Source organism: Corvus kubaryi, unplaced genomic scaffold (genome assembly GCF_017639235.1).
Source record: "Corvus kubaryi isolate FWS band 111438036 unplaced genomic scaffold, C.kubaryi_AGA036_p1.0 124, whole genome shotgun sequence".
Classification (NCBI taxonomy): domain Eukaryota; kingdom Metazoa; phylum Chordata; class Aves; order Passeriformes; family Corvidae; genus Corvus; species Corvus kubaryi.
This window is the reverse complement of record NW_024580659.1, coordinates 516840-655534: the sequence shown is the minus strand read 5'-3', so window position 1 is coordinate 655534 and position 138695 is coordinate 516840. Positions and strand designations below refer to the sequence as shown.

Here is a 138695-nt window from a genome sequence, read left to right as displayed (position 1 = left end):
AGCTTTTTGAACTGATCTAATGAGGTTGTGCTCTGGCTAGTGGATCCAGGAGCGTCTCCATCACGCTTCTGCACAACCTTCCTGTCCCCAGAGAGGTGATAAACTGCACAAGGTCACTGAGTGAATCTGGGCAGAACTTACACATCATGTTCTTCCCTTCTTTTGTGTTTAACCACTGAGCAATGTTTCTTTTTCTCTCTGGTTTATATGGCTTTTCCTCACTCCAGGTGCCTGAACACTTCTTTAGGGTCTTGAAAGTAGCAAGCACCTGTATATGCAGTGCTGTGATACCTTTTTGTTACTTTAAAAGTGTTTCTGGAAAGTTAGAGCAGATTTTAATTATTTTTATGGTAGCACCCACCAGCTAGTAAATCAAGGTTTGTTGCAGCACACTACCTATTGCCCTGTTGTCCTGCGAGAACAATGTCTTTTATGTAAAGATCCCTGTTTCCTCCTGATACACACATATATTTCTTTTTTTACCATAGAGGTAATTGTCATTTTAGCAACCTTATGAAGGAACAGGTGCCTGTTTCTTTTCCAGGCTATAATGTGCTTATCTTTTGAGGTGTTGTATATTTTGGATGATGGGGGGGGTGGTCCTTGTGACATTGTGGCTTCAATTTGTGTGAGTCTGATTGCCACAAACAGCTTTGCAGCCTTTTGTCAAACTCCTTTAGCAGCACCAATATTTTGGAAAGGAAAACTAGAAACAGATTGTTCTTTTAGTGATGGTGTTTCATCCTGGTCTTAGTAACTTTCTCCAGTGCTCTCGGTCACTTTTCTGGCTGCAGTTGATGGGAGAAGTGCCAGTGGAATGCGGTGGCACACAGGCTCAAACTCAACAATTTGAATTTTTCTCCCAAGTGATGCCTCCCTCATTAAACAGAGTCCTTAAAAATTCCTCTGAAATTACTTTAGAGACTGAGGCAGAAAAAGGGGATGCAGCTGAAGTTCTATGCTTTGTTACAATTCTAAAAAAAATCCACAACTGTGTTTTGTTTTTTTCAAGTAAGAAATTACATTTAAGGAGAAGAAAGAGAATTGTTGGTTAAAGTATAGGACAGGGAGCCAACAACTTGAGTTACTCAGCACTGATGCCTACCTGATTGCTTTGCTTTAGTTTCCTCCTCTGCAAGATGGACAGGAGGGTGTTTCACAGGTTACTGTGAGGAGCTCGTTGTGCCCATGAACTCCTTTGACACTAACTAGAGTACAAATGACACTATTATAATTTTGAAATCACTCCTCTCTTATACCACTGCCATCAGGAGCAACAACAAAGGAGGACTCAGATGCTGAAGGATGCTTTATGCTGGGATTATTTCCCATGCTGCTCTTTTAAGTTAGGAGTGAGTGTCACCTGTCTTCTCCCTGTCCTTGTTAACAGGTCCTGAGCAAAACTGTGGTGAGAGCTTGAGGCAGAGATTAAAGTTCGGCTGGTGCTTGTTGTTTGATTGCCATTTTGGTGGCCTTGGATGTGTGTGGCAGCAATAATCCCTTCTTTATTGTTTCTCATTGCTCTGAGGGTATGCTGGTATAAAGCTACAACTCCCAGCTACCTAGTGTAAATTAATGCTTATGTAATCATTGCATAATGCAGAATGCTTGCTCCCCTACTCGCTCTTTTCTTAGTCCCTGAAATTTATCTCTAGAAGAGTCATGGTAGCAGCCAGCTACCCCACTGTGCTGGGGACATGTCAAGCCCCCGTATGCATCTATTTTCTGAAGTTGGAAAGGGGAAATTTATCTTTGTTACCTAAATCAATATTTAGCCACCTCAAAAACTAGATCATATTTCTCTTTTTAAAAAAAGCTTTGAACTGTTATGAAAGTAAATAAGGTTAAATCCGGTTACTTGTGGTTTAGATCCCCATGGTAATTTTCGTAATCTGGTTGACAAAACTCTATTCTGGGTTACTAGTTAACTGGGATAACCAGAAAGGGGAGGTTTCAGTTCCCTCCTGCGCACAGCTTGTTGAAAACTTCCCAGCACTCAGCCTGAAACACTTCCTGACTCCAGAGCAGGAGCTTTATGTAACTCATTGCTCTTGCACACCCCTGGCTAAAGGACAAATGTGACCGATCCCTGCTTCCCTTGCTACCTTAGCGGATGCCTTTCCTGGCTTTGTTTTCCTGTCTTCACTAATACCCACAGTGTCTGTGCAAGAGAGGGGGCATGGCAGGAGGGAACAGTTTAGATTTGAGGACTTTAGTCGGGGAAACGAGTTTTGATTACATATCTAGAAGAGGGATGGCAGGTAGCAGCGTTCTGTATCTCTCCAGGTGTTGCTGTCTCAAAGCACTATGAAAATGTTTGCTTTGAAATTTCACAAACCTCTTTTGAGCATTGTGGAGCTAGAAATGGATATAAGATTGCCCCGTGCTCCAGAGTAACCATGAGCGTGTGGTGCCTGCGAGAGGAAGGATGACCTGATGGGCACCTCACCTGGGCAGCATTCAGCGGCTTGTGCAGGGGTGGGAGGAGGTCCTGGAGGGGCTGGGTGCTGGAGCAGGTACCTGCCACACTCCGGTGGCAATGGGGTGCCAGTGGCTGCGAGCCTGTGCCATACAATAGTTACATAAGTGCTCTTTGGTGTTTATGTAACCCGGGTCTCAGCGTCCACAGCATTGAGGCCCAGCCAGAACAAGATCTCTTGGGTATTTGGGGCCTGGTTCTGCTTGCATAATCTCAGGGTTAGCAGATATATCGCCTGTCACCAAAGTTGGCTGTTTGATATTCCAGTTTGCCTCCAGGCACTTCTGGGCTGCTTCCTTTCCCTTTGGTTTCTGGGTGGTATATTCCTTGCTCCTGCCCTTCAATTCTGCTGCCTTTTGTTCCTGAAGGATCCCTTCAGGCCAGGAAAGGAGTTTTATTCTGCAGCATAACCTCATCAGCAACTGATACGCTGAAAGATGTCTGAAGGATAAAAGAAGGGCGGTGTTGCCTTGTAATTTATCTTTTAAAGTTTTCCATTGACTTGGGCTTTCTTCTTGCCAAAGGAGTCTGGAGACGGGTTTGACTTGTGTGTGCTCCTGCTCTGGCTCCCTCCTCATGCTCGGGCCCATAGAGTCAGTGCTGGTGGCTTTTTCTTCAGAGCTCATCTCTTCCCTCTGTCCTCTGGTCCTGCACCGGAGACAGAGGCAGCCTGCCATCCCTCACCAGCAGTCTGCAGATTTCACAGAGGTGTCTTGAACCCACAGCGAGTGATTGCTTTACTGATACTTAGAGAAATGAAAAACATGTTACTCAGACTTCAAGCAGCGCTCTTTGTTATACCAACATGACAGACTCTTTGTCTGGTTACAGTGACAGGTATGAACGACAGACCTGGGGTGGTTAACTCCTAGATAAATCAGCAACGGGAGTGATGATGTACGTGCTTTTTGACAGGTGAGGGAAGCTTCCCCTGGGAGCAGGCGAGCTCCGGGACTGAGCAGGCTCAGCCCGAAAGACGCCTTTGTGCCTGGCAGTACCGTGGCTGTGACTCAGCAGGACACCAGGCATCGCCGCTGGCAGCAGAGCTGGGGCGAGAGCAGCGCCGGGAGTCGGTCACGGCTGTGGTCAGCGGGCTGCGTTCCGCTGGAGCCAGGCGGGGACAGCCGGGCCGGGGGCTGGGGGCTGCAGGTCCCGCGGCTCACGGCGTGGCTGCCTGCTTGGCCAGGGCGCAGCGCCTGGCCCGGGAGCTCCCGCAGCCGTGCTCCTATGTGGACAAGCGGACAAAAGGCTGGTCCCGGCTGTCGTGCTGGCAGCGGTGGCAGCTGCTGGTGACCGGAGAGGCCCGAGGGGCGGCCGGGCGCGGGGTCCGCTGTGCCGGGGGCGGTGCGGGTGGCGCGGCCGGCGCGGGGGGGCAGGTGTGCCGGGTTATATAATACTTACATAATTAGGGCTTTGTTAAGCGCTGGTGGCTGGGAGGGGCGTCCTGCCGTCGAAGACTGAACCCGATTATTTTCCGAGGAGAACAAAGTCTTGTTGCTAATTAGCTGCCCTGACAGTGGCTGCGGCGGAGAGCCCCGAGTTCCCGGAGGGGCTGCGTCCTGCTCTGTCCCGCTCCGACCCCCTCTGAGGTGACTTTCCCAGTGCTTCGGATGGAAGCAACCGGGTGTCGATGTGTGCCGGCTTTGTGCCTCTCCTGGGTGTTGCAACAGGTAAAGCCTGGAGGAAGGGAGTCTGAGCTTCCCCCTTACTTTCACCTACACTGTACTTGAGGGGTTTCATAAGGAATTTCCTGCCTCCAGCCCAGCCTTGTGGTGCTCAAGTGTTTACACACAATGCCACCTCTGTGAGAGGTGCTCTGTGCAGACAACCACTTTTCCCTTCTTGCATGGCATCCATGCAACAGCTGCACCAGTTGCATACAAAGAATATTTTGAAAATATTTCATATTGCACAGCTGAGTACAGGATGAGCCAGAACACTCTGGCTGTTGCCAGCCTCCAGGTTGATTGCTGTGCTGCAGTTAGAGAGCTGCTGTTCTTCGGGAGCCAGGTACAGTTGCACTCTGGCATCACCTACACCCAGTGCACTGGGGAAACATCACATAACCCCAGAGAGCATCTTCCAGGCTGTCAGAGCCTTTGCAGTCAGGCTTGCTCTGCGGAGTCACTCCTCCAGCCTTTGGCACAGTTGTAGTTCAGTGTGTCAGGGACTGAGTTTGCAGCTGGAGCTGTGCAATTAGACTTCCTTGTGCCATCCCTCAGTGCTCCTCCTATTCCTGCTTTGACAGCTCAGTACTGGCTGTAGTAGCGCTAGCTAGTATTAGCTAGTCTCTGACAGGCTTTTGCCCACAAACTGCATAGAAGTTCCCAGAAGGCCTGCAGTAATATTTAACTGCTCTTTGTTCTTTGTGCAAGACAAAAGAAAGCTCCCCAAAGTAAGAATTAACTGCTCGCTGCTCTGCATGCAGCTACCTTCCTCACCATGCATGCACATCCCTGTCCTTAGGGTAGGAAATAATGCCTAAAGGCTCAGGAAAATTGTCCTATTTGGTATCCCGAGTTTCTGTAGTGAAATGATTTTAGAAATAAACAAGTGTCTGGTTTTCAGTTCTATGTCTTTCCTGGAGTCACTGGAGTTACCCTGGCAGTGAAACTGCTCTCCCAGGAGGAGGTGTACCTCTAGCTAGCCCGGTTAGCTGGCTAGTAACTGAGTGGGCAAGGAAGTTACCAACTTACACGGTAGTTTGTCCACTGAGGGGTCTCTTGGATCTTCTTATGCAGCAACCTCAGGTAGGAGACCCTCAGATCTTCTTCTGAATAGGAATTTCCGTACTCCTAGGAATGCTGACTGTTGCTAGAGCCAAACTGTGGATGCACAGACACTTGGACTTACTGAGGTCTTCCTTGGAGCATGGAGATTGGCTATAAAACTGTTTTTCACTTACCTTGGTGTCAGAAGACTGTGTCACACCTCAAAACACCCTGCAGCTTCGTGACACTTTGCAGCAACCTGAGCCATTTTGCAGAGCAGGCTGTGTCGAGAGCAATTCACTGCTGAATTGATGATGCTAGAGAATATTCTTCAGGCTGAATCCTGTGCTGTTTTAAGGGAAGTTTGAGAAGGAGGTGATGAGGTGAGTTTTATAAGCTTGGCTGCAATGGGAAGTGCCTGACTGTGGGACAAATCTTTTGCTGTGTTACACATCATGAGTCACAGCTGTGTGCAGTGTTTAGGGACAGCTCTGGCAGTCACACCACATAGGGAGCATCTGAAGCAGAGTTACACACAGCAGTCACGACTCACTTACAGAGACTTCTAAACTGTAATACTGTGGCGTGCTAGTGTTGGTCAAGAAACCAAACACCTCCCCCTATTTGTATGTTTATCTGGGGGTGGTGGTTGCTGCTGCTTATTGAGCAAAGAAAACTGGCAATCTCTGGCCTGCAGCACAAATCAGAGCCGTGCTATAACCAGGTCTGTTGGGTTTTGAGAATGCAGGTACATTTCACACCTCTGAATTCTCGAGAAAGGATAGTCATGCCCCTCTTGGCATTCAGGGTACCTTGCAGGGCAGACTGCCTGGGTGCGTGCAGGTGTCCATAACCAAGAGCTACTGGGAACTGTTTGGGAATTTCTCAGACAGAGAGCTATAACCCACCTGAAGGAGCAGCTGCATTGATGCTACCACCACTTCCCTTGGGAGATCCTATTTGTAGATGTGGTGAGGACAGTGCAAAACATGGAATGAAGCTGGTGTGAACCGGGTGATTCTTGGTGCCCACAGTGGGTAACCTTGGGGTAGATTTACATCCTTGCCAACAACCACGTCTGACCCATGGCTGTCTTCTGCTGGGCAGACTTGGGCCTGCTTTTTCTGATGTGGCTCATCTTGCTGTGCAGGGGTGTGCTGATTTGTCACCCCCAGGCTGTGGCAATGCTTTCCTCAAGGAGGTAGCCCAGGTCTTCCTAGAGCGTACAGCAGCTCCAGCGTGATCAGACAGTTGTGAACATGCAAAGGTGGCTGATGAGTTTTTGTGTTGTGTAAAAAGCTACTTGTATAACCATGTCAGAGTAGCGTGTTGAGCTCCTGTTACAAAACTGTAATTACGTTTCTGTTGTAGGTGTAGGTTTGGCAAAATTGGGGCAGGATTATTCCATTGATTACCTTATGGGACCTATTCAACGAGGCTGTTCCCACACTCCCTCCAACCCAAAGATCTGACCTGTTCTTATACAAAATAGGTGTTTGTATGTTTAGTTATTGTTTCTTAATATGTTTCTGTCCCAGTGTGGGTCCCAGGTACACAGCTTGGAGCTCACTGTGCTGGAGAGCAGCCACACGACTGCAGTGGAGAGCCTTGCTTCTCATCTGGGTTAGATTTTAGGCTGTGCACATAATCAGGAGTTTAATACAAAGCACCAACAAAATAATTCCTGCTTGTAACTGCCAGCTCATGCCACAGGTGTGGTGGGAGCTGTTGCAGGGTTAGACTTGTGATTTTATCATGTTAGTTAAGCTTTGTGAAAAGCTTTATTTGTGGTGGTAGCAAGGATGGGAGCAGCCTCGGGAAGCCGGCTGTCCCCTGAATCCCACTGCAGCTGAATCAGTGAGATGTTTGGAGCTGTCACTAGCGTGGAAGAGCTCTCTTGATGCATATGTGTCAGGAATGTGGGCTGAGGCACAGATTGTGTTCCTCACCTCAGAACTTGTATTGGCAGGACAAACACCAGCCTGAGCAGACATGGCTGTGGTGGATGAGGGCTTGTACTCAATGCAGGACCAAATTTATCATCAAATTTTGGGCTTCAGGCTCCTGCTCAGATGAGAATTATATTTTAAAAACCCTATCTGATCCAGCTGTGTGTAGGTTTCACCAGAGCTTCTGTTACATATCATTAAGAGGAAAGAAAAGGTAAAATGCAGAAATGGAATGAGTCTGCATAGGGATTGCACAACGTATATGAAAACACAGAGGAGGCATAATAATTTGGGCTCTTGAGCCTTTAGGTTTTGTTATTATCGCCTTTGTCCTGAAGACACCCTTGCCTGGCACAAGGTAGGTGGCAGGGTGGCTGCTGGAGGAGGTGACCTGGGCAACTGCTGGAGTGTGGGGAAGGAAGCGCTTCCTCTTCCCAACAGGCATGACTTTGTGCTCTCTGGTGCCTTGTCAAGGTCCTCCGGGCCCAGGGTGAGATGGCAGCAGTGTAACCATGGCAGTGTTTGTCTCCGGTTTAATGACTCATCCCGGAGCATGTGATCACGTGTGCAGCCTCCCTGCTTCCCTTTGCCCTATTTCATCCAATCTTTTGATCTAGTTATATAACCAGGAGTCGAGAGGGGCGGGGGGAAGGAAACAGTGCTGAATTGCAGGTAATGTGACTAAAATGTGTCTGTAGCTCAAATAGCAGAGTTGTTGTCTGGGAAGCCTGAGAAACCGGGTTTATTCCCAGCACAACTCTCTGTCTGCAAGTGATCTGATGCTTGATATCTGAGCTTGTAAGTCTAAAGAGGCATGGTGGGAGGACAGGGCTCCAAGACCTTGGCTGTGGTAGGAGAACTGCTGTGCTTGTAGCAGTGAACCCCTTTGCGTTTATCTTCATATGCATAAGTCTCCTTGCATTCATCACGAGATCTATTTCATCCCATAAGCTGTGGATACCTGGTTTTCCAGTATGTGTAGGGCTTGCAGAGACAGATACTCAGAGAAATGTTTGAGCTGCTCTGCTGGTACTGGTCCATGGTGGGCTGAGCTCTGAAGTACTAAATGTGTTCTGACATAGACTTGGAGCAAATGCTGGGGTGGGTCTGGTGGGATGTCTGGAGAGGAAGTTTGCAAAGTTGGTGCTTTTGAACAAGGTGTGAATCTACTTCTTGTCATCTCAATTTTAAGATGTGATACTGGAGATAAGGTTAATTTAATGGGCATATGAATGTGACAGCTGCAGGTGCAATGTGCTGTACTGAAGCATCTTTCATTTAAGCTCCCAGCATTTTGAGAAGGAATGGTCTCTGTCTCCAGATCCCTCAGAGTCACAATGTGATGCTTGTTGGTTCTGTATTACTTCATCTGCCACATTCTTCTGTGCTGATGTCTTCTTTCTTTCAAAGTTCTAAGTGTCATTTCAGTTCAGTCATTAGCTCGGATACACAATGTAAGCAAGAAAGCTGATTACAGGATGAGGTTCAGGGTATCTCTTTGCCTGACACAAGGGGACAAGATGCTTCAAAGAAGCTATTACAATGCTTGTCAGAAGCAGATTGTTTCAAGGGAAGCTTTTGAACAGAAACATTTCCTTTCTTTGCTCTGGAAGTATTATCTTGGTCACTGGCAGCCTGTTGAAGAGCGAAGTGTCACACAGAACAAGGTGTCATTTCACATTGTGCTTTAAGAGTGGAATCAGGCACAACTTGGAAGTCTGAAAGTAGGAGAATTAAGAGAAAAAGGAGTGTGTGTGATTTATAATGTAGAAAGGGTATTGCACTTATGTTTTGTTCGAAAAAAAACTTGTTGGAGGTTACCATTTAAACCATGAGAGTGAAGCCTGGTACTAAAACCACTGAGCTGCCTGCTGAGCCATGACCCAGTGTTTGAACCAGATAACCTTTTACATGCTGTGTTCTGTTGACTTGGGAGATGGTTACAGGTGTCATATACAGGGAAATTTCTGCCCTGCTTGAATGATGTGAAGCAAAGAGATTCAAGTTCCTTGTTTTAATCAGAGCTCCTCAGGCCCCCATAGGAAAACAGACTCTTGGGATAGCAAGTGCTCCACATGGACCTAAATAATTTTATCTTGTTTTCTTGTCAGGACACTTCTGGGCTGTGTTGAGGGGTGTTAGTCTTGGCTTTCACTGGGGACAGACCCTTCACTGTAGAACTTTTTAACTCTCTTTGACTGTCAATAAGGACCCCAGTTTTGACCCTCAGAGTGACATGCTTGCAAATGAGTGAGAGTAGGGCTTGTCGGTTCCCATTTGGCTCAAATCCTGCTGAATGCTCATGGAAAAGCCAGCTGCCAGCCTGGCACAGCTGTTGCCATGTCATGTTCTTCCCCTTGCAGACCAACCCCAGGAAGCCGTGTTCAGCGGTGACCATGCGGAGCACGCGGAGGATGGAGAATGGCAGCGCTCGACTTCAACTACCTCATCTCAGAGCGAGCGGGCAGAGCAACTCTTGCAGAACCAGCACAAGAGCCTGGCCTCTGAGGACACCAAAAAGAAGAGGGCTCAGAAACCGTCTCACATGCGGAGGAACATAAGGTGAGCAGCAGCAGCAGGACAGAAAGAGCTTGGGTCACATATGGTGATGAAAACAGAATCTCTGCACTTTACTTCTGAGCTACGTTGTGCCACTGCTGGCAAACCAGATGGTTTTTCTTTTCCAAAACCTTAGGATTTCACCAGTGGGAGTAGAGTGATCTCAGACTGAAGTGCTGCATGTGGGTGCAGACTTGTTTGGTATTTCAGAAGAGTGAATATTTGGTTATGGAATGTATTGCAAAAATTGTGTAATTGGTGCTGTTTTTTGAGAGATGTAAATGAAAAACAGTACTACCATTAAGTAAATATCAGATATTTGTCGAGGTGAATCCTATTGCAAACAGCCTAAAATGCAGTCCTCTCCTATACTGTCCTGGGTACTTGTTGGCAGGAGTGCTGATGCTATGACTGGTGACTGAAACATTGGAAGTCAGTTTCACCTGGATTTTTTAGAGCAGTAGTTGTTTGATTGTGTAATTCACTGCATATTCTGGGACAGGTTGTGAGGTGGTAAATCACTAGGAAATTTTGCTCAAGAGAGTTTTCTAAGCTCAGAGGAGAACTAATGGAGCAGGAACTCGTGTGGCAGCAAGTGGCTCTCATGCCCTGTGCTGGTGGTCTTTGGTTCATATTTAAGCTTGTGCAGATTGATTTTCTTAAAGCCTGAAGGAAGAAGCATTGAATAGGCCTTGGAAAATGAGACTTCATTAGGATGAGTGACATGTCCCTGAAGTGTGGGCTTGGGTGGTTTTAAAGGCTAGTTTGAAGAAGCTGGATTTTACCACTGCTTGTACTGCACCACTCCTCTGGCAAAAGCACCTTCATTTCCAGGACTGGACATGTGACACTGAAGCAGGGGAAAAGCAACTTCTGGAAGTAAATAAAATTACCTGTAAAGGGGAGGTGCTTTGACAGAATGCCTTGAAACAATTGTTAAAACCATTAGAGATCCTAGCTCCTGAAAATGCTGTCAGAAGAGAATCAGGGTGATGACTTTTTGTGGAGGAATTGATGCATTTTCTTCCCATGTATCTTATTTGCATGATTTTGTGCATTTTGTGTTTATAAACTGCATATCAATAAAAAACATCCTTTTAGGTAGAAGAACTAGTCTCTGGTAACCTAGTTTAAGTATGTCCTTACCCACTTATATTTATCCTCCTTTCATTACTTTGCTTCTGTCAAACTTTTGTCTTTTCGTTGACTGATAGTAGTGTTACCTGTAGTTGGGAAGCGCAGTGTTGAAATAGCTGTAGAATTTGCCCATATATTTTGGAGGATGGTGTTCCTACTTTGTGTGGCTGACAGAATACCTGGAGCTTGTCAGTCATCTTTGCAGCCATTCACATTTCTGGAAGAAATTGAGTTGTAACCAAGCCATATTTGCTCCTGTGTTCAGAAAGCTGTTGCGTGAGGACCAACTGGAAGCCGTGACAAAGGCAGCCCAGCAGGAAGAGTTGGAGAGAAGGAAACGGCTTGAGCAGCAGCGGAAGGATTATCCAGCCTCTATACCAACTGTACCCTTGGAGTTTCTTCCTGGTAAGCACTGGGAGATGCCAGTCAAACAAGAGTTTTAAGGATAGAAGCTGAATGAGGAAGGTAGTGCCGTGCTTGTCCATGACAGGACAAGGGGTAATGGTTTTGACCTAAAGGAAGGTAGATTCAGGCTAGATACAAGGAAGAAATGCTTTACAATGAGGGTGGTGAAACACTGGCACAGTTGGTGCAGAGATGTCGTAAGTGCCCCACCCCTGGAAACATTCAAGGTCAGGATGGACTGGGCTTTGAGCAACCAGATGTAGTTGAAGATGTGTCTGCTCAGTGCAGAAGGGTTGGACTAGATGACCATTGAAGGGTCTTTCCAACCCCAAAAATTCTGTGATTCTATGCTGTCCTTGGACTTTCAAGTGTAAACTCTTGGAACAGCAGTTCCAAACCACTTGTAGGTTCAGTGTGGGCAGTTCCACTTTGGAACTTGTTTTGTGTCAAGATACAAGTTGCTTGGTGAAAGGTGCCAGGTAATGTTTGTTGAAGATATTTTGACACATTAAGTGTGTGTAGGGGGATGCTGAAACAGAGGTCTCATCTTTCCAGCTGGTATGGGAGCTTAAACCAACAGGCTTGGCAGAAATGCCAGATCCTGTTTGTCCTGGGAATGGTCTGGTACAGGGGATACTGGAACAATAGACTGGGTGCACATATGTTGGTGATATAACCTTGGCCTTCCTTGCATGTTTCAGCAAGCAGTGAGTTGCAGGCAGTATAAATGGTTAAGCATCACTCGTGTCTTTGGGTGAATATGTCATCTTACATTGTTTCCTAACCTGGATCATTTTGGTGATTTAGTTTATAGCACAGCTTCAAAAGGTGCAAAGGGAGAGAAGTGCAGCTGGATGTTGTGTCAGGGGTAAGGAGTTCTTGAGTTGGCCTTGCCTCTTAAGGAAATATATATTCTCCCTTATATGCAAGAGTTAAAAACACTTCTACATGTGGGAGAAGGAATCAGAGCTGTTTAAAACACTTTAACTGTTGCAGAGTGGGTTCAGCCCCAGAAGAACATCATTGCTTGCTGTGTCAGTGCAGTGGTGCTGTTTGGCCCGATTAGCCTCTCTCCCCACATGGCAGCACTAAAAACATACAAACAAACGCTCTTGATCACCAAAAGTTGTTTATGATGTGTGGGATGTAATGATTACAGTGTCCCTATTAACAAAGGGCAGTTATCATCCCTTCAGCAGTTGGTACTTTCTCTGCTGGGTGAAACACAGCTTTTACTGAGGCCAAAAAAGAGAGAAACAAAGGGCTTTAGCATGTTGTATGGTCAGTGTGCCCCAGTCAGGGCATGAAACAGAGGGTGCCATCAGCAATGGGCTTTTGTTTCAGCATACTGAGAAAGGAGGAGAGTGTGACCCAGGAAGCTGAGTCATAGCAGTATTGTAGACAGTGAGAGTCTGTTATGGAAAATTCCAGGACTAAGTTATTGGAGCTAAGTGGAAGGAAATACTGTCTGGGTTTTGAACAGTTTTGTCTCCTTCTCCATTATTATGAATTACTTATTGTTTGTAATTTATGTTTGTAGAGGACATCGTTTTCAGAACAGCAGAGGCGACCCAGCTCCCCCCTCAGGTCCTGGCTGAGGAAGTGATCTGCCTTGATAGTACCAGCAGTGGCAGTGAAGATGATACTAAAGGAAAAAACAGCATTAAAGATGGTAAGTGACCAATTGCCTCAGCCTGCTCTTCTCACAATATGCTGTTTATTCAGCCACAAGTCTGTTTTCATCTGGTCAGATGCTCCAGTGGTGAATCACTTCAGATTTTTGTAGGCCTATTGGTTTCCAGTTATATGGGCAGTTCTGACCTGTGAGTCCTAAAATGACACCTATAAAATGGCCTGTCAGGCCTTCTTGTGAACTCGTGTTTATTTCTGCTTTATAAATGCACTGAACTTTGCTCAGTGCATTGCTGAAGAATGCTTACAGGAGATGTGGCATCATTTGCTGTGTGTAAAAGGAGCATCTAAGTATTCAGATCTGCAGCTGAAAGTGGGTTTTGTGTTCCTTGTCCCAAATGGATCTAACCTGACTCCTTGGTGATCCTTAGGCATTGCATCAGTAGATAAAATTCATGTCTGGGTTTGGGAATTAAGAGAACATATGGAGGAGAATGTAAAACACTCAGAAACTGTCTCATGTTCTCTTTGGATCAGCCCAGACTAATGTTCCCTGAAACATTTGGAAGCCAGGGAAGCCGATGTTTTCATATGCTGGTCTGAGAGGCCTGATGTATGCCTGCTTGTTCAGGATACATGATTAGGCCAGTTGGAATTGCAAAAGCTGGGGGTAGCCTTATTTCCTGATAGTTTTTTTCCATTCGTGATAAACCCTGACGTCAAGTTAACTTTGTCCTTATTCTCTCCTGTTTTGGTTACTTTACAGAAGTGATTGAGCTGAGCTCAGGAGAGGATGATGCCTTCCAAATTGTGGACAGCAGTGACTCTGGCAATGAAGGGGAGGACGATGGCAGTGAAGAGAGCAGTGGCTCTCATGTGAATGATGCCTTAAATCAGTCAGATGCTCTGGGGCAAGTCATCGTCAACATCAATCATCCACCAAATGAGGAGGACATTTTCCTGGCTCCCCAGCTTGCACATGCAGTAAAACCTCATCAGGTAGGCTTTTTTAGCCTCAAAAATGCACTTAATTCAGGCAAGCCTGCCTGGGAATCTCAGCAGAACTTCTTTGGTGAGCCATGTGACCAGTCTGGTTGTGGTGCTGGCTGTTGTGGACAGTCAAATGATAAGGCTGAATTAGAGGAAGGCCAAGGCTCTGTATAACTTGGGCTATTGTTATAATCAAACCTTTGGTATATTTAGATGAACTTTTAAAAAATAAGATTATATTTATAAACAAACTAATCAACCCCAATTCATATTCTCTGGCTACAAATTAATTTTGATGATATGTTCTCAAGAAATTCTGTGAGCATCTAAAAATACTGAGTTTCTGAGCCTTCCCAAGATTAGAGTACTTTAGTGAACTTGAAACATCCCCTTTATATTTTCATGGTCCTCATGTACTTGCCACTCTGTAAATACATACCCATCTTGGGCTTTTCTTTCCTCCCACCGTTCTAATACCTTTTTCACTTTTCTGCCTAGATTGGTGGGATCCGATTCCTATATGACAACTTGGTCGAGTCCTTGGAGAGATTTAAAACCAGCAGTGGGTTTGGGTGTATTTTAGCACATAGCATGGGCCTGGGAAAGACCATACAGGTCATCTCTTTCTTGGATGTACTTTTTCGGCACACGGAGGCAAAGACTGTTCTTGCCATTGTACCTGTAAGTAGCCATGTGAAGGGCTGGCTGAGGGGCTTCCTTGCACTGCTTCTTTCTTTGCATAGAGAAGGTTGATTAGTGTCCCATCATACATCAAGTTTTATCACATCCTTGCTGCTCTTCCCTCTCTATCATTCCCTTTGTTCCTGAATTTGCATGTTGTGAGCTGCTGCTTCCGTCTGAGCACACTGGATGTCACTCCCTAATCTCATTTTTGCTCTTAAAAATCCTAAGTAACTCAATCAAGTTTAAATCCTTCTGTGGCTAATTTTTTCAGGTGAATACGCTCCAAAACTGGCTAGCAGAGTTCAACATGTGGCTCCCAGCACCTGAAAGCCTTCCTGCTGATTATAACTCCAAAGAGGTCCAGCCCCGCACCTTCAAAGTCCACATCCTGAATGATGAACACAAGTAGGTGACAGTAAAAGCTTTTCTGAGCTCTTGGCTCAGGGACCTCTGCTTCTCTCTGGGTCATTTTCCTTGCATGGATGAGGGCAGTGCAGTGGTCCTGGGGAATTCTCAGTTCATTGGCTCTATTCATACACCTACCTGTTGAGGTCTTCACCTTCAGGGTGGGATATATGTGAATCTGCTGATGTCACTCCCGCCATGTGGCCAGGATCTGATGTACTGTGGTGGACTGAGCAAAGACAGTGTCTTCATCTGAACCAGTTCTGAGCAGGCTGGAAGGGAAGGAAGCCTGAGGGACAGGAGCATTGGAGGAGACAACAGGGAATAAACAACCGAAGATTAAAACCATGTGCACTGGCAGCTCATTCTGAAAATGGTTTTTGCAGAGGCAGACTCAACAGCTCTATAAAAAGGGAACTCTTTGAGTTTGATATGCTTGTGTGCATGACAGACTTCTACACCTCAATTCCTGTAAGGATTTGTCAGTCTCAACACTGCTATCCATGGCCCATAAAAGGCTTTTCTTCCCTTCTGTATCAGTTTGTTTCCCAAAGAAATTTAATTGTATCCCTCCATCTGGTTTGATGTGAGAAAAGTGCTTTAATTAATGCATTGGTCTTTTTTCTCAACAGATTCCAATCCAGTGATTCAACCTGAAACTGGAGTAAAGCTTACAGTTTATTTGGTTGTTTTGTAGGACGACAGCTGCACGTGCAAAGGTGGTGAATGACTGGGTGACAGAAGGTGGTGTGCTGCTGATGGGATACGAGATGTACCGTCTCCTCTCACTGAAGAAGTCCTTTGCCACTGGCAGGAAGAAGAGAACAAAGAAACAAACTGGCCCTGTCATTATTGACTTGGATGAGGAAGACCGGCAGCAGGAGCTTCTGAAAGGTGGGAAGTCAGCCCTCGAGGGAGAGTGTGACTCTGCTGTCCAGCTGGCTGTCAGCTGTGGCAGCACAAGGAAACAACCTGTAACTTGCTTTTAACATGATCAAACTTTGCTGGGCAGGTTTGTGTCTTTGAAGGGAGAAGGTTGTTGTGCTTTGTCTGAGTCTTTAGTTTCTTGAAAGAGCTGCAAGTGTGGAATTCAGTACACTGAACTGTGGGATTTGTCAGTGTGAGATTTGCCCCTCTGATTTGATGCAAGACACCCAACTTGATGCAATGCAGGTCATTGAGCAGAAATCAAGGAGCAGTCATGTTTGCTCATTACCACATTTTGCTAAATCAGAACTAGTGTCTAGTCATATGTTATCTCCTGCATCAGCCTTGCTCTCTGCACCCATAGATACTGCTTTTTTGTCTTTCAGAACTACCCCTCTTTTATGAAGCTGGTGACCTTATAAAATCAGAACTTTGTCTTATCCATCTCTAACTAAAACGTAATGTTCCTTTGTCCTCAGGGATTGAGAAGGCTTTGTCTCGCCCCGGCCCAGATGTGGTTATTTGTGACGAAGGACACCGGATAAAGAACTGCCATGCCAGCACTTCCCAGGCGCTCAAGAACATCCGCTCGCGCCGGCGGGTGGTGCTGACTGGGTACCCGCTGCAGAACAACCTCATCGAGTACTGGTGCATGGTGGACTTTGTGCGGCCTGACTTCCTGGGCTCGCGGCAGGAGTTCAGTAACATGTTTGAGCGGCCCATCCTGAACGGGCAGTGCATTGACAGCACCCCCCAGGACGTGCGGCTGATGCGGTACCGCAGCCACGTCCTGCACAGCCTGCTGGAGGGCTTCGTGCAGCGGTGAGTCCACAGGGAGTTCTCAGGGGTGTAGGCCATGCAAACAGCTCCTTCATCCCAAGTTACTTGGCTTGTTGGCTGAGTTTATGTACTACAACTAAATCTGGTTGCCTTATTGAATCATGGAGTCATTTAGGTTGGAAAAGACCTGTAAGATCATCAATTCCAACCGTTAACCCAGCAGAGCCACCACTAAACCTTGTCCCCAGGTGCCACATCTACGAGTCTTTTAAATCCCTCCAGGGTTCATGACTCCACTACTTTCCTGAACTATCTGTTCCAATGTCTGACTACCCATTCCATGAAGAAATTTTTTCTAATATCCAATCTAGACTGCCCCGGCACAATATGAGGCCATTTCCTCTTGTCTTACTACTGTTACCTGGGGGAGAAGAGATTGTCCCCTACGTGGGTATAACCTACTTTTAGGTAGTTGTGGAGAGAGAGAAGTCCCCCCAAAGCCTCCTTTCCTCCAGGCTGAGCCCCCTCAGCTGTTTCTCATCAGACTTGTGCTCCAGACCCTTCCCCAGCTCCATTGCCTGAATCTGGACATGCTCCAGCACCTCACTGTCTTGTAGTGAGGGGCCCAAAACTGAACCCAGGATTCAAGGCAGGGCCTCACCAGTGCTGAGTACAGGGGGAGGGTCACTGCCCTGGCCCTGCTGACCACACTAAAGTTGGTTTGCTTTGGTACCACAGACTCTGATATTAGAGAACTATACGTCTAACTGCCCCAGAGTGACCTCAGGTTTATTTTGATGGCTTAATAGCCAATTTGGTTGTGCGCTTTGTGACATTCTTATCCAAGGATCTGAAACTGTTTCATGAAAATGTTAAGAAAAGTGACAGTGACTCCACCACTCTGGAAACAAACCAGCATTTTTTTCTCAGATGAGGATTCTAAGATGATGGTCTGAAGTGTCTTAATCATTGGCAGAGCTGAAAATAGACTTTACGCCTTTTTTCTATTTTTCAGCTACCATGGAAAACAGGACTTTCATCACCCTCTTAACTCTGTGACCTGTGCTAGAAGATTGTAATGTTTGAGGTCTTTGTAATTGTGTTTACAATTGGTATTTGGCTGCAGGAAGAGTATCTCAGAAGTGACATGCATTAGAGAAACATGCAATTTAGAAGTCCTTCTCCCTGCAGCCGGGTGGGCAAGAACTCAAATCTTACCCTACAGGCAGCCACAGGGAGTTCATATTGGGAAATTCCCTTCCCTGTATTTATCTCACTGTTTTTATTTCCTCCACAGGCGAGGCCACAACGTGCTGAAGGTTCAGCTCCCATCTAAGGAAGAACATGTCATTCTGGTACGTCTGTCCAAGATCCAGCGGGCCCTTTACACGGAGTTCATGAACCGGTTCCGAGATGCAGGCAACAGTGGCTGGCTGGGACTGAACCCACTCAAAGCTTTCTGTGTCTGTTGTAAGGTAGGTTTTAGCAGAAGATGCAAAGAAGTGTTCTAATATGTTGGGGAAAGGGGAATGTAAGTCAGAAGAGGAGGTGAAAGAAGGCTGGGGACATCGTCTCTCCCCAGAGTGCTCTGCAGTGGTTCAACAGTATTGTTATCTTTGCTGCCAGAACTGGACTGCAGGGATGTTAAATGTCTCTTTCAAACTGTGCAAGAAACCTGCTGCCGTCAGCTGAAACAGTCTGGGCTGGTATCTTAAACTGCATAACTTTACCTGCTGTAGTGCAAACAGGCAGCTTCCTCTGCTTTTGTGCTGTGTGGGGTGCACAGTGACCTCCTGGTTTGTTCTCAAGGAAAGAATTGGGCACTTCAAAAGATATGAGAGCCAGAAGAAATATTAGTTCCTTCCTTTGAATAGCTGTGGGGGCTTTCAGGTCACAATCATTGGCAAGCAGCAGACTAGTGCAGGTCTAACCACTTTCTTTCTTTATCCCTTCAGATCTGGAACCATCCAGATGTGTTGTATGAAGCTCTGCAAAAGGAGAATCTGGCAAATGAGCAGGATTTGGATGTGGATGACCTTAGCACAGCAAGTACTAATTCCCGCTGCCAGCCTCAGGGAATTAAAGTCAAAACAGAGAGTAATACTTTGGCATCACCAGTTGGAGAAGCGACTAATAGCAAGTTCCTCCAGAGTGTTGGCTTCAACCCTTTTCAGGAGAGAGCAAATCAGGTCGTAACTTATGAGTGGGTGAGTGTCACTGCTGGAGAACTCTTGATTTGGAGAGTCTGAAAGGCTGGACAGTTTTCTGAAGCAGAGCAAAGAGAAGACTCTTCTGTTTGAGTTGTGGGTTTCTCTTATGTTCTCTTTACCACAGAGCATCTTGAAAAGCATGGCGCTAGGAGGGGTTTGTGACTCTCATGAGGTAGAAGTGCAGGCAGCACTCTTATGCCATTGCTCTCATCTGACCAAAAAGGCCGTGGACTTTGCTATTCTAAATAAAGGTGTTAGGATGAAGTTTGATCTAAATAAGATGGTGGTAAATCTAGAAGGATGGAGCAAAGCTCTTGAGATAAGAGTCATGACAGGTTAAGAGGATACTCATCAAAGAAGTTTGTCATTTGGAGCTTTCGGAATGGGAGGTAGCAGCAGTAGTTGAGAATAACATTGTCACCTCAAACAACTGGATGTAAATAACCTCATTGCCATGATTTATTTCTCTCACCTTGAGACAGGGTTGTTGAACTAAACAGGGAATGAGCAACTCCACCTGTAATAGTCTCCCGTTTCTCGGTAGGCCAAAGACATCTTGTGTGACTACCAGACGGGAGTCCTGGAGAACTCACCCAAGATGGTGCTACTTTTCCACCTAATTGAGGAAAGTGTGAAGCTTGGAGACAAGATCTTGGTCTTCAGGTAAGCAGAGTATCAACAGCTGATCCTACAGTCATTAAATACTGGAGCAGTTGGATCCCCCCTGGTACTAGCAGGTTGTTACACAGGGTGAATGGTGTGGCAGTTCCCCTTCTCTCCTTTCTTGTATTAATGTTGATTTTCATCCATGGATTTTATACTTCTGCCACTGTCACATTTACTAGTGAGGAGTGTGCTGCACAAACAGGGTTTGTAACCATCAGCTCTGTCATGGTTGGGGAAAGGTTCTGATATTCCACTTTTGCTGCTGGGGGGCTTTTTCCTGAACAGAGATCTTGGTTTTGCAGCCAGAGCTTGTCCACCTTATCTGTCATTGAAGAGTTTTTGGCAAAGAGACCGATGCCGAGTCCTCCAGGCTCAGATGGAGGAGTTCATAACTGGGTCCGAAACATCAACTACTACAGTGAGTGCAGCCTCCTCTCTTTTGTTGTGACACTGTTTGATCCTGTGAAGGACTAATTCCTGAAAGTCACCCACCATCTCCTTTTAGTTGTCTTTGGGTGTGAAAATGCTCTGCTGAAGCATTCTTCTGATGAACCTCTTTCAGACTGTTCTTACTTCAGTTGTTTTGGAAGACAATGTCAGTTGGATGGCAGCTAGCCAGTAATTTCCAAATCCTCTTTTGACATCTTACTTAGAAGATGTTAGACATCTTTGACACCTCACTTACACACTACTGCTTTTTTAAAGTTGCAAAAAATACTTTTTGCTTCCTGTTGGCTATTTGCTAGATCTTGCTTCCAAAATCAGAATCACTGTGGAATGCTTTCACTTGCTCAAGGCTGTGAATTCCTCTCCCTTCTTCCCCAGCTTTAAATCTTTTTCTGGTATGGGTTGTAAAGTATCTGTGGCTACTTTACAGGCCAGGACTGAGAAGAGTGGTGGATATGGTGTTCCTGATTTTTGCAGAGCTGCCAGAAGCAAGCTGCTGCCCAGGAACAGAGACATGACACTCCCTGCACTCCTCTACACCAGTGCTCTCTGTGCTCAGTTTCTGGGGGTTTGCCAAAGGCTTTACAATTTTGCTTTCTCTTGGTTCCTGGAGCTTCCTGCATACGCGAGGCCTTTGTTCCTGTTGTTCTTGCTTGCTATCCATCTTGCCTAAAGCTGAGCCTTAATGGGCTAAATGTGTTGTAGTGCTCCCAGGCCTGGCACTGACAAGCTTGAGTAATGTTTTACTTGATCTTTCAATTGAACAAGTCCCAACCTGGCTGGCTGCATTGCACCTGCCTGGCTGGGCATATTACAGGTACAGAGTGGTCCAGTTGAGACCCTGCAGTACATGACTTGAAAAGATCCAGAACTGGTTTGGAACCAGTTTCAAAGATCAGTGTTTGGAAAGTGGGTTTGTTCTGATAGAAATCCCCCAAACATACAGAGCTTTTAAATGTATCTTTAATTTCCTTCTCAGGACTGGATGGCAGCACCTCTGCCTCGGAAAGAGAACGGCTGATTAACCAGTTTAATGATCCCAGCAACACCTCTGTTTGGCTCTTCCTTTTATCCACACGGTGAGTTGGCTGGAGCAGAAGGGCACGTGGGAGGACTCGTACTGTGTTCTGGATGCATGTCAGTTTTCAGTTCTTAACTTCCTTTGTAATATACTCTCCATGGTATGATAGTGCCATCTGCTTCTGAATTCCCTAGGGATGTAGGATTTCAGCCTTAGGCCTCTGCAACCTTAGACCTCAAGCCTGACAGTCTTGAAAACCAAACTTGGGTTTAAAGTTTGACTGGAGGAAATTTTCCATAGACCCTTTATGGACTCTTGGCTGTGATGATTGTCCCCTACATAGAAGTTTTGGAAATTGGCCATGGCAGCAGTTTGAAATTTGCCTTAATTTTCCAGTGCTGGGTGTTTGGGTGTCAACCTCATTGGAGCAAACAGAGTGGTGGTGTTTGATGCTTCCTGGAACCCGTGCCACGACGCCCAGGCCGTGTGCCGCGTGTACCGCTACGGGCAGAAGAAGCCATGCCACATCTACAGACTGGTTTCTGATTATACCCTGGAGAAGAAGATCTATGACCGTCAGATCTCCAAGCAGGGCATGTCAGGTAAGTGTGGATGAACACAACGTTCCACTCTCAGCTTTCACTCCTCTTAGCTCCTGTAAGTCCTGTTTCTGTGGGATTTGTAACTGCTTTTTTTAAGGTTGAAAACCAGGCAGAGAGGTGCTAGGCACTGTCTCAGGGCTATGTTTGATGTTTGAGTTAGCATTGACGTGGGATTCTGTAAGAATTTCATGGTGGTAGAGCCAGCATCCTGCAACAAGGTTGTGGTCCCAATCCATTGCTGTGCCATTTACTTTCTCTGCTCCTCTTCTGGCTGCTGCAACAGACTGGAGACTTAGGGGGTGCTCATCCTTTGTCCCCTCTGCCTGGGTATTGCTCATTTAAACTGGGTGTTACTCCATAAATAGCTCTGTGTCTCCGTTTTTCCTGCAGTGAGAGAGGGAAAATAGCTAAATTAAAACGTACCTTTGACTTATAGTGCTTGCTTAGATGCCAAGAATAATCAATTCACTGTGGTTCTGACCTGCCTTTGTACCGAAAGTATCTTTCATGGTGGTTTGTGCCAGTTGTCAAGCTGCTCTCATAGAATGTGCAGCTGAGGGTTGTGGTGACCCAAAGAGAGCTCTGTGTCCTTCTTTGCTCAAAACCCAACTCCAGAGGCAGCAGTCCAGCGTGATCAGCTCAGTTTGCTGTTGTGCACTCGAGGTGGAGTCCCCTGGCAGCTGGCTTGGCTCCCAGGAGAGTCCTGGATAGAGATGTTTTCTCCATGTGCTCCCATTTGACCTGTGTGCCAGAGGGAATATTCAAGGAAAACATTCAGGCTCTTGAGAGGGAGGGAATGTGGCTGCTTTTCTGAGCTTTCCACTTTAATACATAGTTATTAATTTGAGCCTTTTTGGTGGGATTTGTGGGAGAACACATGCTGGTGTGCCTGCAGTTCTGTCCCAGGACATGTATGTTTACAGCCTTGTTACATGAGGTGGGACACTAGCCACAATTAGTTTTGTGTTCCTATTTGCCAGGAGCTTGGTGACCTACACAGCTTTGCTGAGCAGTCTGGAGCACAGGCACTTGTCAGCCTGACTTGGTCAAACAGGCTCGGCTCTGAACATGATGATTTTTCTCCTTGCCCTGACATTTACTGAATACTTCCGAGGATTGTGTAGATTGCAAGGAGGGAGCTGTGTTAGGACAGAAGTGTAGGAAGGGCAGCAGGCAGGCAGCACTGATCTCTTCCCTTCTCTGCTCACTCCATTCATCTCTTTTCCAGATCGGGTGGTGGATGATCTGAACCCAGTGCTGAACTTCACTCGACGGGAGGTGGAGAACCTGCTGCATTTTGTGGAAGAAGAATCTGACCCTGCTCAGCTCTCCCTCAATCCGAGCAAGATGAAGGAGTCTGTTCTACAATTAGCCTGTCTCAAGTATCCTCACCTCATCACCAAGGTAAGACCAGCCTGCTTCCTTGCTGGCACTGCACAGGCAGGAATGGGCCTGGAGGAGTCTGGCAGTGAGATGGGGCCATGGTGGCAAGAAGGATGCACCTGGGTGCTGGTGGGAATAGGCAGAAAATTCTCTAGAGATGACCCAAAGATCCTTGCCCTTCCCTGTGATATCTTCCACTCATTTAGAAACACCTCTGTCCTGTACAGGTTTGGGGGAAGGTTGTCAGGCATCCCTTTCTTCAACTTGGTGCTGGGTGCAAAGGTGGCAGTGGAATATCCCAGCTTGCTACCAGCTCTTTTCCTGGGGTGACTTTAAACTAAAGCTGGGACAGGCAGCACTGGCCTGTGCTGTCAGGAGTATCACTTGTGGGGTGATGCTGCAGAGTGGGCCTGTGCTAGGTGCTGTGGGGTTCTGGGGGCTGTGTGACATTGTGGTGGGCTCAGTGCTTGTGCTCTTGGCCTGGCCAAAGCTCCTCGGTTTTGCTGTGTGCTCATGCTAAGTGATGGCCTTGGCTGGGCAGGTGATGGCATTAGCTGACTGTCACCCTTCAAGATGAGCCTTGGTCATATCCACAGTGTTGTCCCCCACACGTGCTTTGCCATGGCCAGCTCTGCCAGCCTGGGAAGGAGAAAGGCTGCCGCAGGGAGCGGGTGGCTGCCGTTCGGGGTGTGCTGGTTCCCTCTTGCGGTCTGTGGGTGCCAGAACCGCGGTGCTGTGGGGTTGCAGGAGCCTTTTCAGCACGAGTCACTGCTGATCGACCGGAAGGAGCACAAGCTGACCAAGGCAGAGAAAAAAGCAGCCAAGAAGAGCTATGAGGAGGAAAAGCGAGCATCCGTCCCCTACACCCGGCCGTCCTACGCACAGTATTACCCAGCCAGTGACCAGAGTCTGACAAGCATCCCTGCCTTTAGCCAGAGGAACTGGTGAGCACCTGCCCCTTCCCTTCTCCCCAGGCTGTAGACATGAAATGAGCAGGCAGAGGATGCTTATCCCTGTGGGGCGGGTGCTGCACTCTCCTCCCTCCTCTCTCACTAGGCGACCAGCCCTCAAGGGTGAGGACAAACCGGTGGCAAGCGTCCGCCCAGTTCAGTCCACCCCCATTCCAATGATGCCCCGGCACGTCCCCATGGGCACTGCAGGATCAACCTCAACTTCCAACCCTGCTGTCAACTTTCCCATCAACTATCTACAGCGAGCTGGTGTCTTTGTGCAGAAGATTGTTACCACCACGGGTGAGTTGCTGCTGCTCACAGTGGGTTGGGTTGTGATGCCTATGGTAAATTGAGGATGCCCATGGTGAACTGAGGATCAGGGTGAGTTGTTGATGCCCACATGGGCTGTGGGCAGATGGGCATCAGAGCCAAAGATACTATCTCTCTGCATTTGAGTGGTTCCCCTGTGCCTGGAGGACTTTCCCTGCAGGTACGCAAGAGTCATGGACCTGGCGGATTGCTGGGAGTGAACTTTCCCTGATAGGACCTGCAATACTGTCACTGGTGATCCTGGAGATGCTGTGCCAGGACAGCTTGGCTTTTGCTTCCTTGGTAGCCTTCCTTGGCAGCCTCTGCTGCCTTCCTGTGCTGTGTAGAAATAAATCCAGGGCTTGCTTATAGCACAGCACATAGGAGAGACAACTGCACTGCAAAAAAAGGGGTTGGTGGTGCACCTGCTCTCTCCTGGCTGTGGCTGGTGGGTAGATTAACAGGCACTGTTCTGTTTCTTTCCCCACTGCCAGATATTGTGATTCCGGGTACAAACACATCCACTGATGTACAGGCAAGAATCAGTGCTGGCGAGAGCATCCACATCATCCGAGGGACAAAAGGTAATTCTGTCCTGCTAAGATTTGTGGATAGGGTCCTAGCCAGTGCTAATTAGGAAAGAAAATTATGTAAAGCCATGAATCAGTCCTTTGAGAAAAAAGAAACAAGAAGGGGACGAGGTCTAAAGTTTGCAGTGACTCTGTTGCTGCCCATGCTCTGGGTGTGCTGATGCTGCAGGGCTGTTGCAGCTGTGGCTGCTCCTGTCCCTGAGAGGAGCTGTTGAACTTCGTGGCTCAGTTCTTCCTTCTCACAATACTCACTGCAAGTCCTGAGGCAGCCAAACATTCCCTGGTTCTCCCAGAGCAAACTGTTCCAAATGTGAAGTTCCACATTTCCCACTGGCAGCACACTGGGAGGGGGTGATCTCCGGTCCAGGAAAGCTGAAAGGGTGAAAATGAAGGGTGAAGAAGGGGGTAGAAGCTCCACACTAATCTCCCTACAGGATCTGGGCTGGGCCTGTGTAGCGCTGCTGTATTGTTCTTGCCCAAGGAACCTTGCAGGCTCACAGATTCAGGTCCTGAGCTGAGACTGGAATAGTAATGAAGTTGTTGAATAAAGTTGTCCTGCTTGTGTTCCAGGGACGTATATCCGGACCAGTGACGGTCGGATTTTTGCCATACGGACCACTGGGAAGCCAAAGGGCAATGAAGACCGTCGGACAGCTGCCTCAGGTAGGTGCCTGTGGGTGCTGTGTGGGGCTTGCACATGTGCTTTCCTACTGGAGGGTATGCGGCAGTATTCCCTGGTGTATTCCATCATGTCTGTGTTTAGAGCTGACCCCTCCATCTCCCCGAGATATTCCCACCTTCCTTTCCACTGTTGCCTCTTGGCCCACAGGTTTTTCTCTGAGGTCATCTTTCTCACCTGCCCCATCTCCTTGTTTGCAGGCTCCCAGAGCTCTTCCCTGGAGTCCACAAGCAATGGCAGACACAGTGCCTCATCCCCGCAGCTCCCCAGCGCCGAGGAGCTCACTCGGCCCATCTCCCCCGACAGCCCCGAGATCATCAGTGAGCTGCAGCAGTACGCGGAGGCGGCGGCCGCGCGCGAGACCCGCCACAGCTCTCCCAGCACCAACGCGGCGCAGGGCCACGCCGCCCGCACGGACAACGCGCCCGGCGCCACCGCCCGAGGAGCCGAGCAGCGCGTGGGGGTTCACTGCATGGCTCCCTCCGTGTCCTCGGCCCTGCCAGCCACCAGCCAGCACGGCGATGCCCACCCGGTGTTGGACTTACGGGGCAACAAGCGCAAGTCAACGTCGCCGTCGGCTCCGGAGGAGCAATCCCGGAGGCAGCAGAAGAAGCGCCAGTTGCCATCGTCCGTGCAGCCGTACGAACACGGGTACCCCGTCTCTGGTGGGTTCACCATGCCTCCTGTCTCTTTAAACCACAACCTAACCCATCCATTTGCCTCCCAGCCAGGAAACTCCTTGTACATGGGCACTGGCTCCTCTTATTACCAGCTGCCCAATTTACTCCCAGACCCTCATCTGGTGTTCCCTGTGACTACTGACCCTCTGCTGACAGCCGGCACCGCCAGCTCTTCTGCTGCTACCTCAGCCACCGCCAGCGTCCCCTCATTCATGCTAAACCCTTCTCTGACAGGGGTGCTGCCCAATTACTCGCTTCCCTTCACGCAGTCACTCCTGCCCGAGCCCAGGATGTTCGCTCCTTTCCCAGCCCCCGTCTTGCCTAGCAGCCTTCCCAGGAGCATGGCATCTGCCTACCCTGGCTACATGTCCCCTCACTCGGGCTACCCGGCTGGGGGTCTCCTTCGGTCCCAGGTGCCTCAGTTTGAACCCCAGGAGGTCCCAGAGGTGGGATGCAGCTCTAATGATGAGGACAAAGACGACGATGTCATAGAGATCACAGGGAAATAAAAAGGCCCAGCTCCTGCTCGGTCTCAGCTCTGCCAGGAGGCAAAAGTTGCAGGACCTTTTTGGGAGTCAGGATTTTCCCTCTGGGCCACGGCAGTGGGTGGAGAGGATGCAAAGGGTGTGGCGTGGGGGTGGTTTTGTTCTTTTCGTTTTGTTTTGTTGTTTTTTAGCTGTCAAGGATAAGAATTGTATTAGGGGCTGGGAGATGGGAGAGGGATAGAGTGGACCTGTGAGAGCTGGGGGAGCAAGAGCCAGGGGAGGAGGGAAGCAGCAATGCAAACTGTAGGAGTGCCTCCCCCCATGCTCTGTCTTGTCTGTCTCTGTTCTCTGTCTTGTCTGGCCATGGAGGCTTGGTGTTGTGAGTCACTGCCCTTCTCAGGCCTGGAGGCGCGGGCTTGACCGCTGGCAGGGCCAAGCTCCTCTCACATGAACTGCCTTATCTGTGAACTTCTCCCACTGCGAGAAGGGTGGGCCAGGGGTGACTCCACCAGAGCTTGGGGACAAAGTGTTTTTAATGGGGAGGGAATGGGGAGGCTTCTACATTGTGTATGTTGGGGCAGGGAGGGAGGGGATTGATGTCAAAAAAAAGAAGAAAGAAAAAAAAAAAAAGATAAAAAAAAGAAAATACCCCACAATTTGTCACCCTCTTCAAATTCACATGAGACTAGTGTGAGGGCTCTAGGCAGGCTCCTGTGCCAGGGCTCTGGTGGGGGGCTCCCCCAGGCCCTTCTGGAGGGTCCCGTCCAAGGTAGGTTGGCCCTGTGGGTCTGATGCCACCTCTGTGTGCCAGGCCAGATGCGTGGAGCAGTGTCTTGGTGGCCATCAGAGGGGAATTCTGGTGACTTCCCTGTCTCCTGCCAGGCTGTGTGAAGGCCACATCTCACCCTGCTGTGGCCCACCAGATCCAGGGGTGGGTGGGCTCGCTGCTGCTTCTGAACAGCACCAGGCAGTGGAGAAGGTTGGGAGGGGACACTGGACCAGTGCCAGTTGCTGTTGAATCTGTGACTGGAGGGACTTCCCCCTGCACAGAATCTCTACATTAATTTATTTCATGAAGGCATAATATTTATTGTCTGGGGGAGTCTTTCTTTCTACTTTTAAATTAATTTCCATATTAAAAAAAATAAAAAGCTGGCCTCCATCATGCAGTGGTCGCTTGTTGGGTTGTCTGTGTGGGGAGAAGCAGACGGTTTACCAAAGCCTAGCCTAGGAGCAGGGCCAACTGTGGAGGTGGCCTGTGGCTGACCTGGGTGGCACCGACTGGATGTGCCCTATCAGGGCATTCTGCCAGAGCAGGAGCTGCTCTGAGTGCTGAGCAGCTGGAGGGAGGATGGAATCCTTTTGTCATGGGGCAGGTGGAGGAGCACATGTGGAAGCCTCCTGTGCTCATTCCCAGTGAGAAGAAGGAGAGCTGTGAGGTGTGTGGAGCTGGGAAAGCAGAGCTCTTGCTGGGGAAGTGCCTTTCCCCACACAGGGAGCGGCCCCCCCCGCTCGGCCCCACAAGTGCAGAGCCTGGTCCTGGCCCTGCCAGTGAGCACCCTGGCAGCTCCTCAGGGCCAGGGCTCCTAGGGAGAGGCTGGGATATCCAGGTGCAGCTGGACTTGGAGCATGTGACTGCGTGTGTGAACGCACTAGGATGGACACTTGAAACCCAGGAACCTCCGTGTCACATTTGGGTGTCACCATGCAGGAGCTGTGCTTGCCTGCGTTGGATGTCCCTGAAGCTGGTGGTAGGCTGTAGGGGACCCCTAGGCCATGGAAGCTGCAGTCACTGGTGTTTGCTGGGACCAACTAGATGTAGGAAAGGGTAGGATGTCCTGACATCCTCCACCAAAGGGGTGCTGGAAGATGGGGACCTCCCTTCCTGAGAGAGAGAGGGGTGTGTGTGCACGCGTGTGTTACGGAAACATAATAAAAAATGTTACGGGGCTTTCCTAGTGTCTTTCTCTGTTTAATGGACATTGTCTGTCAAACATAACCACACCATTCATAGAAGCCTTAGATCAACAGTTTAGCTATGCAAATTATTTTAATTATTTTTTAAAAAAAAACAAACATTAAAATAGTGCTTTCTTCTTTAACATATCCTAGGAGTTGAAAACCGAGGGGTTCTGAGCAAACTGCTGGACAACTTGTCTTTGGATGCACCATGGAAATAAAAATCAAACCCCCCCACAAAAGTAACAAAGCAAATTAACTGATGGTGTTCATGCAAGTTTCTCCAAAGACTTGACAGTGCTGCATCTGTGAGTCATGCCCTCCTGTGCTCTGTGTGTCCACCTCATGCACTACCCTGTGACACTGATTGTATGACCAGCTTGCCCAGATGTCCGTTGCATCCCTGTGAGGCTGTCAGTTTTCCCGTGGATTTGGGGAATGGACCTAGGCAAGGGCTTTCCTTGTCGAGAGTAGCAAATGTTGAGACCTGCGGGCGCATGTGGGAGGTGGGAACATGAGCAGAGCCCCCAGAGCCCTGTGGCTGCCCCAGCCCTTCCTGTGGGGGTCAGGGTAGTGGGTTCATCCAAGGGACCCTCCCACGTCATCTCTGAAAGGGGCCTGTGCTGGGACAAGGTGTGAAGATGTGGCTGGGGGCAGTCAGCACCGTGGTCTGGATGTGGTACTGGTGACTGCACACCTCTCTGCTCCTTGCCTCTCCAGGAGAGCGCCCAGGGCTTCCAGAGCAGGCCCTGGCACATCCCTGCACTGCCACCTGATGTTCTCCAGTGGTTCCCTGTGGCTGTAGGAGCTGAGGGTGACTGGCATTCTGCTGCCACAGGGTGCAGAATGTGCCCTGGGCTGGCTGTTAACCCAGCACCAGGGTGGGGTGTGAGGGCTCTTCTGGCTCCTGTGTGGCCATGATTTGGAGACCCCTTGGCAGCCTCCTGTGGTGCGGCTGCTCTGTGCATGACCCGCTGCTGGCAAACACCGGCCCTGGGCAGCTGCAGCACAGGGGCCCTGCCCAGCAAGTGCCCAAGTACAGCCCCAGCCCCAGCTCTGCCCCATCCACCAGCCCTGGGCACCCCCTTAGTGAGGGGATGGGCCCTGGCAGAGCCTTGGCTGAGAGGTGGTCACGGAGATGGCCGTGATGCCCTGACCACAGGGCTCCCGTGGGAGCTGGCAGTGGCTGGGGCTGCTCCAAGGCAGCCGGAGGCACCTGCTCTTCCATGGTGCCATGGGAAGGATTTCCTCTGCCCCACAGAAGCCACGAGGGGGTGTGGGTCATCCCCAGTGGGGGGGGAACTCTCCAAGCCCTAAAACTCTCGTCCCATGGGGCCTGCTCTTCTCCCACATCTGCTCTCCCTAGAGGTTTCTCGTCTCCAGCATGTGATTCTGCTGCAGAGGGTCCTCTCTTGGTTTTCCTGAGCCTGGAACAGGGGCTTTCCCTGCACGAGTTAAATTTTTCTTTTGCTGCTGAATTTCTGTCTCCAAATGACCTGATGGGAAGCAGCTGCTGGTTCTCAGAGGGGCTGTGGGTGACACTGAGGACAGCAGTGCAGGACTCTCTGCAGAGGGTTTTGGACAGTAAGGAAGATTTCCGAGCACAGCCCAAGGCCAGGGCAGATCTGTGGGGGCCTCGGGAATGGTCAGCTGCCCTCCATGCTGGCACCCAGCCCTCGGCCCTTGCCTTTGGTGGGAGGTTTCCACTCCTGGGTACAGTCAAGTGAAGTCTGGGTACCACTGTGGGACAGTGCCATGGGCATGGGGGGCTGCAGCTGCTCTGTGCCCTGGGCTTGGTGGGCTTGTTGGCCCCACTGCTGATGCAGCTCTTTGGGCTTCCTGGGGAGCTGCAGGGTGGGGGCAACACAGCCCAGCCTGACCCAAGTTGGGCAGGATCTGCTGGATGTTGTCCTGCTGGAGTATCTGGGAGGGTGGGGGCGCTTGAATGCAGCTACTTGGAGAAAGCAAATATTCTGACAAGCAAAGGGTGGGATTTCCATGGGGTCTTCACTAGAAATGATGTGTATTTTGACTTTATGATGTCAGTGAATCATAGAACGGTTTGGGTTGGAAGGGACCTTAAAGACTGTCTTGTTCCAGCCCCCCTGCCATGGGGAGGGACACCTTCCACTAGACTAAGTTGCTCCAAGCCCTGTCCAGCCTGATCTTGGACACTTCCAGGGATGGGGCATCCACAACTTCTCTGGGCAACAAATTCAAGAGGCTGAATGTGCGAGAATTGCTGCTTGCTTGGGAGTGGCTTCCAGGCCAACAGGGACAAGTACAGCAAATACCTTCCCAGCTGGTATTTCTCGCCACTCTGCAATAAATTTTGTTGATCCAGTCTTGGAAGGACCAGGGGTGGGGGAGGGCTGGGGTGGGGGGGCAGAGGTTGAACAGGGATCATAGTCCAGCTAGATTACAGTGAGGGGATGGCTCCTTGCACCTCAGAGCAAGCACTCCCTGTGAAGGGAGGATGGGGCGAGTGAGGGAGAACAACCTCTGCCACCTCCTGGACCACCACCGCTGCCTCAGCTGCTTCGTGGTACCCAGCTCGGAGCTGGAGTCTGGCAGATCCATGGGAGCCTGAAGGAATCCATCACTGAGTCTCATTTGGGGTTTTCTGTTGGTTTGGGTTTCTTTTTTTTATTTTTTTTTTTTTTCCTTTTTCTTTTCTTTTTTTACTACCGCCTTAGTTTGTGGCCTGTCTTGTTGTGGTTGGAAAGAGGAGTATTGCTAGCAGGGCGGCTCGGTCGGTTGGCCCCACGCATGATCATGTGCTTCCCTCTTCTCTCTGTCGAACGGGATGTGCTCGCCTGATCTCCCAGAACAGAGACTTTGAACAATTTGTTGTTTATATGATGTATTTATTTTTACTTGTGTTTCATGTCATTTTTTAAAAAAATAATAAATTGTAAGTTGGTATAACTGCCTGTTGCTTCTCCTTCTTTTTTTTTTTTTTTTTTTTTTTCCTCAGTAAAAAAAATGTCAAAATTAAAAAAGAAAGTGGTGTGGTTTGAAGCTGGTTTGGGTTGGAGCTGGGCTGGGCATGAGCCTCTCTGCACACCTGGAGCCCAGGCTCAGCCAGCAGCTGCGTCCTGCTGCTTCCAGCAGCACCTGGGCTCCATCCACACCTCGGCAGCCACCCAGGTGAGCATCCTGCCGCCTCCAGAGCGGAGGGAGGCATCACACGGCTGGCCCTGCCCGGGCTGGGTGCTGCAGGAGTCAGGGAACCATTGGGACAGCTGGCTCTTGCTCCTCCCTGTCCTCTGTGCTTATTATTGCTGCTGCTGATCGTCAGTAAGGGCCGGGGGAAAACAAGGAAAATAAATATTCTGCAGGTAAATAGCTTTGAGTCTCGGAGAGCCGGCGCGGGCTGCGTGCCCTGTCCCCTGTGCCCCGTGGGGCGCGGAGAGGCCGCGGGGCTGGCGGGGGTTGAGGTAGTAACAGCGAGGCGGTTCTGCACGGGAAGGCGAGAGGTGTCCCGGGGCTGGTGCCGACGTGCGAGAAGGGCCCTGGAGAGACCGGGAAGGGAGCTGTGGGCTCCCTCTGCCCCTCACAGGCGCTGCGGGTGCCTCCGCACCCGGCCGTTCTTGCTGTCCGGGGACTGGTGCTGCCACTTGTGCCAGGCTCGCTGCCGCTGCCGCTCCCGCTCCTGCAGCCGCAGGGCATTGCAGTAGGCGTCCAGGCTGGTGCCCGGTGCCCCCAGGGCCCGCGGGAAGCCCTTGGAGCCTGGGTGCAGGTCGATCCGGGGCCGAGGGCTCTGGTGGGCCCCTCCCAGCTCAGCTCCCTTGCTCCGTTTATACGGTGGCAGCTCCATGGCCTCGTGCCTGATGACGCGGAGGCTGTATCGGGTGAGGGGCCGCGACAAGGAGCGCTCCACCGCCTGGCACTCGTAGGTGCCCATGTCCTCCCTCGCCAGCTGGCGGATCAGCAGCCCTTGCTCCAGCACCAAGAAATGTGCGTTGTTCCTGACCTGGGGCAAAGGCAGAGCCCGTGGGTCAGTCCTTGGGGATGGAGCCACCCCTGCTCCCCGTCCCCGCTGCCCTGTCCCCGTACCTCGCTCGGGGCTGTCTCCTCGCCGCGCCGCACCAGCCACCGGATCGTGGTCTGCGGGGAGTGCGCCAGGCACTCGAGGAAGGTCGAGTTCTTCTCCACCCCAAAAACCACCTTCTCCACCGCAGCAGTCCCTGTGCAGAGCAAGGGGTGAGTACCCCGTGTGGGGCTGTGTGGCAGGAGGGAGGGAGGGCAGCACGGAGCAGCCAGCCCGCGGTGGGGGCACCGGTTTCCCAGCGCGGTGCCGCCTGCCCGCCGGGGCATGGCGCTCCCTGGGCACAGCTGGCTGCCCCCGCCGGGGCTGGAGCTCACCCTCTGCCGTGTCCTGGCACTGGCTGAGCGGGTCAGCCTTCAGCACGTCCTGGCAGCGGGCACGCCTGTGGGAGAGCAGAGAGAGCTGTGGCTGTCCCACCTCAGGCTGTGGGACTCCTCCGTGGCAATGCAGCCTGGAAGGGAGACCAGGAAAGGGTGGGGAACAGGCAGGCAGAGTGGCAGTAGGGGTCTGGCTGATGCATAAAGCTCCAGGGCTGGCGCTTGCCCTTCCCTGCTCCGAACAGCATCACTTTGCAGGGGGATTCAAGGCTGGCGAGGGCACACACTCACCTCTTCTCGGTGAGCAGGTGTGGGGCGCAGGTCTTGCTGTCCCAGGTGCAGTAGGGATCCCTGGCCAGGCAGCAGTCGGTGCAGGTTTTGCCGTAGAGCTCGCAGCGGTACAGGGAGAGCTGGAGCAGCCCGTGGGTGCTGCTCATGAACAGCTCCTGCTGCTCAGGTAAGCGGGACAATGGCAGTCAGCACCCACGGCTGGAGACCAGGCGTGGCAGGGAACAGAGCCCCTGCCCCCCGTTGGGGTAGGGGCACTGGGGGACAGCAGGAGTGCGAGACTGAGCCTGCCACCCCCTTAATGCCCTGGCAGGATCCCATTCCCTAAATGTGCACCCCCTGGGGCCAAGGGACCCGGCAGAGTAGCTAGGACCAGTTGCCCTCTCTCCCTTGGCTGCTTTAGGGAGAAGCAGAGGGGACACTCACCCGCTTTGGTGATAACTTCATGTCTAGGATGGGAGAAGGCACCTGGAGGGAAAACAAGAGGGTGCTGCAGTCATGTCAGTCCCTCCTGGGTGCCCCAGCCTGCCAGTGGGATTGTGTCCCCAGCGGTGGCAGGATGCCAGGACCCTGGGCCAGATCCCTGGTCACAGCTCCATCTGCTCCATGCAAGGAGCCTGGGCTGACTGTGCTTGGCGTGGGCAGCCCAGGACAGCTCTGCCCAGCAGTTCCGTTTTCAAACATGGACTCAGCCCTCCCATTTTAGTGAGGGCTCCAATAGGCCACCCACATGCCCCCTCATGGACTGGATGGGGAGCTGGAAGATGACTTGGCTTCAGTCCCACTGGCTTTCCTCGGTGCTCGTAGCATTTCCTGCTGCCCAGAGCAGATGGGAGCCCCCAGCAGTGAGGTGAGAACCTCCCTGAGAGCGGTCAGTGATTTTCTGCAGAGCCTGCAGGGAGGGTGCCACGGCCACGGGAGGCAACCCGTGTGATCCAACCACGGCGCCTCAGCCCCCGTGGTGCCACCCTGGCTGCCTGTACCTTAGTGACGCTGACCTCCTCCAGGCTGATCACTTCGGGGCTACGGCTCACCCCGCCGGCCAGTGCCACCTTCAGGACTTTGCCCTCATCTGTGAAGGCAGCGGGAGGAGGAGCTGTCAGGGTTGGGAGCCCCCCGGGCTCCAGCACCAGAGTGCCGCACAAGCTGCGCCGTGGTGGCAGCGTCCCCAGAGCCGGGGTGAGCTCCCACCTGTGCCGAGGAAGAGCACGTCGTAGTGGCGGCTCTCCGCGTCCAGCCGGTGCACCAGCAGCCGCCGCAGCCGGTACGGCACATTGGCCCGGACCAGCACGGGCTGCCGGCCCTGCGGGTACACGGGCTCCCACATCAGCTGATGGCCGCGCATGAAGCTGATCACCTCGTCGGGGAAGTCCTTGGTGGACTGCAGGAGGGGGTCGTACGTCTCGCTGGGGCACTGTGTGACACAGGGGCTGCATTAGGGCCAGGCCAGTCCGTCCCACTGCCCCTCCAGCTGCTCCCCATTCCCTTACCGTGCCGGGGCGGGGGTAGGGGACACGACCCTTGTATTCTACCCAGCGGTAGTCGAATCCCTCCTTGTGTGCAAAGGGGCCGCTGAAGGCAGCTCTCACGGCAGCCATGGAGTAGATGCAGACGGCAGAGCCACTGAAGACACCACTGCCGGGAAGCACAGGGCTCTCAGTGTCCCTGCTGCTCCACGGGGATCAGGTGTATGCACACCCACACCCCCCTGAGCCAACGCTGTCCCCTGTCAGCCCCGGAGTAATGCACAGCACGCCGGGGTGACAGGAATCCCTTTGGCACAGCCAGTCCGGCCGGGGGGATCACTGGCTGTGCCAATGCCAAAAACTGTGGTTTGACAATGGGGAGGTGAACCAGCAGCAGGGAATGCAGGAAAATACTGGTGGCCCTTCCTCAGCCAGCTGGGTGCTGGTCCTGCCCTTCTCCTTGCAGAGCTCCCTGTGGAGCAGCACTGGTAGGGGCCGGGGGTCTGGAGTGTCCCACAGAGGGGCTGCTGAGGGTCCTGCTCACCTGGAGACCGTGAAGAGCCCAAAGACAAGGGGGTTCTGGGGGTCCCGGGTGCGCAGGAGGAAAACATCCTCTGCAAAGAGAGGGGCGGAGGTGAGGCACCCCAGAGCTGGAACACCAGTCCAGAGGATGCAGGTGGGCATCCTGGGGGTGTGCTGGAGGGAGCAGCCGTGGTGGAGCTGCATTGCTCACGGATTGTGCATTGCCAGGGCTGTGCACTCACCCAGCTGGTCGAAGTGGGTCTCAGTGCCCTGAGGCCCGGGGATGGAGCACACCAGGCGGGCCTTCAGGAACGTGCTCCAGCGGTTGATGAGGCTGTGCTTCCCTCCAACATCGTTCTGCCAGGCACCAAGAGCCAGGATCAATCCAGCCTCTCTGAGTCTCCCCCACTGCTGTGCCCTCCTCATTCCCACAGAGGGACATCCCCAGCCCTGAGCCTTCTGCCCTGGGGTAGGTGTGCAGTGACACCCTCACATTCCTCTGCTTGGGATGCTCCTTGGTCCAGAGCAGTAAAAGCCCATCTCGTGGGACAACTGGCCACACAGTGCTGGCCTTGGCGACTGACCTTGCAGACCCTGGCCACCCTGGCATGGATGTGCCGCCGCTCCCACTGGCCAGCTTCCATGGCCGTCTCACGGAAGAAAATGTAGACTTTGTCATCGTGGGGGTTGTAGGTATCGGGGATGGCGTAGGCACCAACAAATGCAGGCTCTGCAGGGGGAAGGAGCAGCACAAAGTGGTCCTGTGTCCTGATCCCACCCTGTGGTACTGCCCTGAACTGCTCCTGGGAGCAGTGTGAGACGCTGAGGGGACACAGGGCCCATGGAGACCTGGCTACCCAGGAGGCAGAACACCATTCCAGTGCTCAGGCTGTGGAGCATGGGTCCCACAAGGGGTTTCATCAGTGCTTCCCCCCGCAGAAGAGAGAGGGCCCAGAGCAGAGCTCTGTCCCCAGTGCTGTGCCCAGCCTCTCCCCAGTAGGACGAATAGGCCCCCACGCCCTACAGGTCACCCTGCTCCTACCGTGCAGCCAGTGGTCCTGGTTCTGCTCCGTGCGGATGTAGCTCTGCTCGGCCCCATGCACCCAGGTCCGGAAGAAGGCAGCGCTGCTGCCCATGAAGTCGCTGGAGGTGCCTGAATACAGCTCCCCATCTGCAGGGTCAGGGGTGAGTGGGTGAGAAGCAGCACATCCCAGCACAGATTATTCTCAGCACTCCCCCTCCAAGCATCCCCTCTGCTCCTCACTCGCTCTTACCGACGAGGAGTCCCGTGAAGGGTTCGTGGGGGCTGTACGGGCACCGTCCTCGCCCTGATTCCAAGGAGTGTGTCACCAACTGCATGCGGGGAGCCCCTGCACCCTGCCAGAGCCAAGGGGGAGATGTCAGCCCAGGGGGAGTCTGGGAGCAAGCTGGAATTTGGGGGAAGAGTGGGAAGGTGGCTGGTGTGTCTGTGATGAGTGGGTTCCTCGAGGGGGTGCCAGAACCTGGTCCCATCCCCTGACATTCCCAAGTCAGAGTTGCTCTTGCCATGTGAATGCCAGGGACTGCACCAGGCTGACTCCCCAGGCTCTGGGGCTCCCTCTCCGCCTGCTCCCAGGGAGAGGAGTCTCTTGACACCCTCTGCCATAGGGGTATGTCTGTCCAGGGTGTCCCTCACCTTCCCCCTGGCTCCCAGCTGGATGAAGGCACAGACGGGCTGGTAGGAGCCGGTGCCGCAGGCAAACACGTGGCTCTGGTTGAAGGGCTGGAGGAGGCGGATGAAGTTGGCACACTCTGTCTGCGCAGGGGAGATGTTCATCAGGGCCGAGCTGTGGTCACTGCTGGGGCTGCGGAGCCTGGCCAGACCCTGTGCTGGCAGCTGGCCAGCTGGGCTGACTCTGGCTGGCTCCACAACCCCATTCCAGGCAGAACCCCAGGCTCCTTTTCAGGGTGATGGGGTTGTTTAATATCCGTGGTGAGCTGCCAGAGGAGATGGGTGGGGGCTGCCAGCCCTGCTTACCTCCACGTTCTTCCCTGCCAGCTGGCAGTGCTCGACCTGCTCCCTGGGGGCTGGCCAGAAAATCTGAAACACAAAGATCCCATGGATGCAGCCCCTGCTTCCCTCAGCCTCCCGTGGCACCAGTGGGAACAGACTCAGCCAACAGGCGCTGCCAGGCTCAGGTGCACTGTGAGGATATGGGGTTGCTCTGGCACAGCTCTGACACCCCCCTGAGTCCCAGGGCTGGGTGGCAGCCTGCCAAATCAACTCAGAGTGAACCTGGTGTGGGGACAGAGCCTGGGCGTGCCGTGGCCCACCCAGGCAGTGGGCAGGCTCTCCTGGATCCCAGCCCGTGGGAACACCAGGCTGCAGCGCCTTAATGGGATTTTCTTTTGTTGGGCTCTGGCTGTACACCCAGCCAGCAGGATGTCTTGGGATGACATTAGTGGACTCGCTGCTGGAGCTCTTGAGGCAGCAGCAGGGACTAGGTGTGACAGCAGGGCTCCGGGCACTGCCCACAGTCCACCCAGGTCACCTCTCCTGGCCAAGCCACCCTGTCCCTCTGGCGCCAGCCCTTCCCAGCAGGGCTCAGCTCCACCAGCAATGGCCTGACCCCACTGATTAAGACATCCTGGTGTAAATGTGTCCCTGGTGAGGTTAGAACAGCCCAGTCCAGGGCACATCCACCTCCACGCCCTGGCGCTGGGACAAGGAGTGGTTCCCAGGGAGGAAGAGGCCAGCCTGGCCAAGGCCACCCTCCTCCCAGCACTGACCTTCTCAGGCTCTCTGCTGGGATGGTCCAGGTGGAGCAGGAATATATGGTTTTTTGCTCCCACCATCAGCCAGGCCCTGTCTTCATCCACCAAGAGGGCTTGGAAATCCATCCCATCCCCTGAGGCCAGCAGCAGGCGAGAGCTGTTGGATTTCAGCAAGTCTGAGGAGCACAAAAAAGGTGGGAGAAAGAGAAACCCATCCATGAGTGACACAGCCAGCAGCCAGAGGCCCCACACCTCCCTCTCTGGGACAGCTCTGGTCACCTATCATTGCTCCAAGGGTACATAACATTCCTGCCACTGCCTAAGGAAAACCCACCTCCCTCGGTGCCCCTGAGCTCACCACGGAGCCTCCTCCACATGCCTACTTGAGGGAAAGAGTCACTCCTACAGAGAGCAGAACTGTGCTGGCCTTGCCCTGCCTGGGCTGGTTGCAGGGCACAGGGCAGGACAGGGGTCCAGCCCCAGTATCCTGGGGTGCTCAGCTTCCAGCCCACCTTCCAGAGGAACTCCTGGAGCCCCAAAGCCTCTGCACCCTGAAACCGTGGGCAGAGGATGGAGCAGAGAGGTGACTGGCTTGCTGAGGCTCCTGTAATGTTTCCCTTGGGCTCCAGATCAAGAGAGTTTACATAAAAAAGGTTTTTGTTGTTTGCTGGGGCAAAGCATCCCTCCAAGGAAAGGCTATGTGGAAACAGAACCAGCACAACCAGCTCTGGACACCCTCTGCCCTCACTCCTAAGCCTCTGAGTCCACAAAGCAGCTGCTGGGCTTTACCCCACGCACAGGGTCAGGCAGGTGGACAAATGCACTGGGACAGACCCTTGTAAGGGAAGTCCCCAGCTGTGTCCCCGGCTGTGCCACCCCAACCCAGCACTCCACATTTCCCATTCTGTGTCCTGAGACACAGCCTAACCCAGCATTAGGCTGGCTCAGGGAAAGATCCAAGGGTGCCATCGACCCAGTGCACTCCTTTGGGAGCCAAGGCAGCACAGTGGGAAAGGCGCTGCCGTTCTGGCTGCGGCTCCTCCCATGCAGCAGCCGGGGCGGCTCGCCTGGCCCTTCTGGCACACTTGTGGCCGTGTGGGTGTGTGAGGAGGACAATAAGCTGTTGTCTTTTGGTTAAAACTCCGGAAACAACATCCCTGGGGCCAGTATGGGTCCGTGATGTGCAGTGCCAGGTTTGGGGGCTGTCTGTGGGGCAAGCATCCCCCAGTGCTGCCAGAGTGGCGGCTGCACCAACACGGGACCGCAGCAGCTGCCACCCCCCAGCCCCTGCTCCCAGGGATCAAGGCAGGGCAAACCGGCATTGAGGCAGTCCTTGGAGCCTCCAGAAATCGTAACACATCCCTTCTCTGTCCAAAAGTGACAGGACGTGGCTGGGGATGAAGGGCTGGCTACTCTGGCAAGGCTGCTCCTGCCTTTGGTGTTGTGCAGGGTAACGGGCAAAAGTGGGGCCTTGGGAGGGGGAGATGGAGATGGGCTGCACTGGATGGGGACTGAACGGAGGTGGAATGTGGCTGGAAACCCGGGGAAACCTGTAAGACCCAGGCTGAAAGTCTGTCCAAAATCACATGAAGTGAAGCAGTGTGTCAGGAACACAGGGAAGGAGGTGGTCACGGGAAGCCAGTGCTGGCCAGGTGGATGCAGAGTGGACGGGAGCGTGGGCGGATGTGCGGCCCCGAGTGCAGGTGGGGTGGACGTGGGCACAGACACAGCTCCATCCAAAGGGATCCGGCTGACACGGGAGGTTGTCTCACTTCCTTCCACCCCTTTTCCAGGGCAGAGGGGAAGCCAGGCCAGTGCCTGTGGGCTGGAGACGCCACTGACGTGCGCTGGTCCCTGCTGGGACAGGCAGCACACAGGGCCCTGACTGGATCCAGCAGCCAGGCTGGCTCCCAGCTAGCGCTTCCATCTCCCCGTGCTCCGGGGTCAGAGCTCCTGTTACGGCACGGACACAAATCCTCCTCTGCCAGCAGCAGCTCCAAGCTGCAGCAGGGAAATCCCGGCTCTCATCCTGCTGCCACGAAAATTGCACAGCCCCACTGCACTCCCCGCCTTCCCTCGGCTGCCCAAGGGCTCTCCTCTGGGTACAAGAGATACAGGGCAGAAGGCTTCCAAGCCATTTCCCACCAGCTGAACGGGATTAACAGCTGAATTCCTGTCCCTGCCTGCTGGCTGTTGTCCCTGCTGGATCTCCAACGGGACGCGGTGCATCGTTCCCCCTCCTTGTGTCTGCCAATGCTCCCAGGACCTGCCTGATCCAGGGGAAATGTCGGGCAGGGTGCTGGGGAGGGAGGTTGGGGTGGGAGGGCAAAGCCCATCCAGTACACGGGTGTAATTAAGAGGAATGGGGACAAGACTTGTCCTAGAGAATGTCACTTGCTGGTCACCCTCTGACCTGCACCAGGCCTGTCGAAGGACAAGGTCAGGCAGGGTGATGGAAGAGCCCTCTCTGCTGCCTCTGGCAGTATGTGGGAGAACCCTGGAAGGACTCACTGCCCTGCACTGGCACCCTCTGGCAGGTTAATGATGAGGAGGGGCTGAGCCTGACCCCATGGCTCTGCTCCGTCACCAAGGGGACGTCGAGTGCTGGGATCCAGACCCAGGAACTTGCTGCACAAAACCCAGCCTCTTCTCACCTTCTGGTCATTAGATCCAAACCTGGCCCTGGAGGCAGGGAACCAGGGGCACTCTGCAGCAGCCGTGCCATGGCCAAACCTAAGGCTGAGCCCAGAGAAACATCCTCTCCTTTGTGTTCACTATCTCCCAAGGCCATGGTGTTTGTCTTTATTGCCAGGACCACTGTAACCACCTTGTCCCATCCATCATCTCCGCCTGCCCCTCAGCCACGGCATCCTCCGTGCGGGGCGACCCCGAGCTTCCTGGGGTCACAGCCCGGCTGTGCCGGAGGGCTGCCCTCTTCCCTTCCCCCTCACCAGGCACAGCAGCCCACAGAGGAGATCCCTGAAGCCCAGGGGAAGCTCGGTGCTAAATCGGGCTCTGGCCCCTCACTGCTGCTGGCTGATAAGGGACGTGCCAGGGCAACCCTTGGTGCGATAACCAGAGCCCCATGACCTCCCCGTGCTCCGGAGCACTTGCTGTGCGGTGGTGGCCTCTGAGTCCTGCCTGGCTGCAGATCAAAGGCTGGCAGAGCACCCGTTCGCCAATTCCTGGGATATTCCCGCAGGAGGAGCTGGCAGGCGTGCTGTGGTTTCACTGCTGCAGAGCCTGGGGAAGGAGATGCTGAGCTCGAGCAGCGCTGGGGCTGACCCAGCCTGACCCAGCTGAGCCCAGGCTGCCCCCGTGTGCTATAATAAACCTCCTCCTCACTCCTCGGCAGGGTGGGAGCCGCTGCTGTTGTTCCTGGCCCCGTGCCCTGTGCCCCATCCTTCCTGTGCTCTCCCGGCCCTCGCTGCTGTCATTTCCTTCTCTCGACCCTGCTTACGTCTTCTCCCCCGGCCCCACCGAGGGCTCTGCCTGCCACCCCCATGCTGGGATCTGAGGATCCCCTGAACGGACTCTCAAAGGCCTCCTTTTATTTATTTTTTTTTCCTAGGGGTTTTTAAACCTAAACTTCTCAAGGCATTGTGTCCTTGAACCTGCCCCGTGCTGTCCATGAGTCACATCCCTTTGCCATTGTTCGCTCCGTCCTTGAGCCCTCCTGATGCTGGGAGCTTCCTCTTCTGCCTCTGCCCAAGGCTTGAGGGCTTTTGGCGTGCCTGGCCCCGGGACACTGTGGGGCTTTGAAGTCAGCAGCCTCTTCTCTCCAGCTGCCCCAGCAGTCTCGTCTGCCTCCTCTGGCTCCAAGGAAAGGCCGACCCTGCACTGTTTCTGAGCTGGGCTATCAGCAGGGCCATCTCCTCACACAGATATCCTGCACCCCTGGGAAGTCCAGCCCTCACCAGACACAAATCTTTCACTGTGCTGGTTGTCTCTGCCTGGAGAGCAGCTTCTCAGGGTGACAGAGTGGGCTTAGAGCATGGCCCTGGAGCCTGGAGTGCCACGCTCATGGGAAAGCTGCTCCGCCCTCTCTCAGGTGTGGAGTGGGTCCAGCCCTCCCTATGGTCACATCCAGGGAAGCACTGGAGATGTGCTGAGCTGCCATCCTCCAAAGCAGCTTGCTGGTTTTCACATAGGAGAAGCTGAAAGCAGCTCAATTGGCCACATCCGTGCTGCGGGTTCACGGCAGGGTGAGAAGCTGCCAGGCTGGCAGGGTTCTGCTCTAGCTGCTCAGGTCACTCCCACGTAGACTTTCTCTAGGTACTCCCTTTCCACACTTCTCTGGGCTGTGTGTTGTGCTACCTGTCAGTCTGCTCTTGCTGCATCTTCAGGTCACCAAAGCTCTCCCCCTCTGCATCAGGCTTGAGAGGAGCAAACTGTGCCTCCCCTAAAGAACTCATCATGTAAACAGAGCAGACAGATGCAGGGAGGGAGAAGTGCAGCAGGGAGATTATCTGCACAGGGAATCAGTCTCTCCTGGCAGAAGAGGAGAGGCAAAAGCGGAAGGGCTGAGCTGGGGTGGGACTGTGCTGGTGGGAGGCAGAGGAAGAGGCTGGTGAGACTGTCCTGGGGCTCAGTGTCCCTGTGAGCTGAAGGTGGGGGACATTCCCCAGGGGTACCCAGTTCAGCCCCAGTCCAGGACACACCAAGAGAGGTCCAGAGTGCATCTGAGCTGAAGGACACATCCCCTCTAGTCCCAGTGTTCTGCTGGATCAGGGCAGGGCATTCCCTGTTCAACCTCCTTTTCTGATGCCAGCAGTAGTGGTGCAGCGTCCTCAGGGACTGTGCTTGGAGCTGCACCCCTGAAACATCCTGAGGCCCCAGAGTGCGGAGAGGTTACGGCCACAACCACGGAGCTGCCTGTCTCCCCAAGCCCTGGCCACCCCTTTGCTCCCTGCAGGGTGCTCTCCCAGCCCTCCAAGGCAAGGTGCAGATCCCGAGGAACCCCTTACCTTTGTAGGCGAGGCGAAGGCGCGGGGTGTGCTGCTTCCATGCGGTGCTGCTGCCCAGCTGCTGCAGGAGGAGGCAGAGCAGGAGTGTGGCGGGGGGCAGCCAGTGGCCAGGGGCAGCCCACATGGTGGCACGGGGCAGTGGGCAGGGTCTGCTTGCCCTCACAGCACCATGGTCCAGCGCCGAGATGCCACCTCCAACGCCAGCTGCAAGCAGAGAAGGAGGAAGGCTGCAGCTGTGCTCACTGCACCAGTGTGGGCACTGGGAAGGCAGCTGTGGCTGGGACACCCACTTGCCTTCCACCCCCCGGGAGCTCCAGCACATTCCCTGTCCAGGAAATTCACAGGCCAGCTATTCCAGCCTGCCTAGGGGAGGTGTGTGGGGTGATGCCAGCATGCCCACAGCACCTGGTACCTGGGAGCACTGGGATCTGGGCATCCTGAAGGTGATTGACATGAGGGCAGTAGTACCCTCTCCAACAGGCTCTCAGAGCTTGGGCATCCTCTGCTCAGTGTCTGCTCAGACCCCAATGTTTGGCAGAGCCAGGTGGAGGATCCCTAATATTCATCTGATCTCAGCTTGGGGTTAAATCTCATGCCTTTCACTGAAAGGGGAATTCATGTTTTGGAGCACCATCCATAAATGCCATTTCTGTCATCCCCCCAATATCATCTGTGGCTCTGTGTGTGCATGACACATCCCTGGCCAGGATGTCTGCAAATTCCTGGTCACCACAGAGCTCTCTGAGGCCACCAGCATCTGCTGGCTCCAACGTGCTGTGGATTGGAAGGGCTCTTTAACACATAGCTCCTTTTGGAGGTGTGCAGGGGTTCACAGCCTTGCCCAGCAGCTCCCATGGCTCCTGCCAGGAGCAGGGCTGCCCTGCCAGCTCTAACCAGTTAATCCAGGCTATTTAGATGCTTTTTCTCCACTTCATAAAAAACCTAGTCCCTACATGGCAGCTCTAACTCCCCCTCTTCCTGCATATTAAGTTCTTCCAGTCCAAAGACTGAAAGATTTTAAATGAGCTTTTTGGCTCATCCCTGGCCAGAGGCTCTTGGCACAAGGAGCAGGGGATTCCTGCCATCCCAGTGAAGGGATGTGGGAGGGATGGTGGAGGCAAGTCTTTCAAACTGCCTTGCACAAGAAGGAGTGCTCAGCTCTGCCTAGGGAGGAGGTTTCAGGCTGGTGGAGTTGGGCTTTCTCTCCCTTCCAGCAGCAAAGTGTGTTTGGGCTGGGATGCAGCTCCTTTCTTGCCCCTTCCCTGCCTTCTCTACTGCCTGGGTCTCGCTCTGGTCAGCACAACCTGCTGTTGCTCCAGGTCCTTCCCCTGTACCAGGAGACCTGGCCCCACGCTGGGACATGGATGTGACCTCAGGGTGGTGGCTGTGCAGTTCTCTGTCTCTCTTTAATTTGGGGCTGCTCTCTCTACCCAGCCAGCCCTTCCTGGGCACTTTTCAACATGTCAGCCATTGCCTAGGGAAGGGAAAAAACCCACCCCATAACCATGATGGGTTTAGTCAGGTTCAAATTGCTCTGTATTGTGGAGAGGGGAGGTTCTCTGTTAGGAACCCATCAGCCACAGGGGGATTCACAGGCAGTGCTGCCCTTGCTCCCACAAACACCTCCCCAGCAGGCAGCAATGATGAGCTGCTCCAGTCGTCTCAGCTCTTCCCTTGCTCAGCAGCTGCAGTGCTGTCCCCGAGCTGTCCTGTGGGCTCACAGCCGTGCCCCGAGCGAGCACTGCTGTCCCAAGGGTCATCACAAGGACGGGGCTGGGATTTGACGGGGATATTTTTTTTTTCCTTTGCCAAAGTGTGTTGTGTTGCTGGAGGACTTGGGAAAATGCTGTTCTCTAATTGAAGGTTTCTATAAATGGAGCTGGATCTGTGCAAGGCTTAACTTTGGGCTGAGGCAGACTTGGAGGGATCTTTCATGACCCAGGGAATGCCAGGGCAGGCTGGGATTCTGTGGATGGCAGGCAGGGCACTGCTCCTGCCTCAGGACACGCTCACACATGGTGAGCTTGAGGGATTCTTCACATGCCTGGTGCAGGGGCTGGGGCTGCGCTCCCGGGTACAGCTCGGCTATACCAGCGCTCCATCTCCTGCCCTGGAAATGCCAAAAGCAGAGCTGATTGCAGCAAGAGCCACAGCCATGCCCAGGAGGATCCCAGAGCCCTGGCAGAGCTGGGCACAGGAGCAGGAAAGTGAGGGTTTTGCTGAAAGGTCTTGCACCAGACAAGGAAAGAACAAAACTGCCACAGGATAACCTCCAGAAAGAAACAATTCCCGTGGGTGCCGTTCTTTCATGAGCATAGAGGGGCTCCCTCCCATCGTGCCCAGGCAGTGGTGAGGCAGATCCACCTCCTGGCACCCAGGTAAAATCCCAGCACAGCCCCCTGAGCCACCTGTGCCCACAGCCCCTGGCACAGGGACATCCCTTGCTGTGCCAGTCAGCACGGGGACGCAGGGAAACAGATCTGCTGGAGGTGAGGAGCTCGGCAGAGTTTACACGGAGAGGGGGAGCTCGGGTGCCTGGTGGATGGAAACAAGCTGGGAGTGATGAATCCAGGGTTAAATTAAACACTCCCGACAGCTTTAAATAATCAACTGTCCAGAGCTGCAACTATTTCCATCTCAGTCTGGAGAGGGAAGTGCTGATGAGGGCGGGCTGCCGAGAGAAGGGAAGGCAGGGGTTAACGTTTCATACTGCAGGCACCACAGGACCCACAGGAGAGGACTTGGGGGATGGCAACCTTTGTTTGAAGGGCTGGCAGTGACCAGGAGCGCCAGGCATAAGTGGCACAGGTGGTGACCCCACGGTGTTGGGCTGAGTCTGCCAGCAGTCCACCAGGTGCCCTGGTCCCAGAGGTTTTCCTGTGCCCTTCCTCCCTCCCTCCTGTTCTACTGGAGACCTGCAGAAGTGACAGAATCACAGAATGGTTTGGGTTGGAAGGGACCTTAAAGATCATCTTGGTCCAACCTCCCCTGACATGGGCAGGGATGCCACCCACTGGGTCAGGTTGCTCAGAGCCCATCCAAGCTGGCTGTGAACACTTCCAGGGATGGGGCATCCACCACTCCTCCGGGCAACCTGTGCCAGGGCCTCACCACCCTCGCAGTAAAGAATTTTTTCCTAATATCTAATCTAAATCTCTCCTATTTTGGCTTCAAACCATTTTCCTCTTGTCCTATCACTATCTGGCTGTGAAGAAAGTCACTCTCCCTCATTTTTATAAGCTCCCTTTAATTACTGTAAGGCTGTAAGAAGTCCAACAGGTCTGAGGTTCTGGGCTGTCACACAAAATCCCTCCAGAAAGCCTTCCCAGGAAGTGAACAGCCCAGAGAAAAGACAAATCCCTTCTGTTTGAGACGTGGGTACAGGAGGGAATCGTTTATCCGTGAAAGCACCAATTTCCTCCTGACAACTCCTTTGTGCTGCAATGCCATGAATAGCGTAAACCGGCCCAAATTTCAGAGGGGGAAGGGCCCTGGCAGTGGGTTTATCAAGCTGTAGATTATCTCTGAGAGGGAAGAGCATGCTGAACTCCGCTCCCCAGCGATCCCGCGGCACGAACAGCGGCGGCCGTGTTTCCATGTGCTGCGCTCATTTCACAGCCCCGATTGTATCCCCGATAATCCCCACGCGCCGTTCACAGCCTGCTGCCTTCTCCAGTTACACGGCAGGGCTGGCAGGGCCAGGGGCAGGAGGCTGGTCCCCAGCAGCTGGGGGACCTCAAGGGAAAGGAGCGGGGGGAGGAGAGGCGCTGCACCCCTTGTCAGCATCCATCCATAGCAATCATCCCCACTGGGGGACAGAAGCGCTGGCCTAGAACTCGCGGTGAGAGGGGGGAGCCTCAGAGAGACTCCCCCCACGGGGCTGGTGCTTCCCAAGGCTCCCAAGCACCCAAGTCCTGGCTCCCAGACCTGAGCCCCCCCGCTCCCGAGACTGTCCTGCCTCTCCCAGCAGAAGCCCTGGTGTGGGTGGTTCCCTCTCTGCCGCTTTGGGAGCTGCGAGAAAGGAGCCGCACCCTGGCAAGGAAACTGAGTGGCAAAGCCAGGGCAGGACGTGCAGCGGACTCAGCCCGGGTGCCCATCCTGCGCACACATCTGCGGGTCAGCTGGGCGGCTGCCACATGCTCTGTGCCGTGGGAATGTGGAGCCACGTGTGGGGGAGCGCGCACAGCCGGAGCTGCTGGCCCTGTGCCTCGGCCAGCGCCCCTGCCCGCAGCTGTCCCTCTTCCTAAATCACCGCCGGGCCCCTCCCTGCCCGCGCAGGAACAGAACCTTCCCTGCTCAGCCCAGGGCTGTGGTTGTGCCTCTCCATCCCGTGCGGGATGATGGATACCCTGGCAGCTGCAGGGAGAGGCAGCTGTCCACTTTCTCCAGTGGAAGGACAAAGGCACAAGGGTGAGCCCTCCCTGCCTTCCCCCTGAGCTGCCAGGCTGGGGCAGGGGCAATCCTTGGGGGAGCCTGTGGTGCTGAGCGATTTGTGGGAGGACGTGACGGTCCTGCTCCGTGACATCAGAGCTGGGACCACAAAACCAGGTGCCAGAGCTTGGGTGGCATTGGGGCACCACGGTGTGCCCTGTGAGGCATCAGGGTCCCAGTGAACCCTTCAGTCACAAGGTCACACGTGCCCACACAGATCTGCAGAGATCGAGGGGAGCAGACTTTCGGTGGGGTTGGATGAAGGGATTGTTGGGCTGCTCCAGGTTCAGCCGCGTCTCTGCCATCACACAGCATGGGGCCAGCAGGATCCCGCCTGGCCAGGACATCTCCCAGCAGCCTCCCCACTGCCACCTCCTGAGGTTCAAGTCCCCTGGCTGCAGTTAGCCCCAGACCAACCTTCCTTGCCAGACAGCACTGCTGGAGTGTGCCAAGCACCACGGGTGGGGACGAAGGCGCCCAGCTGCTGCTGGCACCCTGCAGACCCTCGGGATGTCACCCCCACCAGGCAGGGGGGCTCCTCGCTCACGGGTACTGGGTGACAATGGCAATGGGGCAGGGACAGCCCTGGGGTCTGGGTACTATCAGGGGGACCTCGCTGCCTGTGGTGGCACCTCAGAGCACAAACACCGCATCTCCTCTAACCGTGTTTGTCCCCCTGAGGTTACAGTAACTTCAGGGACGCTCCAGCGGGGACCACATCCTCTGGAAGCAAATGGGGAATTGCCAAGCCTGAGGCTGGCCAGGGTATTAATAACTGTTTATGAAGGGATAAGGAGCTGGCTTCCCTTAACATCCTGCTAATCCCTTTCTTGGGAGGCTGTTGGCTCAGCCCCTTTCTCTTGCTACTGAGAGGTGATGCCTGACCTGGCCTGGCTCTTGGGCATCTGGCAGGGAAGGTGGCTCAGCAGTGGGCTTGTGTCAGGGCACAGTGATAGGCACAGTGAAGGGCTGAATCAGCCCCTGCTTTCAGCCCTTGCAGGACTTTCAGATGTTCCTGAATGCACTGCTTGAACGGGACATCCACTGTTCCTCCTCCTAATTTACCCCAAGGGCATCCAGCACCAGGGAGGCAGCAAGTCCAATGTGCAGAGAAAGCTGAATGGAGACACAGCATTAATTGCACCTTGCAGGTCTCCTCTCACCTAAAATGCTGCCAGAGCACAGGCAGATTCCAGAACAGAGCAGTGCCACAGTCCTGCTGTCCACCCCAGGGCTCCTGTCGTGAGCAAACCACTCTGGGACATCAGCGAGAAGTGGCAAATTCATAGAGAATTGGGTTCCTCCATGGACAAGGTGGAGGTGGGACAAGTGTGGGTTAAGTTGGTGTATTAAACTCTGGGCTGACTTGGCATACTGAATTCCCAATTTGCCTTCTAGTGCAATTGAGAAGCTTAAATTTCTTTCACAGAATGACAGAATTGTTGGGGTTGGAAGAGACTTCTGGAGATCATCCAGTCCACCCCCCTGCCAAGGCAGGGTCATCTGGACCAGGTTACACAGGAATGCATCCAGGTGGGTTTGGAATTTCTCCAGAGAGGGAAACTCCACAACCCCCCTGGGCTGCTGCTCCAGTGCTCTGCTACCCTCAATGTAAAGAAGTTCTTCCTCATGTTGAGGTGAAACTTCTTGTGTTTTGCTTTATGGCCATTACTCCTCATCCTGTTGCTGAGCACCACTGAGGAGCGTCTGGCACCATCCTCTTGGCACCCAGCTTTGAGATATTTATATGCATTAATGAGATTCCCTCTCAGCCTTCTCTTCCCCAGACTAAACAGGCCCAACTCCTGCAGTCTCTCCTCAGAAGAGACATTTCACGTTTGGAAGGAGCTTGCCATGTTTCAATGCTGTGTTAAAGTACCCAAATAAGGCAGAGAAGAGGCTGAGCTGCCAGGCCAGGTCCCCAAAGCCTCGGGGTCCCCAGAGGCAGCACTGAATTCCTCAGAGCCATTTATACTCCAGTGCTGAAACCCAGCCTTGTCACCTGTCTGCCACATGGCCTGACACTCAGCACAGCCCTGGGGAGGCTCGGGAGCCCTGCCCTACTCAGGAGTTGTTCTCTGGGCTTCAGATTTTCCAGGCTCAGCCTGGGTGAATCACACACCTGGCAGGGGCTCCAAGGTCAGGAATCAGAACGGACTCCAGCAAGGGGCAGGTTTGCCCGTGCTCCTTGCCATGGACTGGCTGTAAAGCCTCTGCTGGGAGAAGGACTGGGTGGCACCCAGGGTTCCCAACACGGAGCTTGCCAGCCCTGGCTCACCAGCTGGAACCCAGTGCTGCTCTTTTGGTGGCCTCTGGAAAAGAGGTATTGGGTTTGATTGGGGTCCTGGTGACACCCCTGCGAAGAATCCCAGCAGAGACCCAAGGCCTGGGGGGGGACAGCTCCATCTCCAGGGGTGTCTCCAGGGAGAGCTAGCCCTGGGAAAAACATTGCTGTTCCCTGGGCAGGCTGCAGCCTTTCCCAGCACTCCCAAGACAGCACTGATTGCTTCCTGAAGCTGCCAAGGCTTTCCACAGCAAACCCACACGATGTGCAGCATTCATTTTCTTCATTCATGTTGGGATTATCGCTTCCCACCTCCAAACCTATTGGACAGGGATGCTCAGCACCTCTCAGAGAGCTTTTTGCTTTGTCACTTCTCCAGGTAGGAGCTGGCCATGAAGCACCTGCTCTGCTGCTCAGTAACCCTGCTCATGAGCCACTTCACCACTGCCAGCCAGCGACACGGCTGCTGGTCACACTCCCGGGGCCACTGGCTGTCCCAGCTGGGGCCACCCGCCTCCCCCGACACTTGAAAGCTCTGCAGTGTTTTCTTTTCATCAGCGGGAGCCCTGCTCCCGGCGCTGCTGGCCTCTGCGCTAATTGGAGCAGGCTGGGCAGGCGTGGGGGGCTCCGTCGGAGAAAGTATTTTAATGAGGATGGAGGGTGCCTGCGCTGTTATCTGCTTCTTCTCAGAGCCTCTTGGCTGTGCTCCTCGGGAATTACAGCCTGGATTGCCGGGTGAACTCTCTGGCTCGCCAGCCTTGGAGCCCTGCACAGCACCACGCTCCGGGAGCCAGGGACACGGCTCTGCCCGGCTCCAAGGGACTGACCCCTGCCATCCCCCCCGGCAGCTCGGCAGCGGCCAGGGGACATGCCTGCACCACGGCTGCAGCTTCTGTGCCGGCTATTTCCCAGGATCAGCGGCCAGCAGGGCCACTGGGAGGGACGCCGGGCCATTCACCCCATCAGCTGCTCAGCCACTCTTCCCAGGAGACGCCAGGTCGGCTCCAGACGGGGCTGAAGGTGCAGCGCGGCTGGGAGGGGCTGGGACAGGTCAGCCGCTGGGCAGCTGTCACAGCAATGGTGTGGGGGAAGCAGGGCAGCCGCAGCAGGATGCTCCAAAGCACACAGCCCCCCTGCTTTCAGTCATCTCCCTGCCCGGCCATCGCAGGGAGAAGCCAGCCCAGAGCGTGGACACAAGCGGGGGTACGCCCTCCCAGCACGGCTCCTGTGCCAGGATCTCCAGAGGGTCAGAAGCAGACAGCACCACGCCCCATGCCCTTCTGCCCAAGCCCTACCTCATGTGAAGCCCTCTCTGTCCCCCATGTACCCGTCTGCACAAGGTTCCACCGTGGAAGGCCACCGTGGCTGTCATTACTCCAGCATGGAGCTGAGGCACAGGTGGATTAAGTGACCTGTTCATGGCCAAATGGGAAGCATAGCAGGGCAGGGATTATGTCTCATCTTCCCCCAAAGAGCAGCTCATCCTCCTAGAGCACAGAGCAGCTCAGCACTGAGCCTGGCTCCGTGCATGTGGCTCTGGCACATGGTGGCAGAGCTGTCACCGTGTCACCGCCCGCCTGCATGGGAGCACACGCCGTGGGAAGGCCACTTCTCCTCTCAGAGGACAAGGGACAGATTGAAACCGAAAGCCCTTGTTTTCCTTTTCACACTACAGAGATCTCAGGCCAAGTTAGCTGACATCAGTGGTCTCCTAGAAAAGGGGGAAATAAACCTGGACGCAATGGTGGGAGAAGAAGGGGAGTTCCTGCACACAATAAATGGCAGCTCGCCAGCACATGAGAGCAGAACAATAACCCCACATGGCTGAGTGCTTGTGAACGGTGTCATTCCAGGGAAACCAGATCCTGGGCAGACTCCCAAGTCAACTGGGGCTGATGCTGGCAAAAATTGTGCTCCATGCTGTGTCATGCTGATGGTGGAGAGGGGTTGTGCTGGTCTGGGGCACACGCATGGCATGCCTGCAGGTACGGTAGAGCCAGGGGGATCAGGGTGTATATGGAATCACTGAGCATGGAGGTGGCAGAGCCCAAATATCCTACAGTGACCACCTTGGGAATAATGAAGGCTTATCTCTGCCAGGAGTATAGAGTGCTCCCTTCTGGGTATCACAGAACCACTGTCATTCATGGCATCTACCTGCAAGGAGATGCCGGGGGTTTATGGCTGTGATTTGGGATAATCTAATCTTTAGGGAGGCAAAATGATTAGGTCCCCCGCGCTGTGAGTCCAGCTCTGTCACTTACACGGGTCATTTCACCATCCTGTGCTTCAGTTTCCGCAGGCAAAAAGCACTGGAGAAGGTACAGCCAGCTCCTGGGAGCAGGGCAGGAGCAGGGAGGTGTCAGCTGCCTTGCAAGGACCAGAGAGGATCAAAGATGGAGAGCCTGTCCAGGGCAGGTAAGGCTGTTTTCATCCTCTCTCCCTGCTCCCACTCCCCTCTTTGCTCCCTGCTCCAAGCAGAGGGGAGCAGGATCCCCTGATCTGACCTCCTCCAAATGGGGGGTTCCTCAAAATGGGCAGGTGAGGCTGGGTGTGACCCCCTATTCCCCATCCAAAAGCCTTTCCTGCCTGCCCTGCTCGGGCCAGGAGGTGACTCAGCTGACTGATCTCTGTGTCTCTGCAGGTTTGTAACCATGTGAGCGAGTGCCTGTAAGGATCTAACTGCCCTGTGCTCTCTGAGCCACCTCTCGCTGTAATCCCAGCCAGAGTGGGGATAGACCAAACTTGGAGGAGGAGGCATCTCCAAGAGTCTGGGAGCCAAATTTACAATAAATCTCCATGCTTGCTGTAAACAGCCCCTGAGAGGGTGTCACAGGAGCATGGCAGAGAGTGAGGCAGCAGAACCCCCATCTGGAACCTCTGCCAGCCCTGTCGGCTCAAGCTTGGTTTGGCAAAGAACATCATTGGCAGCAGCAAGAGGTGCCAAGGACCCCAGACTTGGCTCCAGCTCCCTGTCCTGGAGCTGGGTGCTGCTGGATGCTGCTGCTGGCAGCACCACTGCCTGGGCATCAGCTCTTGTCCAGCCAGATGAGATGGCTCAGACCATGGCAGCTGGTCTCCAGCCTCCATGCACAGGCACGATGGTATTTGGAAGAACATCTCACATCCTTGGGGGTTTCCTGTTTAATTCTCAACCTAAGGAACTGCACCAAATGATCCCTGTCTTACACGCTTGTGGAATTCAGCAAGATTAGATTAGGGATGAATTCTTCCCATATTTCTTATAGGGCTGATATCTCTGCCCTGGCTTTCAGATTGACTTCCCCATCCCCGGCTCATTAATCACCGGGGTGTTTGTGTCTCTGTCGTTTTCAATCCCGTTAACTCGGCAGGAGAAATCTATCTGTTCCAGCAGCCCATCGTGTCAAGCCAGTGACCCGTCAGGGCTGCCTGACCCCCTCCCTTTGAAGGCTGAGCGAGGAGTGGCCAGCAGAAAGCTGGGACACGCTCCACTTGGCAAAGAGAAAGCTCCCCATGGCTCGTGCATGGGGCGCGTGGCCGGCATGTGTGCGGGGCGGCCGCGGTGCTGGGACCAGATCTCCTGCAGCACTTTCCCCCCTTCCCTTGGGCACATGACTGCAGATAAAAATGCTGGTTTCCAGTTTAGCAGAATTTTCCTGAGAGTGCTCAGCAGCTGGATCAATGCAGTGATTCTTTAAGGGCAATAAACTTTTTAACTAAAGGCAGGCTCACCAGAGCTGCTTTCTGGTAGGCAGTGCATCCCATGGCCCGGCTGCCTTCTAGGGCTGCCATACACTCAGGAGCCGTGATTCATGCCAAGGGTGGTCTTATTTCAAGGACAGAAAGAAAGAAATAACCATCTCTGTCTTAATTTAAGTTCTTCAAATGTTTTGTTACTTGTTTCTGGACATAAACAGCCATTCAGCCTTCCCCTTCCTCCCTCACCCTGAGTATCAGCCCCTCACACTGAAACACATCCCCCCATCCCTCTCAGGACACTCAGGGGTGCAAGGCTCCCGACTCCCGGCCATCCATACCCAAGATCTGTAATGCTTCCAAGCAGAAGGATCATTAGTTAAGGGACTCCTTTGGAGAGCACCCAGCATTTCTCAGGCTCTGTTTCTTTTCTGCCTGCTGTATCATTTGACCCGAGTTTCCGAGAGCTAAGGCATTGCAGAGGGAGGTTGAAGAAACACAATTTCCCTGTCCCAACAGATTTCATAAAGCCCAAGCAGAGGACACTGATCAGAGAGGCTGGTTTTTTTCTCCTTAGATCAAGGATGTCACAATTGTTTAGGAGACAAGTGATTGATTTTTATCTGGTGAGGAGGGAGAAATCTGACAAAGTTATCTCTGAGCACTGGCAAAGCCTCCAGCATGGGCTAGTGACAATTAGCCCAGTGTAGGGTTTTGGGCTGTTAAACCTCAGCAGCAAGGCAGAGCATTGAAGCCGAGAAACCCTAGAAAAGCCAGCTCTGGAAACAGCTTTACCACAGTAAAAACAGGACAAAACCTTCTGGGACCCAAGTTACAGCATTAATGGATACAACACAAACGTAAAAGATGGTGGCAGGGGGTTGTTCTTTAGGGTGCCTTCCAACCCAAAGCATTCTATAAAGATTAGTAGAGCTTTTCATGGCATGCTAGGGCAAACAGAGTGAGCTCTGCTCTCTCTGCAGGGGCTGGGGTAAGACCAGTCACTCAGGAGCTACTTTGCACGAAGCTGTAAAACAGAACGAAGCTGACAGTGAAAGCAGACGAGCTCACGACTGATTAACCCCGGCTCAGCTTCCCGGGCTGAGCTGCTCCCACTGGGAATGCTACTCCCGCCAGCTCTCAGGGGGAGAGAACCAAGGCAGCCCGGAGCAGCCTGCGCTGCCCAAGCTCATGAACAATTAACCCCATTGCTCATTACTCACCGGCCAGAGCGATCCCAGCGGCGATGCCCACCCTGCCGCCAGTCCAGCGGCTCCAGCCTCTTCTCCCAGTGAACCCAGAGCACCTGGAGGCTGGAGGCGGCAGGAGGAGCCGGAGGTGGGGAGGACAGCCGTGGGCAGCCCCTCATTCATACCCAGCCCCGGCTGCGGGAATCCTCCGTCAGGTCCGTCCCCTCCATGCACACACCGCAATTGCCATCTAGCGGTGCGGGATCGGTGTGGCCGGAGCTGCCGGGCTTCCATGGAGTCACAGGGAAATACTCGACTTCTCCCGGTAAGTTCCATCCCTGCGGCTCGAGGCCCACCTCATGGAGGGCGGTAGGAACGCACGGGATGCAGCGCTCCTGCTGTGGATTGGGAAGGCAAAGAGCAGCGGCGTGGATGGGGGAGGCTCATGGCATCAGGGTTAGGAAGGAAAGCTCTGGTCCACGGGCAACTCCAGAGTGAAATGTGATGGAAAGGGGAATCTGGGAGGATTTGGGCTCCAATGCACAAGTCGGTGCAGCAGGGGCAGACACAGGTATCCAAGGACCTGATGTACTAACTACCCATTTGCCCTCGAATCTTGTGTTCACTTGTGGGCCCCTCATTACAAGGACATTGAGGTGCTGGAGAATGTCCAGAGAAGGGCAATGGAGTTGGGAGCACAGTCTGATGAGAAGGGGCTGGGGGAACTGAGGGGGGTCAGCCGGGAGAAAAGGAGTCCTTATTGCTCTCTACAACTCCCTGACAGGAGGGTGGAGCCGGGTGGGGGGGCGGTTCAGGCTCTTCCCCCCCAAAACAAGTGTTTTGTGGTTTAATCAGGACACAAGGACAGAGCAAGAGGAAATGGCCTCAAGTTTTGCCAGAGAAGGTTTAGATGGGATATTAGGAAGAATTTCTTCACTGAAATGATTGTCAGGCATTGGAACAGGCTGCTCAGAAGTGGCGTCACCATCCCTGAAGGGATTTAAAAATCATGTAGAAGTGGAACTTGGGGACATGGTTCAGTGGTGGGCTTGGCAGTGTTAACAGCTGGACTCGGTGATCTTAGAGGTCTTTTCCAATCTAAAGGATTCTGTGATTTACAAGGTGCTTTTTAGCTCCAGACAGGGTCTGGGCTGATCCTGCAGCCTGAACGCCCATCAGTGGCTGGGGAGCATGAGGTGCATTCCTGGAGCATATTGGGTTTGGTTTCATCTGAAAGGAATCTGGTTAATACTGGCCCAAGCCAGACCTCTCCTGAGCTGCTCCAGGACACAATCCAAAAGTGGGGGAAGTCGTGAGATTGATTTCAGAAGTGCACCCCAGAGCCAAATTAATGCATCAGGCACAGCCCAACAGGACTTTGGGGGAACTTTGCTGTCCATGCAAGAGAGGTTCCCAGCCCCTCGGCTATGCCCCAGAAAAGGACCCAAGGGAGCTACCTAAGACCCTGCTAAGGCCCTGGGGACACTAAGTGGCCTCAGGTGAGCCCCCATCCACCCATCTGTTGCCCACTGGACTGGGGACTCCTTTTAAGGCTAAGCCAGTGCTGTGAGCACTCTCAAGCTGTGCTGAAGGCCCAGCCTGCTCTCCTGGCCAGACCTCAAGCTGAGGTGGGCAGCCCCATCTCATGGATGGACCTTGGACAGGAGTTACAGGCAGCTTTGTTGCCAGCTTGCTGTGACAAGCTGGGGTGACCCTGCTCCTGCTGCCACTCCTTAATGGGAGTTCAAACCACCCCAACACAGGTGCTCCAGCTCCTCAGGCTGATCCTCTCCTTCCCTGGGAATGGAGCCCAGCATGGGGCAGTGTGAAATCCTGCTGTAGGTGGGCAGAGGGATGTCCCGGGGCGGGAGATGCTCACCGGGTGTCTGCAGCAGCAGCAGTGCCTGTGGGGTGATGGCTGGGGCAGCTCCAGGGGTGAGCTCCAAGCTGTTACCCAGCCCTCTGCCTTTTCTGGACCAGCCCATCCTTCCATTGTGTGGGATGGGGGACTCTGTCCCTGGGGGCAATGCTTGCATTCCCAGCTTCCTTGCAGCACTCCCAAGTGCTCTGCGGGGAAGGAGGTGCACTTTAACAGGACCGGCCTCCCCCAGGCTGCAAAAGGCCAGAGCAGCCCATACACAGACCCACACACCCACCAGCAGCAGCTTGACCAGACCACAACCCCTTCAAAATGTGCTGGCAAGAAAAATCCACATGAAGCTTGGACAAGGGCTTGTGCCTGTGCTTATCCTGGCTGTTCCGGGCACTGTGTCACTGACTATGGTGTCATTTATCTTCCTTTGAACCTTTGTGCTACCAAAAGGAAGTCCATTAAAGTGCAGCTTCACAAAGATTATACTTGGTGACATTTGAAAGCGTAACGTCCCCAGTACAGGAACAAAGAACAGAATGGTCTTTGTATGGATATGGATAAATAAGGAAATGGAGAACCTACATTAAATCGGGAGCATGATTTGAGCAACAACCTCCTCTGAACACTGAACTCCTGTTTCTCAAGTCTAAAAACATGAAATGAGCAAAATTGTTCATCATATTCATCTGGCATCCTCATCCTCCTTCCAGCAGCCCTTCTCTCCCTGAGGCAGGTCACTGCTGCAGAGGGAAGTACATTCCCTGGGTTCTCTCTCTTCTTCCCTTTTACAAACACTTCTCTCAGCGCAACTTACCATTTTTTCTATTTACAAAGCACAGCTCCCGCTCTTTACATAAATATATTTCACTTAAAACAGCCTGAGTCACTGCTATATCAATATTCATATGAGTAAATATTGGAAATCTAAGGCTATCTACTTGCTTTACATTGGGAAAGGGGGGGAAAAAACAGCTCTTGCTCCAGAACCTCTCAGATGTCTGAAGCAGCCTCCTGCATACCAACCTGTGTGACTGATAGAGCTCAGAGATTGACACTCCCTTGGACAGGGGTCCAAGCAGCAGTGCCTCCAACCCTCTAAATGGTGGATTTAACCTCCTCTTTGGTTCCACTCAGTCCAAGGCTCCTGTTGCCTGCTTCTTTTAAATAAAATAATCCCTTTAACACCCTTGTTCTGCTTTTTCTCTCCAGGCTTTTTGTACACACCGTTCCATTCACCCCAACCTTAGTGCTGCTTATGGGTCACCCCAGTCCTCCTCCTGTGTGTAACATCTGCACACCAAGCAACTTCTCCAGCACAGGATTCACCCTGGGAGTTGTTCTGATTCTCTGATTAGGACTTCCCAAAAATAAAAATAAATTGCAACTTGAGCCATACCCGTCACCACAGGATGGCACACAAGGCAATGTGCTGAACACAGCCACAGCAGTAGCACAGCGGTGAGTAATCTCTGAAATAAAAGCAAAATACTTGTAAGATACAAAGGTAGCTGCAATTCAGCTATGGCTTTGGGTCACCATCCTTCAAAAAATATTAAAGACATCAAAACCACTGTACCAAGGACAAATAGCTGGGGTTTCTGCATCACCAACTACGCTGCTGTTTTCCCAAGAGAATATGATGTTTTCTAGCTTGGTGCTTCTTTGTAATGCTTTTAGCTTCTCACTCTACTTATCTGTTCCAGTCTGTTAATAACCTCACTCCAGTCACCTCAACCCAGCCCCAGAGGAGGGCTCCATGTTCCCTAATCCTGGATATCCCCTTGTAGATGCACAGAGTGGGTAGATGCCACGCCTATGGAGATTTGTATGTATAGTCTATACACACACATCTTCAAGGGAATACAAGGAGCTCACACTGGGTTACCTTGGGGAAGTGGAATTTCAAGGAATTAAGTCAGTATCTATCCAGGGGATACCTTTATTTTCCATGGGCTGGCACTGGGATACTCCCTTACAGTTCAGGTGTTCCCCGGAATCCCACACTCCTGGGAGTAACACTGTGTTGCTCTGACCCCTTACAACACAAACAGTATTCCTGATTTCCCATAATCATTTACTACGATCCTCAAAATTGTAGAAGCAAACACACCAAGTATTTCTATGATTAATACAACTAATGGGAGGTAGATCTACCACCACAGACAGAAAAAGGACTTCTCTTGATTGGAGGCGGATACATCCTGCAAGTAGATATTTTTAATTAATTTTTTCCCCTGTTTCCACAGCAGTCTGTTCCTGCTCCTCTTCTGTTCCTGACTTAAGCCCTGGCAATGGGCCTGCAAGGAAAGTGTTGTGTTGCCTCTCCTTTCACACACGCACATCACCGGCTAGAGGCAAGCAAGCACACGACTAAGCCAAGGAACATACATTATTTAATGTGGTCCATCTGTCCAAGGGAAGCTGCTCTTACATTTATCTGGTTTATCATCTTCCAATTAATCATGTATTACCAGTCGTTAACAGGCTTTCACTAAGATGCACATACCCACTTAGCAAATTAATAAAATCAGCTAATGGGTTCCTACGTTTGGCAGCTGTAAAGGCTCCCTCTGGTTGTCTTGGGAATGATGCTCTGTGGGTGCTCATTTTTGGCACACCCAGGTGCAGGACAGCCTGGGCAGCAGCTACAAATCTGCACCCAGATTCCCCTCTTCCCTCCCTGAAAAGGATGCCCCATCACAGTCATACTTCTTCCCCCTTTGTGCATGGATAATTTCCAGACTTGACAGCACCAGCTTGTTCTGCCAGCCCTGGTGCTACCCCCACTGCTCTGTGTGTGGGAGTTCATCCCCAGCAGCCCATCACCTTCCCCATCCATCCCTTACATGCCTGGGGCTCCCAGGAAGACTGAAGGCACTCAGCCCCATGTACTCACCAGCACCATGCCCATCTCCACCACCCCCAGCAGCAGGGGCCACAGTGCTGTGAGTGAGTACCTCCACTCTCCTCTGGCACTGCCTGTGCCAGAAGACAAGGAAATGCAGCTTGGACAGGTGTTCTGCTGCCTTTGGAAGTTGTCAGCTCTTGCAGGTGGCTCTTCACCTCCTAATTCTGCTGTCTTCAGCTTCCACATCTCCTGCTTTCCCTTCTTTGGGGTATCTGAAAGCAGTGTCAGGCCCTGCTCTCTGCCAGGTGAACAGGAAGGTGGTGGTAGGTACCAGCTCCTCACTGGGCATGAGATCTGCTCCCACTGGCCACTGCCATTGGCATCATCCTTATCCCTGCAGGCCACACTCAGCCTTGTCACCCGTGGGCCCTGCTGTGCTCACACACACAAACTTCCCTGTGCTCTGGTCAAACTGCCCCTGCTACACATTCCTGACCAGGAGCTGCCTCCACACCTCCCCAGAACAGGCCAGCAGCACCTACTTGGCTTTTCCTCTGCTCCCCTGACACCCTGGGCCAGCATGGTTATGTCCCCACACAACACTGCTGCCAGATCCAGCCTGCCCCACGTGGAATGTTCTGCCCTGGCTGGAATGCCCAGACAACACGCAGTGCTAATAAGGTCACCTTTAGCCATTAAGCTCTTGCTATTAATTGAACCCCATTGACCTCATCAGCTGCCAGGATGAATCCCACACAGATCACTCCTGCTTCTGAATGCCTCCCAGGCCTTGGGGGCATGCCTGGCTCCCAGCTCCCATCTTGACCCAGGAGTACATGGCACCAGGAGGATCTGTCCCTGAGATGACAGGGAACACCACTGCAAGACAGTGGCACTGCTGGCAGGGTCTCCAAGCTACCAAACCTGTTCCAGTCCCACTGACACAGCTGCAAGTCCCAGGGACCTCATCAGCAAAGAGCAAAACACAATGGAAATCTTTCAAAGCATTACGTGCTTTCAAAACACACCAATTTAGCCACAAGACAAGCACTGTCAAATTTTCAGTTTTATTAAAAAAATTCTAGCAGCAAAACCTGTAACAATTCAAAAAACAGAACAAAACAAAAAAGACCAAACCTTCAAAAGAACATGACACAGAGAGAAAGAGATGGAGAGAGACAGATCTGGGGTTCCTCCACTGTTCACTCAAGCTCCTTATAGCGGGCAAACATGACCCTCCGGACGGCGTCGCGGTAGGTCTCGTTGGACTGCCTCTTGGGGGGCTTCCCTGGGGCCCCCAGCCCAGGGCCCTTCCTCCTGTTTTCTGCCTGCAAACAGACACAGCTCACATTAGTGATTTCTCCTCCCATAAATAAAAAGCTTCCCTGGGCTGCTTCAGGACTGCTGACTGCTCCCACGTGGATCCACGAGCAGAGGAAGAGCAAGTGCTCTGTGTTCTTCCAAAAGCTGGTTGGGAAAAACTACAGACCCTTTGAGGGCAACAAAAGCAGCCAGCAAATGCCCGGTGGGAATCAAACCGCAGGGATCAGCTGTGGAGGAGTGGGCAGCCAAGAGGCAGCACCAGCAGCCGCGGGCGAGCCAGGATGGAAACGGAGCAAAAGGAAAGCTCTGACGAGAGCTGGGCTCCAGGGGAGCTGTTTGCTGTTAGTCTGCATTGGCACAAGCTCAGCTGTTCTCTCAACAGAGCTCCCATGGGCACTGGTACCTCGCTCGGAATTTCAAGCAGTTTACAAGGACTGGTTTTCTCAGTCAGCACCTGCATTATTCAGCAATACCTGCCTGGAGCCAGCCCAGGAGGGCAGGCCTGAGGCTAGAAGTTTCTCTGGCTCTTCAGTCCAATCCACCTGAATACCAGAGATCTCACCAGTTGGGCCAAGAGATCAGAGCTGTGTGGGGTTGACATGGTCACATGGCTTTGCCCAGCATGACTTGGAAGTGAAAGGCAAGCACATCTCTTCTGGCCTATGAACTGTATGAGGGCTGTGCTTTGCCATCAGCTCCCCCTGCAGAGGGGGAGCCCTCACGGGAGCTCAGACCTCCCAGGGTGCGGTGCTGGAGCTGGCCCTCGGACAAAGCCTGTTTTATGGGCAGAGGGACCTCACCACAAGGACTGAGCAGCAGCTGGGGGCTGTTCCTGCTGTCTGCACTGAAGAGGGACTCTTGCCTCGTGTATGTGGGCTCAAGCAAACATGCGTCACGAAGCCTCAAATATTTGCTTTAATGATCTACTTGACTGCAGGCTGAATGTCACCCTGTGAGTCCTGCTCCAAGCTGCCTGTCCCTCAGCAGAGCATGGACACCACAGCACCTGGCCAGCCCCGAACCTGCCACCAGAGCATGGCCCTGCTCACGTGGCCCTGGGCAAGGCAGAGCAGCCCCTGGCCCAGGCTGCTTCTCTGACAAACCCTCTGCAGGAAATTAAGGTCCACTGAGAGACCAGCCTGTCACAGAAGGCAGGATCTACTTGACCCTGCCTACCCCAACATCCCTTGCCGATGGGCCTCTGCTCCTTGTCAGGTACTGTATCTTGGTATTATCTTCTGATGTCCAGAGTCTGCAGTGGCAGCCAGAGCCTCACAAGTGCTAAGCAGAGCAGACAAAGAGCATCTTGGGCCCTGCGGCTTTGGCTATGCTCACACTTCTCCAGGGGAAGTTCACCTTTTTCCCCAGCTCACATGGCTGCAGAGAACCTAGCTGGTAACCTGCTCAAACCCCAGCCTGACTTTGAGCAGGTACTAACAAGATGCTCACACCCTTCCTGCTCACTGTTACTCTATTTTCAACACCTCCAGATCCGCATAAATTCTAATGTTGTTCTACAGCCAACATACTTGCAGCCCCTCCCAGCCTGCAAAGTTCATCAGTGCACACATATTATTCCATCAAGCGGGTGCTGAGATTTGCAGCCTGACCTGAACTCCCTCCAGCTCTCCTGGGAAACATTATGGGCTGCAGGACAGTGGTGTGCTTTGAAAGGCAGGAAGACTCACCTCCACTGGTGATGCTGTGCCCTGCTGGTTGTGGCCAAAGCCTTTCTTCCACCCCGGAGACTGCACCATTCGGTTCCCTTTGTTGTTACTGTCAAGCCTTGGGTCATAGTCGCTGCAAAAGAGCCAGAATCAATTGTCCAGTCTTGCAATGCTTCAAACACATGCCAGGGATTTTTAGTTCTGCTAATAGAACCTTCACTGACATTTCAGCCTCTCATGAGGGATATCCAAGTTTCTTGCCAGAAGCACACCGCCTAAGGAAACCACCACGTCAGATTCTGTGTGCAGGGCTCACACACCTTTGACTGCAAAATTTCTTGTCCCACCTCAGGGGGAAATACACCAGGGCACAGGAAATGAGCTCAGACTCCCAAATATTTACAGTATAAGCAAGCCAGGAGCCTTCTGTGCTTGTATTTCTTAATTAGAATCTTAGCAATAGCAAGAAAGCAAAGTTTAATCCCTGCTGCTCTGTTAGATCTTTCCTTTCTCCCAGTGCTGTGGTCATGGAGCTCAACAGATGCAGTGTTGATTGGGACACACTTTCTCCCACCTCATTACTCATCCAAGACCATTAACCTAACCAAAAGCCCCAGTTTTGAAAACATCTCAGCATAAAAGACTCTTCCTTCAGACAATTTCTACTTTCTGGCTGCTGGTGACACTGCACACAAACAGTTTTAGTTTATCTACAGCTATTCCAGGAAAACGGAGGGAAGAGAAGATGTGGATGTTTAAACTGCAAGACACAGAGGAAAGGTCTCCTTCTGAGGTGCTGTGCCAGAAGAAAACAGGCACATAACCAGTTCTATCTTCAACACACGCCTGGCCGTTCCTCAGCCCACTGAACACGCGAGCTCAGAGCAGGCAGGCCTGTCGAGAACTCCACACAGCACGCACTTTCTTCCTCCACCTACTCTGAACGAGATGGAAACAGCTCCCAGCGTTCCTCTGAGTCAGGGAACAGATGAAACACAGCTTTGCTCTTTCTTTCAATGGCTAGATGCCAGGACAGGAGGGCAGCAAGTGCCTTAAGGACGAGGTGGATAGGAACAGGCTGCATTCCACTCTCTGTGTCTGGCCAGGCACACTCAGACCCCCATCTCACCCCTCCAGCACCAGGCAGCTTTGCTCTGCTCTTCCCAGACCCTTGTTTCCACCCCAGCCCTCTCCTGACCTCTACAAGATGTCCTGCAGTACAACAGGCTCACACTTTGAGGAACTCTGTCTCAGTCTGTCTGGTTGTTACTTTGCAGATCTACCCCCCTGGCCAATTCCCAGCCTTGGTCTGCCAGCAGCACACATCCCATCCCAGCATCAGCATCCCCAAAGAGACCTAACCCAGAACAGCCATTACCTCTCTGAGTCCCGGTCATATCTGAGCCGTTTCCTCTCTGGTGAATCCATCTGCTGGAATTTCTCTCTCCGGTCATTTCCTTTGTCTTTATGCCTCCCCTTCACAACAGAAAGAACAAAGTAAGTACAGGAGCTATGAAGGATTCAACACTGCAGGAGACTGCTCTGCATGCAGGTCTCATCTGATCCTCAGCTAGCTGGAAGGCTGTCCTGGGGACTCTCAAATACTGAACACTCACATCCCACAATCCACTTGCTCTGTTCAGATGTCATCTGTTGGGCTGACCCAGACCTGTTGTTGCAGCTTTCCAGCTACAGCACCAGGAGCAGCTCTGTGACCTTCCGAACAATGGACAGTTCTCCTGTCCCTGCCCAGGCAGCAGCAGCCCATACACCCCAGCAGTTTTAGATGGAAATTTGTGTCCCACTTAGCCCAGAGCCCAGTGCTGGCTTGCAGGACAACAGAACCACACTCAGACCCTTCTGTGAGGAATGAGATCTGCTCTTAAGAAGTCACAGAACTACTTACAGGTCCTGGTGCAGAGTGAGCCCACAGTTCACTTTTGGGAGGCATCTGATGCCTGGTGCCTAAGTGGATGCCTGGTGATACCTGGTGCATAAGTAGAGGTCTGCCCGGGACCACCACCCGCCCAGTGCAGAAGCACAAGCAGCTGCCTGCCCACCACCGCAGACGCACCTCACGCTCTCTCTTCTCCAAATATGCCAGTTCCTGCTCGGATCGTTTAATCTTCATATGAATCTCTAGGTTTTGCTGGAAGGAGGAAGACAGAAGGCAGTGTCAAGCAGAGAACACAAGCTGTCAGGGTCATCTGCTCCACCCACAAGGAGCACAGGTAAAGCAGCATGCTCTTGTGGCTGCACTATACCAGGCACAGCAGCCTCTCCTGCAGCCCAGACTACCTGCTCCCCCACAGAGGCCTGGAGCCCTTCCTCCCTGCAGTAAGGAAGGCAACCAGTCCTATTTTAACCCACGTGCAGCTTGGCTCTCCTAAAAGCAAGAGCTCAAAGGCAGCGCAGAACATGGGAGAGCACGTGCCAAGTTCTTACCACTCTCATGCTCCTGTGTGCCAGCACCCCACTCTGCCCAAGCCTTAGCTATCTCACTACAGCTTACAAAGTCACACCTTGATGTTACAGCACTCCCATGGCAGGAACAAGCAGTTCACACAATGCTTTGAACAGAGCTTTGAGGCAACTTTGCCTGCTACTGTGTCAAACTCAGCACAGCTCTTCCCACCCAACCACTGCGTTTTCCCTGCAGCTCACAAAGCTGTTGAGCCAACGGCAGCCCCCAGCTTCCCCATACCTTGTGCAGGTTGGAAAGCTGCTGGTGCTTGATGAGCACTTCCTTGTTGGGGAACTGCCTCCTGCACAGAAGGCAGGCCAGCTTGTTCCAGTCAGTCAGTTTGTCGTCGCTGGCCTTGGCCTTCCGCGGCTGCTCCTCGCGCGGTGCCGGTGGGTGCGGGGGAGGCGGCAGCCACTGAGCCTGGGACTGCTCCTCCTCTTCCTCCTCCTCTTCATTGTCGCTGTCTCCTCCATACTCTCCCAGAAGTCCTATCAGAGGGTTCACCACCTTGGGCTGAAGGAAGTGGAGAAAAGTGTGACAATTTGTAGCATTAAGCCTGCCTGGCCAGCACAGCTTTGCTTCCCCAACCTATCTCCCAGTGACTCCTGTCTCTGTTCCAGTCCAAGAGGCAGAGAGTTGCTTCCCAGCAGCACAGGCAGGGAACAGAGAGGAGCTGGCTGGCTTCTTTCCCTTCACATCAGAGGGTGGAAGCCCTTCTGCTCTCTAGTCAGGCCACGCTTTGGTGCCAGGCTTTTCCAACCTGCCACACACCTGAGCACAAGAAGCCACCAGAGGCCATGGCTGTTTGGCAGCGAGCTGCTGTCACTCACCTCCTCTAGAAATGGAGATCAGTGAGATTTGGCTTTCCTCAGACTGGAAGAGTTTTCTGCCTTAGGACTGGTTGAGTGAGATCCTGCTAAAACGCAGGTATCAAATTTCCCCATGCTAGAAGCCCACAAACAAGGTCAGATTTAAAAAACAAACTGCCTTCCATCCCCAGCACTCCCTCCTCTGGCATGAGAAACATCTCTGGCACCTCTGGCACTCGCGATTGCAGCCAGGCTGTGCTAAGCCTCCCTAGTCCTGTATCCAGGCTCAAACAGGGCAAAATGCCATCCTTTGGAGATACTTACCGGGGCTGCACTCTCTTCCTTTTTCACAGAAGGAGGTAAAGGTTTTTTAAAGACATCTTCTGCAGAGAACTTCTCCTCTCCAGTCTCAGTCTGAAACAGTTGAGATCAAGTGTTGAGACTGCCCTAGCATGGACTCAGAGCACACAATAGCTAAGCACTCCAACAAGTCTCCAAGGAAACCAGGTGGTTGGCAGAAATGAGGCGGTGGTTTTGGTGGGAGACATTCCCATTCTGGGGAATCCAGAGCTCTCCTGGAGCCATACTTGTGATTTTAGAGACAGCTGCAGCAGCTCAACATGCTGTCTCAGCCCGCCCCACTCTCACTCTTTGCTGCACTGTGATGCTGACAGTGGTCCCAGTCAGTGAGGGAGCTGGGGCAGGGCCAGGCACCTCTCTGTGTGCACAAAGGACATGAAGACCAGGTACAAAGCCACCCTCACTGCCAGACAACACCAATTTTCTCTGCTGTGACTGTGGCACAACATATGGCCAGGCTCAGCCAGCATGGCAGGGTTCCCAGGATCTTCTTTATCCTGGACAGAGGGCACCAGAGACTGCAGTCAGCACTGCGACAGGATGAGCCTGTGATACTCAGCTGTGTGCTCAGCAGCACAAACAGTAGGCTGGGGTGAAGCTTCACTTTCACACATTTTACAGAGAACTGGGCTGGAGCCTTGGACAGGCTCCAATTTAGTGGCTCATGAGTTACTCATACTTGACCAGGGAAGACAAGTGTAACACCTTACCAGGCCTGTGCTCTCATCCTTCTTCACAGAGGGAGGCAATGGCTTTTTGAAGACATCTTCTGTAAAGAATCTCTCCTCCCCAGGCTCATTCTGAAAAATCCAAGACTGTGCATTAGGCCAGCAGCAACACAGGGGTCAGAGAGCACACAGAGCAGCCAGGAAGCCACTTCTGAGCATCCATGGAAAACAGGCAAGTGGGAAAAATTATGGAATGATTTCTACTGGAGATGCTTCTACCCTCCATTCAGACAGGACCATGTTTCTCCAAGGTCAGTGTCCCTGAAAGCCTCCATACCAGATGGGACCCCTTGGCTGGCTTGTTACCAGCCTCAGGGACAATTAACAGCCCTCAAGTCCCAGTTGCCCAGGACTGGTCATGCCACTGAGCATATTCAGACCAAGAGGCAAAGAAGAACATAAAGTTTCTGCATTGGTGGCTAAATCACTTCTACCAACTCTCCTGGCATTCCTCAGGCCCTGTCAGTATCACAGCCCTGGGCTGTGCTCAAACATCGCTCTGGGCAGTTACTCCCAACCAGCAGCTCCCACACTGGGGAGACAGGATTTGCTCACTGGGAGCAGAAGTGAAGGGCACTGCCCTGGGACTGGGGGGGGCAGAAACCACAGTTAGGGGAGAGCTGAGTCTCTATCATCATCTGACTCGGTGTGTTTAAATGCCTCTGCCAGTTTTTTGTTGTCTATTACAATAGCAGTGCAAGTGAAACATGTCTCAGTTACCTGGATGTGACTGAATCCTTCACTATAAGGAAGGGATGAAAAGCCCTGGATTTAATGTCAGGAGAGAAAAATTTCAGGAACTTACTCCCACCTGGCTGGACAACCACCATGTTCCTACCTAGCTGCTGACCCTTTGTCTTTTCCCACTGTCCCTCCATTTTTGAATCCTCTAATTACTCTCTATTTTCTAACCTCTCTTCCCTCAGCCTCCTGGCCTCAGGTCATTCTGATGCCTGGAGAGTGTTACCTTAGCAGAAGTACTTTTCCCTTTGTCCTTTCTGTCCCTGTTGTCCCTGCTGTGTGGCTCCTTCCTGTCACTTGTCCGTTCTTGGCTCCCGTGCCGCCGCCTTCTGCTCTCCGTCGGGGGCTCAGAGGCTTCCCGGTCTATTGTGACTTCTCTCTGAAAGAGGCATTTGGAGCAGGCTTAGCCCAACCCCTGCAGTCTTCTTACTGGGCTTCTTGTCCTTCCTGAGCTGGGGAGACCAGCACAGTAAGAAGGGACTGCAGACAGCAAAGGCTTCAGAACTTTGCTGGGGCAGAAGACAGCTGACCACAGCCAGGTCACCAGTGCACTGCCCTGCTCTCCCACAGCATGGACATCCCCAGCATCATGAAAACAAGATTATAGTTCCAGAAACTCTCTGCTGATGGCTCTTTTTTGGCTTCCTTACAGTACTGCTGGCTAGGATTGAGAAGCAAAGAGACCACAGATGAAAACAGAGGTCTGCTATTCATTTTTTGTTACAGACAGTCACATATCACATGTCTACAGCAAAATTTAGCAATAATGCTCTGCCTGTAAATCCACTCGAGGAAGAGCAGACCAAAAACCCTCCAAAGGCAGTGCTTCAGAGGCCAGAGCTAGCTATGGCTGGTTCAACACACAGCTAATGGATTCCTAGCTTCTCATTAAGTTGATATTTTGCAACGTGCATCCCTTTCACACAGGTCAGAGAACAGAGTGTGAGACACAAAGCTGCCTCTGTGCTGCCCTATGCTGGCTTGTCTTCAGGATCTGGCTGCAAAATCCCTCCAGAGAAGAGCAGTTTGTAAGAACATATTGCATGTAAAGCTTCCTTCCCACACACTCACCTGAGTTCTGGGGTCATAGTATGTCCCAGCTATGGGATCGTAGTAATTCCCAGTGTCAGGATCATAAATGTATGTGGACACATCTGATGGTGCTGAAGAGAGAGACAGGAGTTAGCTCCAGAGGCTTCCAAAGGCAGAACTTGCCTTTTACCAAGACAAAAGCACGAACAAACATTACACTGGTGAAAGGACCAAGAGTGGGAAAGAATAATTTTTTCTCCTGGCAAGAAAGGTATGACTTGACTTGACCTACATCATCTTTTCTTTAAGGAGTAAGAGGGGTGATAAGTTTTCACAACTCTGGCAAAACGTCCACATCAAACAGATTTACAGGGGCTGTGCTGAGATCACAAGACCACAAAACTTGGTCATGAAACTCAGTAATTTCCCCAAGGATGGGGTAATGAGTATCTACATCCACCCACCCCTGTGAACAAGGAAAAGCTGTTCTCTCTCAAACAATATCCTGTTTAAAGTGATGACACTCCCCACATCCCTTCCACCCCATGGGCTCATGAAAGCTCCAGAGAAGAAAAGGGAGTGAACTATTTCTACAGGAAAAGCCAAAGGCCTTAAGGGTAGCAGGCCCATAATGTCAGGAATGTTCCTCATTTCCAAAGTGTCCTTTGACAGACCTCAGTAAGGAATAAGTTAGTGAAACAATCAGGAGTGGTCTTCCAGCTACTGGCATTGCTGCATCAAGTGTATTTTCCTCTGTCTCCTCTAGTAACTGCCAGGCTGATTTTATCCCATCAGTTTTCCACAACAAGGAAAAATAGGCACCAAGTTTCCTTTATCTGCATGTAGTTTCACACAGTGAGAATAGAGAGAAACACATCATCAGATAGGAAAATGTGACTAAACAAAGTTGGCAAAGGAACTCACAAGTGGGTGTAGCAAACAAACCTACTCTTAGCCTTTAAAAATATTTTTGGGCTGATTTCTACATGTCAGTGCCCTTTTAAGGAAGAAAAGTCTCCACAGTAGGAGTGAAGCAGAGTTTAACTTACACTGTGCTCTGGTGCGTTGCTGTGATTCGCCACCCCTCCTGTCTCTCATGCCCCTTCTGCCCTGGAGTAAGTGAACAACACAAACAGATCAGAGACTCTTCAACAAACATCATATTGCTTCTCCTCCCTCTCACAGGCCTGAAGTTTAGGAGAAGGGCTCATTTAGCCACCCCCTAAATAGAGCACAGGCAGACACAGCTTTTCATCTACAGAGAGCAATGGATGCTGTCACGAAGCACGAGATCTCTGCAGCTTCCACGAGAGGTGCTCATAGCAATCCATATGGAAGCCTTCACCCCACCCAGTATATGGGGAGAGTCCTGTAGTCTAGTAACAAGCACTACAGACATTCACTCTGGGAACTGAGATCAGTCACCAGTGAAATCACTCTGTAAAGTGTGGTATCGAGTAACCCAGCCCAGAACTCCCTCCAGCAGCACTGACTTGCACTTCTATGCACATGATAAATTGTGAGGGGCAGAGCAGCAGTGGGCACATTTGAGCATTATCACTCCATCTTCAAACGTGGTAAAACAAGTTCTGCAGTATTTCAGCAGCCCAAAGAGAAAAAGCCTAACACAGCCAGGCCCATGACCCCCCAGTGACCTCCCTTTCAGCAACCAGCAGGGAAGCTGTGCAGACCTACCGGGCCATAGTAGGAATTGTCACCGTGCTCCCCATAGTCATTCCTATTGAGAAAAAGGTTGCAAGATAATGTTAATTCGGTTTTATATTAACCTCAGTATATTCAAAATGATCAGCAGGCAGAAAGGCCATCTTTTCTGGCCACATGCTGGACTGTGTCCATCCCAGGAGACAGACTTGGCAAACCACTGTCTCCGTGAGAAATATGAGTCCACTCTGCTGTGTCTACAAAGATGAATCTCTCCACATGTTTTTTAAAAAGCTGAACCCACTAATTCCCTCAGAATGGGATTTGATGGCTGGACAACAAGATGCAATATGATCACTAATCCCATTCTGCTCAATCCCTGAAGCTTCTTCAAGCTTCAATGCCTTCACTTCTCCAACACATTTTTTGGTTGTAGGAACATCTGTGCTAATTCCCATGCCAAACTTTAAAGCACCTGCTCTGACAACACAGAGCACACAACAACCGTACATCACATAAAGGACAACCCCCCTGCCTCATCTGTTTGTACCTTCTCCTCCCTGTAGCAAGATTCACTTCCAATATACGCCCATCAATGCAGATCGGGGGATCCAGGTTCTGCAGTATCTTTAGCAACCTCAGCGCCTCCTGTAAAAGGAAAAAGAACGTCACTTTCCATGAGAAGGAAACAGCACATTTTCCAAATCCAGTCTGCCTGAAAGGAATGTCTTGTGCTCAGTAGGACAAGAAACACAACCCTAATATTAGTCTAAGTGTCAGTGAAGGGTATTTTAGGATGCAACAAAAGGGATAAATGCAACGTGAGGTTCTTTGCTTGTCCTATGACCAATTTCAGCAGCCAGCTGGGGACTGCATTCTCTTAGGGCTGCCAGACAGTGCAGCACCATGGCTGCTGCTGCCCCAGAGTGTTTTGGTGAACACCCTCTGGACCAACCTCAAAGCACAGCTATGGAGTCTGGGAGACACCCAGACACAGAAAATGTGAACCCTCCAACATGGGATGGTCTGTTAATTGAGATTCTTGCATCCTACAAACAAAAACCATTGAATTCAAGTTCTCTGCAAACAAAGTATCTATGCAAGAAGTGTTCAAGTTTAGGAGTGTCCACAAAGAAATGCACCGAGGTGAGAAAATCAGTGTCATAGCTTGTAACAACAATCAATCTTGGACTCCTAAAGCCAGAGAACAACAGCTGTACCAGCTAATTCCTGTACCTGGTCAGATAAGCAGAGAAGAGGACTTGCTCCAGCACAGGAGCCTCACAAGTACAGAGATTTCTTGTATTCCTGTGGTTTCTCTACTTCTACAGATTTCAGATGCCAACAGAGGGAGCAGGTGAAAGCAGGAAACTACTTACAGCATGGGATTCCAGCTCGATGAAGCCATAGGTCTGCCCCATCCGCCCAGCCTTGTTCTTCATGATGCGCACGCTGGACGTGGACAGACGCACGTACGGGGCCAGGAGCCTCACAATCACCTCAGGTGGGGTGAACCGAGTGATTCGCTTCAGCATAATTGCTGAGAAACACCATCAGGGAGGTGGCCCGGGAAGAAAAAGTAGCGAAAAAAAGAATTTATAACCAAGTTTTACCAAACCCACTCAAAGTAAGAGCACAGTTTCTCACAGTTGAGTCTCAAAGCCATTGCTTTTTGCTTTCCACTTTGCAAGATGCTCAGAGTATTGCCTCCAGTTGCTAACCTTTCCTGCCCAGAAAACATAGTAGAAAATAGCCCCTTCTCAGAGCTCAGCCTAGGGTAACTGCTGGCCCAAGAGGCTTTTGAAGCTGTGCTAAGTTTACTGCACCACCCAGAAGCCTGAATTAATTTTCCTAAAGACAATTTGTCAGCACCTTTGGAGCTGGACAGGCCTTCATTTCTTGATGCCATGGATTTGCACAACACAGAAAATAGCCTCCAGAGGTTTTAGTGAAATGCTGCCCTTTCTGCAGATGGCCTCATGGAGTGCAAGCGAGAGGAATCCAAAACTGGTCTTTGTGTCACTCACTTCTGCTGCCTCCACCATCTGGTGGCGTGGCTTCCTCTGCTTCCCTCTGAGAGGGCGGCTCCTGGTGCCGGTCCATGTCCCTTCTCTTCTCCTGTGAGGGCCGACGCTCTCTCCCTTCATCTCTCTTCCTTGGCTCCTGCTCCTGAGGCTGACATTCCTGCTGTGGAGCAGGAACTGAGGGCTGGAGAGGCTGCTTTGGAGATCCTGGTTGACCTGACAATTCTTGCTCGGGTGTTTCAAGCTTTGTCTCTGCTATTAGAGGAGAAATGGACTGGTTTCACATAAGAATGTTTCAGCAGGTATTTTTCTTCTCCTATTTTCTGACCCTTGCAGCAGTGCTCCTTATAAAAGGCCAACCTGTACTGCCTGTTGCATATCCACTGTCTTAACACTTGGCAGACACAAGGTTTGTTCAGGTACTGTTATCCTTCCACTGCCTTGTTTTGTGTTGGGCTCCTTTACAAGACTTCCCATCAAAGACAAGAGGCTTTCTGGCCACTTTATAGGATTGGCTCTTCCCTGAACAAACAAGAATCAGGGATGGATTTAGAAACACTCCTTCCATGCTCAGGATAACCTATATGGCAGTGATATCCTTACTATCTATGATGCACTCCTGATCATCCACAACTGAGCAATATCAACTAGTAACTGTCACCCTGTCTCTATGCTAGAGGAAAACTGGGTTCAGACCCCCTTGACCACTGAGTGAAACACATCCATAATACAGTCACAGATTTTATCAGGTGCCTACTGACCACAGATGACACAGAAACAATGTGGGAACACCCTTTCCCCCCGCCCCCCCCCCCAAGTCTACCTATGCCATTCAGAGAAGATAAACCCCAACAAGTTGCTGTGCTTGAAGGCCTCTGAACGGCCTGGTTTCACTGCAAAAGAGATCCCTACCTGAGCTTCTAACACTGCTGCAAAGGGAAGCCGAATCTGTGAGGCTGCAAAGGCAGATACCACCAGCCTTGCACCTGCTGCTGAAGCCTCTTCCCACAAAGAGAAGGAAATGAGGGTGCAAGACGTGATACAGTGAAGCTTCCTTCTTTAATGTCCCTGAGAGCAAGTCCCTGCTCTCATTCTGTTTGGGCAGTGGGCGGCATGGCAGAACACACGATGCTTTTGCACACAACTGTTGGGAAAGCTGCACAGTGCCTTGCTTGGCTGCCAGCACAGCTCACCTTGGACAGGCTTCTACTCATTTGTCTGCAGTTTGTAGCATGCAGAGTTTTGGCTACAGAACCTCATGTAAAATTTGCACATGAAACCACTTTGCACCTGCAGCTGTGAAAACTGCCTGTGCAAATCACAAAGACTCGAGCACAACCCCAGAGATGGGGAGGGCAACTCTCTTACTGAATTCCTGCTCAGCCGATGTGTCCTCTCCCTCAGCACCACCTCTGGACTCTGGGCCTGCTCTGCTCCCTGTAAGAGAGGCACATTAACGTCCATTTCACACCCATCAGTCACAAAGCTGCAGGAACCACTGTAAATGCCTAGAGAGTTGTTTTGCTTCACCCAGTCATAGAGAGGTTACCTTATTGCACCTTTTCCCAAGAAAAGCATGTCAGCAAGAAGCATTCACCACAATCTGTCTTCACAGCAGCTTGAAGGCTCTGTTTAATTTGCTCCTGGGCAGTTTCATTACAACCCACAGCTGTGTTGGGCCAGCTGTGTGAATTTTGCCTTCACAGCACTGATGGAGGAGCCACAGAGCACAGAAAGCACAACAACAGGGACCGTGCTTCAGTAAATAGAGATCTGTGCATCAACAGTTGATGTATTGCTCTTCTGCTCAGGCCAGGAGGGCAGTACATAGAAGTCTGCTCAAAAATACTGAGTCAAGGCTTACACAGTGGCTGGAATGCACAGGCAGTGCCAGAGGAGTGTGGAGAACTCACTCGTGGCACTGTGGCCCCAGGTGCTGCACCCAGGGATGGTGAAGGTTGGCACAGCCATCATCCCAAAGAAATCAGTTCCTCAAGAAAAGTGTGCTTTGGCTTTTGTGCCCTCCCACCTCAAAAAGCAGAGGTGCTGGTGGGGTGAGGAGAAGCTCCTGGAGAACTCCTCTCATGCATTTTTTACAGCCAGCAAGGTGAGTTCAGCAATTCCAATCCTGGATTCACCTCTAATCTCCTCTCCCAAGCAACAAGTGACAGGATGAATGGAAATGATCTCAAGTTGCCCCAGGGGAGGTTTAGGTTAGATACGAGGGAAAATTTCTTCACCAAAAGGGCAATCAAGCATTGGAACAGGCTGCCCTGGGAAGTGGTGGAATCACCATTTCTGGAAATGTTCAAAAAACATGTAGGTGTGGTGCTTAAGAGACATGGCTTAGTGGTGGGCTTGGCAATGACAGGTTAATGGCTGGACTCAGTCTCAGAGGTCTTTCCCAACTTTAATGATTCCATGATTCTGTGATCCTACTCTGAGAGTATCAAAAGTGAGGCAAATCAGTGTTTCTGAGTGACACTAAAAACATGCAGCTGCATCTCCCAAGGAAGGTGGGTTGAGGTGAAACCATCTCACCTATGGCCAGCAGTACCAGCTCACAGTCCCAGAGGACACACAACCATAACTCCGTGGATGAAGGACAATGCCAGAGAATAGGAGGCAAAGGCTGTGAGCAGTAAGACACCTCTCCAGCAAGCCTCCCAAGAGCAGAGAGCCTGACAGCATTGCACGTAATAGCTTTACTGTGGACAGGCAAAAAGGGTTTAAGTGAAGCAAAACTAACAATCCTCCTACACAGTGCTCAGCTAGTCCAGCAAAAGGGATGCCACAGGAAGCCAGAAGAGAAACTTACTTGTCAGGATAGATGAAACTGTTAACCGACCAAGCTCAGTGGACCAGATATACTCACCATCTCTTGGGAGCTTGCAATAGGAACAGGAAGATCTGTAGCCCACAGTACACACCTTACACTGCAATGGAAGATGGACAGCATGAGGAAGTTGTGTTTTGAAGGCAGTGGGTACAACCTACTACAGAATTCCAGACTCTGCAGTGTGCTTTCAGAAAGTAGCAGCCATGAAAAAGTTACAGTGATGGGTAATGGCAGCAGGGACCTTGGCTGGAATTGCAGATAAATGCTCATATGACTCTCAGCTGGGTTTGCCTTGGGAACAGGGCTTTCACACAACTTCTGAGCACAGATTTATTCTCTAGTCCTTGAGACGTAACTCTTCCCCCTCTCAAGAGATGCTGCATCAAAAGCTCCCTGCTAGGCACAGTGTTGATTCAAAGGGTCCAAAGTTACCTTGGCAATCTCTAACCTGAACTCACCCCTCAAGCAGTGATGAAGTCCTTATCTGAGCTGAACTGTAGAAACTGATGTAATTTGCAGAGTTAATGATGAGGTGTCTGCTAACCAAGAGGCAGAGCTGTACAGGCTTGGGTGGTACCTTGGATGGTACCACCTAGAGCCACTGTGGGGAGAGCCAAGTGCCCAGTCTTCACAGCTCTCTCCAAACACAGCATTCCTGACCTCCTCCTTAAGCTCTCTGTAAATGCATTGCTTTTGTTTCATAACAATTCTTTCCTATTAACTGAAGCCTTGTGAATGCTCTGGGGCACAAGGAAGCTCCTTCAGGCCATGGCTACACACAGCAACAGTGGGGAGATACAGTGCAGCCACCTCAGTGCACTGAGAGCTGTTTGAAACCACTGCCTGAAACTTGCGTCTCCATCTCTGGAGCGCTGCAAGCAGAGATGAGACACTGAGCAACAGCTCTGCTTGCAGCTGAGTGCATCCAGTCAGCTGGATGAGGGTCTCTGTAGCCCAGGGTGATCCAGTGGTCAAGGTGGGACTCTTAGAACCAACCCCTTCATGTCCTGCTGCAACCGCTCAGCCTGCAGTCAGTGGGAATGCAGGCAACAATCCTGTCCTTTCTCCAGCAATCACCTCCAGCCTGCTGCAGCTGCAAATTCCCATTCTGGGAGAACCTTGGGGAGGGCACAGGAACAAACTGACCCTTGGGCAACTGTGCCTTCCCAGAAATGAGCCAGTTCCAGCATGCAGTAGACTTGGATCCATTTCCATGCTTCCTTTCCTGCTACACTTTCTACAGCCACAGCTAGACCACAGGTTCCTGTGTGAGGCAGAGGGGTGGTTACACACATGAACCAGAGTGAAGCCTGCTCCATTCCGGTCGGCGGAATCACTGTCTCATTGTGGTTTTTAAGGAGAAAGGATCCACACGCTATTTTTCCCACATGTTAAAAAGGAATCACTGCACAGGGACAAGGCTGCTCTGTGCATAAAAATCTGGCTACCTGTACCTGAGCAACATGCACTCAGAGGTGGGACCAAAAACAAGGTAGGCAAAAGCACAGTTTAGAAGAGGCAAGAGCTTCAAGGCAGGTATTACTCTGAGGGATTTTGGCCACCAAGCAAATATCTAAGACTCCTCTGAGCTGCCACTGCCACGAGTGCCAGCAGGGGAAGCACAACACAGCTCTGAGCACATACTTACACGTTTGCAGCGCCAAAACTCTGGGCACGGAGTGTATTCAAGGGTCACTTCTTTGCCACCGATCGTAAGAGTTCCCTGTTGAGACAAGGAGGGAAATGACGAACGTGCCCAGCACACGCAGGTTACTCAGAGGCAAAGAAAGGGGTGAAAGCTCTGGTTCCTAAAGCTTTTGCAAGTGAAACAGGGTGAAAGGGGGAGAAAGCCTCCCAGTTCAGTTAGCTGGAGCTTTGCCATGGAAGTGGGAGGGAAACAGCCTGTGCCCTGCTCTAGCATGGGGCTGCAGGGCTGTGTTAGGCAGCTCCAGAGGGACAGGCAGGAGAGGCCTTGCCACATCCCAGGAAGAGCAGAGACAAATAACTAGAGTGGGAAACTGCTTTAACCTGCTTTAGTCCAGGTGCTGGCAAGGGGCAGCTGGACAGACTCCCTCACACCAGCCACCACCAGGCTGGCCTCAAGGCAGCTACTTGAGGAGGAATGTGTGGAAAAATCCTCTCCGGTGAGAGAATTTTCATACTTGGGTTAGTCTTCATGCCAGTCATGGAACCATGGCTTTTCTTCAGAGAAATACACCAGAAATCTGCCACTGGCCCTGCAGCCAGCAGAGCCACTGCTCTGCAGCCAGCCCTTCCTTGCTGAGGCTGGCCTTGAGCACCTGAGCAGCAGCACCTGAGGGGCTCCACTGCCCACAGACACACTGCTTCCAGATCCACACGTGATGCTTTGGAGAGGTGCCAACACACCCACAAGCTCTGCTGAAATGCAGATAAAATGGGTCGTAGGTACAAGTTCCCCAGCTCCCGCCCAGAGCAGCGATGATTCCTGGTGGCTCCCTTCTGCCATGGACAACAGGCCATGCCTGGGCATGCAGGACGCAGGCAGGCCGAGTCACAGATGTACATAGCCATGAAACATCTCCTGTCACTGGAGGCACTGCCAGACCAGGCAGCATGGATTGCCCAATACCACAATTTGAGATGCTGTATCAATAAAGAGACCCAGACCCAGGTCTCCCAAGTCCCAGGAGAGCAGCTGCCTGATAGCACAGACAGATGTCAGGGACCTGTAAATGGTCCCAGCCTATTTTGGGGGCCTCTGCTGAGTCAGAAGCTTCCCAGGTACTCTGACCCAGTAGCCTCATCACGCAAAAACCCCCAGTGCAAACCATGAACACGAGAAAACAAGTTCCCAGAGTCATTATTCAGAAGTCATGATATATCCATGCATAAACTGCTGTGCAGAACGTGAGGGAGATGCTGGGGAATATGTAAAGTGGGAGTGAAGAGTTCATAGGAGGGAATCACTGAGTGGCAGTACAACAAGCCTTTAACTCCTACGAAAGAACACAGCAGGGTTCCACCACCTCCCCTCTTCACATCCTCCCTTTTATGGACCAAAGCCATCCTTTCCTAACAGGCCTATGCTGAACACCTTGAGGGGTTCCTTTCTGCCACCCAGCTGCTCAAGCACTGCTTTCCAACATGGATTTGCCTTTGCCTGACAGAAAGCCAAGCCATTCCTGGACCTTGCCGAAGGCTGGTGTGTGCACACAGAGCACCCTGCTGCACCTTCAGAGAATCTGCTCAGGGTCTATTCACAGCAGGGATTATTGCCCACTTCACATGTCTACAAGAGGGTTTGCACCTTCTTTAAGGCACGTGGGGAAACACAAGTGAGAAAGGGAAGTGGAAGTCAAGGCTGTCCCACTGCGAATATTGGTCCCTCTAAGACAGATGTGCTCCCTCTCCCAAGCAGGGCACCCATCACATCTCAGCACACACTCAAGAGATGGGCAGTGCCAGGAGCAGGGTAGAAATGCCCACGTGTGCCTCAGGACACACTGATCAGAGGCAGGAGGAGAAGGCAGGGTGCACATCCTCATGAGCCCAGGGAAGTCCTCAGGAACAGCAGCCCCTCAGCAGGCAGCTGCAGCTCTGCCTACGAGCTCAGGAAACAAAAAAACTCGATTAGAGAACACCTCCTCTGGCAGGGCAATCCGTCACAGAGCTTCAGCCTTCTACCAGCCATTGAGGACAAACCTTGCCAGAAAGCCTGAAGATTATTTTTGGTTTTATGGAAAATGGTCTTTAAGTGCATGTTGTGCTGGCGGTGCTGGTCCCTTCCGCAAATTCCATTTTCGGAGGCTGCAGAAAGTGTCACTTGCATAATTACTCCCTGATTTCCCTAACACCCTGCTGATTGCCTGCTCACTTTTTCAGCAAGCTCTCTCTTACTGATTTCTTCTCGATAAAGTAATTTTCAAGGTTGCAATCATCATTTAACTCTCCAAAAATGAGTCTTTCACTCAGGACACACATTGTCAGGATTCAGTAATTTTGAATTCCTCATTCTCCTACTTTATTACTAGATTCCATTGCAAATATTTTCAGAACCTTTATTTCTTATAGTGCCTGTCTCTGCTTACTCTTCTTCACCTAGATCTTCCTTTACTGTGCAAAATTTTTGGGTAATACCCTAAATTTCAGTCCAGTTGAGCAGATTTCAGTTGAGCAGATCTTGGTGAAATCACAAAGATTTTCTGAGAATTTCAGGGAACAGTGCTAGGGGGGGAAAAAGGGTAAGCTTAAAGCATGCCACATATAGTGTCTGGCACCATATCTCTTCCACATTCAGGTATTTTATCCTGGACTTTTTCACCAACCTGCACTACGTCTGTTAATTCCTCTGTATTTTTAATACCCTGTACTTTGGAGCAGCTTGGCTTTTTCTAAGTCAGAGTGAAACAGAAATGTCTCTCTGGTCTTCCAAGTCAGGAACCTCCCCCTCATAACTAGCAGTAAACACAGGAGTTGACTCACCAGTGAAGGGTTTAAAAGGCAGCACAGCTTTGCAGTACTAGGACACCAAGCTCTCAGCCATGGAAATGCCCAGATTTCCAAGGGCATGAGCAGATTCTACTGTTTTCTGAACTGCCAAATGCATCAAAACAGAGCATCAGGACTTTACTGTTGGGAGTAATTTGTGCTACTGTTTGATACCTTTCAAGCACAATCATACATGGATTTTTTGCTTAGAGGTCGTTGGAGATGCAACATTGGATTCTAATCTAAGTGATACAATTCAGTCCCAGCCATTTCAGCTACTGAAAAAGCTGCCCTATGGCCAAGTATGTAAATACTCCTGTCAGCAGAATGATCCATGGAGCAACCCTACCATGTGATGGTCCTAGAGAGCTGTGCCAGGAACCCATAAAGCCTGTTTGCAGAGAGCACACACAGCGCAGCCCCATCTCAAAGCTCTCCACTGAGCAGGGACAAACCCCACAGGAACACATTGTTTTTACAGAGGGAAAGAAAAAGAAGAAAATCCCTTAGCCATGATATCCACAGGTGATGCAATCCTTCCGACAGCACTTTGGAGACTGTGTCAGCAGGGCATATGGCTTCAGCAACAAAGCTAGTTTACTAAAGTATTTTCCAAGCTTTTTGTCCCCAGAGAAGTATTAAAGAATACCAGGAAGGTAGGCCTACCTGCAAGAAAAAAGCCAGACCACACTCCTAGGACACGTCACACTCACTCATGAGGCTGGGCTTAGCTCACCTCTAGTTTACCGTGTTTGGAACAGCACTGCTCTGCACAGAGCCCAGCCTGGCTCTGCAGGTATGTGAGCACTGAGCACTCTGATCCCACTTCCTAGGGAACCTATGGAGCTACTGCCAGGGCCAGGAGACAGCCTGCTGCAGGTCAGGCACTGCACAAGCCACCGCTTCAGCTGCTTGTCTGTCAATTAGCATTTACAGTTGGCACGCTAGGATTTTTCATGCTTGTTGACAGCCTTTTAATGATGATGACTGGGGGTTGAGGAGGGGGAGAACTTGCCAAAAAAGTATCTCTTTGCTCTCAAGACTGAGATGACAGAATACAAATCATCAGTGTCAAAGCTTTTGCTAACTGTTTCTCTGAAAAAAAATTAGAGCATCCAAGAGTGACCTAGAAAACTGGAAATGTGGAGGGAGAGCTCTCGGAACACGGCCACTCCCTCAAATCAAACCAGACTTCTGCTTTAACTGAATCTGTCCAAACACTAAAACCTTCAGTAAAATCTCACTTTGGAGCCTCCAAACAATGAGCTGACAGCTCTCCAGGTATTTCACCCCACAGGTCATGCTTTGGCAGCGACCGCAGGGACTCTGAAACCGCACGGAGATGTGGATGCGGCAACCAACATCACCATGGATTCCTGTGGAGGAATGTGCTCCAGCCCTTCCAGGGTGATGGCAGCAGCCATCCATCCAGGATGCCACCATCCCTAGTCACAAGGAACACCATGAGTGCCTGACTTAGTGGAACTGCAATTGTCAGTGTCACCTTTACAGATGACACACCTGGGGCGGCGCGCATCAGTTTTGGAACAGAACCAAGGCTCAGCTACCAAGCACCCAAACCCACAAGAAATAATAAGCCAAACTTTTCTTCTTGGCTACAACCCTGAGGCAGTGCAGGAGGTGCCTCCACCACAAGTGAACCATCTTCAGACCTCCTTTAACAGCTGGCTCATGCACAAACCAAACACCACTTCAGCTAATTATTTCCTTATATTGTTCATGGTCTGATTAAATGGAAAATATCCGTGCCATGAACTGAAAGGTTCAGGTATCCTTCTTACTGAGTAACAACCAAGTTGGAAGACTGATATGGTTCAACATGATAAAAAATTAACTGAAAATACCATTTATAAACAGATAAAAAACTGCATATGAAGATTATGACAAAATAACACTTTTGGGCAGCACAGCAAAGCAGTCACATTAAAATACCAGCATTAACCTCGTTTACATGATGTTAATTCAGCCTTCTTATGCATATTTACTATAATTAGGATGGCTATCCAAAAATCAGTATACATCCATCATTTAAAAGTCATTTAAAATGATTAATGACAAGTGTTTATTGCCTTGGGAATGCTCAGACACTACCCCAGCAGGCAGTCTGGGAATGCAGTGGGTGCCCCTGGTCCCAGCAGCACTTCCCAGAATAAAAAGCTCTTACCACCCTCAGGGTATATTCCAGCCCTGGCCTCCAAATGCACGGGGTGGCACAGCACAGGAGACAAGAGACTGACAGCACAAGCCGGGTTATCTAATTGGAACTACAAATCAGAATGTTTTCAAGTTCTGCTCCTATTTGAGTATGGATTAGAAATGCAGATTTAACAACCCCCAACTGCCACACAATGCAAGTTACGTAATAGCATCCTATTCCACTGGCATGCACCATGCAGAGGCTGGGTGGGAGCTGGCAGGGAGAGCACAGGGCTCTCTCTCTTACAGGACTCACCTCCAAATTAGGCAGACAGGTGGGGTCAAACACCAAAGGTCTCCCTAACTATCCCCAGCTGCTCGTGAAATTGAGGAGGCAGCACCTTCCTGAGACAAAGCAGAGAGCCAACACCTGGGAGGATAAGAGACCAGCTGGATATATTTCAGAACAAGATCATCTCAGCCACAGAAACTGGCTTCTCATCCCCTGTTTTCCATATGCTGAAGTTTTTATCTCCGAACTCATCAGCAGCTGCTGTACAAGGGACTCAACTGTACAGAGCAACAGGCAGTACATCTGCTTACCTCTGACAAAAAGCAGATGAGAAAAGCTGTGAACCCACAAACCACAATCCATCTGTAATTAAACAGTTAGAAAATGGAGCGTGACATGGAGCTGAAGAAACAAGAGCAATCCAGGCTGCTGCAGGGTACTGCAGCAATCTGGCATTTCCTACAGCAAGAGTAACTACAAGCAAATTCCTCATGAGGTGGGATTTCCCCCAAGGCTCTCAGCCTCTTTCTCGAGTTCTCAAACCAGTTACAGCTCAGGGATTTCTTTTTATTGGCCTGATCTAGCAAGTGCATCCAGCACTCTGCTGCTGAGTGGCTGACAGCCAAGGCAAAAGACTCAAGATATACAGGGGAAAAGGATGGTTTGAAAAGTGGTGGATCTCTGAGGAACTGTTATATCACCAAATGGATCCAAACAACGTTGCTGTGTACTATTATTGCAGATTTCCATCAATACTAACACTGAGATAACAACTGACAACATAAACATTGTGTTAGTGGTCACCCAAAGAGCAGGATATTTGGCTCTTGGGCATTAGAGACACTCTGGAGCTGAAGAGCACGTGGCATCACCTTGAAGCATTTAGCAGCAAGGCATTTGTTTCAACAGCGATCCAAGGCTAACCAGCATGGCACGCTCAGGGTTCCTGGTCTTCAAGGTCAGCGGAGGCCTGAGACTGAGAGCCCAAAGCTGTCACCATCCATCCTGAGCTGACAGAACACTGCTTCAGGCACACCACTGATGGGCATGTTAAACAAAACTGGCACTAACACAGAACTGAGGCATTAGGAGGATAACTGAGAGAGTCCTAAAGATTCAGTAGCTAAATGTAACAGATTAGGATGCTATATAAGGATTACTTTATCCCAGATAACTCCCAGTACCTCTTTTTCAAACTCTTTTTTTTTTTTTCAAAACCCATTACCCACTAGCACTGGGACCATCCACCGTGCCACAAGCTTCCTTATCTATTTGCTCCCTCCTCAGGCCTCTCTTCCTGCCTGGTTATCCAGGCCATTTGTCCTTTAGCAGAAGGTGCCAGTCTGCATCCTTTAAGTACCTTATTTCCACAGACACCTCCAGTTTTCTTCCTACGATTTCTAAATTCCCTGGATACCAGCCATACTCCTTTTAAGCAAGTCCCAGTATCTTTCTACAGCTCACCTCCCCCCACTGATATCCTTTTCGCAAATACACACAGAAATTGCTTTTCAGACTATGCCAGCTCTCTACATTTTAATGCCTGAATTTTGAACTCCAATTCAGTTCCAAGTTAGGACTCTCAAAGTGTTTATCTTTTAAACACAGCATTTGCTCCGAGAGCACCAAAACGGTGGGCACAGGCAAGCTCCCTATTACAGCTCAAGGAAGAGTAACAGTGATGTGCCACAGCTTGGGAAAACACACAATGTGCTCAGGACCTCACATGCTCAGGGGCCAGCTTTGGGCAGTAGGTGATATTAATAGCTTTTGCATTTCACCCTTTAAGGAGATTTCAACACATCTGAAAGTTTTCTTTGATCCAGTGAAGCCAAGTGGACTTTCACCTGCCACTCAAGGCCCTAATGCATCCCTGCCTGGCTAATGCTGACCTCTAGCTTCCCTCACTCCTCTGAAGAGGGCACCTCTGCAGATCAGCTTATAGAATCACTGGGAAAAAGGTGGAAATTTTAAAATGAAAGCCCTTCCTTTACAGCATGAAGGCGTCAGAAGAAGATTTCTAGAGTCCAGACAGTGAGGATCTGGGGACAACAGCTCAAATAGGGACAAGTTCTGTGCTCTGGTGTTACTGGCTTCCACTCCACAGCTAAAGAGAAGCGTGGATGGTTAAGACCATATAACAGGCTAAGTGGAGGAAGCCATGCCTTTGAGTTTAACAGTTGGACTTGATCTTAAAGGCCTTTTCCAACCTAAATGATTCTAAGTCAAACACTTGCTTCATGCTCAGAAAAGTATCAATCAGGTTGAATCCTCTATTGGAAAAATATATTTAAACTATCAAAACTTAAGAATATTTAAATATTTAGCATATTGAGTATCATGATTCATAGATGGCTCTAGGGAAGGGTCCGCATGGCTCTGCCTCATCAATATTCCTTGTCTTATCACGGGCTACTGCACGGACAATGTTTGAGTAACAGCTGCTTCACAGACTCCCCTCTCTCCCAACACAGGGGCTTCCCTTTCTCTCTCCAAAATGCTGCTCTACTGCCTGGAAATATTTTCTGCTTTTTTTTTTTTTTTTAACATGGCCACCTTTTTCCTCAAAGGTCATCTCATCCCACCTCACTGTTAAACAATATAAAACTTAAGCACATTAGCACAATGCACTAATCCAGTCCAGGACCTTCCTGTGCACCTCCCTCAGGGATACTTTACCATTAGTAACGGCCATAAGGAAGCTGGGAAACAATGAGGAAACACCCAGCACCTTAATCATGGGTTTGAAGCACAAATATCAAAACCCTAAATCCCAGTGCAAAATCACGTTGGAAAAAAAGTTAGGCTGCAAAGCTCTGCCTCAAAGGGATAAATTTATGGCTGGAAAATTCAAGCAATTTAATTAAGCATTTAAAGACCCATGCCCATGAACGAGCACATGTTCTTTCACTGGAGCATGTCCCTATGGGATTACACACCAATTCCAACACCTGCATAGTGAACAGGACTCAGAGTGTTCTGTGCAGCAGCAACTGTTTGCTAAAAACACACCAACTGTAATAGAGAAGGGTATGGTCCAGAGGCTCCTCCAGACACGCCTCCAAACTCCCTTCTTCGGCACTCGGAGCCTGCCCTGGCAGCGCCTTCTCTGTAGCCAATGCTCAGGCAAGCTCCCTGCAGGACAGTCTCTCTGCTGAAAGCAAAAGACCCAAAAACCCTGGGAAGAGGAAGCACCTCTGACGAGAAGAGGGTTTTGCCCTTAGAGACATCATTTCTCAAGATCCCTAAATTCCCAGTAAATGACAAAAGTGGGTGTCTGATACTCACTCCCACAGGATAAAAGCCCTGCCCTTTGCCACCAGCAGTGCAACAGTTAACCTGTGTCATCCCAATGATGATTCCCAGCACATCACTGTGACCTTGAGGTGGCCTGTCCAAAAGCTATATCCAGATCCTTAATGGTCCCACCTGGACAGAACCAGAAGGCACCTGGCCCACCTTCAGGCTGTCACCTGTAGGGATTTCTGTGTCTGAGCAGGTGCTGCCTCCTGAGAGGTCTTCTTAAGAGTTGATTTGGAAAACAGCTGCTTCAAGCTCTTGGGTCAGTATTTGCCAAGAAACCTGGCACAGCATGAGAACAGTTACCCAAGCCCTTTGGAGGGAAATGATTTTTCCCTGCCAGCCTGGCTTGGGTGCAATGTAACACTAGTGGGTGTCACAGCTCCCTGTGGGACCCAGAACCTCCTCTTTGACAAGGCACTGAGGTTTAAAAGGTTCATTCAGGCAACTGCACTGCACAACAGAGGTAAATTCAGATCTTTCCTTCCTGGTCAGTTCCCAGAACTGCTGAAGAAAGGAATTCAGTGCCTTGTCAGGATGCAGAAGTAGACTCTCCAGGTGCCGAGGCTGCTCTGGTGGCTGATCTCAGCTCTTTGGGAGAGTAGAGCCAGAGAGGTGAGTGTGCAGGACAGCAGTTCCTCTGATAACCCTGATACCAAGGAAGGAAAAGAACACAGATCCCTGTTGTGTCAGAAGTGCCTCAGCATGGCTAAATTCCTAAGGGATTGGGAAGGGGAAACAGCATGCACAGGTATCTCTTTAAACTGTCAGATAAGCTGCACAGTAGGGGGTGGCTCAGATATTGTCACTGGAACCCCCTGTGGGACTTTAATACCTCGGGATTTAATACCTGGTGGCTCAGGACAGAGACTGGCCTGTGCAGACTGAGGGCAGCCAGGCACAGGTACTGCCTGCAGCTCCCTGTGTGCTGCTCACCTCTCTGCAGCAAGCACTGGAGCACCAGAGAGGTGATGCTTTCAGCTGCTCCTCTTAGAACCAGATGGATCAATCATTTGCCTGTCATTAGAAGGTGTGTGTGAAACTTTCTGGAATTCACTTCTTACTTTTAGTGATGGGCCCAGTACACACTGGAAGGAAGAAAAAGAGATGAGCTGAGTTAATGGAATGGACAGAGAAGGCAGCAGTGACAGCAGACACGCACTGGTCCCACACGAACCAGGCACAGAACAACAGCTTGTCAGGGGAAAAAAAAAATCCACACCACCTCAGCACTCCTCTCCAGTGATATCACAGCTTGGGAAGAATCAATCAGGCTTTCAAAAATTTAAGGCTATAAACAGTAAAATACCTTAGTCATCATATCATTAATGTACAGCTTTGGACCATGAGAAAGCTTCTTAGTGAGACTTCTCAACCTGGTATTAAGTGTATGAAAATACAGCTTGGAATTCTTAAGACTTAAAATTACGTTCTCTGTTAACTCTGCTCCTGAGATCCTTGATGGAAAAGTACATCAAATGTTTGCTCGGGCTTTAAATGCCATCCTGGCTCAAATCTGGTTCATGAAGCCCATCTGAATATTGCTAATTTCCTGGTTAGACATGGACTGTACATCACAAAAAAACTAAGATTTCCCCTGTTGTCTATGAAAACAGGAGAAAATTACTTTCATTCTCTTGTTCTAAAGTCAGTTTCAGAGTTTTAAATACTTAAATCTCATGTTTACAGCTTTACAGCTTTGACCCTCATTAAAAATGTAATTCCTTACATGACAGACTTTATTTTAGACCCCTGTCCTTCAGAAGCTGTTTGTTCATTCTGTGGAAGGCATAACTAACTGAACTTATAGGCGGCCTGAAGCCATGGAGATGCAGGAAGACACTTGGATGCAACATCTGGTAGCTGTCAACACATACACATGGTGCAACAGCACCACAAAATAAACCTTCAGGCAGAATGCTCCTTTACATCTGACAGCTTTTGTTCTGCAGAAGCCAGGAAGAACTTTCCACCTCCCTCCTGTGTCTCCTTGCACAAAACAGCTTCAAGATTTTCCCACACAGCCCTCTTCTGGGAGCAACTGTAGCCAGGATTCAGGAAGTTGGTCACACAGTGGTATCGAGGACATGCGAGTGGCTGTCCATTTCACATGTTCCCCAATACGATGGAAGAAGAAATTCCCCCCCTAATGGGAGAGGACTGGGGAAGCTGGTGCCTTTCCTCAGCAGTGCAGAGGGATTTGCCTGCCAGCACTCTCAGTGCTCTTCCACCTCATGTGTTTCCTGGTCCTGCACAGATGCAGAATGACAGCAAAGCTCCTGATCCCGTAGCACACAGTGTTTCTCGTGCTCTCCATAGGTATTAAAGCTTTAATAAGAGCCTAGAAAGTGCCCTGTGGCTTGCAGGGGAACGGGGTGGATAATAACTCTGTGTCCTCCTGTGTTAAATACCTGTTTCCTTGTTGCCTGTGATTGATGGATAATGACACAATAGCCCACTTAGGCGTGCCGCCCCCATTTTCCACTGTAATAATTTCATTTCTAGACAAGAACATTAACAACCCAGTTACAGTCAAATGGAAACAGAAATTCACAAATAAAAGTTGCTGACTGCCAGAGCTTTGATCTTGCATCTTCAAACTTGAATCTGAATTTGATATTTCACTCGTGCGAGTCTCACAACCCGAGCAGAAAACAGCAAAATTCAATGTACTCCTTTTGAATGAACCCCAATTCCAGGTAGCCAAACTTCCGTTATTTAAATTGAAAAGGTTCAATACAAACTCAGCTGGGAAGAAAACAGACTAAAATCCACATCTGAAGGGAATTCCAGCTCTCTCTCACTGTCAAAACCACAGATACACAAAAAACATACATAATTTCTACAGAAGGGTAGGCAGACCATCTCTTTGAAGAGAAGGAAACAGTGCTTCTGCCTTCCTCCTTAACACCAGGGAGTGTGCAGTTTGACATTTTTTTCCACCTTTAGAGTCAACCTTTTACGTTCCTGTTCCAGCAATCCAACACCAACAGTGCATCAAGTAACGGAAAAGCAATCACTGCTAGGATAGCACAAAAGCATGAACGAACAGTTCTGAGGCTGAAGCTCACAACGACGACTCATCAAGTGAAAATTGCAACATTTTGGTGTGCTCCCACTTATCAAAACAGTCCAGATGGAGTCCTAGCATTATAATTTGGCTCATATGCTTGTAAAACATATCTGGTGTTCCCCTCGACATTGCTGAATCGGGCTGAGGACTCCTTGGACTCAGCCCAACAATTTATGTCATCTCGTTCTCAGTGGCGGGTCTTGTGCAAACTATTATGGCAAAACCATGACAGAAAATGGTCTCACTCTGGAAATGAAAAGTTGTGGTTCATTCACTGAGATGTCCTGATTCATGTAAAGTGAACCGGTCCAGACATTTCCCCCTCACTGCCTGCCCATCTCCCTTAAGACACTCCAGTCGTATCATCAGCACTGTCCACTTCTAAGAGTCCAGAGGGAATTTCGGAGAGTGCAGCCACAGTTTGGTTAGTCACCAGCTTACTTAGACGATGACTTCAAAAGCATCAAAGCAAATTAGTGGCATCAGTCCTACTACTTTCATATAGGAGCTTGATCAAGGGATTTTACATCCTAATCCAAAAATCTCCTTCAGACCATATACACAATCTATCAACTGCAGCACCACACAATCTGTCCTACACCTGATTTACCATGTTCCTTTGAAGCACTTTGAGGCTACAAGATACATACCTTCCAAATGGTTACACAGGGATATATTTAGAGTTTCTACAGATCTTCACAGAAAATCAACTAATGATGAATGCAAACCCTATAAAAAACATACAGTCTGTGAGAAAGAGCAGCCAGCAGTAAACCATTGTTCTTTAAGGTGAAACTGCACCTATGTGTAGCATCTATGACTAAGATTTCCCCACTGGCACACAATTATTCCATTAACACATTAGGAGGAGAGGACCTGACAGCTACAGAGACAGGGTGCCATCTGTATCCTGCCCATGCATCCAAAGATTACTTCAAATCTTTCCTAGCTCAAGGCAAGATCTCACCTAGAAATGAATTCAAAGGATGAGTGTTCCAGATGCCTCTCACTCAGGAAAATGCTTTGCGTATTGAAAATGACCAAACCAAAGCTATTTCTTAGGGAATGCTCTGCCAATGAGTCCTCTAGAACACAACTTTAGCCCTATGGAAGGGGTAGAAGCAGACTTATCCATGGTACACACTGCACTTTGCATGCACAAGCAGGAAGTTTTCAAGTACCCCCATTTTTACAACATCAGTGCCGGGTATGACCAAAGGTCCAGCTGTCCCATGGTGGTTCCTCACTTTGAGCCACCAGTGCAGGGAGTATCCAACCTTTTCCTGCCCAGCAGCTGTGAGTGATGCAGCACAAGTACTGATAGATCACATCACATGGCCAATCAGAGAGGACTGGACACCTAACTTGTCACTCACTCACAAATTAAGTTATTTAAACAAATTTCAGGAAATCACAATTATTCCCTCCAGCTCCTGGCATTGTAAACAGAACATCTAACCCAACACAGAACAGTTTGGTTAACAAGACGTTTATAATCTATAGGGAAAAAATGGTTATTTCAGAGTTACATCATCACACAGATTTGTAAATGTCAATGGGCAAAAAATTCCAACAAACTCATCACCAGAACAGAAATGCAGGGGCCAGAGGGAGAGCAGTTTCATTTTAGAGGAGGGTAGGGAGTGATGCTTTATGTGAAACAACCTATTTATACAGCAGCCCAAGCCAACCTCAGCACACAGAATAGATAATTCTGTAATATACAGCAATATTTGAGTCCTGAGATAACCCTGCTGGGCCACACATCCCCAGCAGCAACCAGAGATACTGCAGAAGTTCCACTTAAGCATGTGCTGCATGCTCCAGGCAGCTCACCCAGAAGCTGTCCTCTGGGACAATCCCATTCCAGAGCAGCAGCTCAGCAGCAGCAAACACATACAGTCCCCACCACATGGGTAAGGCGAGGCTGAAGGAAAAAGGAGGACAGGATTTTGGAATACGAGCAGGGAAGTGGAAGGACATGGCAAGCTGGGAATCACACAAGTAGAGCAAGAAGATGCAGCTTCACAACTCTTCTAGTGAAAAGTGAACTTATTTTAAAACACATTGGGTAGCATGATTTGCTTCTTGAGGCAAGGCAGGACAGAGCTGCCAAGAAGGAGGTTGTAGTTTTTTTATCTGGGTAGGGCTGGAGAAAACACATTGATGGGAAGCTACTATTGGCTGAAAGAAAGAGTGTGTGAAGTCTCTGGCAGAAGATCTCTTACAACCTTCTGTGCCAAAGGAAGAGGGACTAAGAGGATTCACACGGCTTGGAGAGTTGAGATGACACAAGATGTTGAGAAGACAGAAGAGAAAAAGGTCCAGAGAAATATTTTCAGTACTTTTTGGCAGTTACGTTTTACAACAAAAGCCATCTTTCTCTGCACATGGAAGGTCTCTGCAGCATGCAGAGATTAAGCCAAACAGGCAGTGCATTTACCACAGCTTCACTGCAGGATACACACATGTACACCCACGCACCCAGCCCTGTCACAGGTCACTGCAGGCAGATGTAACTGCTTCTTCACAGGCAAATGTCTGCCCAGCTCTAGGAGCTTCCCACTGCAGGCTTCCATACTAATCTCAAAAGCTTACAACTCCAGTTAAATGCCGGTATGATGCAGTGATTAGTGAGACACACAAGGGAATGAAAAAATTATTGACTCAACATGTCAAGCCTCTGTGATGTAAGAACAGGGTGAGCTCGTGACAAGGTCACACACTGAATCAGACACAAAAAAAACCCAAATCAGCTCTGCTGCCTGGAAATCCACTCATCCACTAGCCTGCGGAGAGAACTTTCCATATGTCAGGTGGCTCATAAAAATTCCTCCACAATGTGCATGTTTCCCAAACCATTAGGATGTTTAGAGAAGAAACTGCCTAGGTATACAAGCCTTTCCCTCACTCCAAGTGGAAGACTCCAAAAGCTGATTCTAGAAATCCACACAGTCAAAAGCAGGACAGGCCCCATGGGGGTGAGGGAGAGCAGGGGAAAAAAGAGGTGTGCTAATGATACAACCTGAGCAAAATCCAATATGCAACAAGAGAAGCAAAGATAATGTCAGCTATGAATCCAAGAAGGACAGATCAAAAAAAGCTGGCCATCTCCAGCACCCTTAGCCTAACACACAAATGGATTTCAGTGTATTTGTGGACATGCTGCCACCACCCTCAACTGCAGGTTAAAGCTAAAGAGATGGAGTAACATTGTCAAGTGAATAAATGATGGATACCAGACAGCCCATGAAAATGCATTTGAGGCAGGTGTCATCTTCCATTATAGGGAGAATCTGCCAGATTCTAGAAAAAAAAATGCCAGACTCCACAATTAAGCACATTCTACCAAAAGGAAAGCAATTATTTTTGATGCTTGGACACACATTTTCTCTTAAAAATTGTAACACACTCCTTGCATCAGAGGCTTCAATAAATACTCCAAGGCTACAGGTCACAGGAGAAGTTCCATTCTCAGGATAACCACATGTTCCTTCTCTATTTAATTAGGAAGCTACACAGAGTTGTGGCTTGTTACTGCAAATGTTTTCAGGACAGAAAGTCCTAAGCTTTGCTTGCTTGTCACAGCATCTTGTGGATTTTAACACCAACAGCTACAGTGAAAAGCCTGTGAAATCTGATCTGCACCAGAAGCTCTGTTCACACAGAATACAGAAAGGCACTGCAGTGAATGGATACAGGGGAATGGGCTCAGAGCTGGAGAAACACACAGTTGATGTTTCTAATTGTACAGGAGTGGGACATGCTCAAGTGAGCACCCACAAAATCCAGTAGGAATCCCTCTTACCCTCTCCAGTAAAAAACAAGCAGGGAATGGAGATATTGCTGTGCTCAGCAAGCTGAACAGGGACAGCACTGCAGGGAAACTGCTCTGACATGTGCTGGTCTCAGTGCAGGAAGGCATAAGAGCAGGTCTTGAACAACCACTCCAGCACACGCCTGGAGACCTGCACACTAATTTACAGTGTATGAATTCTTACAAGTTCATGCTATAGCTCTCCTCTTGTCCTCTTTCTTAAGAAACAGGAGGAAAGGATTACAAAGTTGTTAGTTACTAGCAACAAAAGCTAGGAAATATTCATGCAGCCACTGTTGCTACATTTGAGGCCTAAGAGGATTTGCCGACAATACTACAGAGTCAGTTGAGACAAACCATTTGCTCCTGAGCTTAAAAAACCCCTCTTGCTTCCATATGTATAACAACCAGCTCCATCTCAGTGAAAACAGTAAAATATGCAAGCAGCAGAGACAGGCTCCCTCCATTTCTCCTTCTCCTGCCTTTATGACATACAACAGTACACAAAGGGTACTTCATTTCCCACCTGATTTTCTCACACCAAGTAACATGCTTGTTATGTCTGTTCTCTTCTACACATGAAGGAGGAATGCAAAAAGATCCCATGCCTACAGAGAAGAGCAGCCATGGGATGTATTCCCAAAGTTTCTTCCAAGAAGCCAACCTGGTGCCCTCAGACAGGAACACTACTACACCAGGGGCTACGCCAAAGAAACACCGAATGCCACACCACACCCTTTCAAAAATGAGAATAAAGAAGGGAAAAATTTAGGAGAAATCATGTGACTTAGCAGACAGAACCCCCGCTTTCCATTCAAAATAACTTTCTCCCCAACAGAAAAGCAGCTCCTCACAGACAGAAAAGAGGTCTCACACAACTTAAGTGACAGCCACCGTGAAACAAAAGGCCACCAGGAGCATCACCAACCATGAGGCTGCTACGAGGGCTGGACCCAGGCTCTGCACAACAAATCCACAGCTCATCTGCCCTGCCGGGGCAGAGCCCCCCAAAGCCAGTGGGAGAGCCAGCACCTGGCACCTCACTCACCCAGCCCTGTGCCCAGCACCTCCACACTGGGAATAAAAGAGACCCAGCACCTTTCATGCATATTAGGTGGGACCTTGGCACTAGAGTAAGTTGCCAATGCAACAATTAACAAGTCAAAGCAATTATTAAGGGGCTTGTTGTCATTACTTTAGCTGTGGCAGTTAATACACATGGAATAAAATGCTCCTGCAAAATTAGGGCAACACAGAAGATGGGTGTTTCCTTATCGCAATATATGTAACAGAAAAGCCCCCTCAAATCTCAGCAGTCACATACACATGCTAAGATTTCCTGAATGGAGGGAGTTGAACCTGGTAAATCTGTAGTTTGCAAATCTGGCAATGATCTTAAGTGGGTGCTGGTGTGTGTCAAGTAAAAGAAAGGGATTTCACAATATCAGAATTATACAATATAGGGATGTAGCAAATTGTTCTTCAGGCAGGGGCAGTTCAACAGGCATTAAGCAGCATCAAAAATGCTGGTTTTGCACAAGCTATTTATTCCCAGCCTGCAGATGCCTGAGAAAGAGGCAGGTTGACTAGTGAGGGACCAGCATGTCACTTGCTATTTATGTTCTCACAAGTGACTGAATTTGACAGGGACAGTTGATAACCTTCTGAAAATAACTGAACTATCAAAGAATCTGTGTCTTAGCTAACACAGGTTTTTGGTTTTGCAGCTTGCAAAAATGCAGACTCTCAGTCTAAGGAGATGATCTTGCAACTCTACCCTGGAAGTCATTGAAGTGAAATATCTGTTCTCTAGGGACAATTCGTAACTCCCTTTCTGAAGATCTCTATTTGTCTCTTACTGAGAATTTAAAAGTCACCTATTTCCCTTGCAGTATGTCAAGTACAAATCTTGCTAGGTTTTTTTATTTAGGTAATTAGAAGGGGTCTTTTTCATGTTCAATCAAAAGCAGATTAGACAAATTAATCTATATGGGGCAATCCAGAAGTTACAGCTCTCCTGACCAAATGCATATAGCTTGGGTCATCCCAAACCCCACATTTCTAACTTCATTAGTTACTAACTACTGTAGGTCTACTAAAGTATGATGAAGATAGGCATATGGAGGCTTGGGAGATGATCCCTTCCAAGTACTCCATCTTCCAGCTTTCCTCTGCACACACACAGAGCCAGGTATAGCAGGAAGAAAACTGCAAGACTTTCATACCCTGTCTGTTTTTAGCACATGCCAGGTGTGCATGGCTGGGACGTCAACTCCTGTCACTAGGAGGGCTCTGGCAGCACCCTGCCTGAGTTTTGGAAGGGAGTCACAGGAAAACATTCCCCAGCCTGAATGGCTGCTGTAAGGGCTGCTGGGGAGGTCAGTGTAAGCAGCAGTGGAACACCAGCCAGAGCTTCTTCCCATGCATGTGTGTGCAGTGATTTACTGGGCACCTGCAGGCACTCAATTCAGTTTAAGGATTGGTGCCTACAGGCTCTCTGCTGTAGCACTGGACCAAACCTGATCAAGTCAAAACACCTGCCCAATTCTATATACTCCAAATGGGAGAAAGGGCAGAGCAGGCATCAACAATCAGAACCAGAGGGATTCCAAAATTCCCAGATACTTGGAAATTGCTCTTGCGTAGGAAGACGTTATTTCATGTGAGAGAATATGGAGAGGCATTTGGTTAAAAGGAGTGTCATCTATAATTATAGATTCCCCAATGACAACAAAATAAATTGGGAATTGTAGAAACACTGAAGGGGAAATAAAAGTTGTCACTGATGGTAAAAGTAATAATTAATTCTGGAGCCTTCTCTCTCTCTGCTCCTCTACACCACCTCGGTGGGAATGTGCCAGGCTCTTTCCCAGCAACAGAATTATTTCTGTAAAACATTTTTGTAAGTTGCAATACCTCTGTAACTGAAAATAGAGGCAAATGCGAGCGCTTAGTGGGACCTTTGAAACCCCAGCTGTGAAGACTCATTAACTGTAAGTACATTTTTGCAGATGCACAGCTCTGAATCTGACTCATAACTCTCCTCCCATGACAGCAAGACCCAGGATTCAGGTAAAAAGGCTTATGATAATTGATATGGATTCTTACTCAGGCAAATTAGGAGGCAGAAAGCAGCAAAGAGGAGACTTAAGGGATATGGTGAAGGAAGAGGGATCAATCGTTTAGTTGGCTCTGTTGAGGGACCCATCACTTGTGGTTCCGAGGCACAAGGAGGGCAGTGTGAGATGGGAATCTATGCTTTATGTAACAAATTTTATGCATCTTGCTCTTGTATCGTGGACAACAGCTCTAGCTTCAAATACCAGCTCAGAAAAAAGGCCCCTCTTGAATAGTTACTGGGGATTTCAGTCATTTTGTCCTTTAAGGGCTGGAAATGTTCAGGTTTACCAGGCTCAACTGTACATAGGGTAGTCCTTGTGTCTGCAGCTCCGGGTTGCCAAAGGACAGGATAGATATGGGGGAGATGCATAATTAAGCATCTCTCCCACACGTAAGGCATATGGCAAAGTGGAGCACTCCAGTCACAGTTGACTCAGAGCTGCACACGAGGGTACGCACCTACAGTCACATGTGCATGTGTGTGCACGAACAGCCGGGGGAAGCATTTACTGCCAGCACAGCTCTTCCCGACTGCATTTCAGTGAGTACAAAAACAGCAGGGTCAAAACCTGCATTAGGAGTCTGTCAGCCACCAGCCTCTGAATCCAGCCAGTGTGCTGACACACACCAGGGAGGAGGGCAGACCACTTGGTGTCCAGCAGCTCTTTCCCACTGGCATTTCTAAGCCTGATACAAGACTCTGGTAACAGCAACATTTAAACCGTGGTGTTGTGTATTATGCAAGAACAGCTCTTCCTTCACAAAAACCTCATTGGCTTTCCACCACCCCACCAAAAAAAAAAATTAAAAATCTTCTAGCAGCATTGACCGAATTGTAAAGCAACCTGGTTGGCTTCCATGCATCCGATGGCCTCTTCCAAGAGTGAAAACTCCACGCAGACATAGCCATAGTCGTAACCTGGGGACAGCATTTAAATACAGACGGGAGTCATGTTAGTGCCTTGTCATAAAGAAAGCCACATTAAATATTCAATTTCCCTTTCCCTCCAATGACAAGCCCTCTAACCACCACCCCTCTACTTCAGAATGAAAAAGAAAGAAACCAGGGACTAGCTGGATGATGATTAACTGTGCAGTTTACCATGAATGTTAATAGTACAGTGTTCCCACTTTCCCTTACACAACCCAGTGACAGTCACACTCTTTCTTAGGGCAAGAAATAATTGGTTTGCTGTTTGCTTTTTTTAAGTCATGGTGACTTTCCATTGCCAGTTTCACATTTTGTGCTACCTTGGAGGCAGCACTCTCTAAAGTAAGTGTTGATAAATCATTTCCAAGTACCTTGCTGCAGATGTATTTTACACGAATAGCCAGCATTTTAATTGGGCAATATTTCAGAAAGAACTAACGCAATTCCTTTGCCTTTGCTATTTTTCTTTCAACACCTGCTTACTTTTTGAAGTCCAATCCCTTGCATTATGAAAAAGTACAGCTGAGCAGGAATGAGAACTCCAACTTTCTCATTTTGGTATAGATGTCATTGCACACATAACAAGAGGGTGTGGAAGCTTTTAAGTTTAGATCCAAGAAACTAGAGAGCCTTTACTCCTCTCTCTCCTCGGAAAGCTGTCATCTCAGTCACGGCAGAATGGACCCACTGATTTAACTGTACTCCAGTCACCTGCACTGAAATATTATGTCCCAAAGTGCAGAGTGAACACTACAGAATCTAAGACCAACTCAAGATCCATCCCTGATGTTGAAACTATATCCAAGAACTGGAGCGCTGAGGAACAACCTAAAGTCACAGCCTCACTCTTCACACATCAAGGCCACCACACTCCAAAACAGTACTTTCCAGATGATCATGGGCTGAGGTGCTCCTACATGGGCACAAGAAGTGAGAGGGCTTGGCTCCCTCCTCCTGCTGCCCTTTAGGCTGGTTTGGAGTGAGAGGAAAGCTGGTCTGCACGTGATTTGTGCCATTTTAGGCACCTAGCTGTCCTGGTGAAGAGCTCGTCTTCCCTCCTACTAAAGATGCACATCTCAGCTCTGGTATCCTCAAACCAGGTACATGCATCTGGCTCCTACTGCTTCAGCCCCTCACCTTCCACAGGAAGGTAACTGCATGCATGCTTCCCTCAGGCAAGTCATTCCAGCCTTCTGGAAAACAGCCCCCATCTCCCTCAAGCCAATGCCTAAGAACGTTTGCTGCACTCTCTAGTTTTTCCTTCTCTGTCACTTTACCATTTTGGTAGTTTACCACATCAAAGACAGGACCACACAAAACTATTTCACCATCAAACCCTACTGATTTTCTTTATCTTTTTTTTTTTTAATTATTCTGGAAGCTCTTTGCACACTGTTCTAACAACACAATCCTGACTTTGCACCTTTGCCTTTAATAACAAGACTCCAGTTTGAATCTAGCCCTCTTCCACCTCACAGAGGAATTTATTCCCCTTTCCCATATTATTTTAGTCAATATAATTATGCTAAAGGGAAATTTATCAATCTGTGTGCTTTTCAGCTCAGTGGAAGATGCAGTCCAGCAGCACAACATCTGTGGTGGAAGGCAGCTAAAGCCACTTGACACTCTTACATCAAGTGGGCACCTGGAATGAGAGGTGTGGTTTCAGCTGGCAGGATTGACAGAACCAAACTGATCCAGCTGTTCCCATAGCATCCATTCTGCTCTGCAGCACAGCCACACCGGATCACATTTTGAAAATGAAGGAGAACTCCTCTCTGCAGAAGGCAGCTGCTCTCCAGAAGCAGTGCTGCCCCTTGCTGGGAGACTGCTCTGCATTCCGGGCAGACACCTCTGCTACTCCATGCACAGTGTGCAGCCTCACGTGGTACATTTTAAAGCCTTACTCAAATCCAGAACTCTCGAGTCACTTCTTTCCCTTCTGTTTAGAAAAGGGCTGCATGAATGATATTTGTCAGCCCATAAGGCTCCTGATTCCCCTTCAGAGAGGATTTTTGAAAGCTGCTGTAATCAGCAAGGCAAGATCAGAGCCCTACCTTACTTTCATGTGTAAGAGATCTCGTGAGAGACACAAAGCAAGATTGCAGAAGTTTTCATTCTATTTGCTCTGCAATAAGAGGACGTTTACATCCCAGTCCTCATGAAGGGAATGAGTAGTTTAGACATGGATTTAATCCAGCATGACACAACTGAGAGCACAAGGCTGAATGTTATATGGAGATACGAAAGCTCAGACGCTCGGAGGAATATACGCCAGAAGACCATTCCAAGCATTACATGGAGACAGTTAAGGGGAAGCCCAGCACATTTCTCCTTCTGCACTTTCCCCACCTCTGCTCTCCCCCACCGAACCCATAAACATAGCAGCAATAACATGTACAAAAACAATAACCATGGCCCCATATCCTGCCAAAATGCAGCTCCAGGCCAGACATTCAGCTCTTGTGGTCGGCTCGCAGAGGGACGCAGCGTTCTGGAATTCACTACAAGCTGTCCTTGCACAGACAGCACCAAAGTAGTGATGCAGGAAGAGAGCAGCCTGGAGCCACTTGCTGAAAACCACTGCTTAAGATGTGTGGGGGCTTGACACTTTTCCCCTCCCCCAGATCCAGAGCTTTGCATGGATCTGACAAGCACGCTCAGGATGTGAGAACTACGGAGTAACATCAGCCTTGGGCGGCACACCACCCCTGCTCTGCCCCCCTGCCCCCAGCTCCTCCACAGCATCCTTCCATTTTACACCATGGCAGGGAAGTGACTGAAATGGAAGCCTGTGGAACAGTGGTACCACACCTTCAAAACACAACAGCAGCTGATTTTTTCACCATCTGCAATAATCACATTACCCAGAGAACACCACTTGAAACAAAACCAAGTGGCTCAAGGCTGGTTCTTAAGGGGGAGCAACTACAGAGGCTCCTGCCACCAACCATTGTGCCTCTTCCCTGCCTCCTCCATAGGGCTGGTCCAGCTCTGTGTGGCAGCTGCTGACTTGGATATTTTTGTTTCCGAAACCTTCACACAGTCTGCCTGTCACAACGCCAACAATTCAGGTGCTGTTACCAGAGGCAGGAATTGGGATTTTGATGGAGGGATAGGGCCAGGCACCTAATGGCAAGAACTGGTTCCATAGGAAGTGCTCCCCTGTGAGTGAAAGCTCTCGGGACACTCTCTGGTATTCTTCAGGTCAGAGCAGTAAAACCAAAGCAATCAAACCAGCAAAGCAAAACCACTGCTGAAGAACAGCATGGTGTTTTTTGACTCAAAGAGGCCTAACTTCACATGCAAGGTTTCACATGAAGATATAAATGCTGGTATCTTCACCTACTGATTAGTACAATACTACACTTCCAGGATCCACAAGAAATTAGAATGGAGTAATGATTTGCAGAAGTATATATGATCAACATAGACTCTGTCAAAAAGGAAAGAAATCTTTGTGTGGTATTTTCCCCACACAACCTCTGAGCATGCTGCAGCACAGCTACACTGTCCAAATGATTGTTCCAACAGGAACACTTGAACTCGCCCAGATTTTGGCCCTAGCACAGCCATAAAACATGCATGTCCTCATCTCCCCCCATGTTTTAGGTCAACTGTGCAAAAGGACTCTTGTACCTTATTTAGCTACTTCCTTTCAGCTGTGCAAGCCTACAGTACCACAGGCTGTGTACGACGGATGAAATCAGAACGCAAGGACAGCATGCACATAGATTTCAGAGGACTTCTGCTTTCCCTTAAGTGCTTCTATGTATACACAATCCTTTACGGATGCTCCCAAAGCATGCTCGGCTGTCTTCTGCATTGAAAATGGCACAAACTCTTAATACTTAGGAGTAAGGACACATTTAGAGCTCCAGGAAGCTGCCCTGCAAGCATTGGAATAAGGAACATTCTGCCTCTGAAAAAGACATGTTTTAGCAAAGCGAGTTTTGACAGCAAATGGAGGGTCCCTGCTAGCATGCAATAGTTTGGCTAAAAATCCTGAAAGCCTGCCTTAAAATTACTGTTCTTTGGCTTCAGATATAGAGATCAAAGACTTGGGATTTAAAATAAGTCCTGTCTCTATACAGACACAGTTTCTTCTGAACAACTGACACATAGTAATGTGTTACTGCACCATAGTTTGTTATATCAAAGATCTAAATAAAGGAAAACCATAATGTTGTTCTCAGAGGGGCTGTAAGCAGTGTGAAGACAAAAAAATATCTCTAGAGTTTTAGAAGACCAAACGAAAAAATCCTGTAGTGACAGCAGCCCTGTCTGTGCCAAAGCAAAGATAGTTTTGGAAAGAAGAAAGGATGGCAACATGACAAAGGCATCCAATCCAAGAGGCGATCCAGCTTCTTGATGCTAGGAATGAGCGTGCAGTCAGTCATGCTCCTGCACAACCCCAACAAGCTTAAGGCATTAGGTCACCTCATGTCCATGGAGAACCATCACCTGCCTCTGCAAAAACAACTGTGACAAACCCCTGGCTGCTCTGGTGCAATACAAAGATATTCCCTCTCCTCTGCGATGGAAAGAAGATGGTCTCCCATTAAAGTAACTCCATGCAACAGCTCACCAAAGGACACTACACTTGGCAGAGCAGGGTGCAGCTGAGGAAATCCTCCACAGAGTTTCACCCATGCTAGAGAAGAAAGTTCTGTTGCTCCAAGGGCAACTACAGCATGGAGTATGGATTATGAAGAATTTCTATATCCCTGAAGGAATCTGCAGTCTCACACACTGACCTTTGTGGAGCTCAGGTAATGGAGACAGGGATTGTGCACCCTGTTCTCAGAGAATCTGCCATTCCGTGGTTGAAAGGAAGATCTACCTCATGAGTGGGAGATTTTGGCAATGTGCCCATGACTCCATGCACAAGATTTGCCTGTTTCCTCCAAGGAAAGATGTGGATGTAGGTCATCCATGCCACAGTGAATACCTCATCACAAGAAAATGCTGGAGAACACAGGGCTTTCTCTGGATCTCTGTGCTATTACACTGGACTACTATTAGGAGGCATCATGCACTCAAAGCTTCCAAGAAAACAGGAGCTCCTGGACATGCTCAGGAGTGGCTGTACCTGTGCTTACCCAGCAGGCACTGCCTTTGCAGTGAGGATGGGCACCAGAGTAGTGCCTTCTATGGTGGGCAGAGGAAAGTCCAACCAGTCTGAAAAGCTGGAGGGCACCCCCACAGTATGGCAGAGACGGCGGCAATCTATCTATGCTACCACAGAAGCCAAAATCATGAGCTCTCTCAATACCAGCTGGTAGATTCTGAGCATCCATAAATTTGTCAGATCTCTTTACTGCACAGATAAATTGGTCTTCAGAGCTACTAAAGCTGAAGAGCTGTACTAGAATAAACAGGACAATCTGCAACAAGCCATATCCCCAATTCCTTTCAAAGGCTGAGCATTTACAAGCCCCACCTGCTGCTGGGAAAAGGCCTGTCACTTCCTGCTGTCCCTCTGTGTAAAGAAGTACACTCTTACACACTCATTCATGACAGAGAACAGCACTGAAACCACAGGAAATGAAACAGAGCTGTACTCTGAAAGATACAGCACTACAGTTCATCCTCCTCCCTCCATCCTGGAGAACAAGACACAGAAAGGACCTGCCTGAGACACCCTCAAAGGCAGACACTGGCAGCTCCATAAACTACAGGAACTACTACAGTCAGAGCCCCAAACGGCTGTCCAACATTCATAAAGGAGGATAGTTTATACACCAGCACAAAGGAGAGAAAAAACCCCAATGCTAAGATTGTACACACTGTAGTTTTATTAAAGACAAAGTATCACAGCATTATGTTTGTACAGAAACCTGGAATCTAAGGAAGGCTGGAGATTTCACTGAACTCCATGAGAGAGGACTGTAAGCTGCATACCTGGGAAGGTGTTCCATCCAGGAAGTTGGTTTTAAAATGCTGATAACGTGAACCTGGTCTCCAGGATATATGACTTGTCATCTTAGCACAAGGCAATCAAGGTAGTGTCAGTACACTGTGCAGAGCCATGAAGTTTTGCTCCAGAGATGCAAAAGGAATGAGCATCTTTGTAAAAATGGATTCTGCATGTCAAAAAGGCTGTGAGCATGTTTTATGGATAGATGTGTTCATTGCCTTTTCGGAATAGGCTTATAACCCTGAACCAAGGTTGATCACTACCACAAACACTGACTTAGGCCAGATTTGTACTTCCTATTTCCTAAGCTACCACATCACAAATGAGGAAAGAGGAGCAAGAACACCTTTTGCTTCCAAGAAACAATGCACCAGTGCCCTGAAACCAAGCAAGGCAAGCTAAAAGCCTACTGCCCACACAGCTGGGAAAAGTGGCAAGGACTGCTGTTGATGCCATGGACTAATTCCAGCTAAGTGTATTTTTTGGTTCTTGGCAGGGTATTCTGGCTACAAACTAGAATCAATTGGTTCAGGCAGATCAGTGCTGAAGATATTTCCACAAGTCCTGGCAGGTGAGCCCAGCAGTCTGCAGAACTCTGCTGATGACAGGAGGATCTGACCACACCTCAAGGGGAAACTCCTCGTGTGCTACAGCATCTCATGAGCTCAGGGACAGTCACCTCAGCTCTTAGCAAGTGTCTGAGGTGTGCATGCCTGAGTCATGGCTGATGCAGCAGAGTGGGCCACACAACCTTCACTGTGCAGAGCACTAAGCACAGCAACAGGAGATTATTCGTCCTATTGTGCATCAGCACCAGCCTTGATGGTGAGCCAAGCCGTCCTCCGTATAATTAGCACAACAGGCCAGATGCCCTCTGCACCACAGCATGTGCTAGAGACATCCCACAGCAACCCACAGTGTGCTCTTTGTACCAAACCCAAGAATCTAAGTTCTTGTGGGACCTAGTCCTCATCTTACTCCAGCGGGTTGGTGCCAAGCCCTCTGTATGGGGAAACCACTAGCTGGCCACAAATCCACCCTTCAGAGAGGTTTCCCCAAGGGGACTGCATCACTCCAGAAAGGAAACAAAATGGTTTCTGTTTGGCACAGTTCCAGAAACACTCTCTCCCCCTGCAGAGGAGCAGCTCACCCCTCCAGTCCTACCTAAGGCTGGAAGCTGCAGCATGATGGCACCTGTGGCAGGAGCAGCATCTTGCCAGCTTTTCTGGCCTCCAAGAGCAGCCCTACCCAAACACCACCCACAGGAAGGAAGATAAAACCCTGTTATATGTGGGCCTGACAAATGCACAGCCACATCCGCCTCAAGGGAAAGGAGATCTCACTGCCTTGGAATGCACTCCAGCCATGGAAAATGGAGAACTTACCCCTACTGTGGAGAGGTGCACCAATTAAAAAAAAAAAAAAACAACCAAAAAAAAACCGGCACCAATTTTTCCATCATGAGCTGGAAACTTCTGGACCCTTAGATTATGAGTTTTAGCAACATATAACACTGAAAAATACGATTTAGAATTCCAGAGGCTTCCTGATATATTCCTGAAACCAATGATTCACTGTTGTGATATACAAGATAGACTGCGCTTGGAGGGGGAAAAAAAAGCAGCACCTTTTAAAGATTTATCTAAGGGGCTTATTAATATTTAACAGGGCACCAATGCGGCAGAGCTTAGAGAGAACAAGCAAGATAATCCAGTTTCTTGTATGACTCGGCCAAGGCAATTTTAAGTTTAACACAGGGAGGCATAAGGGGAGCAGCTCCAAGCACCACATAATGGGCTGGTCTGGAGAAATTAAACAGAACATGAATGCTAGGGCAAGAAGGTGGCTGAGCAAGCAATAAAAAACACTTCGTGGCAATAACACTTGCTAAAACAAAAGCTTTTTAAAATGGAGCAGGCAGCTGCCATAAAGCAGCTCATGTTTTTAGGTGGCACTACATTTCTTGGGTGTTCCTCCACCACAGGAAGAAGCCTGTCCTTTAGCATCAGTCCCCTGTATCCATGTGGACACTGCTCTGGCCCAAGCATTACTGCTGTTCAGGAAGCTTCTACCTGCCCCAGGCATTCCAGTTCCATGGGTGCTTTGCTCCTCAGGGGTGCCATATTGTGTTCCCACATCCCCACCCAGGGTTCAAAAGTGAGTATTTGGAAGGGTCAGAATAGGGTTAAAAAACCCAAATCTCACAGTTTCTGAAGTGCTGCACTAATTTAGAGAGCACATAAAGGGGCTGGGGTAGATCTCACTGCTCCTGCTGACTGGAATCCAGCTCACCTGGTCCCTCCAGAGCTCCTCTCTGCCATGCTGCTTTCCACCCCAGTGAGAGTGTCCATTCTCCATCAGGCTCTCCCAGCCCAGCAAAAATTCCTCTCAGTTCCCCAGATGGGCTTATGGAATGAACTAGATAAGTCTCATGGGCTGCCAGCCATTTCTCAGGCTTACTTTCCCTGAACAGCTTTCACAGCTGCTGGTACCAACACTAACAGGAATCCTGGTTGGAAAACACATGTTCCAAGCTTGTTCCGCTGCACGCCGCATCCAGAAGAACAATCTGAACAGAAGGCTCAGAGTGTGCTCCGTGCTTTCACTCATTACTTTGGACACCACTGCAGTGTCTTTTAAGATAAGCAGCCCTTTAACATAAGGCTGTCTCCACGTGCTTCCTTCTCCAGGGCACACGTGTGGCTCAGCCAAAGTTCTGTGCATATCAGACCCTCAAGATGAGATCTCAGGCTTATGTCTGACATTAGTCAGGGAAGTAGCAATAAAGCCTGATGAGAATCAGGCAGGAGGTAAGTTTAAAATATGATCAAAATCAAAACGAGGGCAAGGTGTGTTCATGTTAGACTCCTCAAAGGTCAAAAGGCATCAGCTTCAAGTCCCTGGCAGTCAGCACCGAGGCAGGAGCACAGACAGTAACAGGAGGACAGACCCCACGCCATGAGCAGCTGGTGCTGTCACACACTGCACTAACACCTCCACAGAGGGGACACCACAGTGTAAAGCCACACGAAAGCCCTGAGCCCAGTAAGAAGACATAAGCACCTTCAGATGGGATAGGGGAGCTCACAACCCCTTCCCAGAGAGCTGCTGACAAGTCATCACCGCAAGCATCTACGGGATCAGCAGGACATCCATGCGCTGCCTCTCCACACAAGGCTCCAGGACATACTGCACACCAAAGCAGCTGATGGTCTTTGAGAAGGCTCCACGGTCACCTCAAGGTTTGTTCTTTGCAAAGGTTAATTGGACAGACATGACCAAACACGCTTGAGAAGGCAAGCTGAAAGATTTAATACAGTTATTTCTGCCAAGGCTTACGCATCACACTGGAAGAAGCCCTCTTCCCCCCAAAAATGGATTTGGCACTTTCAGTCTGAACATACAGGCATCAGCTCAAAAATCTAACTGACGAAAATTATAAGTTAATGTCTTTTAGGGTAATACTATAAAGTCTGACTTTGACATTTTATCATTGTAAATATCTGCCTCTTTGATTTAAATAGAATTACTATGCCACTTCTTAAGGTCTCTCCTTTCACTGCCTTGTTTAAAATCTAGCCACCATTTCAGTTTGTGGGCTTCAGAGACAAAATAATCTAAAGAATCAACAGCTTGAATGCATACCAAAATCACACCAGGTATATTAAGAACAGTGTTCCATTCTCAGCACAGCCTTCAGTGAAAATAGACTTTCCTTCGCACATACACAGTATGTAAAAAAAAGGGGCTTTATAAAGAAATTGAGCTGCTTTTTCCAAGAAAAATCAACCACATATTTTTCCCCAAACTAGAAAGAGTCTTGTGAAAGATCATACAGTGGAATCATTACATTGAAGCTGCTGAGATAAGCTTTATGATAAGCGTTATCTTTTTGAGAAACCTCACTTATTTTGAGTTAATTGTGTGTTATTTGTTACGGCTGTTATTGTTCCCCCCACAGCTGCAGGCATTCTTCTCTCAAACACACTCAACATGCATACTCATGATTAATGTTATTTTTAACATTTCTGGACAGCACTCAAAAATATACAACCCACTCAGACTAGCTTAGCACATGCTCCTCTGAGCCAGGCTGCCATCGTCCCACCGAGCCAGTACAGCAGTGCAGGTGTATCCCAGAGACATCAGTAACCCAAAAGGTTTGCTTTTAATTCTTGTGGATATTTACATACAAACCCCACCACAAAAGCATCATTTAGCCCTTGACTGGCCTCTAGTTTCAAAGAGGTTTAGCTTTTCAGAAGTTAATATTAATTCAATTCTATACACTTCTCTAGGAGGAGCTAATGTGAAAAGCTGGATTAATTTTACTACAGCTCCTAGTTACCCAATTTCTAAAAGAAGTATTCACAATTCAGGAAGCTTTTATTGTCCTAGACATATCCATCTTGTGCAAGAAGGATCAGAGAGCTGTTTAAATGCAGCCTTAGGACATAATGCAAAACAAAGACTTTGGAGCCTCCACATAACCTAGAACAAAGCTACACCGCTTAAATGACTGATGTTGACTGGACAGGGTTAAACAACAGCTTTACACAGCTCATAAAACATGAGCTAATTTTAACTTCATTCTTTGCCTCCCCACAATTGCCAGAAAAACTTTTTAAAAATCCAACTTTGCAGCTGAAGAGACAGCCTGAAACAGAATGCAGCTTTTGGAGACACAGCAGAAAACTGCAACCCTCACATCACATGTGACCACCTGCAGATACCGGAGCTTCTGCACATAACTTCAGACACTCATCCTGAGTCTCATCCTGAGCAGCCTTTGAAAAAGGGAATGGGAAGGAAGAAACAGCAGTTCTCTAATGAGGGCAGTAAGTCCTAATAACACACACGGGAAGAGACTTACGAAGAAATTTCCAGTTCAAGTTGATTTATTACTGAAGTGACGTGTTTCAGAAGGAAAAAAACCCACAACAACTGACAAATCTCACCAGCACAGGCAAGAAAGCAGCATGTTGCAATTACTGTGTTGCAGTCAGCGCTGTGGGAGTGACGACAGCCATGCTGAACTACGCTTAGAAAAGAGGAAAGGAAGCAAGAAAGACTAATTGTGCCCCTTAAGCCCTGTTTGTTGGGCCAGATAATGTGACACAGGGATGTTCTTTAGTTCAAAGGTTCCTGAGAAGGTTGTGAAATCTCCTTTGACGGCTTCCAGAAACAAAAATATACTTGAGAAATACCCCACTGCCCCAGTTTCTCTCCCCAGTTACTAAACACATTGGAAGCCTTTATATAATGTATTGACACCAAGAAGTCCAGCTGCTTCACATACAACCCATACTGGAAATTAAGAAAAAGCACTGATGAATGTAGAAGCCTCTGCTCTCCTAGGTTTAAAAAAAAAAATAAAATAAAATACCAGTTTCCAGGTATTTCCTACCAGTATTATCCAAACCAATCCCCAGGACTCACCCTTCCTACCATCGCACATCTTTGTTCCAGTACAACTTTCTCACAAAGCAGCCTTGTAAAATATTTCTTTCTTCAGAATCCTATACACACTGATCAGAAGTACAGCAGAACTTTATTCTTTGAATGAGGAAGAGAATCCAGACCAGTATTTGGATATTTGCTTATAAAACTTACTTTGTCTTTTTTTTTTAACCTGTCTTCATACCTAAGCAGGGTACCAGTTTCAGGTTACTGAAGGAGAAATGTTAGGATGGAACAGGTTTCCTGAGGACACTATTTGTGCAGCATTTGTTCCACAGTAAGACCACCTCAGAAACAAGATTTAGTAATAGTTAACAAAAAACTATGGAGGAATTAACCTGCTGTCCCATGGCTTTACTCTTGATAGCTATTAGAACAGCCTTAGTGCTCTTCCTGCTGCTCCTACACCTCTCCTGAGGCAGCTGGACACATGCTTTACCTCTGAAGCAGCAGTGAGTATAGCTATCAGTTTTGAGGACAAGAGGACAAACTACAAAACTCAGAGGGCATTTTCATTAAAAAATAACTGCAATTAGTGCATGTAAGACTTTAAGCAAATTGCTCAAGAGGATATTGGTGTAAAAAATACCCTGTTGTCACCTTGAAACTAGAAGCACTGGAGAAGCATTCTCACCTGAGCTGTAATCTTTCAGTCGCAGGTCCTTCACAGGTGTCCCATCAGGCCCTCGGAAAGCATTGAGGATCTACAGGAAAAATGAGATCCACTTCATCTCCAAAATCAAATCTCCAAACCCAAGGTACTTGCCAATGTACATTTCCATCTCTCCAAGAGTTCTATTCTTTCTAGGTTAAGCCCGTTACAAACTGACACACTTTCCTAATTAAGTTCCAGCAGTACCTGAGAATTGTTACCAGGTTTTGAGAAGTATTTTTGGGTTTTGTTTGAAGAACTGAGCACCATTTACACCACAATTCAACTGTTCAAAGGTTTATTACACTGGTTTCAGCCAGACAGTTCAACTCAGATCCTTACTTAAGGTCAAAGATGTCCTACTGCCTTTAAGAAAATCAAAGTACAAGGGCAACTGTTCTGAGTCTTACCATCCTCTGAAGGACAAAGTTCCTGCTGTGTGTTCTCCTATATCAAGCCTCAGAAGCTGATCACTGCAGCTAACCCTAGCAAAAACTGCTGCATGTAGGGATTCTCATGCCTGGAACTGTCACCAAACAAACAAAAAAACCCCAAACTAAAGTCCTAATTCGTAGTAGAAGCTTTAGGAAACAGAGCTACTTTTACCTTGTAGCCTAGATCATTTTATGTTTTTTTACTAAAACCAGCAGGAATAACAGACATCTTTTCCATCTTTGTAAGACCTCATTTAAGCAATTTCAAGTAACTAAGAACAAACAAGTTCACTTAGACACTACATGTCTTCTGAGCCCAAAATAGTAGTAACAATATTTGGTATATATAAAGCGGTGATGAAGTAAGGCATGTCACAGAGCCTGGAGTCAAGGCTTCTAGCTATCAACACCCCACATGCAACTGCAGAAAAACTCATCACTTCTAGAACCCCCAAAAACCCAGAATAATCAGATAACAGGTAACATTGCAGCGACTTCTAAATCTGGATTTTCCCCTGGGGAAATGACAGACCATCTGATATACATTAACCAGACCTAAAAGTGGTACTTTAGAAACCCTCAACAGAAGTTTCTGGATGAGAAACATCCCACTTACATCATCCTTTGTGGCAGTTTCAGGCACTCCTCCTAGTCGAATGAGCTTGCTTGGCTTCACATACTTGGGGCAGGTCCGGTAATCTTGGTCCTTGAGTTCACACAATCAAGATGGTTTTACACATGAGAGATGCTGGCTCACAAGATACACAAGCAGTAGCAAAATAAACCAGGAGAAAATTCAAAGGCAAAGGCCCATAAGATGTCTGACTCAAAGCTTTAACCCCTGTTTGAGATTCAGGGAGCTCTGGAGTAGCTCTTCACATGCTCACTGACCTGTACAGTAAGATCTAGCTCCAGGAAAATAAAATGGGCAAATCATATCTCTCTGTTTTCCAGCACAATTGATTCCAATTCAATAGTAGTTACTCAAATTCAATAGCAGTTATTAACTCAGTAGTTACCACTACCTTCAGATTTCCAAGATAACCCTGAAGGAAAACAAAGTATGTACGAGAACAGTTGTACACAGGCCCACCCAAGCCAGCAGCTTCTCTCTGATACTGCTCATAAGCAATATCCAAGGGAAAATAACAAAATAAGTTTATCTGTAACCACTCTCCCCAACACCTTCTGTCTGGCCATTTTCAGCTTGGGGACTTTCTGAACCAAATCTGATTCTACATATTTAGCAACTCTCACTTTCTGAACTGCACTTCTCCTGAGAAGTGTTTCTGAGATAGAAAGGGTGCCCATTAAATAACCTGGAGCAGAGAACAATCTCAGAGAAAGATGGTGAATTAGAATAGAACTGAAGTGATGGGATATGGATGAAGACTCCTTCCCAACTCCTTCCATTCTTTGGCCAACACACATTTAACAGAAACATCAATTGACAAAACCACCTACCTGAAGGCTCTTATAGGGCCTAGAATCTTTGCTGGGTTTTCCTTCTGAAAAGGACTTGCCATGTTCATAATCAAACATCTGATGCCCTGGCAGCCGGTGATCCACATCACAGTATTCCATGTTCCGGTAGTCTGTATCTTGTCTCCCAAGGAAATCCAGGTCACCTTCACCCTTTAACCCAAGATCAGAATCGGATCTTTGCTGCTCCCCCCCAGAAAGCTGCTGCTGTTGCTGCTTGTTAGCAAAGGTCTGAGGTTGCTCCTCTTGGTCCTGAAGAGTAGGAAGAGGTCCGCGGCTATTTTGGAAATTGTGCGAAGTGTCATCTTCAAGACCCAGTCCCAGGGATTCCTCTTCTCCGGCTGGTGCTTCCGAGTGTTGAAATTCTCCTTTTTGGCTACCAAAGGGAGTTCTGTCTAGACTAAGTGCAGACTCATCTCTTTTGCTGGTGCTTAAGCCAGAGCCCTCTCTTTCTGCTAAAGGTACAGTAGATTGATTGTGCCTAAAATCTACAAGGCTTTGATCCACGGGAGGCATTTCCCTATCTGAAAAGTCCATGGGAGGAGCCACATCTCTGCTCCTAAAATCCTGATCAGATCGGGACCTGTGCCTATTTCTGAAGTCTGATGATGGTGCATTCCTGTTTCTGAAGTCCAGATCAGAGGTGCCCACACCCCTGAAGTCCATATCAGGTACATCCCTATTTCTGAAGTCTGAATAGGAATGTTCTCTGCCCCTGTAGTCTAACTCAGACATGTCTCTTGCCCTAAAGTCTGAATGAGGCCCATCTCGACCTCGGAAGTCTAAATCATAAGACCCCCTTCCCCTGAAGTCTGATGGAGGTTCGTCCCTGGCCCTGTAATCCATATTATGTGCTTCCCTATCCCTGTAGCTCATGCGGAACGTGTCCCTGTTCCTGAAGTCCCCTGAAGGAACATCCCCACCCCTGAAGTCCATAGGGGGCCCTTCTCTCTCCCGGAAGTCTCCAGAGTACATATCCCTGCCCCTGTACTCAGAAGGGGGTGGCTCCCTGCCTCTGAAATCCATCTGAGACTCATCTCTGCCCTGGAAGTCAGATGGTGGGAAATCCCTGCCCCTGAAATCATGGTGCCCCTCCCCACCTCTGAAGTCACTACGTGGTCCATCTCTAGCTCCATAGCTGAAAGAAGGTTCCTCTCTGTTGGCAAACTGAGGATTGAGGAGGCCTGAGAGTGCCTGGATATCAAAAGGAAGTGATTTTCTGCCAGAGAAGTTGCCAGAGTGTCTTTCTTGACCAAGACTATCAAGGGAAGGAGGATATTCCCTGTTCCACCCGGGAGCAAACCTGTCTTCTTGGCTCCCACTGTAGAAATAAAGACAGTATTATTCATAACGTGCTTAAGAGTCTGAAATCTACACAGCAGCACATTCTTCTCTAAACTTTTATAGAGCTGTGTAACAGTCTAAGATCCGCAGAAGATATTGATGTTTGGCAGTTTAAGATGAGGCAGCATACGACAGATGTGAGAAAGTAAACTTGGGTGCTCCCATTTCAGCACAATTTCCAGAAGCACTCAACAGGGAATACCTGCAATATTAATGGGTTAATGATGGTAGCAATCCACATAGTCCTGCACTGCACACAGCTCTGCAGCTGTCTGAGGTGCCAGCAGCTGGTGTGTTGGTTCATTAGCATCACCAGCACATGCCTGTGAGGAACCCAGGAGCTTAACCTCTCCGGGCAGTACGGAAACAGCTAACTTAACACATCATCCTGAGGCACGTGAAAGCAGAGGGTACCAAACAGGCTTTATTCTTTATTAACATGCTACAAAGACTCATTTATGCTTCCTTGTGCTGGAGTCCAAACTGGCAAATTCTGAAAGCCATCAGTTCAGTTCAGACACTGAGGGTGCCTCACAGGACTATGCCAACAATCAACATCCAAGATATCCCTGTGCTCGTGCCTCCAGACTGTCTTACACCAAGTTCACAAGACTAAGGCTGTGAGCTCTCCCAATATCTCCATAAAAACGCGCAGGAAGAAGTTTCCTCTTAAGGCAGTTTTTCAAAATCCAATGGGGCTTTTTTTTTTTTTTTTTTTTGAGATGGAACAATCTGATTTTTCATCTAAGCAAGGCTCCAATACATTTTTTAAAAAACAGAATAATACAGTATCAGCACATTTTAAAATAACACCAAATGCTACCCAAAGCAGTGGACATTTCCTTAGCAAGTCATGTTGTACTCTGAGTTTCACTAGAGAATCACTCACCAAGATTAATCAAAGCATACACAGATTTCCTAGGGTACACGGTCCATTTCACCACCATGTAAAATACCAATTAAAATTTGGATCAAGGTCAGCATTCCCCACCCAATACACTAAAGAATGATGCCAATAAAACCCACTTAAAAATCATCACAACAGCACTACTGATATCATCACAAAACACAATCACTCTCATCAACACTGTTACTACATGTTCTGGAGGATACTGATTTTCATCAGCTTTCTCAACACACTACAGTAGACAATTATTTGAAGTATTCTTATGGCAGAAACCTAAGGTATGCCATGAACAGTACCTTTATCACGCTGATTTTCAAGGAACTGAGGTGCACACATGAGCAAAGGACGAAAGAACTATGCACAACAAAGGAAAATTCTAGATTTTGGTGGCTTCATTTTTATACCCAGAGCTCTCTTGAAAACACAGGTCCCAGTAACAACCAGAAGAACACAAATTAATAAAAATATTGTGCTGTGCAGGTCAGCTGCACATTAATCTTTACAACAGTTGCAGTGACATTCAAAAACGTCTTATGAAGGAGTGTATGGGGATATAGACTTTTTGGAAGTGCATGTAGTGGTAGGACAATGGGAAATTGGTTTAGACTGAAAGAGAGTGGGTCTAGATTAGATATCAGGAATAAATTCTTCCCTGTGAGGATGGTGAGGCCCTGGTACAGGTTGCCTAGAGAAGGTGTGGATGCCCCGTCTCTGGAAGGGTTCAAGGCCAGGTTGGATGGGGCTTGGAGCAACCTGGGATAGTGGAAGGTGTTCCTGCCCATAGCAGGGGGTTGGGATGGTCTTAAAGACAGTCTTTAAGGTCCCTTCCAATCAAACCATTCTGTGATTTTATGATATATGGACTTATTAACCTCATGGAAAGAATTAAACTCTCAAAATTTTCATAAAATCATGTGTGCAATGAATGTGCCAGTATTTCTGAACTCATTTTTTTCTCTTACAGGTGTTAACAGCAAATAACACCAAAAGCCATATGGCACTCACCTTAGCTCACAACAGCTAAACTAAGTATCACTAGAAAAGGTGGTGTGGAGAATGACTAGAAATATTAAAAGCAGCTGTTGCTTAAAAATTAGATAAAAAACTTCAAAGAAATGCAAAAACCATCAATGAACTTGCCTGTCCTTTGGCAATCACAACTAGATCCATAGAGACCTCACAACTTCTACCAAAACAGCGAACAGAGAGTTCCCATGGCTTATTGTACTTAATAGTTCCTGAAAGAAACTGTACATTTAAGTGCTTACCGAAAAGACCCCATTCTGTTGCCTTGTCGATGGTCTCCCCACATTTTGATCTTGTCTAGTAGGCTTCCAGAAATGGTTAATTCACTCTAACAACACCCAGATACCACAACCTGTTGAATAAGTAACATGATGATAAGCCACAAAGAACACATATGACATGGGAAGAACATTGCGGGTTAGAAGGGGTATGTGTAACATCTGATTAGGATCCACAGATAAACAAGACCACACTCAGGCATGAATGAACTCAAGTGTTGCATTTCTCCACGTTCAAATTTTTAAGCGTCAAATGACTCCTGAAATCAAACTGTCAATGTGGTGGGCAAACAATTTGATATCTGCTTTGATTAACATAGAGCTTTCCAACATACTGTGCTGTCTGACACTATTCAGGGTGCAGCCAGAAATGTGAGAACGCCGCCATCTATAAACAACAAGGACCGCTGCTGAACAACAGTTTGCAATTAATGCTTAATCCAAACTATTTTTGCCAAAAGCTCTTTGCCGTTCAAGGAAACGATCACCACTCTTGGTCTACCATGGATACCCTGCCCTCAGAAGTATGTAGATAACAGAGGAGGTTTTGCCAATAAATCATGACAGGCACTGTTCTCCAACGCTGCCCTCATCAAGCGAAGTGACGCAAGTAACACTTGCCTCAACAGAAATCTAAAATTTCATCCACTTCCTCCCACCAGCGGAGAAGGTGAGGATTTCCTGGCGATAACCAAAGCCAGGACTTGAAATAGGAAGTACTTCCGTCTTGCCAAAAAAAAAAAAAAAAAAGAAAAAAAGAAAAAGAGAAAAAAAGGCTGCAGCAGAGCATGGAGAAAACTTGAGGGAGATGACAACCTGATGGCCTCAAACCTCCCCTGGCCAATCCAGCTGCAGTGGTGCAGGAGGGCTGCCATGTCACCAGACCAAGGCTGGGAGACCTGGGGCTCACACGCTGTTCCAAAGAGGGATTATTTAACTCCAGTGGTTCAGGGGACAGAGGACAGTACAGACAGTCACTGCCAGGCCTGATTGGAGCAGCTCTCGTCAAGGAAAGGCACACAAAGTCCTGTTTGTTCTCCCTTCCAAAGGCCAGCACTGCCATACGGGAGGCAGGTCGGCAGAGCAGGTTATGACAGACCTCACACCAGGGAGCAATTCTAGATGCTGCTGCTGGCAGCTGTCTGTGCCAAGGAGCTGAGGGAGCTGCCGTGCCAAGAGAGAGTCCATGCTCTTGCCAGGGTCCACCACCCACCAGGGAAGGCTCAGGTGGGAGCCAGGGACAGCAGGTTCTGGCAGACTCAGAAACCAAGTATGTAGAAGCTGAGGAAGGCAACCTGTGCAACCACTGCTAATCCATCCACTCCAATGTCACTTCCAAACCAAACAGGTTCATTCACTTGGCCACTCAAGCCCGAGAGTACCAGTCTGCTCACATTTTACATGGCTCTTGATAAATAACCGCCCTGGTCCCAAGGATTTCCTCCATCTTTCTGGAAGGCGAATCTAAGAGAACCAAGATCACACCCCCTTCACAGCGAGGGCAGGCAAAGGGAGATGGTTCCTGTTGTCAGCCAGTCCTTTCATCCGTGATCTTTTTCAGCCCGCAGACCTGGCATTTCTTGCTCTTCCCTTCTTGATTTCCCTCCCCCACTCCAGCTCTCCTAAAATCAACAACCTTACCAACACCAAAATAAAATCCCTTGCCAGCTGGGAACTGTTTAGACATAATATTCAAATTATCAAACAGGGAAAAAAATACCACTGGACAGCTACCAGGCCCGGCGCAGATCCGCTGACCCACGCGCAACCTCCGAGAGCGTGAGGTCATGGTTCAATGACACAGGAAGCAACACTGGCTCCGACAGCCCCCACTCAGCCTGATTTGCTCCCTGCCTCTGCCTCTGGCAAAGCACCAGGTGTAAGTTGTGCCAGCTTGTGCTTTTCTGGGTCTGCACCACGGATGACCCTCAGAGGGGAGTTATATTTAAACGAGGTCACTTCAGTGATACTCTTTACCACACAGCCCCACAAACCAAGGTGACAGCAAACTGCAGGACAGGGACAGAAGGATCTTAGCCTGGCTTCCACTGACGCCAAGATCTCCTGAAGGTACACCCTGCTACAACTGCTCCAAAAAAAGCACACCATGATGAGACACCGTGAGGATTCACCCTTCTGCCACGGGCAGGTAGCTGCCAGCTCAGCTCCCACCTCACAGGTAAATGCTGGGAGACAGGTCAGTGGGAGTGAGGCAGTTTGCCAAAGACACCCCAGGCCAACAGCAAATCATGGCAAAAATCCTCCTGCATGCTTGGAACTGTGCATCCATTAGTTTTGTCATACTCTGGTCACAACCAAGTGTTTGAGGAGATGGAAACAGTCCAGTCACTCGCAGAGCCCAGACTGACAGCTCTTTAGGACAATAATGAGCTGTTACAATTACCCTGAACATTCGGGAGGGCAGATACGCATCATCTTTCCCTACTCCTATCCCAGCTGGCTCTGCTTCCTGGTGGCAAAACCTCAGCTCCACTGAGGATACAGAAGGCACAACTAGGGGAAGCTCTGTTGTGGTTTCAGTTCCTCCAACAACTGCTGGTCACACAGTCCTCCCAGGAGAGACTGGTGGAGCTCCAAATGCTCCCTGGCAATTACACCCAAGGACTTCCTCAGGACCATGCCTCTGCCCTCCCCAGTGCTTCCCCAGACAACTCTGGGGAGGCTCCTGACTCAACTTCCCAAACTGCACATGCCAAGCCTGACAGCAAATTCTTGGATCTCTTATTCCAATTTATATCCTGCTATGGTAAAATAATGGCTTTAATCATGGGAATTGTGCAGCTGAGCCAGACTAAGCAACTGGTCTTCTTCAGGACTAAATAAAGACATCTGTCAAGGGGCAGAGTGGGAAATGCCAGCACAGCCCTTGAGCATCTCCTCACCAATTTACACCCAACTTCACACCTTTTTTCCAAATATGGGGGAGAGAAGGGTAATTGGTGACAGACTGGGTGCTATTTTCAGAAAAATACTCTGATATTCACAGCTTCTCTCCAAACAGATTTTGCCAAGACATGGTATTTATAGAGCACATGGAAATCAAACACAGAACTACACATGAGAACAGAGGAAGCAGTTTGCTGTGGAACAACTTTCTGTACCCAGTAAAGGTTTTGTAAGGCTGAAGAAGGAAAAGGCCTCTGTGAAACTCAAGTACTGCAGGATATACAAGAGAAAACACTTCCCCAAGCTACAGTAACTGCAAGTAGCCAAGAAAGCCAATTATATCCAATGTTAAAGTTGGAGATGCCTAATTCAGAAGAAATATCAAAAGCATGTCACTGGCACGTGAAAGTGAAGGGAGAGGGAACCATTTTGGCTCTCATGGGTATCAGGCTGGAAGATTTTAATTAAAAAAAAGGGGATGTGTGTGCTTTTCATCTGTATGATGCTTCTAAACACATGTATTAGAGACAATTAGGTGAATTTCTAACACACATCCCACCCCATTACTGTCCTGACCTTGCTTGTCTCAAAGGACTTCACAAGTGCATTCCCAACCAGGGAGTGTTGGGAAAGACTCACACCATCAACACCCTGCTGGGATAGGAAAGTGGATTCCACCTTCAGCAGCATTTCTGAAAGTAACACCACACAGCAGCAGCAACACCAGCCTCTTGTGGAGCCAATTGTTTTAAAAAGCAGAGCACGGGAGGTCACTGTCATCACTCCCAGCCGTTCCTGAGCACTGCCTTACCTGGCTCCACCAGAGCCAGACCATATCCTGCCTCCACCTAAGCCTTTACTTACAGCCCAAAATCCCATTTAGCCCCTCACTTGGGATTACATCCGCTAACACACAGCTCCCATCAGATCCCTCTGCATCCCAGCAGGAATCCAGCTCACTTTGGTCCATCCGTTTTACAACCACAAGCATTTCGAGATGGACACACATATGACCTGGTGCAAAAAAGGCCCTAATCTTGATCAGGGCCTCAGAACAACATTGAGATACCCAGTAAACACCACAACTGCTGACAATGATACACGTGGCATATCCCATGTGGGATATCGTATCCTGATCCAAGGGCCGAGCTTCCCAACCCCACAACCCACATCCCACTGGGGCGTGGGGTCCTGATGAAGACACCGAGCCCGCAGCTGAGGGCCCACAGCACCAGGACCTGCTGTCTCACGTCCCGCAGCGGGGCCGACCGCAGCCTCACTCTACTCCCGCACCACGGGTGACCCCAAAACAGACACCTCCCCCCCATCCTCATGGACTCCGCAGCCTCCCCGCCTCACCCCGGACAAGCCCACCCCCGGAGCCCCTCAGAACACTCCTCGCCCCTCCCACTCCACTGAGCGAGATGCCCTTTATCCCAAATGATCCCCTTTATCTCCCGGGAGACCCCCATCACCTCCTCCTCCTCTTCCTCCTCCTGCTCCGCCGCTCCCGCCTCGCACAGGCCCCAGAGCCGCCACGGCGAGAACCCGGAACTTCCGGCTCCCTCCTCCTCGCGGGCACGCAGGGGGTGGTGGGAATTGTAGTCTCTATCGCCCCGTCCCTGCCGCCCCCCCTCGGCCGTGGCATCGAGGCTCACAGACTACAACTCCCATGATTTCCTCCCGGAGCGTACCGCCTACAACTCCCATGATGCCCCGCGGCGGGTCGCCGCGATGGCAGGGGTGTCCCCGCGGTCGGGGCCGGGACCGGGGGTAGGGCGGGAGGTGACCGCCCGCCGCCGGCTCCGAGCCCTCCTCCGACCCGCCTAGGCCGTCCCCAGGGGGCTGCAGGGCGGCCCCGGGAGAAGCCGCGGAGGTGGGTCCCTGCGCGTTGTCCTTAGTGGGGGTCTCGGGCCTGGGTCGTGTCGGGGCTGCAGGAGCGGTGACACCTCAGCGCTGAAGGGGGAAGGGTCCGGGGGGGTCCGTGCTGGACCGGGGTGGGGGTCCTGGGGTGAGCCTCGCCTACGGGAAGGTCAGCAGGGTGGGGAGGAAAGGTGAGGACGGGCCCCTGATCCACTCCCCGGCACCCTCCAGGGCTGTCACAGGATTTTAGTGGGTGTCTGGTTCACCCAGCTGAGGACTGGATCCCAGTCAGCTCCCCGGCATTGTCTAGGGCTGTCACAGGCTCCCCCAGATAAGGACAGAGCCCTTACCTGTTCCCCAGTACTCTCCAGAGCTGTCACAGGATTTTGCAGGGGGAGGATCTGGCTCCCCCAGGGGAGGACGGAGCTTTGAGCAGTTCCCCAACACCCTCCAGAGTTGTCACAGGTTTGGGGGGGGGCTCCGTGAGCTCCCCCAGGTAAGGACAGGGCCCTGATCCACTGCCTGGTACTCTTCAGGGCTGTCACAGGACTTTGAGGGGGCGGGTCTGGCTCCCCCAGATGCGGTGTTAGTTGGGATTGGGTTTGGGAGCAGAAGGTGTCCCAGGGCATGGGGCAGAGCCCGGGCTCCATGAGCTTCCCTAGCAACTGGGTTCAGAGGCACAAGCTCCTAGCCAGCCAGACTGCCTCCTGTTGTTTTTGCTTGTGCTCTCTTTTGGGCTGGTTTTCCCCCAGGGAAGGGAGGAAGGAGCAGGCTGGAGGCATGGCCTCTGCTGGAGAGGGCAGCCAGCTCCCGGGGTGACGCCATCTGTGCCAGCTCAGGAGGAGTGTCACCAGCCTCGTCCCATGGCAGCCACCTAACCCAGGCAAAGGAGGGCAATAAACCCCTCCCTTTGCAAACATGAGGCCTCTGGGATCTCAGGTGTGTGGGACAAGCTCCATCCAGGGCTGTGTCCCTTCCCCCTTTTGCTGCTGGGATGTGGCACAGGGAGTCTGAGCAGCTTTCACGGGGGAAATCGGGGCCAAGCCTGGATGAAAAGTGCTGGGGCCAGGGGACTGGAAAGAGCTGGGGCTGCGTGAGAGAGGAAATCCTGCTGGATTAGAGCGGCTTTCCTGACGTCTCACCAGGGCTCGGTGCTGCCTGCTGAGCCAGCGGGATTGGGCTGCGGGTGCTGGCCTGGCCCCGCTGGAGAACAGAGCATTTCAGGGCCCACTTCGAAAGTGAGGGGACGCAGGGGTGACACTGTGGGTCACACGCAGGTCCTGCCCCGAGGAATGGCTGCAGATGTCCACAAGAAGAAAAGCTGGGAAGTGCCCAATGGGTCCCTGGCACCAGGAGATGGGCAGCACGCGGAGCGGTCCGAGAGCCCCACACCAGGGCTGGCGCAGGGCACAGAGCCAGGTATGGAGCACAGCTCACCAAGGGGGAGAAGAGCAGCTCCTCATGTGGGGTGGGACCTCCACAACCCTGTGGGCAGGGGGAGACGGGCCCACTGATGACTCCCCACCAGCAGGACTTGCACCCGTGGGGTGCTGTGGGAGGGGGAGAGGAGGCAGGTCCCCTTTACATCCTTCCGCCAGCGTGGGGGACACGTGGACAGATGCTGCATGGCCCGTTGTTCCCAGGGGCGGGCCAGGAGGGAGCCATGTTCGTGCACACCCGCTCCTACGAGGACCTGACCAGTCCCGAGGACGGGGTGGCCGCAGCGCGGAGCCCGGAGAGGAGGCGGGGGGAGCCAGCTGAGCAGAGCAGCATGGAGCAGATCAGCAAGGACTTCAGCGAGCTGAGCACACAGCTCACGGGCATGGCCCTCGACCTGGAGGAGGAGATGAGGCCAGGCAAGGAGGGGAAGCTGGAGCCGTCCCCGCAGACCACCCGCCGCGACTCGGTGCTGTCAGGGAAGGAGGAGGAGGACATGACCATGGACGCCTGGCGCATGCACCGGAAGCACGTCTTCGTGCTGAGCGAGGCAGGCAAGCCTGTGTACTCCCGCTACGGCTCTGAGGAGGCCCTGTCCAGCACCATGGGCGTCATGATGGCCCTGGTGTCCTTCCTAGAGGCTGAGAAAAACGCCATCCGGTCCATCCATGCAGGTATTGCCCTGGGGGGGGAGTGGGATGGGGGGGACACAGCCTGCCCATCCATGCACCTGCCACCATGGGCGATGTTAGCTGTCCCCAGGGGCAGATGGGTTGCTGGGGGGAGAGGCTGCAGCCTGGCTGTAGCCCCGGGGAGCCAGGCTCACAGGTCTGTCCCCGGCCCCCCGGGGACTCCCCCCCAAGCAGATGGCTACAAGGTGGTCTTCGTGCGGAGGAGCCCGCTGGTGCTGGTGGCAGTGGCACGCACCCGGCAGTCAGAGCAGGAGATTGCCCACGAGCTGCTTTACATCTACTACCAGATCCTGAGCCTGCTCACCTGGACCCAGCTCAACCACATCTTCCAGCAGAAGCAGAACTATGACCTGCGCCGGCTCCTGGCTGGCTCCGAGCGCATCACCGACAACCTGCTGGACCTCATGGCCCACGACCCCAGCTTCCTGATGGGCGCCGTGCGCTGCCTGCCCCTGGCCGCCAGTGTCCGGGACGCTGTCAGCAGCAGCCTGCAGCAGGCCAAGGCCAAGAGCCTGGTGTTCTCCATTCTGCTCTCTGGGAACCAGCTGGTGTCTCTCGTGAGGAAGAAGGATCAGTTCCTTCACCCCATTGACCTCCATCTGCTCTTCAACCTCATCAGTTCTTCTTCCTCCTTCCGGGAGGGTGAAGCCTGGACTCCCATTTGCCTCCCTAAGTTCAACTCCAGCGGTTTCTTCCACGCCCACATCTCCTACCTGGAGCAGGAGATGGACCTGTGCCTGCTGCTGGTCTCCACTGACCGTGAGGACTTCTTCACCGTGTCTGACTGCAAACGGCGCTTCCAGGAGCGCCTGCGGCGGCGGGGGGTGCACCACGCTCTGCAGGAGGCCCTGCGCACACCCTTCTACAGCGTCGCCCAGGTGGGCATCCCCGACCTCCGGCACTTCATCTACAAGTCCAAGAGCTCCGGGCTCTTCACCAGGTGAGGCCCCAGGGAACCACTGGGCCAAGGCCGTGGCATGTGGTATGGGCCAAGCCCCTTCTCCAGGGGTTTAACGGGGTGCTGTGTTCCTGCAGCCCCGAGATTGAGGCTCCCTACGTGCAGGAGGAGGAGAAGGAGAGGCTTTTGGGGCTTTACCAGTACCTGCACAGTCGGGCCCACAACTCTTCACGGCCCCTGAAGAACATCTACTTCACAGGCCCCCGCGAGAACCTCCTGGCGTGGGTAAGGCCGTTGGGGGTTTGGTGAGCCTGTCTTCTCTGGTCCTGTGTGGTGGGGAAAGAGGGTGGTGACGCTACACAGCACCAGCTCCGTGGTCCCCAGGGGAGGACCCCAGCCTGTGCATGATCCTTTGGGGGGTGAGCCTCCCCCTGTGTGAGGGAGGGACAGGCAGGGGTAGCAGTGGGAGCTGGTGAATTCCAGCACCAAGGGCTGTGCCTTGTGCTGTCGTGAACTCAGTGCTGTGGAGAAAACCCACTCTGGGGGCAAACCCCAGGGTTTGGTTCTCCCACTTCTGAGCAAACCAGATGCCACCCATTTAGGGTACCCCACTGCCACTTCATGTCCCTGCACTGGAACCCCTGTGCCCATTCCTGGTAGCCCATGGGGGGAAGATGGAGTGCCAGCCCCAAGTAGGGCACAGTCCTGTTGCCAGCATGTGTCCTGTTCCTTCTCACAGGTAACCAATGCCTTTGAGCTCTACGTATGCTACAGTCCCCTGGGGACCAAGGCTGGCGCCATCAATGCTGTCAACAAGCTCATGAAGTGGATCCGCAAGGAGGAAGACCGACTCTTCATCCTCACACCCCAGACATACTGATGGGCATCACCCAGGGCATGGAGCCAGCTGGGAGAGCCCCCACTGTGCTGGGGAGCCCATTCCCAGGGATTCCCGGGCCATGTGCCCAGGGGAGAGGGCATGGAGGGACCCCAGAGCACAGGGAAACCCCACCCGTGGGACTGTCCAACGTGGGTGTTAGAGATGGGGTGCACAGGGAAAAGGAAGGGGATGAGCAGGACTTTGTCTCAGCTGCAGGCAGTTCCCCAGCTGGGGGGCTTCTCTTCCTCTGCAGTCCCCAGCTCCATCCCTTGTTGTGGGGGTCCTGGAGTGGGGGTGCCAGGAGCCCAGCTTACTGGAGGGGAGCAGAGCCCTTGGGTCCTGCTCCCTGTGCCTGGCACCTCCCCTCTCTGACATCCTGTGGCTGTGCCAAGGGTGGGGGTCCCCAGGGGAGATGTGGCAGCACTGAGGGGACCCCTATGTTGCTGTGCCCGCAGATGGCGGGTGACACCGCCCAGGCAGGGGACAGGGCTGGCCTGGGGCACACACTGCTCCTGTCCCTGCCCTGGGTAAGCTGGACCCCCCAAGTGCCGGGGAGCCTCTGCAGTCCCAGAGCAGGTTTGCCCCCTTGGCATCTGTATGAGCTTGGACCCTTCCCACTGTGGCTGTGAAAAGGATGTCTGTCCCTGGGGATGCTGGCAGGCAGGATGGGTCAGCCTGCCCCAGCTGGGACAGCAGGGTCCTGCTCACCTCACCACAGGGACACAGCAGCCCCAGAGAGCCAAGGTGCCAAGGTCTTCACCAGGATGCTTGTGGGCTCATGGTTCTGGCTGTGGGTAGGGGACCCTAAAGGGGCAGCTCGAGCACATCTCCTTGGAGATGCCCCTGGTATAAGGCCGTGGTGCTCCCCAGCCCATGGAGGATTTTCCCTTTGGCACGGGAGCACCTGTCCCCCAAACCCAGCCCCTCAAACCAGCTACACTGAGTTTTCTGCACCTCCCTGACCGCCCCAGGCACTGGTGTGGGGCTAAACACCCGTGAACAGCCCAACTTCATGTTTTGGGGCTGGCTGAGTAGTGCCGGAATAGGTGTTGGAGGAGGGGCAGAGCCATCAGGGTGGCACCCCGGCACAGAGGGAGCTGGGAAGGATCCGGCAGGGCTAGCACAGGGATCTGCTCCTGTATTTATGCTCCTGCCAGAGTGTAATCGCTTGTCTTTGCTCATAAACATTATCTGGACCCTAAGTTCAGTCTTGTCGCGTTCCTGTATGTCCACTGGAGTGGGGGGATGACCAGGCTGGAGGGGAAGTTTGTTCCAAGTCTCTGTACGGTGCAGTCCAGCCCCGGGAATCTGCTGGGAGCCAGGAAAGCTGCCAGGGAGTGATGCGAGGCCGCCGGGGTTGTGCTGGCAGGAGGAGGCGCTGGCTGAAGACTGGGAGCGGCAAAATCCCCGGGCTGAGCTGGCCACGGCCAGCTCATGTCGAAACCGAGCAGAGGCGCAGCCGGAGGAAGGGGCTGTTGGGTAAGGCCCGGGGCCAGCGGAACTGCCGGGCCTTGCACAACACGGGGCGGGAGCTTGGGAGGGCCGGGGCTGGCCAGGCGGCAGGCGCAGGGCATTTTCGGCAGGCTCAGCCTCTCCTGGGACCAAAGTCCCCAGCGCCCTGCTCACCTGGAGGAAAAGTCCATGTGCAAAGCTGGGATCCACGGCCCCAGCGTCCGAGGGCAGCAGGGCACTGGGAGGGCAAATCCATGTGTGGATCGGGATGTAAAGGATCTTCCCGCATCCCTACGAACAGCAGTCCCTCCCAGAGGTGCTGGCACCTCCTGCCACTGCGGGCAGCCAGGGAGGAAAGGGACATGAGACACACAACGGGCACAACAGAAATAACCCTCACAGCTGCCCTCGCAAAGCTGTGGCTGCCCCAGCTCTGCTCCTTTCTCCCAGCTGGGAACTCCCGTGCTGAGCCTGTGCTGAGCCTGCCGCACCCCTGTAGGCCTGGAAGCGAGCAGCAAACGCGGTGCCGGCGCGGGAACTTTGGGGAAGCGGCAATTCCGATTCCATGTGTCGGGGTGTCAGCCGCCCCTACGGCAGCGGGGCTGGGGGCTGCGGCAGAGGGGCCAAGGGGTACCAACATGCAGGACCCCACTCGCACCCAGGGATGCTGTTGGCAGCCACCTCCCAGCCACGGGGATCCCCCGACGGCCATCCGGACCTGCAGCGGGCACCCGAGGCACTGTGCCAGCCCGGCATCCGTGTCCCGATCAGCGGCCCCGACTCCCACCCGTGCGCCTCTTGGGCACCGTGCCCAGCCGTGCCTGTCCCCCGAGGGTGCCCAGCGACCCTCCGGGTACCCCGATCTCCGTGTTCCCCCGAGCATCCCCGTCCCCCCGGGCTGCGTGTGCCGGTGCCGGCCCTCGGGGAGCCCCGGGCGGCGCGGGGCAGGACCCGCCCACCCTGTTCCGCCCTGTCCCGTCCCGCCTCGCCCGCTCTGTCCCGGCCCCGCTCCGCTCCGCCCTGTCCGGGCACGGCACGGCACGGCACGGCACGGCAGCGCCCAGGTGAGCGCCCCGCCGCCCGACACCGCTCGGATCGGACCAGACCGGACCGGACTGGACTGATGGGGGCGGGCAGCCGGACCCAGTGGAGACCCTGGACCCGGTGAGCTGCGGCGGGGTCGGGGATGAAGGCCGGGGGTAGTTCGGGGTCCAAGTCCGGGGAGGCTGGCCGGGGCCTTGTCCTAGTCCCGCAGGGATTCCCAGTCCCCGTTGCTGTCCCGGGGGCTGGCAGGGTCCCTATCCCAGTCCCCGGAAGGGGTCATTGCAGGGCAGAGATGCCCCAGGGTGACAGGCAGCGTCTGTAGGTGGCAGAAGGCAGGATTTGTCCTTCTGCCACAGGCAACTTGGCATCACCTCCTACTCATGGTATTTCGGAAGAGGTTTGGTGTGACTGATCCTCCCTCGGCAGTACCCATCATCACCTGGCCCCCGGGAACCCTGGCACCCCCAGCTGACACCCGGCTGTGACTGTCCCCAGGGTCCTCACCTAAAAGAAATGGGTAAAACCCTTCCTTTTTTATTTTTGGCAGATGCAATGGTGGCCCATCCTCCATATGTTCTGAGCCTGCTGGGTGCTGAGCATCATCGATAACCCTACACCAGTGGCACTGCACAGCATGGGCCTGTTGTGCTGTGTGTGCCTCTGGCTGCTGCTCGCCCTGGGCCCGCTGGGTGCCAGCACCTGGCAGTGCCCCCGCATCCCTTACAGCTCCACCAGGAACTTCTCCATCCCCTACACACTGCCCAGCCTCGATGCTGGCAGCCCCGTCCAGAATGTTGCTGTCTTCACCGACTCAAACAGCCCGGTCACTGTCTTTGTGGCCGTCCGCAACCGCATCCTGTTGGTCAGCCCCGAGCTGCACCTGCTCTCTGTCCTTATCACCGGCCCAGTGGGCAGTGCCAAGTGTGAGATCTGTCAGCTGTGCCCAGCCACCACAGATGGCCCTGAGGACACAGACAATGTCCTGTTGCTGCTGGACCCGCTGGAGCCGTGGCTGTACAGCTGTGGCTCGGCACAGCATGGGCTGTGCTATCAGCACCAGCTGGAGGTGCAGGACGGTAAGGTGGCCATCACAGCCACGCGCTGCCTGTACTCAGCCATGGGCAACAGCCCTGCGTTCTGCCCTGACTGTGTGGTCAGCCCACTGGGGACCAGTGCCACTGTGGTGGCCACCTCCTACGCCTCCTTCTTCTACCTCGGCTCCACCATCAACAGCAGTGTGGCGGCACGGTACAGCCCACAGTCAGTGTCCGTCCGACGGCTGAAGGGCACCTTGGATGGCTTTTCAAACGACTTCCAGTGGCTGACGGTGCTGCCGCAATACCGCAACAGCTACACCATCCACTACGTGCACTCCTTTGCCGACAGGGACCACGTCTACTTCCTGATGGTGCAGCCGGAACGGCCGGGATCGACAGTGTACCACACGCGCCTGGCACGGCTCAGCACCCACGAGCGCGACCTCCGCCGCTACCGCGAGCTCGTCCTCGACTGCCGCTTTGAGTCCAAGCGCCGGCGCCGACGCAGCAGCGAGGAGGATGCTGAGAGGGACATCGCCTACAATGTGCTGCAGGCAGCCCATGCTGCCCGCCCTGGTGCACGCCTGGCCCGCGACCTCGGCATCAACAACACCGACACGGTGCTCTTCGGTGCCTTTGCTGAGAGCTGGCCAGAGAGCCGAGTGCCACGGGAGAACTCAGCCGTCTGCGCCTTCCCCCTCCGTCTCCTCAATCAGGCCATGGAGGAGGGAATGGAGAAGTGCTGCGGCACCGGGCACCAGCCACTGCTGCGGGGGCTCAGTTTCTTCCAGCCGCTGGAGTATTGCCCACACAATGTGAGTGCTCCACCCTGTGCCAAACCGGCCCGGCGACCCTGGGGGTTGGCTGGGATGTGGGAAAGTGGGTTCAGGATGCTGGGAAACACTGGTAGAGCGGGATGGATGGTGGGGTGGGGTAGGGCAGGGGGAGAGCAGCATCACCACCCAGGTGTGAGTCAGCCCAGCAGCCACCCACCACCTACTGCAGGGGCTGCTGATGCACCCGAGGATGCCGAGTGCGGGCGGGGATCCTGTTGAGCCCCCCACCTCACTGGCACATGTGCCGGCACACGGGCACACTGCCGCATGTCCTACATTGGGCCAATTCTTCTCCTGCTATGGCTTCCCCAGGAGCCTCGACTCCGGCCCCCCGTGGTGACTGTCCCTGGACCCCAGCCACCCTCTCCAGCTTGTTTACGTGTGGGGGGGTGGGAAAGCCACAGGGCCTGGGTGCTTCGCAGACTGCATGTGTGAGGTGCTGGCTGCTCCTGCCGTGTCCCCCAGGCCCGGCCACCGCCTTCTCCGGGCAAATAAACCGCAGGCGGAAGTGCAATTAGTCACTGGGGTTCCTCGTCTGCCGCAGCCGCGGGGCAGGAACACCGCGTCCCAGGTACAAGCCCCGGCACGGCCAGGATGCAGATGGGTGGGCACCCCGGCAGGGCCCCCTCGTTGCAGCAAATGACACGAATTTTGGTGTTCTCAGCCAGGCGCAGGGCAAGGTGCAGCCAAATCCCCTCCTTTTCCTGCACGGAGCAGACAGCTCACTGCTGCTGACTCACACTGCAGCAGGGGAAACCCAGAGGGGACCCCAGCCCTGTGCACTGGGGGCGTCCAGTGGGGACTCCATGGCTCCTGGTGTCCCTCTTCAACCCCAGCCCCTCGCCTAGCTCCAGGGGTCAGGGAGGACTGGGGTTGGAATGTGCATCCTGTGGTGCCAGCACGAATAACTATATCCAGATGGGGTGGGAGGGGAGGGCAGGATCTGACGCCACGTGGGGACTGCGGGAGGGCCTGCCGATGTGGTTTTTTCCCCAGAATTTTCTCAGTCTGGAGGGGAACTTAAGCAATCCGGTGCTGCCCCAAAATATCTCACAGCTCAAGCGGGTGCCTACCTGTGAGGGTGTGGGAGTCAGGGTGCCAGGGCCAGCTTCAAGTCACCCACCCCATGTTTGGCCACAGGTAAACCTCTCAGCACCGGTGGTCAACACCAGCTGCTGGGATCAGCCCACCCTCATCCCCGCTGCCTCCCACAAAGTGGACCTGTTCAACGGGCAGCTGACAGATGTCCTCCTCACCTCCATCTTCGTCACCGCCATGGGAAATGTCACTGTGGCCCACCTGGGCACAGCAGAAGGACGTGTTTTCCAGGTGGGATGGGGGGTCAGGTGGGGTGGCAGGTCCTGGCAGGCTGGGGGGTTTGCTCAGCCCCCTGCTCTGCCCTGCTGCAGATGGTGCTCCAGCGCTCCAGCTCCTACCTCCTGACCTTGTCCAACTTCTCCCTGGGAGAGCCAGGGCCAGTGCGAGGTGCCATGGAGCTGGAAAGCCACTCGCTGTTCTTCACTGCTGGCACCAAGGTGAGTGGGGGGTCTGAGGGGCATAGGGCGAGCATGGAGCTCCATGTGCCTCCCTCATCTCCGCTCTCCATCCCCAGGTGTGGCTCCTGAATGTCACTGGCCCTGGCTGCCGCCACTTCTCCACGTGCCAGCGCTGCCTGCGGGCCGAGCGCTTCATGGGCTGTGGCTGGTGTGGGGATGGGTGCAGGCGCCGCCACGAGTGCGCCGGCCCCTGGGTCCAGGACAGCTGCCCACCCGTCCTCACCGACGTAGGTCTGCGCTGCCGTCCCCCGCTCCTCACACCTCCCAAGCTCTTGGATAGGGAGGGACATGGCAAATGGGGTGGCATATGGTGGGACCCCGTTCTTGGGATGGGTGTTGTGTCCCTCAGAGAAGGGGATTTCTGGACTTGGCAACCATCACTGGACTTTGGGGGCTTGGGGTGACACAGGTGCCTCTCCCACAGTTCCATCCCCGGAGTGCCCCGCTGCGGGGTCGGACACGGGTGACACTCTGTGGAATGACGTTCCGCTCCCGCTCGGACCCTGATCCCAGCCACAGCCCCCCCGGTGCCTACCAGGTGGCAGTGGGACAGAGAGGCTGCACCGTGCTGCCGGAGGAGAGCGAGAGCTACAGGTGTGCAGCGGTGCCGGGAGGGACCAGCAGCAGAGAGGGGTCTGGGGCTGCCCCCCAGCCTGGGGCTTATCCCCCTTCACTGTCCTGCAGACCCCTGCCCACCTCGCGCCGCAAGGAGTTCGTGGATGTGCTGGTGTGCGAGCTGGAGCCGACAGGGACAGCAGCAGTGGGGGGCCCGGCCAACGTGGTGCTCACTGTGAAGGAACCTACGAGACACTTTGGCTTCCGGGTCTACGGCTCCTCCACCCTCGGCGGCTTCGTCTTCGTGGTATGGTTCCACACTGGCAGGGCCCCTGGCAGGGTCGGGGGGGTTTGGCTCACTCACCCACCCCTCTGACCCCATCTCTGCTCAGGAGCCCCGCGTCAGTGCCCTGCACCCCCCATTTGGCCCCCAGAGGGGTGGCACCCACCTCTCACTCCATGGCAGCCACCTCTCGGCGGGGAGCAGCTGGCGGGTGATGGTCAATGGCTCCAACTGTGCCCTGACTGGGCAGCCCAGGTACGCCCCTGCCCTGCCCTCAGCATGGCACAGCAGGGTCCCCAGCACGGGACGGCCACGGGGAACCCCTGCCGTCCTGCTGTCCCCCAGCCACGGCTGCTGTGTCTCCAGGCAGGGCAATGGGACAATCCAATGCACGGCTCCCGCTGCTAGTGGCCTGGGCGCAGCCTGGGTAGCCCTGTGGATCGACGGGGAGGAGTTCCCAGCCCCCGTGCCCTTCCAGTACCGCCCTGACCCCACTGTATCCGCCATCGTCCCCAGCTGCAGCTATGAGTGAGTGAGTGGGCTCCCCTCCCCTGGGTGAGGGGACAGCCCTGGCCTCCCACTGCCCTGGCTGGGCTGGATGATGTGCTGGGAATTGCAGGCACCCTGGGGACCACGTGCACCCCAGGGAACCTGATCCCTGCCCGCCGTAGGGGCTCGCTGCTCACCATTATCGGCGCCCACCTGGACTCTGTGTATCGCGCCAAGATCCGCTTTGAAGCCGGTGGTGTGGTTACCCAAGCCACAGTAAGCACCGGGGTGTGAGGCCATCACCCCCCGGCCCTGCCCACCCCACCCCAATCTCCTGGGCGCTCTTCCGTGTCTGTGCTCAGCATCTCCCTGCCCACAGGAGTGTGAGGACCCGCTGGCACCAGAGCGACTGCTGTGCCACAGCCCAGCCTTCCCCTTCGAGAGCAAGGTGGAGGTGGTGCTGGGGAACCTGAGCGTGCTGCTGGACGGCGCCGATGGCCGCTGGCTGTTCCGTGTCCGCTACTACTCCCGGCCCAAGGTCTTCCCCTTGAAAGAGCAGGAGGGCAGGCGCCTCCGCCTCAAGCCCGGCGATGATGAGATCAAGGTGCACGTACGTGGGGCAGTGGGGTGAGCCAGAGTAGGGGGTCCCACTGCTACAACCCCCGAGTTCACGGTGCTCTGTCCGGGCAGCAATTGGGGCTGGATGCCGTGGCCACCTGCATGAACATCACCATGACGGTGGGGGGCCGGGACTGCCACCCCAATGTCCTGAAGAACGAGGTGACGTGCCGCCTGCCCCGCGAGCTGCACCTGCCCCCCACTGGGGCCCCCGTGGAGGTAGGAACCCCCCAGGTGGGCAACCACCCACCCCAGTCCCCCCCCATCCCATCCCTGCTGAGCCCCTGCTCCTCCAGATCTGTGTGAACGGAGCCTGTGAGGCGCTGGGCTGGGTGCTGTCCCCCCCCACCTCGCTGGACCTTGCCGCCAGCCTGGCCCTGGGCACTGGCATCACCTTCCTGGTCTGCTGCATCCTGGCTGCTGTGCTGTTCCACTGGCGCTGGAAGAAGAGGCGGGGTGAGTGCCGTGCTCACCAGGCACTGTGATAACCCCCAGACCCCTGCCATGCTACCCCTACCCACCCCACTGCTGCCTCCAGGTACGGAGAACCTGGAGCTGCTGGCACAGCCCGGCCGCAGAGACCCCCCTGTCACCACCCAGCGTCCCGGCGTCGACTACAGAGAGGTGCTGGGTAAGTGGGTGTCACTGGTGGGTGGCAGGGTGCTGGGTGCTGCCAGCCCTCAGCCCGCCTTTGCCTGTCCCGGCAGTGCTGAACACAGCAGGCACTCCTGGCCCCGTGGGGCCCCGCACACGAGTCATCAGTGCCGGTGCCAATGGCAGTGCCGCGGGCGGCGGATCCCCCATGCCCCTGCTCAGGGCCACATCCTGCTGCCTGGAGGATCTGCGGCCGGAGCTGCTGGAGGAAGTGAAGGACATCCTCATCCCTGAAGAGCGGCTTGTCACTCACCGCCACCAGGTCATCGGCAAAGGTGACTCTGCACCCCGATTTGGCCATGGCATCACCTGCCCAATGTGTGTGGTGCCAGCTTTGCGCCGCCTGTCCCTGCAGGGCACTTTGGTAGCGTCTACCATGGCACCTACACGGATCCACTGCTGGGGGACCTCCACTGCGCTGTCAAGTCCCTGCACCGTGAGTAGCTCCCCCTCCCATGGGTGTTCCCACGGCACGGCAGCAGAATGCCCACAGCTCAGCTCTCCGCAGGCATCACAGACCTGGAGGAGGTGGAGGAGTTCCTGCGCGAGGGCATCCTCATGAAGAGCTTCCACCACCCCCAGGTGCTCTCGCTGCTGGGGGTGTGCCTGCCCCGCCATGGGCTGCCCCTTGTCGTCCTGCCCTACATGCGCCATGGGGACCTGCGCCAGTTCATCCGCACCCAGGAGCGGGTAGGGGGTACTCCGGAGGGTGGGGGGTGATGGGTCCCAAGGTCTCCTTGCTCACTGCTCCCATCTCACAGAGCCCCACAGTGAAGGAGCTCGTCGGCTTTGGGCTGCAGGTGGCTCTGGGTATGGAGTACCTGGCCCAGAAAAAGTTTGTGCATCGGGACCTGGCAGCTAGGAACTGCATGTAAGTGTGGCTGTGCCCTCCAGACCTCTGCCACAGGGTCACTGCATGGGTCTGGGGGTGCCCAGGAGTCCCCACCTCAACCTGGTGTCCCATAGGCTGGATGAGACGCTGACGGTGAAGGTGGCTGACTTTGGGCTGGCACGGGACGTGTTTGGCAAGGACTACTACAGCATCCAGCAGCACCGCCACGCCAAGCTGCCCGTCAAGTGGATGGCACTGGAGAGCCTCCAGACGCAAAAATTCACCACAAAGTCTGATGTGGTAGGCATGACCCCCCTCCCCGTCCCCCATCCCCATCCTACCTGTGTGCCCACGGCAGCTCTCTGCTCGGCAGTGGTCCTTCGGGGTGCTCATGTGGGAGCTGCTGACGCGTGGGGCATCGCCATACGCCGGGGTGGACCCCTACGACATGGCCCGCTACCTGCTGCGGGGGAGACGCCTGCCACAGCCCTCCCACTGCCCCGACACCCTGTGAGTGGAGCTGGGGGTGGGCAGGGTGGCAGGGGATTGTCCCGGGGGGCTGCCAGCGCTGACTGGGGTGTCGGTGCAGGTATGGGGTGATGCTGAGCTGCTGGGCGCCAGCGCCCGAGGACAGACCGTCCTTCACCGGGCTGGTGAGTGAGCTGGAGCGTGTCCTGGCCACACTGGACGGTGAGCACTATGTCAACCTGGCTGTCACCTACATCAGCCTGGACTGGGGTCCCCCCTTTCCCCCTGCTCCCCCGGGGCAGCTGCCTGATAGTGAGGATGAGGATAAAGATAATGAGGAAGAAGAGAAGGAAGAGGAGGATGAAGACACCTCTGTGTGCTGATGGGATTCTCTGCACCACGGGGGCTCCCAGACCCCCATATACCATAGAACACTCCCCTGAGGACGGATACAGCATGCAGCTGGATGCTATGGGGCACCCTTCCTATGGGATGGGTGCTGGGAGGCAGCTGGGTGCCGTGGAGTGCTCTCCCATGGCTCGCACCCAGACCCTGCTGGCTGCTCCCCAGGATTGGTCCCACGCCACAGGATGCTGGGGGCTCAGTCCTGCACTGGCTGGGTGGTGTGGGGCTCAGCCCCACAGTGATGAGTCTGCGCTCTGGGGTCTGGGGTTCAGTCCCACCATGGATGGGTGCTGTGGGGCCCCAGGCTCAGCCCCAGTGGGTGCTGTGGGGTGGCCTGGCCTTCCCAGGGCTCCCACGGAGTTTCCAGCCTCTTGGCTGCTCAAATCACTCATTAAAACCTAATTGTATTTTTTCCCTGGCTGGGGCTGTGTCTTTGAGGGGGCCATGCCCCAGGTTGGCAGCACCCCTGTGCTCCTGCATGGGTGAGGTGTCTTCCCACCCACTCCCGGGGCACCCACCTCATGGGAGGCACTGATGAGGGGGCACCCACCATTGCTGTGCCACGGGGGCACCCACCATTGCTGTGCCACGAGGGCACCTGCACAGTGGTGCTGCTGTGGCCACCCTGGAGCTGTGCCCCAGTGCCTGCCATGCTGGGGAACCGCTCTGCACCCTGTGTCCCACCATGGCCCTCTCACCTTGGCATGTCAGGGAGGTTTTTCCTAAAAGTCCTCCTCCCAGCCACATCCAGCCTGTGGCCAGGGTGGCTGTGGGGCACAAGGCATGTGGGGAGCACCACACTCCTGGGCATGGGGTGATGATGCCCCTGCAGTCCGTGGGCCATGGTGCCCCTGGGATCATGCCATGATGGATGCCTGGGGCATGGGATTGTGGTGCCCATGAGATCGTAATGCTCCTGGGATGATAGGTGCTCAGGCATCAGATCAGGATGCTCTTGGGGTCATGGATGCCCAGCCATGGGGTCAGGGAGCCCAGGGCATGGGATTACAGTGTCCCTGCCATTGAGGTGCCCGTGGGACCACAGTGCCCAGGACGTGGGATCACAGTGAGAACACGATAGTACCCAGCCCACCTCCTGCTCCCCACCCTGCCTGCCTGCACAGGGTCCAGAGGGCAACACTGCTCCAGGCTTGGGGCTGCTGTCTGGTGACCAAGAGTCATTACGAGCTTCACTTAATGACACCTTTATTGCTTCAGTACTGCCTGTGCTGGGACAGTGCAGCTCGTGCCTCAGGGCATGCCCAGAGATGGGCATGGGGCTGTGATGCTCTGCCATATGAGCTGGCTTTCTTTGTTCCTTTTGATGGAAGTGGTGGCAGATGTCACATTTACAAGGAACTTGTCCTGATGAAGAGGTCCCTTCTGCCCCAGTTTTGGGGCAAAAATTGCCTAGAACAAGACACTGGAGAAGAGGAGGGGAGCAGTGATGGGCATCACTCCCCTGGGTGCAGGTCCAGAGTTCAGGGCAGGGGGCAAGGGCAGGGTCTGGGATGGATGGATGGATGGATGAATGGATGGATGGATGGATGGATGGATGGATGGATGGGAAGGGGATGCTCCGGGCAAGCCCAGGATGGGCAGGGGATGCTGAAACACGCATGGTCCGTGGCTGTGGGCAGCACTGCTCCTGCTCCATGTCCAGCCACACGGGTCCTGCCGCCAACACTGGCTTTAAATAAAACCTCCTCGGCTGCTCATTAAGCAGCGCTGGAGCCCGGGGCCACGTCAGCTCCCATCAGCCAAGCTGTCTGTCTCCACCGGCGCCTCGCACCTGCACGGCTCCGCCACCGCACGCCCCGAGGGTATTTTTAGTGCAGCTGGGTCCCAGCATCCCACTGTCAGGGCAGCTGCCAGCACCGTGCCTCAGTGTCCCCACCGTGCGACGGCTCTGCTCCCCTTGCTCGGGTTTTGGGGTGACCGTGACCTCCAGTGCAGGTGCTGACCTTGCACGTGTGAGGCCAAGTGGCACCATTTTGGCTCGCTGCCGAATTGCTGTGGCAACGGGAAGGGCCCAGCACTGCATCGTTATTAGGACTGGATCAGAAATGGGAGGTGCTGGGCGGTACTGGGCACTGGTACTGGGGGTTGCTGCACCTGGGGGACAGCCGGGGTGGCTGATTGGGGCACCTGCAGCAGATGGGATGCAGTGATGCAGGGATGGATGGATGCATGCATGCATGGAGGGATGGATGGGTGGATGGGTCAGTGGATGCACGGATGCATGGATGGATGCATGGACAGACGGACACCCTGGGTATTGCCCTCCTCAACACAAAGCGGAGTGGTTGCCCGGGGCTGTGGTTGGGTGGCAGATACGTGCCAGGCCTGCTGTCCAGTGGCAGCTGTGGGAGCACCCAGTGGGAGCAGGGTACCCGGTGGGAGCAGGGCTGTCTGTGCCGGCGGTGGGGTGGCACAGTGAGCTGCTCGTTAGCTGACGAGTCTGGCGTGGTTATGGTGACGTGCGTGAGGGCGGCCCCTGCTTTAGGCTGCCCCCCTCCCCCCATGAATGTGCTTGCAGAGATGACAGATTTCATGCTAATCCGCATTTATCCTGCCCTAATTACGCTGCGGGAGGTGAAGAGAGAGCACCCAGACTTCCATGCCAAGAGCTGGCATGTGCCCACCCCTGTCCGATGCTGCCCGACGCTGCTAGCTGGGACTGGAGCTGGCACTGTGCCCACTGCCATGGCACCAGGGACAGGCAGGTGACCTCTCAAGGTGGCACTTTGCATGGCACCTGGCACCCCTGCCCCAGCTGGGGGGTGTCTTAGAGGTGCTACCTGGGCACCCACAGGTGGGCACTGGGTGGCGGCACCCTAAGGTGCTGTGTGGCTGGGCATGGTTGACGGAACACCGGGCTGAGCTGTGGGCAGGTGAGGCCGTGCCGGGCCGTGCCATGCTGTGCCAAGTTGTGCCAAGCCACCTCGTGCCGTGTCCACCCGCCACGGCTGCGGCAGAGCAGCCGGCGTCCCATCCCGGCAACGCGCCGAGCACACACAGCACTTTAAATGTTTTATTTGGGGAAAGTGCTGTCGTTAGCAGGGATTAATTATTAAAATCGGAGCCATCTATAAAACATGAGTGGCCGCACGCGGGGCTGCGGGTGCACGGGCAGAGCCGGGCACGGTCCCGCCACCGGCACCGCCCGGGGATGCGCTGCCACGGCGTTTGCCGGTGATGCCGCAACGGCACCTCGGCAGCGGGGTTGGGCTCCTCGTGGCAAAGTGGGTGCGGGCAGCGGGTGCCACGGGGTGGGGGCTGCACTGGGGACGGGTAAAATTGTGCTAAATCAGCGTTTGGGTGAGGCGGTGGTCGCCGGTGCCAGCCGTCCCGGCGAGAGGTGGCAGGAGGCAGCAGGCAGCGCCGAGCTGTTTTTAGCGGCTGCCGGTGCTGGGGAGCGGGCGTGAAGAGCAGCCGCCGCGGCACCGGCGTGCCATTTTTAGCAACCGGCAAGTTCTGCTAATGATGCCTGTGAGCGGCGGGGGGGCTGCACCCCGGCACCCCCAGCCCCTGCTGCCCGCACCCCGGCCCCGACAGCCAGCCCTGTCCCTCTGCCCTCCCCGCCTGGCTCTGGAACCTGAAACTGGGGGCACCTGCACAGCCCGGGGCACCCCTGCACCCACCTGGGGCTCTGCTGGCCCTCAGGGAGCTCTGCTGACCCCCGGAGAGCTTTGGCGGTACTTGGGAAGCTTCAGGGACCCCTGGGAAGCTTTGGAAGTCCCTGAGGATCTCTGCTGGTCTCTGAGGAGCTTTGGTGGTCTCTGGAAATCTCTGCTGGTCCCTGGGAATGGCTGGTGACCCCCGGAGGAGCTTTGCTGGTACCTGGGGAGCTCTGCTGTCCTCCAGGAAGCTTTGCTTTACGCCAAACCGTTCCAGGTTATAAGGCACATATTTTTCTCCTTTCTCTGCCCCTGAGACAGCATCTGCCCCCAGCTGGGGAAGCTTGCCCCATCCCAGCACCCATTCAGGACCAGTGCCAGCCATGTCCCAGTCCTGGTCCTGGTCCTGGTCCTGGTCCTCTCCCTGGGGCCAGTTCTCTCCCTTGGGGACAGTTCTCTCGCTGAGCTCTTGCCTGGTCCCTATGGTTGCAGGTATTGCCACATGGAGACCCAGGGGACCCCCAAAGCTCTTTCAGTGGGAAGGGGAATCAAACCCTGATGCCATGTCATCACTGTGGTGCAGGAGTACACTGTGGAAAACAAGCCCCCTTTCCCCATCAGGGCTCCAGGGACAAGAGCCAGCCCTGGATGTGACAGGGACCACGACAGTGGAGAGGTACAAGGCTTTGTGTGCTGTCGTCTACACAGGAACAGGCCACATCAGGAGCAGGCTGGCCAGGGACAAGCAGCCACAGTCAGTGGTGCCCAGCCAGGTGTGCGGTAACCCTGTCCTTACCCATGGTGTGGTCACCAACTGGGAGGGCTGGCAGAGCTGTGGCACTGTGGGGGACACCATGCCTGGTGGCCAAGCTAGATGTCTTTGTGGCTGTGTCCCTTGACGCCTTCCAGGGCATATGGGTGCCACGGGACACCTATGGGGAGGGCAGCCCTGCCACTGTGCACCCCCACTGCTGTTCATCCCAGTAAAGGGCCAGGGGTGGCGATCAGCAGTTGCACCGCCTCTTTTTCTCTCCCCCTTGCTCCCCGCCGGCCCCCCGAAAGGAGGGATGGGGTTTATTTGGCCCCGTTGCCGGGCCGACGTGCGCAATTATCGCTGATTGCCTGGCGGTTGCCATGGCGATGGCAAGCACGCAGAGATGCGGTGCCGCGTGGTGCTTGAGTCACGGACACGCTGAACACCCCCCACTGCACCCCACTGCACCCCAACACAGACACACTGGACACACGCCCCACTGCACCCCACTGCACACCAACACAGACATGCTGAACATGCATCCCACTGCACCCCAGAACAAACATGCTGAGCCCCCCCCACTGCACCCCCCAGCACCATCTGGGCTGGCCCTGCATCCCCTTCACCCTCCTGGGACAGGGGGACACAGCCAGATGTCCCCCAGCTGAAGCAGGGGGGTATGTCCAGGTGTCCCCCACGCCGTGTCCTCCATCTGAGGCAGAGGTGTACAGCCAGGTTCCCCCAGCCCTGGCTGCCCCACCTCGGGCATCCCAGGCTCACTCTCTCCAGAGGTACCATAGGAAAAATCACCCCAGACCAGCCATGCCACCTCCCACCCAGCTCTGGGGTGTAGTGGGAGGGGGGTGGGTGCATGGGGCAGTGGGACACGGCACCGCAAGGACAGATGCCACTGGGCTCAGCAAAGCCCATCACCCCAAAATGGGACATGGAGCGGACCAAGATCTGAACCAGAGTCAGGACTAGCAGGGGACCAGAGCACAGTGATGGGACCCTGTGGCAGTTCTGCCACGGGCAGGAGGCTGGTGCCAGGAGGTGACAGGCACGAGCTGGGGTCAAGGGACAATGAAGAAGTGCCATCACATCCCTCATGCTGCAAGCCACCACCGGGCAGCCCCGAGCCACACGGGTGCCTGCCGGGTAATTGTGACTTACGCTCCAGGTCTCCATGAGGTGCAGAGATTAATAACCGTGGCGCACTGCTGCCAGCCGGTATGATTAAACTCTTGATTAGAAGCTCAAACTACAGTGCTCTCACACACCCTTAATTACCCAGCATGGGTGGTGGTAGGCCCAGGGCTCGCAGGGCTCGGTGCCACACAAGGGACAGGTGCCGGGGGTACCCAGCTGGCTCTGCCTTGGGGTGCTGGCTGGTCTCCTGTGAGCAGATGGGAGATGCTGGCTTTGGGACCCTGGTGTCCCCCATCCATGGGCGGGGGGTGCCGTGGGTCCTGGATGGCCACATCCCTGTGGCGTCTGAGGACGGCGCAAGTCAGGAGGTTTGGGGAGCTGGGGTTTGGTGGGCGCCGGGACGGGAGGGGAGGGAAGTGGGGGTGCGGTTCGGAAGCGGCACCATATGGGCCGCAAATGCCAGCGTGTGGCATGCAGCCGCTGGGGAGGCTCCACACACGTGGCTGCACTGCGTGAGGAGCGGGGGGCGAGGGGGCTGGGGAAGGGGCTGGTGCCCTGCTGTGCCCTGGGGGCCGTGCTGCCCACTCCAGGCTGTGTCCTGTGCCTGGGCTGTGGGCGGAGGTAAAAGAATCAGGGTGGCCGA

General features: G+C 52.0%; 5 protein-coding genes across 11 annotated transcripts in view; 3 read left to right on the top strand and 2 right to left on the bottom strand.

The window, feature by feature from the left end:
* The window catches only part of RAD54L2 (RAD54 like 2), a 68655-nt gene extending 37085 nt beyond the window's left edge, over positions 1-31570 (top strand). For 3 of the 4 annotated variants that reach the window (XM_042018611.1, XM_042018621.1, XM_042018631.1), the window contains 20 exons: positions 9503-9701; positions 11101-11240; positions 12781-12912; positions 13639-13871; positions 14361-14543; positions 14818-14951; positions 15649-15845; positions 16358-16700; positions 17956-18133; positions 18614-18865; positions 19413-19531; positions 19837-19952; positions 20961-21060; positions 21399-21604; positions 22833-23008; positions 23735-23931; positions 24044-24240; positions 24744-24833; positions 25410-25502; positions 25719-28634. In XM_042018611.1, coding sequence (XP_041874545.1) covers positions 9503-9701; positions 11101-11240; positions 12781-12912; positions 13639-13871; positions 14361-14543; positions 14818-14951; positions 15649-15845; positions 16358-16700; positions 17956-18133; positions 18614-18865; positions 19413-19531; positions 19837-19952; positions 20961-21060; positions 21399-21604; positions 22833-23008; positions 23735-23931; positions 24044-24240; positions 24744-24833; positions 25410-25502; positions 25719-26707 — 4274 coding nt within the window. In that variant the 3' untranslated portion in view covers positions 26708-28634. Of the gene's footprint in view, positions 1-9502; positions 9702-11100; positions 11241-12780; positions 12913-13638; positions 13872-14360; positions 14544-14817; positions 14952-15648; positions 15846-16357; positions 16701-17955; positions 18134-18613; positions 18866-19412; positions 19532-19836; positions 19953-20960; positions 21061-21398; positions 21605-22832; positions 23009-23734; positions 23932-24043; positions 24241-24743; positions 24834-25409; positions 25503-25718; positions 28635-28795 lie in introns of those variants that run through there. The other variant, XM_042018641.1, reaches the window with a different exon arrangement.
* LOC121659936 (semaphorin-3D-like) lies at positions 31272-54829 on the bottom strand. Its single transcript, XM_042018657.1, has 18 exons — positions 54624-54829; positions 43008-43211; positions 38056-38216; positions 37304-37366; positions 36962-37081; positions 36561-36663; positions 36329-36457; positions 35871-36016; positions 35529-35643; positions 35309-35378; positions 34789-34933; positions 34490-34712; positions 34282-34370; positions 33725-33766; positions 33302-33459; positions 33011-33075; positions 32702-32832; positions 31272-32618 (listed from the first exon to the last, which is right to left on the bottom strand). Exons 2-18 carry the CDS (start codon positions 43129-43131, stop codon positions 32199-32201), a joined length of 2304 nt encoding a protein of 767 aa, XP_041874591.1. The 5' UTR covers positions 43132-43211; positions 54624-54829; the 3' UTR covers positions 31272-32198.
* A 5536-nt stretch (positions 54830-60365) lies between these two features.
* RBM6 (RNA binding motif protein 6) lies at positions 60366-118096 on the bottom strand. Of its 2 annotated transcripts, XM_042018560.1 has the most exons (23): positions 118006-118096; positions 113588-113697; positions 110051-111389; positions 109203-109292; positions 108135-108204; positions 96035-96108; positions 76609-76683; positions 74997-75057; positions 73490-73558; positions 72125-72376; positions 71477-71637; positions 70648-70745; positions 70131-70173; positions 69485-69545; positions 68475-68566; positions 67630-67782; positions 66645-66734; positions 65899-65988; positions 65006-65278; positions 64376-64450; positions 63680-63777; positions 62323-62434; positions 60366-60639 (listed from the first exon to the last, which is right to left on the bottom strand). In XM_042018560.1, exons 2-23 carry the CDS (start codon positions 113629-113631, stop codon positions 60514-60516), a joined length of 3546 nt encoding a protein of 1181 aa, XP_041874494.1. In that variant the 5' UTR covers positions 113632-113697; positions 118006-118096; the 3' UTR covers positions 60366-60513. The 2 variants fall into 2 exon arrangements, with proteins under 2 accessions (XP_041874494.1, XP_041874505.1); XM_042018571.1 differs by lacking the exon at positions 118006-118096 and having other exon boundaries at positions 110051-111614; positions 113588-113673.
* A 139-nt stretch (positions 118097-118235) lies between these two features.
* Positions 118236-123502, top strand: MON1A (MON1 homolog A, secretory trafficking associated). Of its 2 annotated transcripts, XM_042018534.1 has the most exons (7): positions 118236-118406; positions 119146-119332; positions 119671-119812; positions 120037-120504; positions 120697-121462; positions 121558-121705; positions 122160-123502. In XM_042018534.1, the coding sequence occupies exons 2-7, from the start codon at positions 119312-119314 to the stop codon at positions 122298-122300; spliced, it is 1686 nt and encodes a 561-aa protein (XP_041874468.1). In that variant the 5' UTR covers positions 118236-118406; positions 119146-119311; the 3' UTR covers positions 122301-123502. The 2 variants fall into 2 exon arrangements, with proteins under 2 accessions (XP_041874468.1, XP_041874478.1); XM_042018544.1 differs by lacking the exon at positions 119146-119332.
* Positions 123503-124758: 1256 nt separating this feature from the next.
* MST1R (macrophage stimulating 1 receptor) lies at positions 124759-132941 on the top strand. Of its 2 annotated transcripts, none has more exons than XM_042018522.1 (21): positions 124759-124916; positions 125344-126648; positions 127810-127998; positions 128079-128204; positions 128282-128452; positions 128650-128819; positions 128910-129087; positions 129173-129318; positions 129430-129591; positions 129735-129828; positions 129932-130156; positions 130243-130389; positions 130467-130626; positions 130709-130801; positions 130878-131099; positions 131180-131260; positions 131333-131514; positions 131586-131695; positions 131791-131956; positions 132030-132166; positions 132246-132941. In XM_042018522.1, exons 2-21 carry the CDS (start codon positions 125431-125433, stop codon positions 132505-132507), a joined length of 4239 nt encoding a protein of 1412 aa, XP_041874456.1. In that variant the 5' UTR covers positions 124759-124916; positions 125344-125430; the 3' UTR covers positions 132508-132941. The 2 variants fall into 2 exon arrangements, with proteins under 2 accessions (XP_041874456.1, XP_041874449.1); XM_042018515.1 differs by having other exon boundaries at positions 124760-124916; positions 129932-130162.
* Positions 132942-138695: the final 5754 nt, after the last annotated feature.

Excerpts from the sequence above, each read along its gene's own strand:
- LOC121659936 (XM_042018657.1), bottom strand. The coding sequence starts at position 43,131 with ATGTGGGCTGCCCCTGGCCACTGGCTGCCCCCCGCCACACTCCTGCTC. Across the intron at positions 37,367-38,055 it reads CCAGCAGAGAGCCTGAGAAG|ATTTTCTGGCCAGCCCCCAG; the intron begins GTCAGTGCTGGG and ends TTTGTGTTTCAG. Across the intron at positions 35,379-35,528 it reads GACCCACTTCGACCAGCTGG|AGGATGTTTTCCTCCTGCGC; the intron begins GTGAGTGCACAG and ends CTCTCTTTGCAG.
- RBM6 (XM_042018560.1), bottom strand. The coding sequence starts at position 113,631 with ATGTGGGGAGACCATCGACAAGGCAACAGAATGGGGTCTTTTCG. Across the intron at positions 73,559-74,996 it reads TTGCAAGCTCCCAAGAGATG|GGAGCAGAGCAGGCCCAGAG; the intron begins GTGAGTATATCT and ends CCTCTCTTACAG. Across the intron at positions 70,174-70,647 it reads CTTGCTACAGGGAGGAGAAG|GAATGACTATGGGGAGCACG; the intron begins GTACAAACAGAT and ends TTTTCTCAATAG.
- MON1A (XM_042018534.1), top strand. The coding sequence starts at position 119,312 with ATGAGGCCTCTGGGATCTCAG. Across the intron at positions 119,333-119,670 it reads TGAGGCCTCTGGGATCTCAG|GTCCTGCCCCGAGGAATGGC; the intron begins GTGTGTGGGACA and ends GGTCACACGCAG. Across the intron at positions 119,813-120,036 it reads GGCGCAGGGCACAGAGCCAG|GGGCGGGCCAGGAGGGAGCC; the intron begins GTATGGAGCACA and ends CGTTGTTCCCAG.
- MST1R (XM_042018515.1), top strand. The coding sequence starts at position 125,431 with ATGGGCCTGTTGTGCTGTGTGTGCCTCTGGCTGCTGCTCGCCCTGGGC. Across the intron at positions 129,088-129,172 it reads TCGGCGGCTTCGTCTTCGTG|GAGCCCCGCGTCAGTGCCCT; the intron begins GTATGGTTCCAC and ends ATCTCTGCTCAG. Across the intron at positions 132,167-132,245 it reads TCCCACTGCCCCGACACCCT|GTATGGGGTGATGCTGAGCT; the intron begins GTGAGTGGAGCT and ends GTGTCGGTGCAG.